Raw genomic sequence first — 129985 nt, forward strand, 5'->3', positions numbered from 1 at the left:
AGATAAATCTGAAGGCTCATTAGATGATTAACAAGAGATGAAAGAAGAAAAGACAAAGTTCCGATAAACAAACCTGTTTTCAGTTTTACAATTTTTTCTCTAATCTTTGCTTTTTGATGAGATATTGGGTCATTTAATCATTTATTCAAATTAAATTATGTTGAAAATCACTATTTGGTGAACTGGTAACAACTGAGACATTGAAAACATGACCACACACTGTTTTTGTATGACATTAAAAGCAAAAGATGTTGGAAATCTTCATTTTAAAAGTAACTTAAGATGTCTGATAAATGTCGCAAACAATATTTACCTCTAAAATGTGATAGAGTAGAAGTATTAAGTAGCAAAAAATGTAAAAAAAATAATAATAATAATTAAGCATCTCAAAATAACTGCACTAAAGTACAGAATGAATAATTTAATAAATGTATTTAATAATTTTTCAACATTCATACTCGAGTTTCAGTCAAGCATGTGAGACAAGACTGAACTGATGGAAATGCAGCTACACAGCAAGTTTTTAAATAAACTAACATTACAATGCTGTTAAGTGTGTAGCAAAAAAACACAGCTTTGACCACATTAAGATCTGTTTGCTTTTGATCTGTTCACTGGTTGCAGCACAAAGAACGAAATGTGCATCAGCAGGAGAGAAACACTAGATGAGACACACTTTAGTGGAATCTGACAAGGAGCATTAATAATTTAAAAAGCAGCTTTTCAGGCTGACTGAGAAAACAGGTCAAAGCTGGATTTCTCTTTTTCTTTCTTTACGCTAAATAAGAACATTACGTATTGCAAAAAAGTTAAGCTGTTACTGTGACTGCAAAAAAAAAAAAAAAAACACTTTACTTGAATCTAGATTTATTTGCTAACAGGAGGATTAAAAAGTAATGAAATCACTCAAACTCCTGTTCCAAAGTTTGTTGTAGTGGAGTGTTAACTGGCAGTCTGGTAAACGGTGAGCTTAAGAGTCGAACTGGGAAGGTAAGACAAGCCAGAACGCTGGGAGATACAACATTTCTACACTTTATCAAAGGCAGGGATGAGCCAGTATAATAAATTCAATAGTGCACTGCAAAAACTCAAAATCTTACCAAGTCTATTTGTCTTATTTTTAGTCAAAATGTCTCATCCCACTCAATTTAAGATAAATTCACTTAACAAGAGACATTTCAGCAAGATGGAGGGACTTGTTTTAAGACGATGCATCTTAAATATCTTAAGTCAAACTATCTTGAAATTATCTTGTTTTGAGTTGAATTTTACAAGAAAACTCAAAATGAGTTTAACCCTCGTGTCGTCCTGCGGGTCAAAGTGGCCTGTTTTAAAGTTTGAAAATGTGGGAAAAATATATTTATTTTCACAGTGAAACTTTTGATGTCCACATTTTCAACATTTTTGTGAAATCTCTGAACATTTTTTGGTGGAAAAAAAGAAATGTTAAAAATGTTTCTGAAGAACATTCACATAAAAATCTTTTTTTTGTGAATGCTCTTAAAGAAAATATATTTATAATAGTTTTACTGATATATATGTAATCATTTTAGATATTTTTAGGATTTTTTGTAAGATTTTTACTCATTTTTTGAAAATATTTACAAGAATTTTCTTGCCAAATTTGGGTTTGTTTTTTTTTAAATAAAACTTATAAGGGAAACTTTTAAGGAATTATTGAAATTCTCTTCCTGAAGGTTTTGTAAATTTTCAGAAATTTGGGGGATTTTTTTGTTGAATTTTGGGACTTTTTTCCAACAAGGAAACAATATTTTTTGGTGCCCATAAATGAAGACAGCAGGAGGGTTAATATATCTCAAATTAGGAGGTTAAATGGAAGCAAAACTCGATTTTTGAGTAAAAAACTGCTATTTTTTTTTTTTTTTTTTTAAAGCATGTCTGGCTTATTTTAAGACACCTAAGCTTGACAATCCTGGTAAAATATAGTTTAAAGTAAGTTTTCCCAGCTAATTTTAAGATCTCAAGATTCTAAATATCATATCTTATTTCAAGAAATCTGACCAAGACATTTGTCACTTGTTCTATTGGCAGATTTTTTTCACTTATTTCAAAGTAAAAGTAGCTTGAAATAATTATTTTGTCTTGTTTTCAGAGGGGCATTTTTGGAAAGTTGGAAATAACAGAGAAATGAAAGGATAAAGACATCAAAAGTCAAGCTGGGGAGGAAACTGTCTCCAGACTTTGTTAGATTAGCATATTTTCCAACCTTCAGATCCAAACCCCTGGATAAATAACAGCAGTTTAACAAAGAACAAAGTACTTTTCATTAGACCTAATCTCTTCACTACCGCAACATTAATCTGTCATGCATAGAGCTGCAACAGAAAATTAATTAGTTGTCAACTATTACATTTTGAATTAAAAATTTTAAGAAAAAGAAGTCGAAATCCTCAGATTTTCAAGTATTTTCTGGTTTCTTTTCTCCACTATGACAGTAAACTGAATATTTTTGAAATGTGGACAAGACAAGATAATTGAGGACATCATCTTGGATTCTGGGATCAACATTTTTCAAAATTTCTGACATTTTACAGACCAAACAGCTAATTCAAGGATGTAAATGTCAGATAAACTCACTATTAAAATACTCAGGTTGCAGCCCTGGTTGCGCATAATTTACTTTCGCAATAAAACCATCAAAACTCAGTGAGTTCACAGAGGGTTAAATACCACTGACACATATTGACGGTGTGTCATGGTATTCAGCGAGTAGAAACTAGTTTTTGGCAGCAGTTTAGTCAGATGAAATAAGATGACGCATTTAAACGTATATCAAACTGGGTCAGTGTTCTCGTTTATCTGGTTGTATTTTCTCTGGGCGACTTTGTCCTTTTGTTAGCAACTGCTTGTGTTTTAGGGTTTGGTCTATTAATGTATGCTGCATATACAGTCTTTTCAGTTTAATTATTGAGGTTAAGTTCTGCCACATAAAATTAAAATAGATGAAACATTTAAGCTTTATGTTGCTTTGTTACAGCATCACAGATTAGGAAAGAGATAAGAACATAACTACTGAGTAAAGAGGAATAATCATTGACTAATAAATAATTAAACAAATCAATACATCTTCACTAAGAGAGCAACACACAACACTAATTCATGAACTGAATTATACTTGAGGGTATTTTTGAGTCACTTTGATTTAACTTAACTGTGTTAATTTTATGGTACTTTATACACTTACTGCATTACATGTATTTGACAAATACAGCTGCTTTTTAGTTAAAATGTCATATAAACACATATTTAATATACTTCTAAAATACAAACAAATAATAGACTTGGCTTGCCAATGCTATGCAAACAGTAAAATGTGGCTTAAGGATTAAAAATCCAAGATTTTCATTCTGAACCTGCACATTTTGCACTGTTGTGTTTTACTAAATCAAGGTTCTGAGTATTTCTGTCACCACTGAAGGTGTGTGACAGTTTGACAAAACAAGCTGAAGCTACCTGCCCATTGCTACTATGCATCGAACATAAATATTAATAAACATCTGGCACCGTTAGTGGAAAACCTAGTATAATATGATGGGAAAATCACAAGCCTCTAGTTAATGACATTACCCACTTTTTCATGGTTCACACTGTTGTAAGAAAGTCCTCCTTTGTCCCTAGAGCTGTCCTGCTTCTTCATTCAGCTCAGTAGACTTTTTTAAATTCATTTTAACACACACATTCTTTTAACAGAGTATTTAAGAGCACTTTACTGTCCCATACATGAGGATCAAAAACAGCACTTTAAAATTACAATGTTCTTTTTAATGTTGCTTTGTCTTTTGTGTGTAATTGTGTGTCTTGCTTGGTTGTCCTTTTTAAGCTGCTTGTATGCCCCTTTAATTGCCCCTTGGGGACAAATAAAGTTTTTTGAATTGACTTGAATTGAATAAGAGTCTTATGTAGACTAAAAGCGGCAGTGGGCTGTTTTAAATTGTGCGAGTGGTGAAGCTCAATGGATGGCAATATTGATTATTCGGCCAGTCATCACTTTGATTCAAACTGAATTATCTCAATAACTATGGGATGAATTTCTGCATAGATGAGTCAGAAAGCTGGATAGAAGCCCCCCCCCCAAAAAAAGAAAAGAGACAATACAGTGTTCCAAAATGACTTACTTATCAGAGAGCCAAGGATGTCTGATCAAATCCTTTGTCATTACTGTAAACTAAACAGTCACTAATCAGCGAAACAGAGAACAGAGTTGTTTTTTTACTGGCACTACTAAAGTAATGTCACTGAACTTTGATTTAACTTTAACTGCATGTTTGTTCTCATTGTCAGCAACTCAACCGATAATTTGTAGTTGGCAGTTATTGCATTGCAGCTGCTTCCAACGTGAGTCAGCCATTCAGTTATTCATTTGTTTTCATGATCCACTCTCCTGCTTCCTCTGATCAGCCACTCCCACATGTCCTACTTTCACCCTTCATTATAAATACTTGGTGTGTTCACATCTATTTACTCCATTTTGCTCTTTAAAATACCGCAAAGGTGCTCTGTTGGGTTCAAAGTCTGGACACATACTGAGCCAGTTCACACCTTTTTCTTCTTTGGAAACTCTTGTGTGGTTTTGGCAGTTGGATTTGGATCAAAGCTGCAATATTCTTCTTCTGCCAAACAAAATGCTGCAGACTGGGAGTCATCGTGTCAGCCAGTATTTTTAGCATATCCACAGTCATTCATAGTGTCACCTGAGGCGTCATCCCTCAACACTTTTGCACTCATGCAGCCTCATATCACCTCTGTGCTTCACTGTCAGGACTATACATTCACTGTGGTAGTTCTGACCAGGTTCATACTAAACCCATTGGACCCTGTCTGAGCTGAACAAATTTTCTTCATATTATTTGACCAAACAATGTCAGCCAATACCAGGCTTGTTTTCAAACAAGTTTCATCTTGCAGTTTTGTGCCAAGGCGGAAACAAGTTTTTTCTTTCTCAGATGCCATCCATAGAGGTTGACGTTATGTCACATCCTTCATACTGTCTGAGCTGCTACCGAAACTCAGATTTCTGCTGATAACCCCTGTGCCAAGTCCAAGGCATTAGGCCTAATGTTTTACAGAGCTACATTTTGAAAGTAGTGCACTGTCCATGGCATAATTTTGTGACACAGCTGTGACTCTGATTAGTGGTACTATTTGAATATTATCCTAGATTTGATTATCTGGTGGTATAATTCTGGCAGTGACAAACTGTGTGTTTGTAAAAGTAATAAAATCTGTAGTGAGCACATTTAAAAAAAATCATTATCAGTTACACCTGAACAGGTCGATTCACTCCTGAAGTCGAATCTGTTCAAAGTCTGACATTAAGTCAGGAGACAGTTTGACCCTAAAGGTCTGACTTACTGTTTCTGAAACCTTCCACCACATCTCCTGTTTTCATTTTTTAAATTACAATTAAATAATGCTTTACAGCACCAAAACACAAAACAATCCTCTAAAATCAATATATCAACTAAGGTCCGGACTTCCTGCATTTTCCAGAACTTTCAACAACATCTCAGCAGATAACATTAAATAATAATAAGGTGCTTATCAGTTGCACCACTGAACTGGTTAAATGTTAATTTTAGACCAAACGTAAAATATTTGCTGTTCATTAGGCGAGTACAAATGTCACGGTCCCAGGTGACCTCTCTTTCTATCTATAACCTTTCTATCTCTTCCTATGTTTGCACTGATTGTTGTTTTGCACAGTCTCACATTAAAACCAGTACTATAGACTGTTATTTTTGGAACCAGCGCCTATATTTTGCAAATACAATAAATCCTGATAACTAAAAGCCGTAGCATTAAATATAAAAAAGTGAGATATCCCCATCTTATTGAATTCCACTTCATAATTTCTGTATTTTTTCTCTTTTTTTAAATTATACCATCTTGATGCTTGAGCAGTATTGTCAATCTGATATTAATGCTAATAAATTACATTAAATTGACCTGAAATATGTCTAAACTAGGACTATCATACAAATTAATGTCGGGTGTGACAGAGAGAGACTCCTGAGTTGATTTGTAGAAATAAAAGGACAAATTTGCAAAGAAAAAAGACCTGTTTTGGTTGCTAAAGTTGCAGAAATATGAACGGACAAGAAACTTCCCTAGAGACACAGTAGAGATAAAGGTAAACAAAGGAAATAACCGATATCAGTCCTGCATGATATGACAAACAGAAGGAATTATCTGAATGCTAACCAAAGGTGGAATGGCAAAGACAATCATCCAGGTAAAACAAATATTATACCTGTATTTAATAGGACAATCAGCACCACAGTTCTGCTATTAGAGGCTCTATTTTTCTGTCTGTAACATTCAGCTTGAAACTCAGACATGGGCTCCATCAGCTGGTTGTGGGAGCAACATCGGTTTTTAATGTACCAATGTTTTTTATTTCCATTTGCATTTTTGTTTTATTTTCTCAGTAAACAGGGATATCTGTCCTTGACACACAGGTATGTCTAATTACTATTTAATTATGAATCAACTGATTTATTTTATTTCAAACTATATTACATATATATTAGCAGTGTGTCATGAAACTTATTGGTATTATTAGAAGGCACTTTAACCTGGATTCTAAAAAGTCTATAATGTATCACATATTTCAGTGAACGCATTATTTGATCTTGATCTGATTGCAAATGTGTCCTTGTTTGAAATAAACAAAACGGTTAAAAAAAAAAAAGGCAGTAACAGACCTGAAGTATTACTAACAGCACTAGATTAAAATAAAGGTAAATCTGTAGAGATATTTTCACTTTATAATTGTTTGCTAGTGATGTATTTTTAACTTCTTTTTGTAAGTGAGTTTGCATAATTGTTGTTTTGAAATGTGCTCTATAAATAAACTGATTTGAAAAATCCCACTGCGTCAGGACTGCACTAAGTTACCACCTTGTGATTATTTTCATCATCGATTTGCAGATAATTTTCTTGGCTAATTATTTGGTTGATAAAATCGTAGAAACTGTGAGTAAATACTACAAAATAAAAAACGATGTTTTGCCCAACCCAAGGACATTTACACGGTTTGTAATGAAAGAAAACCAGTAAATCCTTTAAATGCAAAAGCAGCAAACAACAATTTTTGGTATTTCTGCTTTTAAAACATTTACCAGACCAGTTAACATATTCATTGACTAATAACTACAGCGCTAGTGGTCAACATGAACTGTCATCTGCAGGTACCTGTTTGTTTCTGTTGGAGGATGTGTCCTAGCAGTCGTCACAATGGGCATCTACAGCTTGCTCCTCTTCACCTCCACCCTCGTCTTCATTCTGCTCGTCCTCTCTGTGGATCCCAGCTGTGTCCACATCTGGGCGTTTGGTATCCAAATGTTGTGGCAAACCTTCTGGCACCTGCTAATACAGTACAGGGAATACTACCTGCATGAACCTGTCAGCATCAGGTACTCATCTTAAAACCTTCCGCTATTATGTAATCTGAAACCTCCATGCTTCACCAGAACACCCAATAACTTAATAATTAGTGTATTTAACAATAAGTCTGGTGGTTTCATAAAGGACCAAAACCAAGAATGGGCTGATCTTTTGTTTCTCTGTGGAACAGAGCTTCATTTTTGTACAAAAAAAAAAAATATTTTTTTTAAAAAACATCTTTAAACAGCACAGACACACTGTTCTCTGCCGGTTCAACCGAACAATTGGCTTTTCTGAGTTACTCACCCTCAAAACCACAAATACTCCAAACACAGCAAAACAAAAAAAAAAAAAAAAATAGAATTTGTTAGTTTCAATGCACTGCCTACCAAACACGACATAAAATTATGGAATGAATTAATTTGTATTCAAACTGGAGAAGTTTTATTATACATTCAACAAATAACTTTAGATTACAACAGCTATCCTGGAGCTTTCAGCCACACAGTGGTAGTCATAAGACTGAGTTTGCTTTCAAATGCAGCTTCTTGATATGAATAAAAGCTTCAAAACAGCTACTAAATAGACTTTGATGTGAGACTGTTTACTCAATTGCTCTTTCCACCAGTTTCGTCCAGTTGTTGGATGCTAATTTCCTGTACACTATGGATAAAACATGAAATGCGGACAGATACACATTCGATATTAATTACTCAATGTTCAAAAAAGGACTTACATGTTATCACATTAACAGCTCTTGTGCTTTCAGGTTGTTCTTGGCGGTGTCCTCTTTGATGCTGCTCACTCAGAGAATCACCTCAGTGTCCATGGACCTACAGGAGAAACGAATTATGCTAACATGTAACACATCATCCAGAAGGCAGACATGTGTGATGATCCTCCCTCTCATCAGCTACACCCTCAGTTTCACCACACTGCTCGGTGGTCCTCTGTGTTCCTACAGCCGATTTGTGCTCCTCATGGAGGGAATCGGCCTCAGCTCTCCACCCAGTCCACTGGCTGTAGTCTTCCTGAAGTTGATCCAAGTGTTACTGCTGCAGTGGGCTCGGTGGTGTCTTATCTATTTTCTGAAACGCAACATGTATGATCCCGTCAACTCTGGGGTCCTCTATGGCATCCTGTGGACTTGGTGTCTTGCACTGGTTTTTAGGATCCAGTATTACTCTCACTGGAGGATCAGTGAAGGCCTCAATAACGCAGTTGGGTTTGGCTTTTGGGAATATTCATTAGCAGACTCCTCAGAATTGAGCGGACTCTCTGATGGGGATTTCTGGACCACTGAGTCGTCGAGCAGAATGTCAGAGTATGCCCGTCAATGGAACTTTACAACAGCTTTATGGCTGCGTAGACTGGTTTATATCAGGTGCAAACATTTCCCGTTGTTCATGTGTTTTGGCTTTTCACTTTGGTGGCATGGTTTACATGTAGGTCACTTTGTGGGGTTTTTCACCTGGGCAGCAACAGTGAAAGCAGACTATCGCATACACAAGCACTTGTGGCCAGAATTTTCACTAACATGGAGGAAAATATACATTTTTCTAGGCTGGATTAACACTCAAATGATTGTTACTTGTATTGCTATAGCAGTAGAATTCAGAAATATGTCTGGTTTGAGACTTTTGTGGGGAACATATGTAGGTCTGTTTCCATTTGCGAATATAATACTGCTCTTTATCTTGTTAAAACTTGAGAGGCGTTGCTAGGGAAGTAATGTACAAACTGGTAATCAAAAAAATCTGTATTACTGCAATATTAGAAAACTGTATTCAAATTAGTAGTCTTAGAGCAAGATGTAACTGGTAGTCATACATTATTTTATACCACAGTCACAACATTAAAACTACCTGCATTACATTGTTTAGGTCTCTCTTGTGCCACAAAAAGAGCTGTGACACATCAGGACGTGGACACTGGACTTTCTGGCGTTGTCCTGGGGTAACTTGCACCAAGACGCTGGCAGTGGATCCTTTGGGTCCCGCAGGTTGCAGGGTGGGACCTCCATGGATCCAGCTTGTTCTGGTAGATCCCACTGATGCTCAGTCAGATTGAGATCTGGGGAATTTGGAGGCCAACTCAATACTTTTAGCTCTTGGTTGGACTCCTCAAGTTGTTCCTAGGCACTTTTTATGGTATCTGGGGTCTGTTCGGTCTAGAAAAAAATTGTAGGTAGGTGGTAGATGACAGTTATATCCACATGCATGCCAGCACCCAAAGTTTCTCAGCAGAACATTGCATTGTAACAAGATTAACAACGTAAATCATTTCGCCAGGCATAGGTTATAACATTGTGGCTAGTTGGCATATGTTAGAGCCTCCACTATATCTAAATGACGTGGACATTGGAGATAAAAGCAAAGATGTTTGTTTACTGCTACAATTTATCAATCAAAATTTATTTATAGAGCGCTTCACAACACTCAAGGTGACTGAAAGCAAATTAAAAGAAAGCAACAATAGCAGTCTTTAATTATGCATTAAGTGACATTGTTAACAGTGGCATTGGCATTACACCATGTCACTATGTGAGAGCAGCTTCTATCATATTGCTAAACTTAGAAAAAGCACTGAACTCTGCAGGTATGTGCAGGTTTTAGCTCCTATTATCAGCTTGCTTCAGTTCTGTGACTCTCACTAACCTCTAAAAAAAAAAAAAAACACTGGCACTGGCTTCTAGTTCAAACGCTCAGGTACTCCGGTTGTACAATGCCTACCCTGCATGAAAAGACAGAGAGGCAAAGTAAACAAATGACTTATGAAGACAGCTGAGCTTAAAACCCAGATATTTTTAATATTCAATGTACGAGCTGTAAAGCCTGGAGTGTACAATGCAGTCATACCGCCCCCTGGTGGTCAGAAATGACACACTGCAGGTCTGAAGTGTCTACCCATAATAACAGCACGTTGCAGGTTTGTCTATTATTCAAGTTCAATTCCTTTTAAAATGCAGACCTTAATTACATAATCATGTTAGAATCATTAATAAACAAATCTGAACATGCAGTTATATCTGATTTTTTTAAAATCAGCAACCGTAAGTGCCGTTTTATGAGAACAGTCATGTATTACATTGCAAAACTGTATTCTGTTAAAAATCATACACCACGTAATAAAATATGCTGTGCACTGATTAACTCACTTTTCTGAGTACTTCTTCATTTCAGCAAAGTCTCTCTTCATTATTTCCACAAACTGCCAGTAACAATGCCTAAAAATAACAACAGTCCAAGGTTTCTGTTGGAGACAAATTTCTTCCAGCAGTCTTCTGGCTTGTTGATGTCCAAAGTGTAAATCTACAAAAAAGTAAAGCAAATATCATATTTAATTTTTTTTTTTTTTTTAAAACATGGCTAAAGCCTAGCCAGGTTAGCATATTAACTAAGATTATCTGTTATACATATTTACATCACCAGTTCACTCACTATGGAATTAAATTCTGTCATTAAAGAATTAGTCATTTGTCCTCAGCATTCAGACTACACATTACAACACTGTGTTCCTCACCTGGTGTGTGAGGTGAATGCCCACAGTGGTCAGCACAGCATAGTAAGGGAGAGTCTGGTTAGCATTGATGCCTGCGACAACCAGTCCTGACATCATGGCCACTGAGAAGCCACTCAGCCAAGGTTTGGTTTGCTCCTGGAACTTCAGTGCAGTGGATTTGACTCCTACCTTGATGTCATCCTCCTTATCCTGGTTATCAAAGAAAATCCCACACTCAGTAAATACACTTTAAAATGTGAGACACTAATCTTTTGTGCAGCTCCAGAGTGAGTGACTGCAACAGTAGTAGATTGCTCTCATTAGATGTGAAAAGAATAATTTTCACTTTTAATCCAATTCCCAATATGATCTCACAGCTCACATAAGTTTCAGTTTTACTGTCTTTTTAGCCACAGTGTTCCTCCTATAATCCACAGAATTTCATTTGCAGGAACTCCACATTGCTCAGTGGAGAGAGAAGAACCTAAAACCCCAGTTCAGGCAAACGTATGATGATGCCACAGCAGTTCTCTCTGATATGTAATAAAGCATATACTGGCATATAGGCAAGATATTCCATCATTGTAATTTGTTTGAAAATTTCCAGTGTTTTGAAGCCTCTAGTGAACCGTCTTTCACTGAAAATTTACATTTGTGCATGTATTTAAAGGCCAACTCAGATGTGTTCATACCAGACCACCAGAATGTTGTTTACATCCATATATTCATGTATACATCTAGAATAATAAAAGTGACTGTAAATGTGGAAAAATAACCATATCTGTGGGTGAATTTGGCAAAACTGTTGAATGCATTTCCGCACTGAGTGAGGATTGTGGCTTGTCTTCAAATAACTGCATAAACTCTAGACTGAAAGCTGCAGCAGCATGTTGAATACAAAGAATGTTGATGTTTGAAGAATAGAAATGACTGGAATCAGTATTTCACGTGACATAGGAGCTAACTCCATACTTCACCTGATGTGCATATATTGTGTCATACATCAGTGTCCACATCACTCCTGAGAGATACAGTGGGAGACAAATGGACCAATCACAAGAGCCCTTAACAGCAGACCAGCCCAGCAGAGTGCCCCAGTTGAAAACGAGTCCTAAAGAGAGCGCACAGAAGGAACGTGAGATAAAGTTCAGCTTCTGTGATGGGGATAAATATCAACTTTATGATGAAAATTTAACACAGCCCATACCTAACATAAGCTGTGGCCAGTAAGTGATCCTCTTCATCAGCGGATAGGTGATAACAAGTAATAATGAAGAAGCACCCAGAGCTATGCTGTGAGGAACAATGTGGCCACTGTGAGTCAACAAGCAATAGTATAAAAACATAAATAACTGAGCACAGGTGATTGCCTTTACCTGCATTCTAACATACATGCCTCGACTTTGGACATTAACACACCTTAAATAACTCATCTAGAAATGTAACTAAGAGAACAGGGTGAGCCAGTGTTTAGTGAAGCATTACTGCTGCACTTATTTTTACAATGGCCTCAAGGGCAATTGAAGGCTAAAAAATGGCAAAATTGCACACGTGAAATGCCAAAATGGTGGTTACTGTTTGACCTACACACTCGATCATTTTGTTCATCTGTGCTGTTGTTCTATTATCATTTGGCTAACAAACTGAAATCAATGTATCTCTGTATCTCTACATAGCACTCATGAACACACTGGCAGACTTCTGGGTACCTGTAATAGTTGAGACACAAAAGAACCCCAAGTCCAAGAGAGAGCTGCCCTCCCAGGAAGACCAGCGCCTGCATTTGAGAAATCTCTCCTGATGCAACCGGTCGAGTGGCTGTCCTGGACACCTGCACAAAAGCACCAACACTGTGAATCAGGCAATGCTAATAATGATAAAATAAATTAGAAATCTGAACATCTTGCTGTAACACAACAGCAAGTTTAATTTTGTAAAATTGCATACCACTAATGGCTTTTTTATGTACTGCAGCTTAATAAAGACTGTATTCATACTTGAACATGTATGACCAGAAAAGATTTCAGTGGGTGAAATGTCTTAATACAATTAGAAAGACTCTTGATTTATTGCAGAAGTATATGTAAGCGGTCATGCCATCCAGAGAGGGTTCCTGAGTACTAACATAGCAGTGCCAATCTAGTTTTTAAATTAATGAGATCTAAAGTAACAGTTAATTAACATCTGAAAAACTGCTACTTTTTATTGGCTGCTTGTCATAGGGTTTGTTTTTATTTTTTCAGTTTAAAAGTCAACAAAATATGCTATAATTTGGTCTTGTATACCTTTTTGTCAAAGTCTTTATCCCACATGTCGTTGATGGTGCAGCCAGCTCCTCTCATCACCAGACTACCTACACCAAACAGAGTGAGCATGCCCAGATGTGGTAGCTGGCCCGGTTCTGCAGCCAGAGCGATGCTCCATGTACACGGGAGGTACAGCAGCCATGTTCCTACAGTACAGATGCAACAAAACTCATGAGAAATGAAGACGGGATTAACAGCTTACAAATAGAAATGCTCCAAGGAAATGAATGCCCAGCTAGGGGGAACATTTGGCTTGTGGCAGTTTGACTGTGGTCCAGCTGGGAGTGTCTTAGCAGTAAAATACACTGTTGCTGAATCAAAGCATTTCATACCGAGCAGCACCTATCTGCGAGTGTCCTGCGAGTTTGAAGCAGCTTAACAAAACTATATGAGCTCCCCTTCCTTTATAAACACACTTTCGACTAAAATCTGACAAAAGATCTTGCAGTTTAACTTGTGAAGGACTGACTATTATGTAACACACTCTTTGTGCTTCAGATTCACGTAATACCAGTGGTGCTACTCGATTTCAAGTACATCTTTACATTTTGGGTTACAATCAAAATTGTCCAGACCTATGGACATTTCTACAGCTTCAGATATAAAATTTTATGTAACAGTTACAGGTTTAAACAAAATTACTATTTACTACCAATAGGTTTATCCAGCCTCATCAGTCTGAGGTATGGTTGCACGTGAGCTGGTGCTGAATTCACAATACTAGCAGCTGATACACTGAACGATCTTCTCCCATTGTGTTGTGTTTGAAGCAGTCTGACTGATGGCCGGATTACTCTCTGGCTGTAAAGCACTCTTGTCAACACAATGGGCCGTGAGCGCAGACCGTCGTTAGTCCTCATTCCTTCCTTTTGGTGGAAGCTGTTTGAAAGTTTGGTGAGGCAGGGATAACAACAGCTCCCATGTTGAATCCTCTTCAGGGCTGTCAAAGTTAACTGGCTGGTCAGCTTGGCTTGGAACATGATGTCTCTCTGACATCAAATGAGCATTTTCCTCTCTTCTATAATAGATGTCAGCCTTGAACACACAAACACAACAGTTTAACGTCGGCTTTATGGCAGAGAAGAACCAATTTGCTGCAACAGGCAATCCTTTTGTGCAACAGTGAATCAGCTACACAAAGACTGAGACTGTAGCTTCAGCATCAACTAGTGGAACAGACGGATTATTGCAGCTGGTACGGTCAGATAGATCGGCAGTTCTCAAATGGGGGTACTTGAAGGTATGCCAGGGGGTATGTGAGATTTTTAAAAATATATTTAAAAACTAGAACAATTCAAAAATCCTTTATGAAATATATTTATTCAATAATACTTCAACAAAATATGAATGAAAGTTCATAAACTGAATTTCATATCAAGTAGGCCGTTCCATTTTATCACCATAAACCCAGATTATGGAAGAGTTTAGACAGAAGAGTATATTTGTTTAAATTATTCTGTTGAACCACGTTTCAAAAGCAATGTCTGATTTTCACTGGTTAATTTTCATAGCTATTTTTTTTTTTTTTTACTTTTTTCAGATTCAAATTATTTCTGTGACCATTGTGGGTTTTTCTTTCATTAAACGAGGGGTACCAACAATTTTGTCCACGTGTGTAAGAGGACACTTTACGTTGATAATTACTTCTGTGTAGAAATCTTTATTTACAATTGAATCAATTATTTATTTTTCAACAAGTTTTTAGTTATTTTTTCCAAATAGTTGAAGAAAGACCACTACAAATTAGCACATTTTTTGCATTGTTATAAAATGTAATATATCAGAAACTGATGACGTAGTGCTGTATTTTACGTCTTTGTCTCTTTTTGTCAGCCAAAAATGCTTTGCCTTGGTTGGAGGGGTACTTGAATGAAAAAATAGTTCACAGGGGGTACGTCACTGAAAAAAGGTTGAGAATCGCTGAGATATATTGTCAAATAAATCCACTAATGCAGATGAATACGCTGTAGACATTATTGCTGCAATGGCAAACTTCTAGCTACTGCTGAAGTTTAGATACTGGCTTGCTAACTGTAGCTTAATTTAGCATTTTCAGGTCACGTTTAACAAATTTAGCTTGTCGTGAAGAAAAAAACTGTAACATAAGAGTAAAATAAACTTACATTATAAGCTACAGGAGCGAAAATGTAGATTTTAATTACGACTTACCACTAGACAGATTCCCACCAGGTCAATGCTGCTGACGCTTCCGTGTTGTGGTACGTCGCGTATTACTGCTCCGAAGGAAACAACGTAAGCTCAGAAACAACAAGGCTCATGGACGGGACACTTCTTGCGCGAAATTACAGTAGTACTTCTATAATACTTTAACAACGATAACAGTAACGATCATTACAATTATTGGTAATATTGTTGTTATTGTTGTTGTAATATTGTTATTGTTTAATTAAATATCAAATAATGAAGGTGAAAATAATGTTTGATCTTGATTGGTTTATTTGTCATTTTTGGTTCACTTTTGCAGCACCTTTTTAATGCATATTTTTAGGAAAGATAACAGCGACACTTTGTTGTGAGGTGTAAATGAAATAGCTGCTAGAAACCCTCGTTTTAAGGCATTTCTTCAAACCCTTTCAAAAACATTGTAAGTTCAGTTCGCTTATTTTCATCTTGCTCACACACAAATGTGCAGTAAATTACCACATATGAACAGAATCTGAAACAATATTGGTCATTCCACAGATGAAAGGGATTCGAAAAAAAAGAAGGCAAAGAAATTCTCTGTTGTCGCTTTAAATTGTAAAAATTGGCGTAACTTACGTACTTCCGGTAAATTTTGTCTGTGATATCACAATTACAGCATGCCTTTTGTTTTTGTTTTTTTTCCACATGAATACTTATTCTTACTTTTAAAAGAGTGACTCATCAACAACGAAACCATAAAATTAGGAAGTGAGCAAATTAGGGATAACTACACCTCTTTGTGCAGATTAAAATATAAAATAGACTTTAAATTTGACTTTAATTTTAATTATTGTTGCATTATGTTAAGAAAGATACGTGTTTCAAACTGTAAGGAACCAAAAGTTTTATTTTTTCTCAGATATAAAGCAGCATGTAATTTTATTGTGAGAGCATAAGATGTGGATGAAAAGTTAGAAATACTGTCACATAGCGACCCCTCGCATAATAACAGTTTGGCCACTGGTGAACTTTAGTCTGTAGCAAACGGTGCATTTAAGGTCATATTGTTCCTCTTTCCAACAAATTAATGAATATCTCAGTACACCTCACCCATTGCTGTCCACGCTCCCTTCAGGGAAAAACAACTCTCATTGCATCTGTAGTTGACAGAACTTCCTGTCATCTCTAATTTTCTCTCCAGTCATCATTTTATATGAAATACAGTCAAGTTCACCACACAATCACTGCTTGCAATTCATGTGCATAGGGAATTTGTCAGATAAGGTTTGTGTTCTTAAAATTAATATTGTAGCGGTAGAGCTGCAGATTGCAAATGGCTCTCAATTGACTGCCAGTTAAATGTAGTCTGAATGAGCTGCACTACAGTCACTCGTGCAAAAAACAGAACAAAAACTGAAAAATGTGTGCATGAAGGTTCAGCTTGCAGTGAAGCACAACTGGAAAATACTGTTTCCTGTTCTGGTTTACTAGTTTTAAATCAGTCTTTAAATTTTCACCATCACTAAAGGTCTATTAACTCTACAATTTCCAAAGTGCTCTGACTTGTGGGGCATATGATCAAAGCAAACAGTAACATAACTGTAAGGATTTTTCCATTGTTGTGTTAACATTGTTGTTGATAATGACAGGAATCCACTGTGTTTATTGCTGGCAGTGCATGAAGACTATTGTGTTCACTCTTGCAGCCAACAGCAGAATATTTGGTGTGCTTTGCTTGCGGCTGAGCATTGTTAAGAGTTAGCAGAAGTAGCTCTAGAAATTGAATAAACCTGGTGGACTGTGAGGCAGCTGCTCTTTCTTAATAGGAGCAGCAAGATTATATAAAGTTTGAGCAAGATGACTAATGGTTAACCAGATGGCATGCAGCAGTAAAATCTATCTTGTTGACAGAAATTTAGAGGAATAGCAGCAGGGAGCATCTTCACATTCTTTCAGCTTTTAAAAAAAGAACTTACATGACCATTACATATTTGATTGACACATTAGTGTCAATCAAATATAATAGTTTTGTTGATAATGTCACGTTATTGTACACATCAAATAATATACCAAAAGTTGTCTCTGTAGGTTGAACAAAAGCTTTTTTTTCTCTTTTTTTTCTATCCATAAATGAATACAAACTGATAAAAACAGGGACAAAAACCTATCAGATCATCTCAACATGAATGAAAAGAAAACAAGACTTCACATTTAAAAATAAATCCATGATGATTGTTGTACAACTGTGAAGTAATGAGAAAACAGAAAAGGGACAAATCCAGCAACATGTACTTAAAAATATGCATTGTAGAGTGAAAGAAGCTGTCTTGTAACAGCTGCAACATAAATTTCTCCTCTGCCAAGTCAGCCAGACACAATCTTAAAAAAAGAAAAAACATCTAAAAAGTTACAACAAGATGCTGCAACTACCAATCAGGTTGTTGTCCATTTCTAGATGTAATGTTTTTTTGTGAATTTGCATAATTAACAAGGGCATACCTCTTCTTTGAACAGCTTCTACAAAATTGAGGCGCTCCCAAGTTCTTGTTTGTGAATATCTAGAAAATGCATATTTACATGGGTTCTCTTTTAAAATACATGCAAACACAATAAAAATGTACAATCACCTAAATGAGATTTTTAAGTTCACTCGAGTGTTGATCGATTTTATTTTGAAGGTTTGCGACTGTGAACGGAACTGATGTGCGGCTGCAACCCGGCGATGTTTGCAGTCGGACGGAAGGAGAAGCCTCACCGAGTATTACTCGCGGGAAAAATGGCGGAAATGTGTGGTCCCTTTATGCTATCAATACCAGCGATTCAAAACATTGCCTAATACGCCTCATCTTGAGTTTGCCTGTATGCGTGAGTAAACAATCTGTGTGCACTGATCATTTTCTTGAGTTACAGCCGTCCACTTCCTGTCAGTTTATTCACTTAGTCTCGTTTTACATCTCCTTCCTGTTGAGCGTGTCTGACTAAGTTAAATCCCGAGGTTGAGTTGCTTTTACTGCCGTTTTTGCACCGATTTTCTATTCATACTTGATATGAAACACATTTCTTTTTTTAAGTCCCTGCGAAAAATAAAGTGAAGCCGTTAACTTTAACAGTGGCACCAAAACAGGGACGCAATATATGATGCTGGTTTTCAACCTTAAGCGATGCAATAATGTATGCTTTCGATCCTCTAGGTGTGTCATAGCTGTGCCATTCTTTGTAAAGATCTGGGGGGACAGGAATGCAAGATGCAAAACGGTATGTACTGCATCCTATTGTCTGTGTGTTTCTGATACATCAGTCATCCACATCATTTTAATCCTAAAAGCTTCACTATAAAGAAACTACACTTCTCTTTTTAGCTCCTGAAGATGTTTCACTGCTCATCCAAGAGGCTTATTAAGTTCGAACTAACTGTTAATTTGTCCCACATCTATATGTTCACCCCCAAACACGTCTAATGGTCAAAACCCAAGACTCGCATGCTTGGAGGTGTGAGTGGTGGTGAAACTGCCTGTGGAGGGACATCAAGACTGCATTATAAGTACCTGATAAGTGTTGTCAAAGACACCATCCTCAGTATGTAGGGTATAAGCCACCAATTACTTTTGTCAGCTTTCCCAACTTCTGCTACGTGTTTGTTACTATTTTCATCACTATGGGAAATGACACAGCAACCTCCAGGCTAGCCAGCTAATTCATTTCAATAGTGCAGTAAGTAGCCATGCTTGTATTAGCAGTGAGTTATCCATGTTGTTCACAGTGCTCATCTCCCTGTACACAAATTTTGCACTAAAATAATGCCGTCACTATTTTGAGGAAACACCAAAGTTGTACACTCCACTTAGCTATGATTATGATGGGTTTAAAGAAGTGCAGTCATGCTATTACGTTTTACGGAATAAGCTGATATTCTGTCTCACTGGATATAGGCTGCCCTTATTAGCCTCACATTAGCTGCTCAGTTTGCACAGCGTTTTCCTCCCCTTGTGCTCTCCATGCCTTGCTGTTTTCAAAATCCACTTCAAACAACAACAGGAACCTCCAGGCTAGCCAGTGAACTCATTGAAAATTTTAAGGTTTGCCAAGGATTTGGGTCATTCAGTAAGTGAATTAGCTGTTTTAATCACAGTTCTTGCATCCTTTGTGATTATTTTGAGGGAAAACCAAAGCCATATCCTTCACTTAGCCCCACCAAAGACAACTGTGATTGGTTTGTAGAAGTACAAATAATGCAGAACATCTTTAACTGTATAGCAGAAAAATAAAATGCAACCAGACCATTATATTCTGCAGAATAATGTTTCCAAGAAAGACTATATTAAAGACTGCTGTTCCAGTGTAATATAGACATCTTCCTTAACTCCTCTCTCAAATTATCTGTCTTCTCTGTCCAGAATGTGCAGATTGTTGTCCTCAGATGAGTGCCCGTCTTCTTTAGATGCAGGTGGACTGCTGAATCTTGTCCTAAGGAGCTGGTTCTTTTATGTTGTACCACACATTGTGGAACAGTTGCTGAGTCTCTCTTATATATAGGTCTATGCACATGTATGTGTGTTCGACTGCACATACAACATTGCTAAGGTTGTGTTTGGGTGTTTGGTCCTGAGGGGTTTTGTCTCAGACTGTTGCTGGATCTGATGTGCATGTGGATGTTGTGTTTGGAGAAACTGCTTCTGAGTTTCTCACTTTAACTATTCGAACTCCAATGCATGCAAGTTTTGGATTATTAATGGGTCAAAGGGTGACTATATATTTATATCTGGGATGCCCCATTGGTCAGTAAGAACGAAGGTAGCCTCATGGATGACAGAAGAATTGTTTTCAAGAACCAAAAAGACAAGTCAAGTTCTTTTCAAGTCAATGCACAAAATCATGTTGAGCATTTGACTGTATTTTGTGTTTACCCCTCAGATTCAACGCAGTTTTCCACCTCTTGCCGCATCAAGCAAGTCAGCAAACAAGCCGTCCCTCAGGGGTCCTTGGTCAAGTCGTTCCAGTGTAGTCACTGTATCCTGATCTTCAAATCCAAGGTGTACCTTTTTGAACACCTCAACAAGGTGCATGGCTTTGATGTAGATACTGCTCTCACAGAAGCTGGTTTAAAATACATCAAGACTGACAAAGCCAACACTGACAACAGTACCAGCAGTTCAGGAAGTAATTTTAAATGCCAGCATTGTGATTTTAAAGCTTTTAGTCAGGATATTTTAAATGAACACGAGGAACAGTGCGAGAAAAAAACTGAAAATCGCAATTTGTTAGGAACTGCAGTCCTTTCTGAAAATCCAGACACCGCAATAACTGAGATTTTACCAAACCAGCACGATGAAACTACAGAAGCAAAAGAGATTTCCTCAGTTACGTCTACCTCAAAAACTAAGTCTTCACTTAACCCAGTGAAGGATCTGAAAACATACAAGAGGCCATTACAAACCATCACCAAGTACTTCACAGCATCGTCTGGATCAGATGAGAAACCCACTACAAAGTTGGCTGATGGCGCCAAAGGAACCCTAATTCTGCAGGACTCTCCCTCAAGCTCAAGCCCAAACAGTAGTGGTGTATTTAAAGTCACTGCAAAGTCCATGATTGATCTCTCCAACGCAGTGACTGACCATTTTTTGAGAAATGAACAGCTTTTGATGACTGACCTGAGCCCATCAAAACCTAAGGCACAGTTAAGCGAGACACCTCCTAACAACACTGGCAAAAGGCCCAATAAGGAAAGTTCAGAAAGTCGTCCAGCTAAAAAAGCAAAATCAGACAAAGAAGTGCAGAAACTCCCAAACAAAGAACATACAAGTGACCAACTTTCATTAAGCAGCACTAAGTTTTCATTTGATATTAGTGAAGATGAAGAAGAAAAGATGGGTGATTCAGTTCATGGAGACACAGATGTTTATTGTTGTAAGCACTGTGACTTCAGTGGTGTGGGTATCAAAAGTCTGTCTGCCCATTATCAGGACAACCACCCTTACGTCAGATATAATGCTGTCTACATTCAGGACATTAATGATCAGAGTGCAACCTTTCGTTGCCTGGAGTGTCCAGTTAAGTTTTTAAGCACAGCTGATCTAAAGGGGCACTACATGGAAAATCATCCAAATGCCCCAGATGTATTCATGATGAAAGCAAGTCAGCTCAATATGGTTTTCAAATGTTTTGTGTGTCCATTTACCACCAGCACAGTGAGGGACTTGAGAGAGCATTACAAGGTGAAACACCCTGCACATAGAGTGGAGAGTTCTTTGTTCTTCTGCCGATATTCTGTGACTGAAGGGCAGGAGGAGCCATCTTCGTGTAATATATGTGAAAAAACGGCCAGTTCAGAAAGATCAGGAGAAATGTCTCCTGAGAGATCCCATATACCGTGTGCAGAAGACAAAAATGCAACTTCACCCCAACATGCCACCTCCAATGGTGCAGACATGGCCTTGTTCAAATGCAAGATCTGTAAGTTTAGTCATAAGTCCGTTGTTGTCATGCATGTTCACTACCAAAAAAGCCACCCAGACGAAGAAATTACACTCCAAAAAATCAAACAGTCAACTTGTGCAATGTCAGAGATGACGCCTGAAAAGTCTCCAAATTCTGGGACAGTAACAGAAGGCTCTGCACCTCTAAAGAACATCTCAGGTGCTTCAGAAGACAAAGCTGAGGTGTCGCAGCAAAAGAAAATTTTGTCATTTTTGGAAAAACCTGAATACAAAGCAGAAACATCTGAGCATAATTCAGAGTCTTCCGACACTAAGAAAGTGGAATCTGTGAAGGACAGAAGAAAAAGAAAGAAGTTTTCTACCAAATATGATTGGGAAATAAGTGCCGGAATGGACAGCTTGTCATCCAGTTCACCAGATAAAATATTTTACTGCCAGTTTTGCAATTACACAAGTCCCAGTGTCAGAAGTGTTGTTGGTCATCATAATGCAAAACATTCTATGGATGCACCAGTATTTACTGATGATATTGTATTGTACAGTGCTGAGAAGCAGAAAATGAAACTTGAAATGAAACCTTCAAAAAGTCCTCCATCCTCTCATTCCAAAACCACCACAAGTGTTGAGGCATGCAGTGAAACAAAAGTTCAAAATAATGAGGAGGATGAAACGGATGCTTCTGTGGCACAATTAAATCCTTATGCATGTGCAGAAAACCTGTTCTACTGCCAGAAGTGCAACTTTGGAAATCCAACTCCAAAAGGAGTAATTAACCATCAAGCCAAGGCTCACCAACGTCTTCATACCTGCCGTGAATCAGTTGTTGAATATACGGCTTTAGTTCGTGATGAAATTGAAAAGTCAAAACACAATGACAAGGAGTTGTCCTTTTGTACTGGCCTACCTCTTCCTCTCATAAATGAAGGTGACGAATATATGTTCTTCTGCCACTACTGCAACTATAGAAACAATACTGTAAAAGAAGTGATGCGCCATTACTCCAAAACACATCGTGGTTTTGAGAAAAATTCCACACAAGTCCAACAGTATACTTCTATGGTTCTCCAACGAACACAGAAATTGCACCTAAAATTAGAGCAGGAAGTCAGTCAGGAATCACCAGGGAAATTGGAAAATAGTCCGAAAAAAATAAAGGAGTTTGCCAAATCCTCCCCAGTGGGAGCCTTACAGAGACAGAGGACCCTTCGGTGCTACAGATGCACATACAGTACACCATATGTGTATCTTTTGAAAAGGCATATAAGGAAGGCTCACCTGACAATACACTCAGTCACAGATGTTTTACAAGTATGCTTTAAACAAGGAGCATTGCAGTCGGGCTATCACTGTGAATTTTGCATTTTCTCTGGCGAAGACGCAGCAGCAGTCTATAAGCACTACCAGGAAAAACACCCAAGTTCTAAGACAAGCTTTGGGCACATAAGTAAGTTGTTATATGTCGGTCCCGATACAGATCCTCCAAAAACGAAGAAGCCAAAACTAAAGCACACTGATGGCATACGTGATGGTGATGGTCATGATGGCAACTTGACATCCCAAAGAAGGCAAAGGGAAACTGAGACATATTCATGCAGCTCATGCTCTTACAAAAGTAGCTCAATGTTGAGTGTTGCACGCCATTACCGTGCTGTTCATCCTTTGCCTGCAAAAGAAGACCACTTGGATATCTTGAACAGCACGAAGACAAGTGAAAGCAGCCAGAAGGAAGACCATGATGAAATCCCTGAGCTATTTGACTCCTACCAAGTGCCTCTTGAATTTGACAAGTCATCTGATGAAGCAACGTTCAAGTGCCCTTACTGCACTTTAACTTTTAATACCCGTCATGGTGTTAGCGTTCACTGTGGAATGAAACACCACGAAGCTGAACCTAAAGATTTAGAAGAAAAGCCAAAACCAGTGCAAATCGAAACATCTTTGCACATCTTTAAGTGCCCCTATTGTACCTACGTCAACACCGTTCACCAAGGAGTTCTCACTCACTGCCAGATGAAGCATCCTACCCTCCCGTCCAAGGCAGGCAGTCTTAATGTGGACTTGTCATATGTACGAAACTGGGATGAAGGCTCGAAAAAAAATGGTCCTGGTGACATTGTGCGATTTAGTGGACACTTGTGTGAAACCTGCCCACAGCTCTGTGCAACGCTGAACAAACTCAGCAAGCACCGTGAGATGGAACATAACGACACTGCGGCAAGCAATGTACAAAGTACACTCAAACCATCAGCTGTAAGTAAAATAACAATATCCAAGTCCTACAGCACCCAGAGATCCGTGTCAAAGGTTTCCCTTTTAAGTAAGAAGATAAATGCCATGGTTAGGTGCCAGCAGTGTTCTTATACATGCAGAACAAAAATTGAGCTCAGTCAACACTTGCGTGTTCACCACAAGAACACTATTCCAAAGGATCGTGTATACAAGTGTGTCCTGTGTTCCAAAATCTATTTCATGACAAAACGTCTTGCGGGACATTATGCTAAGAAACACGGAAGAGAGGCTTACTTAAAATACTACATACCAATGTACAAACAGGGTTTTGAGAAGCCAGCGCCAACATCTCCTGACCCCACATCAACTCAGCAACCAGAAAACACCTCTGAGCCACCAAAATTGAGCATAACAACAGATGGAAACAAAATATTATTCTTCAGTTGTCCAAGCTGCCCGTATGTGAATGCAAGCTACCATGGAACTCTGACTCACTGCCAAATGAAGCATCCAGATGTGGTAGCCAGAGCAGATGAGCTTAAAACAACTGAAATACTGTTATCCAACACGGTCAGGTGCACAATTGGAAGAAGTGCCAATCAACGAGGGTATATGTGTCAAAAATGCCCACAAATTCATGGATCAATGGCAAAACTGAGAATCCACTATATAAAGACCCATGACGAGCTGTTTGTTTTTGAGCATTCAGCTGAAACAACTGAAAACCAACCTGATTACGACTCTCAGGCTTCAGTATTGAAGGCTATGTCTTTAAAAGAAGAAACATCAGAAGTCAAGATCACGGAAACTGAAGACTGTCCCCAGCCTGATACTTCTGAGACATGTCAGTCAAACTCACCATCACCACAGAGCCAGTTACTATTGTACAAGTGCCACATGTGCTCCTATGCAGGATCGTGTCGAAAATACCTGCATTGTCACCTACGAAAGACTCACAAACTGGATGCACTTACCACATACAGGCTACTAGAGAAGTATAACATACGTAAACGCAAGATGCCCAGCGACTTGCCTGTGCCTGTTGAACCTGAGGAAAGTGCAAATGTCAAATGTAAGATGTGTCCAGACTTAATGTTTGACTCACCTCAGTTGCTTATTGACCACTACAATACTTTCCATCGCTTTGATTGCAAATTGGACTTTACTGTGCTATCATTGGGATCAAAAAAGAGTAAAACCACAGGGACTTACAAATGTTCCCACTGCGCAACAGTATTATATGGAATTAGGAAGCTCTGCCCTCATCTGGATCGTCACGCTATAGGGGGGAAAGACAAGACAAAGGCAGCAAGGAGAAAGACGTCGCTTGTCATCACTCCAAAGCCGGAGATCCAAACCGTCCAAGTAAGCCGACTCTCCCAGAATTCTCATTTACACTTTTTTTTAATGTTTTGCCGCATTCACGAGTTACAATCAGTTGTAAGTGATCACATTTACTGTTTGATTTTCAGTTCAGCAAGCCAGATGAACTTCCCAAATTGGAGACCTTGGAGGACCTCACCCAGTGGAACATGACACCAGTACAGACCTTCACTTTGCCAACAAGCCCTCTGCCGTCACCTTCAAAACCCACAGATGTAGAGCAAACGGAGCTGGAGTCAAGACAAGACAAACACGCTTGTGAGCAGTGTGGCCGGACATTTATGTCAATGAAAGGTTTGCGTTCACATGTGCGCAGCCACGCAGCCCTGGCAGCTATCAAGAAACTGAGCAAACCGTCCACCTCAGCGTTGAAGATCAAGTAAGAAGAGACTTTAACCGTTTCTTTCATTGTGGTTGCTAATTCTTAAGTGCAGATTACAGATGAGTCTGAATCTGTAGTTACCATGGTCAAAATTTTGTTTCATCAGTGCAGTAACAGGGTTCCTTCTTCATACAGGATTTTTTTAGTACAAGGGAGATTTTACCTTGCATCAAAATGTTAAGAACTCAGAATATTAAACAGTTTTTATAGACAGTATTATCAATTATGGTTTCATTTTCTAAAGTATAATGAATATTTTTCTTAATCAAATGGTTAGAAATGAGTGAAATGCAGATTCCAGTCAATTAAGGTAACACAGACTCATAGCCTATACTGTATATGGATTGATCATGCTTACTGTTGTACATATTTACCCCCCCAAAGGCATTTTCTCAGCAAGGAAAAACCTCTGTACAACTGTCCTTTACTGTAAAAGCTGTTAAAATTTGGTCATGTGCAAAAAAACTAACTGAAAACCATATTTATATAGGCTAAATATGGACTTGGACATACGTCAGAGCTCTCTATTTGTGTTAAGAACCTGCAATGTATATTTTTTTGTGATTATTGGTTAGGTAATTTATTTTCCCCCTCATTTTCTCACCAGCATTAACAAATTTGTCATCCACAAATCTGGAACTGTGAAGCCTTTCCTGTGTGGTTTGTGTTCCTATCGGACAACCGTCCTAGGCCTGTGGAGGAGCCATTTTATGAAAAAACATAAAGGTGAGAAATCCAAATAGAATTATGACAACTGCCGGTGGTGTCATGGTAATGCAATCTACTAAATGTCTCTTCTTTGACTTTTTGACATTAAATTTGCAAGAATTTGTCAGATTATGAATACAAGAAAGAGGGGCTGTCTGTTTTGTCTTGGCTACTCTGTGGAAGTTATGTGGTTGGTTTTGAGTTCATTATCTGCTCTATGAATTACAATTGTTGCAGCCAAATTTAGGAATTCACCATAGAGTATAGAACGTACACTGAACATCACACTGATTACACAGGAGTTGCTTTTAGAGATTTCATGAGAATTTCTTCTATGTCTGATTCCATGTTCAACCTTCTGAATATCCAGATGTTATTGAGGATCCAGCTGAGACTCACTGCGAAGACGAAGAGAACGCTCAGAGGACCGACAGGGAGTCTTCTTATTCATCAGAAGCTTTCATCAACTGGTCTGAATATGATGAAGAAACTGAAATGACTGAAGGCAAGTCATCCCCTCTGGGTTTTCTAAAATATAATCTACCATTTGCTCTGTACTGACAGATTGTGGTTTCTTGTACTTGAACAGAATCAATGTACTTGGAGCCTCCAGATGTGCAGCGACAGTTGAACCACTACAACTTGATGGCACAGAGTAATGCCAAATCTAAAGTCAATGTGCACGAATCAAAGTTAGCCGAGAACAGTGTGTTCTACTGTGAGATGTGCAATTTCAACACTGAACATCTGTCCAGTATGCGACGCCACTACATAAACCGGCATGGAAAGAGGATCTTTAAGTGTAAAGACTGCAACTTTTTCACTGGTTCAAGGTAAGCTGCAGCAACACTGAGGGTTCTTCTTTATTCAAAAAGAAAATATTTCCAAAATCTATTTTTTTCTTATTTTTCTCCTGATTCCATTTTATTCAGTGTGTTGCCATAAATCAGTTGCTTGTTGGATCAATAGCATAACATAGTTACAGAACTTTTACAGGAAAAACATGCCATCACGGCTTTTACCACTAAAGGAACTTTGCCTGAGAGAAGGACAAGTGTATCCAGAAGCTTCAGTCTGACTCCCATACAGCGTCTAACTTACAAAGACAAATTTATTAGCGCAACATTTCGATACTAGACCCTCATCAGGCAAATAGTTGGAATTACTAAACTTTTCTAACGAGGGCATGCACATAAATGGTATCCTGGGAACAGATACAGTCCAAACAATCCACTCAGAAAATCTGGTTACTTTCAGTAGCACCATGAAATGGTGCAAAGACTCGTCATTGTTCAATTCATGTGTTTCAATATCTAAAATGCACTGTGACATGACTGATAGGTGTAGAGTCATACAACTAGTTGTTCCAAATCAGCTGCAACAAAGTGCAGTCAATGGCCTAATTGTGAGCATAAATGGCTACAATTTCAGACTTTCAGATCATGATAAAGTAAACAGATATACAATATTTCTTTTAATTATGTAAACAAAGATGAACAAAGACTGTTTACTTGTAGATTTCTTATTCAAGAATTGATTCATATCAGAACAGGGCATGAATTTACAGATCATCAGTTGTGCATTGGAGACTCAGAAATAAGTCTGCAAAAAGTTCCATGAGTTTATATGTTTGTCTGAATATATGTTTTTTGTCATTAGCCTGTCATCTGTAACATCAAAAGTTGCCTTCTAACACTTGTCACATGCTACATTCATGTCTCAAATTTCTTCTGTCTTTACCAGGAAAACTCTGGAGATGCACATAGAAACAGGTCACTCTACCGGCCAGTCAGAGCCTACTCATCAGAAGGACCTGCGCTGCCCTTTCTGCCTCTATCAGACCAGCAACAAGAACAACATGATCGATCACATTGTCTTGCATCGTGGTAGGTTAGATGCTTCAGGGTTCCCATCCCCTTATACCTTTACATGAAGTTGCGTTCATTCTGTTTTGTTTCTTTTCCTGTTTCCAGAGGAACGTGTTGTGCCAATAGAGGTGCGGCGCTCAAAGTTGTCACGTTACCTTCAAGGCATTGTCTTCCGCTGTCATAAATGCACTTTCTCAAGTGGCAGTGCCGAAAACCTACATTTGCACATGACGAGGCATGATGACATCAAACCCTACAAGTGTCGTCTGTGCTACTTCGACTGCGTTCGGCTGAGCGACTTGGAGGCACACCTGAGCGATAAGCATCAGGTGAGGACTGGTCTCTGAGCCCTTCTGTGCATCACTGGAATTCCTTTGTGTCTGAAGAAATGGACAATTAGCCACTTTGAACATACTTTGAAAATGTAGAGGACTGGAGGCATTCTTGCGATAACTATGAATATCAGGACAATTTAAAAAGAAAAAAAATATATATCAGCATTTAGCAGCTTTATACCCCTTAAGCCCTAGGGTATTTGTGTACACTTGAACGTTTAAACCTTAAAAATCCCAGAATTTAGTAACAGCTGCAACACTGTGGTAAAACATTTATTATTACCTTATTCTGATTTTAGTTCAACTATATATATATATGAATTTTTTTCTACTGAGACACAAAGAAATTAGGAATTGAGGAATATTGTTTTTCTCATGGCTGTTATTTTCAAACAGTGCAGAGACTTAACATAAACAGAAAATCTTGAAGGTCAGTCATTGTCAGACCTCTGAACACACTTTGGTGTATGAGATTTGTCCTTTTTCAACTGAAACTAATTTTTCATTCCTCCACTTGATAACAAAAAACAAGTGTTGTTTTATTCTGATTGTTCCCAAAATTCCCAGTGACTTCCACAACAGTCACCAGGTCAGAGTTAGATTGGAAAAATTCCAGCAAAAATTTACATTTCTACTCCTGTCTAATCAAAAGTGTAAATTAGACGGCAAATAACGGTCTTAAAACAATGAGTCAGTGACACTTCTGTTGTTAAACTTGTTCCTAACTGGGTCTCTACCAAATTTGATGCAACAGAGCTGAAGTGCAACAATAGCAATATCATACTGGAACCGGTTGCATTTTTTTTCTAACACATATGGCCGTGTTTCTGTACATGGTGTTCCAGAGTGGAAGAGGTTAAGTCCTGAAATGAATTGGACCGATTATGAGTTCAGAGACTGTTTAAGGGCTCTCCGGCTGGCCCGTTGATCCCTTTCTGCACATTTTGCTTAGGGGTTTCGCCTACAAAGCACAATTTTGTGGCAGTAACAAGATGGGATTTCACATCGTATTGTCCCACTCAGACAGTATTCGGAGCTCTCACATCTTCAGGGGCAGAACTCTGCCATTACATTGCTTAAATTCAATGTGTTACAGAATATTATCACTAGTTCTTGTAGTTGTGAGGTTCATGCAAATGAGCCATGTTCAGCAATGCGTATTTCAGCACCAATCAATTAATCATTTAGACCCTGTTTCCAGCTCCTGAAATTGTTTCTGCACCCTGTAAAAGGGTCCTACAGGGAAAATGGGCTCTGTGTGATGTTGTAAGTTTGTGCTTTGGTTAATTTTTTCGGTTCTTTTATGCAGGTTGTGAGGAATCATGAGCTTGTGGGTCAGGTGAGCCTTGATCAACTAGATGCAAGTGCTGGTGGGATGCCAGGAAACGAAGAGGAACATTCATCTAACTTGGAGGAGCACAACAGTGACACTGACAATGTCGAAACCAAGGACTTTGTTACAGACTTCAGTGAAACTGAAAATCCAACAGGTAATAACACCAGGGACAAAATTATGCTCAAGGAAGCAGGGCTGGATGGAAATGAAGAAAACCCTGGTGATAGCCGTCAGCATGAGAATACAAAACTAAACACTACTGTCCTAGAGAAGACTGAACAGGAGCCACAAAAACAAGCAGTGACAGACACTGCAAGAGGAAATGCAGAGAAAAATGTTGGGGAAAGGAACAATGGTCCCGAGGAAGAGGGGCAAACCAATGAGAACCGAGCCCAACCCAGACTAAAAGACAGTGAAGCCAGCAGCATTTCAGAACAAAAAGAAGAAGCAGCAGAGGGGAGCTCAACACCTGTTTTCCAAACACCTGAAAAAACACAGGCCCACATGCTACATACTAAGACATTTCAGCATAGAACACAGAACATCGAAGCAAAGATAGAAAAGGACATAATACGCCACATCTTACAGTTGGATAATGATGGCAGCATCTGCAAAATTCACAAGACGACAAATCATAATGGATCGGATAAGACTGAGCAGAACATTGAGGCTAAAGGTGTAGACAATGATCTTGGTGATATACCATTACTAGATGAAGAAGGCAACGGCACTCTGGTCCAGAACCCAAAACATCAAGTAAACGCACAGACAGTTTCAGCCTCCGCGAAGATGAATCACACACAGGCTAAAAACACCACAGATCGAGAGAGTTTCACAATTGAAAGGCATCTGTTAACTCTTTCGCCCAACTGCACAGAACTTCTGTTAAGCCATAAGGATAGTTTAGGAGTCACATCTCCAATCTGCAAACAGCAGGAAATGAACAGTCTGAAAAACTGCGAGGAGGTAACAGAGCATTATGGAGAAATGCCAGTTCTTGAGAATGAGTATCTTAAGCACGGAAGGCCTGCTCTTGGATGTTACAAGGAGCACGAAGAGACTGATCCTCTTAACCAGAAGGAGGACAAAGAATCTGCGGTGATCGCAGAAGACAACGGGAAACAGTGCAAAGATTTGGACGATCCACATGTCCACAAAGGTAAGAATGTAAAGTGATCACACAGAACTACTTTAATTCAAAGTTTGAATGCACAGTAAAGGGAAGCACACACTGGGGTCCATTGATTGCTATGTGAGCATCCACTCCAGCAGTGTCTTGACATAGATCCGTCTGGGTGTGATAGACAATACCATTTGATTGCTTTGTGGTTCCTCAGGGAACGCACAGGATGTCTTCCAAAAACCATCACATCACACATGTAATGAGTAGGAAAATGTCAGAGATGTTTGAGGAAACCAGGATTGTATGTTAAAATCAAATCTGGAAACCCCTTTTTGATCATTTTCATAATTGAACTTTAAAGCAAAAATGCTGAAATTAAAGAGCCTCCAGTTGTTCAAATGTGAGGATTTTCTCTGATATCGTGCTAAATGAACTACATTCAAAATTCATGTTTTGTTTTTTTTTTTAAAGTCTTAATCGGCTATAAGACGCTGTGATGAGCATTTTCTGCTGCTTTCTGATATTTAAGGGTGGACTATTCTACAATAATTGCGGATTGCAATGGGCCTGTCACAATCATTGCACAACTGCCTGATTGTAATTATTTATTACATTCAGTAGTTTCCATTCACCTGTCTAAAAACTAAGGAAAATGTCATGTTTCACTCACATGGTTGTTGTCCCCCCATGTATGTAATCTTCTACTATGGTTTAATGGCACCAATTGCTTATGTCGAAGCACTTAACTAGTATTACTCAACAGACTGCATTTTGATATGTGTTTTTTTTTTGTGTGTGTGTATATCATGAATTAAGTTGCAAAATCACAAACCTTGCACCACGGTCAAATTACAAAGGAATGGGAAATGGTCTAAACGTAAATAGTACTTTTCTATCTTAAAAGTACACAAAGCGGTTCATAATGTTTGCCATTTACCTACACATTCACACATCAATGATGGCAAAACGATCATGCATGGTGCTCAGCTGCCATTGGGAGCATCTTTGAGTTCAGTCTTTCACACTTATTTAAAAGACAATCAACTTAAATTTCATAATCATACCAGGCCTGGTTGCTGTTGTAAATTTGGTCGATATTATGTGATGACACTCTAAGTCAATTGCTGTTGTATTTCAGGTGCAGTAACAGCCATTGATGGATCTGCTGAAGTCCTGCGTTCCTCACTTACCGAGGACAAACCATTTAAGTGCAAGTTATGTGGCCGAAACCTCATGAACAGCTCTGAACTGAAGCGTCACATCATGCGTCATGGAATATAAAATATTTCTTTATGTTACGGATGGATGAAGCAGCTTCCAGCTGTGTTTTGTTTCGATTAACTCTTCAATGTGTTACTTTGTGTTGCTGAATGATTACAAATATTTTTTCATGTTTTGTCGATTTTAAATCCCTTTACTAATGAAATGTTTTTATGGTACAGCTGTTATACATAGATTTGAATTAGCGAGATTCGGTAAATAAAACCTCTAAAACAAAATGATGACTGTTATGTGCGTATTGTAATAAAGCTCTCATTTAGATTTGTTTGAAAACACTGACGATGTCCATGAGTGTTTATCATACGGACTTTTTTTTTAGTTTGTGAAGGGAGTTAATCAAAAATTGTTACTATAAAACATGCAGAAATCTTTACACTGTGAACTGTTGTTACTTAAAAGACTTAACACCACTTGTGTTAAATACCAACTACTGGACAAACCTCAGTACCACAGATTGTGGAAATATGCTTGTGTTGCCTTCAAGTGCTGTTGGGCATTTGAATGTAAGTTCTTGTGTACTTTGCAGCCAAAGTACAACAATGGTATATTGTTTGATATTCTGTGTCAATAATAAACTTTTGTTTACTTTGTAACCTTCTGTTTATACTTCATTTTGTTTTAATAAACACAGCGAGATTGCAGCACCTGGTATTAATTGCCCTACTGTATTTCAAACATGCCAATGCTAAAAGAGGAAATCTTTTGTTCTTCCTGCATGTTGATTGTACTTCCAAGGCTGAATTCTCAATCTTGCAAATGTGGACTGCCTACACAAAACAATAAAATGTATTAAATATAATATTTGCACTGAATGCATCGGCTACTGACTTGGTACCAAGCTAGCTTACTTGCTATGCTGGTGTAGCTTGCTACTACTAGCTTAGTCATCGCTAAGCTAAGTGGCACAGTTTATAAAAGTGACGGATTTTATTGTCTTTTCTGACTCTGGCAGATATTTAATCATTTTTGACACACAGTAGACATATTTAGTGTCGCAAAAATACACTTGATACAACTAGCTGCTGAATTTAAAGCAGAAAGTAACATTTTCATATTAGCCCTTCTAGCTAACTGAAGAACCGCCATCTGAGGAGATGCAGAGTGGCTGATTTACAGAATGTTATGCTATGAACTAGTGTATGTTACTGATAGCTGTCAGTAAAATGTTTAAATATTAAGAGAAAGGTAAAAACGTGATGGTTTACAGGGAAAATTAGTTGCAAATAAAGGTGAGTCTTTACTGTGGGACTTTCCTTGAAATGTCACACTCGAGATAACATCTAAAAGTTTATGCTTCAGCGAAAAAGAAAATACGAGTGAGGTGACGGCAACAACTTGAAGAACACTAAAAATCCGAGCTGACGAGGGTTACCTGAAGGCGGCATGTCCGTGTGTGCGTTGATTACGACACATGCTTGTCATCCAAATGTAAGGGGACACCGCTTCCTGGTGTGGGAGCTGATAATAATGGACCGATGAGGCGGAGGAGGCAGAAGAGATCCAGTCCTAGGTGAGATCTGCTGCTCTGATTTCAACAGTCTGCGGAAACAGAGTAAGTACAAGCGGCTACAGTGTTCCTGCTCGCTCGGTCAATAAAAGTCCGTAGAGAGGTGATGCTGACTGATCACTGATCGATACTGTCCTCTGCTACTTGAGAAGCTGCTTGTAGGAAATGTGTTTTTGTCATTAGAGCGGGATGTTTTAGGACTCAAAATGTTAACATTTGCATGTGCATTTTTACTGACTGTTTGCTCTGAGCGTGGACAGGAATTATTTCCTCCTTCCTTGAACGACACATTTTCTCAGTCTGTCTTTCCTCATGACTTACAGTAAGAAGGTGGGATCAATGGAAAATGTGCCATAAATTGCACACTTACTGGCATTTGTGGACGTTTAGTTATTTCGCATTTTGACAAGTGCATTTACTCAAGCACTAAAACAAAATCAACAGAGAAGTTTCAAGCTGGAGTTCATTGATTACTAGAAATGTAATGTATTGGTATCTGCCCTGAAAACACAAAAAGGTCTACTTCTACTTAAAACTAACTAATACCTGTAACTGTTTCATAAATGCAGTGGCGTATACAGTAGATATTTCCCTCTGAAATGTAGTAGAGGAGAAATATAAATCAGGATTTTACGAAAATGGCCCAATTTGTAATGAAATTTAATTAAATGAAATTGCAAATTGGAGTATTTTCACTAAACCCTGGTCTGAATTTCGACTCTGCTACATTTCTGAGGGGAATATCTACTGTATACACCACTGCATTGATGAAACACTTACAGTCAAGAGTTAGTTTTAAATAGGAGTAAATCAATTTGTTTTTTCAGGGTCGATACCAATACCCATTCTTAGTAATCAAGGAGATTGATAGCCTATATGTGCAACTAATAAACACATCTGCAGTAAAAAAAAAAAAAAAATTATAATAAGACAAACCCCAGCTTAAACTTTGCACATGCCTTTATTGATTTGTCTTTTAGAAACGTGTAACTAAAAGAGAACTTTTCAACATAGGATAGTCCTGTGGAGGGGAAATTGCTCAAGACCACAGGATGGTGACTACAGTTAGAGTAAGGCGGCTGCTTTAGAGCAAAAAGCAGCATGTTTAAATAAAAAATTAACCCTTTTTTCATAGGAATCAGTTTTAAAAAAATAACGAGAATATGAAAAATGCTGAATATAGTCCTTCAATCTGCCAGGCCGATAAACAGGTGACCCCTACTTTTAAGTTTTAGATAAACACACAAAATGTAAAGATTCACATGTCTGAGAATACAGCTGTAGAAAAAATCCATCCAAGTCCAAAATAGGAACACAGATTTGGGCCTTTTTAATTGTCTGACAACACTTTAGATTTTTCTTTATACCCTTTTGGAAGAGACCTGTAGATTAAAATACCAATTTTCTTATACTTATGTACACTTTTGGAAGGGCGGGAAAGATTTTTGTTGTAATTTTTACATAATTCTTTCTGTAGTTTCAGTTATTTGAACACGTCTTTCACCACTGCATTCTTTCACCACTGCATGTCCCCCAGACTCTCACCATAAATCTGCAGGTTAACTTTAATTTTACACTGTTTGCAGGTTCTTTGCCATGATTTACTAGACAATCGGTGAGAAAAAAAACTATATGATGTGGTACGAATTGAAGAGAAAACGGAGACAGTTAATTAGAAGCATAAAGTGGATTAATAATAAATGAATGTCTTGGGAGATGGGGTTTAAACAGAGCTTCTCTTTCAAGGACAAACTCGAATATCGGCTCCAGAATTTGCCCATAAATTTTCTACAATTAGTCCTGCATGTACATTTACTTCCAGGAAACTGTAAAGGAAACACAGAACTGTAACTCTGATGCTTATTGCTGTTACTTGAGCTACATATTCAGGCTGTAAATGAAATTTGGTACATTATTTTCATGGCAGTGCTGTTCTTCTAACTCATATTGTGCGTGTGTGAACAGGACCAGAAGAAACGCTGCGTAAACTTGGAGGAATGTCAGCCGTAAACAAATCTGTCGAGGACGGAGCGGCCTTCTCATCGAAGGTCATCCGCATCGTGTTTGTCGTCCTGCTGCTGGACCTGCTTGGATTCACTCTGATTCTACCTCTGCTGCCTTCCATTTTGGACCATTATGCACAGACAGAGGTTGGTTTGAACTTTTTTCTAAACCAATAACATCAATTAGAGCAACACAAAGGCGTTAAATGCGCTTTTAAAATGTCTTATTGTGAGGTGTGGACACGAGGAAACAGACTGAAAAACCGCAATAATAAAAGAAAAAAGATGATTCATTTGAATTACAGGTTATGGCCTGATGATTAGATTATTATCCTTGGACTGGTTTTGCAATATGTGTGGTAAATGGAGAGCTGATTAGTAACCAGAACAACTGCTTCTACTGCAGCTACAAAAGTCATTTTGAATGGGATTTCTTGCTCTGATAATGCACAGATTGCGATGCTTCCTCAAACAAAGGGGGGTTTGTGCCATGGATGTATTCCATAAAAAGCTTAACCAACTCATGAGTGATTAGATTAGTTGATAGGGGAGTCTCTGTGCTGATTCATGCTGAAGTGGCCTCTTTACCGTTGTTTCTATGTCATGTTGTGTTCTTGTGTTTTCTCACTGGGCAGGATGGTGTTTATCAGTCTCTGCAGAGCGTGGTGGACTGGTTCAGGCAGGCTGTTGGGATCCCTCTGGAAAAGAAATACAACAGTGTCCTGTTTGGAGGTATATTAGGTTGATTTCATTCTCTGTGCAGCTTATGTGGAGCTCTTTTCCTTTACTTGACATTTGCAAACAATACAGGGACAGTTCCAGGTTTAATGCTTTTTAATTTGCCTTTCAGGTCTGATTGGGTCGCTGTTTTCTCTGCTGCAGTTCCTGTCGTCGCCTGTAACTGGGGCTCTGTCAGACCGACACGGCAGACGACCTCTTCTCATTCTTACCACAGTGAGTAAAATGACACATAGTGCCACATTTTAAAACCTAAACCTCAGTGTTGTTTCAGAGTGGAAGCCTTACAGAAAAGAGCCAGTGTTGTGATGCCATTATTCCTGGTTAACTGTGGAGTCAATCACTTGTCATAACTCAACCGTACAGTTCTGCCACCGGCTCTGATTCATTCAGGTCTAATTGTGTGCCTGCCTTGTGTGTCAGTTAGGGCTGATGTCCTCCTATGCAGTCTGGGCTGTTTCACGGAGCTTCAGCATGTTCCTTTTGTTTCGGGTAATTGGGGGCATTTGTAAGGGAAACGTCAGCCTCTGCACTGCCATCGTAGCCGACTTGCCATGCCCGAAAGCACGCAACCGAGGAATGGTAGGCACAGGCTTTTGTGGTCTTCTGAATCAGAAATACTTTATTGGTCCCTGAGGGGAAATCGCTTATGTTGCTTCCATTCAAAGTGTCAGAAATATAAACAGTACAAAATAGACAGCTAGCATAAGCAGAAAAGTAAGTCCTAAAAATATAAACATACACTCCCGTTCAAAAGTTTGGGGTCACCCAGACAATTTCATGTTTTCCATGAAAACTCACACTTTTATTCATGTGCTAACATAACTGCACAAGGGTTTTCTAATCATCAATTAGCCTTTCAACACCATTAGCTAACACAATGTAGCATTAGAACACAGGAGTGATGGTTGCTGGAAATGTTCCTCTGTACCCCTATGTAGATATTCCATTAAAAATCAGCTGTTTCCAGCTAGAATAATAATTTGCCACATTAACAATGTCTACACTGGATTTATCATTCGTTGAATGTTATCTTCATTGAAAAAAAACTGCTTTCTTTCAGAAATAAGGACATTTCTAAGTGACCTCAAACTTTTGAAAGGTAGTGTAAGTAGAAACAGTACAAGCTTTAATATAAAACCGGCATTTTCTAAGAAAATAGAATGTAAGTGTATCGTGTAATAAAATAGTGTGTTATTGCACAGAGGTAATAAATAGTGTTATTCTCTGCTGTCATTACAAGAAATGTACTGTTGAAGCTAATTGACTTATAGTAAAAACTTTGCTCATCTTGTGGAAAATAGTTTTGCCTGAAAGTGCTCAGAAAACAAAATTACATACCAGAAGGAAAATGCAGTTCTCAGTAGAAAGCAATACGATATAAGTACAATACATTACTGAAAACAAAAATATGTAAGCTGTAATAAGACTACAATGGAAAAGTAGGATGTAATACTGGCAATGATACTGAGGTAGTAAAGTAATATTACACATTTTAATGAAATATTGCTCACAAATTGGAATACAGAACCTGAAAAATTAAATATTGCACTTTTCCTTTACATGTTGTATATAAAAAGGAAATCAAGGACATGTAATTTAAAGATTGCACATTAAAATGAAACATTTCACATGATACTGACACTGAGATTGTCCATACTATTGACAAAGGCAATATTGCAAATGATATTGATCTTATTGTTCAGCACCCTAAATGTGATTAGATGCACATCGCATTTCTTGACTGTACATCGTTTAACCGTTTTTTGCATTTGTTATGTTTCAGCTAAATGTCTTAAAAGTGAATTAAAATCTGTTTGTTTTGACTGTGACCAGGCTATGATTGGCATTGCCTTCTCCGTGGGCTTCACTGTGGGACCCCTGATGGGTGCCTACTTTGCCATCGGCTCCAGAACAACAGGAAACGTCTTCTACCAAACTCCCGCTCTGCTCGCTTTGGCCTTCAGTGCCGCCGATCTGCTCTTTATTTGGCTCATGCTGCCAGAGACATTACCGAAGGACATCAAGGTTAGTTTATGGAAGCATTTTCTTTGGGACAAACTGAATCACATACAGTTTTACCCAAAGGGGCAGCAGTTTTTGTGCAATATGGTCTCCCAAAAGATCTACAATGGTGGAAGAAGGGTAAAGATATTTAAATTAAGTAAAAGTAGCAGCAACTCACTGTACAAATACCCTGCTTGAAGTGGGAAAACAAACTTAACAAATTTGTTAGCAGCAATTTATACCTAAAATATTATAAATAAATGTACTCATGCAAAGTTTCCCCTTTCAGAGTTTTCAGTGTATACGCACAATTTTAGTATCATTAAAATGACACTAAAATGTGACTTTTTATGTACATTTTTTGTAATTTAATCTAATAATTTATCAAATTTTATAAGCTGATGATATCTTGCATTTGTAAAATCAGAAAGCTGAGAGTACAAGATTAGAGTGGAAGTATAGAGTCGATTAAAATAAAATGCTTCAACAAAACAGCTCAGTGCTGAATATTGAATATTCTACTGTCCATCACTGAAAATATAAAACTTCTTGTGGAATCAGTGGAAAACTGATAGTGTTTTGATTTCAGTATTTGTTGGATGTTATTGATATGTAATCAGTCTTAAAGAAATAATTCACCCTTTTTTCCAAATGTGTTTTTTTTCCTTGCTTCCCAGGAGTTAGATGAAAACACTGGTGCCACCCCCATGTCTATATAGTGAATGTGGAGTTAGCTTAGCTTAGCATAAAGACTGGAAACATGTGGAAACAGCTAGTCTGGCTTTGTCTACAGGTAACTTAATCAGGTACCTTAAAGCTCAGTGTTTTAACATATTGTCACCCCTGTGAAGCCATAGCAGAGCCTTTCTAGCTGATTTTCTCTGTTTAAAGTCTTCATGCAACGCTAACAAACTGCCCGCTATATTCACCAGACAAATTTGTGTATTTTTTGCAGTGTATAATGCAATTTTTCTTCATAAATAATTCACTATAACTTTATACTGTAAAAATATTTTGTGAAGTAACATGAAAATGTTTTTACTACAGCTGAGGTGATTTTCATTGCATTTTCTCATTTCTTTATATGAAAAAAAATCCAATTCATGATGAATTTCATTCTGTTTACTTCTTTATCTATTTTACCATTGACTTACATCAAACACAGAAGTATTTTGTATCACAAAGCTGCACCTTTTCTGTCATTTGTACATTCGACTCTGAGATGCAGTTGGATAAGAGTTCAATCCACCATTATTGTTGTATGTGGAGAAAAGTTTGACATCAACTGTAGTAAAATGTATTTATTAGCTGCATTCATAGAAAGAAGGGCAATTTTACCACTGGTTATGTTACCTATAACATAACACAATTACTCAAAAGATACACACTTGAGTCCATGTTAGTGTCTCTGTGTAATACCTTACTGACCTGATATTACATTACTCTTAAATCTCACATCCACATAATCCATAAACTCAGATATCTGCATCTTATTTGTTGTATCTTTAGATATTTTTTAGTAAGGTTATTTAACATTTCTGTGGAAAAACCTTATCATACACACCATACTTTATTCAAGCATGTATTTTTATTTTACCTAAAGCATGTCTGGAGGTTTTTCCCTACCAGGGGAAACAGAAAGCACACATACTTGAACATAGTGTACATAAATCTGGACATCTACACAGATATTTTCCATTTCTGTGACTGATGAGTCAGTCAGCCTGGTGCTAAAAACACCCCACACGAGCTCACAGAAAATACTATATATGTATCAAGCAACAGCAAAACTTTCTTCTTTCTGACATTCACATTAATCAGAAAGATGCAAATAATTTATCTTGTTTCATCCCAGGTTTCATCTTCGGGGTGCGGGGACTCTAGTGACCTCCTCAGCCCTTTGTCTTTGTTCCATTTTGCTGCTGTTTCCAGGACAAAAGATCCACCTTCAAGAGACAGTGAGTATTTTACCTACCAGATTCCTGTGTGAGGCACAGCCCTGCACCCTTTTGACCTATTTATGAAGCATGAATGAACTTTGGCACACTGATAGAAAGCGGGGTTGTGCTTTCTTACAGGAATGCAGGCGCTGCGAGTGTTGGGCCTGGTTTATTTCTGCTACCTCTTCCTGTTCTCCGGTCTGGAGTTCACACTGAGCTTCCTGACTCACCAGCGCTTCCAGTTTACAAGGTGTGAACTCAGAGATAAAGCTGTTTACTTATCAGATGTAGTAAATAAAAAAACTTGAATCGCAACTAAGCATTTTTCTGTCAACAGCATGCAGCAAGGAAAGATGTTCTTCTTCATCGGTGTCATCATGGCTTTAATTCAGGGAGGTTATGCTCGCAGAATCAAACCTGGGAGCCACATTAAGGCTGTTCGAATGGTAAAAGCAGCATTTGTTTATAGGACTAATACTTGTGAAATCAACTACTGGGACAAGATGAACTCTTGCATCAATTTCTGATTTTACTGAAACATTTTTCTTGTTTTTAGGCAATCATAACACTGATCCCAGCGTTTATCCTCATTGGGTTGTCGTGGAACGTAACAATGCTTTACATCGGCTTGGCCTTGTACTCCTTCGGTGAGTCATGTTTACATTCAGTTTCACATTCAGTGTTTCTACTTCTTTCTCATTTCTTTTATCATATCTGATCCTAAATCTGAGAATACATGGATGGATACATACACATCTGGAAATTAAACTGACTTATAAAAGACAATTATTTAGCATTTTTTATGGAAAAATTAACATGTGATTTGTACACATGTACACATGAACTATGTAAATAGCATCCTGAATCCTATTTAATATATGTGATTTTGCATTAGTTCTAGTGCCGTTTTACAAGGGGCTAAAATCTCTAAATGGGTTAAAAAAAATTAAATAAATAAAATAAATCATCAAACTTCCCATATTTGTATTGCAAATTAAGTTTTTCTAATCTAATTCTCACATATTTCATAATTTAATATTAATATTTTACATTAATTTTAGATTTATTTTTTAGAAACTGATCTTACAAGTTACTATCCTCCTTTGTGTGTTTTTGTATTTTATTCTATTTTGTTTTAAACTAAATTTTAATAGTTTTATTCTGTCTTAATTTTTTGCACATCATTTTGTTGCTTCCCGTCTGATCACATGTGCAGCACTTTGGTCAAATCTGGTTGTTTTAAACATGCTGTATAAATACATTTAATTTGATTTGTTATATACTAATTAATTCCCAACCTTAATAAACAAAAAATGAAGCAAAAAATGCTCTTGATATGATAAAAATGTATCCGCAAAGAAATCCTGAAAATATTAATAGAATCATTAAGCAGTAAATGAATACAAGATAAAATCAAGAGATAAAGAAGAGAGATGCAATTGCTTTAAATAGACAAGTCAAAAAATAAATAAGTATGAATTACTTTATGATCGTTAAACTACCAAACTGTTCTGCCATTTGGATCTATCTCTAGAGACTTTTTTTTAGGTAAATGAAGTTGAATAAAATAGAAATTAACATGTTGCCAGGGACACAAATTTCACAACATATCTAAAACACTGAATGTGTCCACATCTAAAGGATTTACTTAATTATTAATTTTCTTGTTATTCCTGTTCTTACAGCGGCTGCAATAGTAGTTCCCTGCCTGTCTACACTAGTTTCAGACCATGGTGAGCTAACTTTAATAAAGCCATTTTTAATCTGCTATAATGTGCACACTTTTGCTAATTATCAGCTGTGAATCTTCCTCCAGGTTCAGCCCATCAGAAGGGCACTGTGATGGGGATCCTGCGTAGTTTGGGAGCTCTGGCCAGAGCACTGGGACCAGTAGTATCGTCCTCTGGTAAGAAAGACGTGATAAAAAAAGAATTCATATCTGAATGAACCTTTTAATGCTGCTAATATTTATGAATTTTTAAGTGTTAGATATCACACTGAGCTCTTTTTGAGACTGTGCCATTTAAATAATTTCCATCTTAACATTTATCTTGATTTAATTGTTGTTTTTGCGTCACAGTTTACTGGATTGCAGGAGCTCAGGCCTGTTTCCTCATCACATCTGCCTCTTTCGTGATACCGCTGACTCTCCTGAACATAGCCAGGAGGCTAAAGGAGGAATGAGGGTCACGAAGACTTGAAAAGACTTTTTAAAAAGACAGATATTTTGCCGCCTAAATGAATGTTATGATGTTTACATCTTCTGGGAGAGCAAGCACTGAGTTACCACTTTGTCACAGCAAGGAGGACACGATTACTTGTTGTGCTGTCGGGACCAAAGATCAACACACAGAACAAATTCATGTAAGAAACAGTTGCACATGCCAAAACAGAGGGATTGTTAGAGGAGATTTATTGTATAAGTGAGACATGAATGGACGTAATGCTGCTTATGTGCACTTGTAGACCCGTACGTGTTTGGGAGTAAATGGGTTTGGGGTGGATTGTAAATGAACATTTATGCTTCCGTAACTTAGGCATCATTTTATATTGCGGTATTTTATCAATCACTCTGATTTTGTAGTGTTTTATTTTTGCTGTCTTTAAAAATGTTGATATTCTATTTTCAAATATTAAAAAAAGGAACAAAGACACAAATGTCTGTCTGTGGGAATTAATATGTGTCTTTCCTAACAGTTAGGACTAAAGTTTTACAGATTCTCATTAAACTTGTAAAAACTGAATGTCAAGTAATGTATTCAATGTTGTCTTGGAATATTTCAATTTCATGCTACTTAATACTTTTAATCCAATGTATACATTTAAGTAAAAGTAGTGATTGCTGAATTTTTTTGTAGATTAGGATGTTGTATAAAAACACGATCTATTAGATATGGTTTATTTTTATAGATTGAACCAAAAACATAAACAGATTTGTAGAAGACAGTTTTATTTTAACCTGCTACAATATTACAGCTTGCTAGAAGGTCCCATTCTGCATGAGGAGTAGTTTTACTTTTGATTCTCTGAGTACATATTTTCTGACATTGTGTTTTACTTTAACTTCAAGTAAATGAAGTGACATGATAGGTTCTTTATTTGTCGTAATCAGAGCCTATCTCAGGCAACACTGGGCGAGAGGCGGAGTACATCCTGGACTGGTTGCGAGTTCATTGTATTCAGCTAAAACATAGAGACACATAACATTGCGCACTCATGTCTACTGCCAGTGTAGAATTAGTAAATTTACCTGCATGTTTCTGGATTTTCAGAGAAAACCGGAGCAGCCTTCAGCTCAGTCGCACAAATTTCTTTAGGAATACTCAAGAATCAAGTAGAAAATTCAAATGGTAGATTTTGACATCGGGCCTCTTGGGCTACAAGATGATATCATAACATTAATGATAATATTAATAATACTATTATACTAATTAATTTACATAGTGCTAGGAATCCTGTGATCGGGTATTGACTACTCACCTGGACAGAAAGCCCCGCCCAGAGCCATTTGATTGACGGCTCAGTCCATGAAGTGAAAGCAAAGGCAAAAGGGAAAAGGCACTGACTAGATGGAAACGGCAATGACAAAATGGAAAACACAATGACAAAATTTACACACACACACACACACACACACACACATATATATGTATTCTTTTTTAATTTATTCTTTTATTTATTCCTCTTTATATTTTACACATTTATTTCCTTATTTTTTAATAGATTTATATTTTATTGTGTGACTCCATATGTGTGTAGTTTGTAACTCTGTAACCTACTTTTTTGAGTGTTGGTAGATTTTTTTTTTTTTACTCTGATGTGCCAGAAGATGTCGCTGTAGGTCTCCTCTCTGCACACGCTGTAAAGATCAGCTGTTTCAATCAAGTAGCTGCTGCTGCTATGCTAACAGGTTGCTTAGCCCGGTTAGCTCACTCACACACACACACACACACACACACGCATAGTGTTAGCGAACATAAATGTAGCACCGTTGTAACGAGGACTTTGACAACACACGGAAGCTCTGGTGAACATGTGAAGATGCGACTACACTTAGGAAAACCCTGAAAATGGACAAGGTAGTGAGAGCAAATCAACGGTTAAGGTTGTTTTGGGTTTTTAGCTAGCAAGCATGCTAACGCTAACTGACGCTAATGCACGTAGTGGAGCGTCAGCTAACTTTTAGCAAACTTTAGCGCTTACTAACGTGTGAATGATACGAATTAATTCAGCAACCGGTTTGACCACATTGATAAGCTGTTAAGTCGTTTAGTAAGACATTGCTAATGACTAGCAACCCAAAAGTTACAATTGCGAAACGTTAGCTAGGCATTTATTTATGCTAATAAATGAGCTAACAAATAGTTACATGTACTCGAATCAGAAGAAGCTTTTAGATTGGGTGAAATGTTAGTTTTGAACATGGAAATAGTGGCGAGCATTGAGCTGAATGTGGCCGTACATGGATTTACTGGAAATGAAGCCAATATTGTGATTGTCAAAGGTCAATACAAGCACACTGTTGCTGTCAATCTTTACTTTCTAGGAGAGCAAACTGTCATCTGCTGTCCAGGATTTTGACTCTAAACACCAGAGGAGACCGAGAAAAGAACCTCATTCAACCTCAACACCTTTTCAAATATTACCAAATCCGTATTTGTCTGACCACATTTCAAGAGGGTAGGAAGATAAAGACAAACATATTATGTTTTGTGGTCATTCACTTGAGTCTTGACCCACATCATTCCGCAACTCCCTCTGTTACATGTCTGGACTTTTTGTAGGTCAGGTCTGAGTCCAAAGCTAGCTGCAAAAGGAGGAGATGTGCCCAGAAGTCATGGCTACAGCAGCAGCAGGCCGGTTAGAGAGAACAGCGATGATATCCTACAGAGGGACAGATACGTGAGGGATCCACAAGCAAAGGTTGGTTTCACTTTGACCAACAGCAAACTAGATGTAAACATCTTCATGAAATTAATCTCATTTTTTTTTATTGCGTTTTCACAGGCATCTAAAAGCAACAATGACTTCCAAGGTAGAACCATGGGCAAGAACTCAATGGATGCACAGAAAAAAGGTAGTTATCATAGGGAATATATACTATATATGTAGGAATGACAGCTAAAACATCTGACAATTAGATCCAATCAGTAATATCATGCTAAAATTTGCGCAAAATCAGTTTCTGTACCAGGTGAAACATTTAAGTTTCATGTGAATATATATATTACATGTGTAATATTTCACTTTCATGTACACTATTGTCAATTTCATGAGAAATATTTTATTTTTCAGGTGCAATATTTCAATTTCATGTGCAATATTTCCTTAACATATGTGATATTACTAATTACTATTCACTAACATTGCCAGCATTACATTTTACTTTTTTATTCTAGTCTTATTTTGGCCTCCTTATTTTATTGCACTGTCAGTGTATGGTACTTATATTTTCTACTAGGCTCTTAATTTATTCTCCAGTTATGCCACTTTGTTTTTTCTGAGCAATATCTGGCACAAGAAATTCCTCGAGATCTTATAAATAGTGTTAATGTCCTCATAAATGATCCCCTGGTGCCACAGCTGGTGGATCCTATCATGTTCCTGAAATGTACCCATAGTGAACACCTTTTTCTTATTTACTTGATCACTGAAAATTATTATTTGTAGCATATGTAAAGTAAGTGCTTCTGCTCTAAGTGTTCACTTTAATTGTCCACAGGTCTTAGAGGGACCAGGTCTGCTCCAAACTCTGCAGGAAAGTCAAAACCAGCCACTACAAACTTTGTCCCATTTGAAGTGAAGATGGCTGACTTTCCAGAGTTAGCTGGTGTTTCAAGGAGCAAAGCTCCTCCTCCTCCTCCTGCTGCTGCTCAGAAAGAGTGCTGGGGTCCAAATTCTCCATCCATGAGCCCCCACGCTCCAAAACTGGCGTCTTCCTGGAAGGTCAGCTTAGGGAAATATCAGACTTGACGATATGTAAAATCTGATACTGAATGCTTTTCTGTTTTGCCAACACAACTCATGAATTTGGTGCTGCTGTGATTTTTCTGTGAACAGTCTGGCAGGACAGCATCCCCACCACGAGCTGACCCCCAACAAAGTGCCACTGATGCTAAGCCAGACACCCCTGCTATCCCAGTAGGTAGGGTTAAATTTCCTGTGTCAGCCTTTCAGTGGCGACAAAACAATGTCAGTAATATTTCATGTTCATATCCCTGCATATTCATATTTAACGTGTAAACAGGTCAGTCGGTGTTGACGTCTTGGGCTAATATTGCCTCTCAGCCTCCGAAGAAACCTGTTCCTAATGATAAGACAGTCAGCAGGAACCACATGCAGGTATGATGATTGTTTTATTTACATTTTCATCAAAAATAGGCCTGTTTTTTTCTGTTGCTGTTTTTGACAGAGATTAGAAAGTAGTAAAAGACTTATATAGTTTTTTGATCAGTTAATTGGTAAGATTTGAGAGTTTCTGAGAAGAGAGAAGAAATCTGATGTTTAATTAAATAAGCAAATGCAAAACCTAAACCAAAATAAGAAATATGGTAAACTGAGATATTAATTATATATCATCAGTCTAAAGATTCAACCTAAAAGGAGTGTCCAGCCATGGACTTTTGTGCTGGATTTTATGTTTTACATTATTGTACACATGTTGTCTTTGTCTTAAACAACTTGGTTCTTATATCTGTGCAGATTTCATGTGTTAAATCAAACATTTAATTCATACTTGAGCATCAGTCTAATATATAAATAAACCTCCATTTCAAATAAGTAAAAATATGTATCTGCTTAGTCTATTACGGTGATAAAGTGCAGTTTTTAGGGAACGTCTTGGCTTTCTTGAGGTGTTTCAGCCTTGTTCTTGGTACATCTCTTTTTATTTATCAGACAGAGGACAAGGGTGCACAGCAGGAAGTAGGGGCCCCGGGGAAGAAAAAACGCAAGAAAAAGAAGAAGGCCAAAGGCGCTAGTGAAGACGCAGAAGCTGAGTCAGAAGAACCAGCGATTCCTCAAGCGCCTCCAAAGTTTGAGGTAAACAAAATCTGTGTTGTGTATCTCCATTCAACCAGGGGTTTTGAAAACTGTAACGGAAGATGATGTTTGTTGTCTTCTTTTCATTCCAAGGATGAAGAGGAGTTCCCAGGTTTGACTTTTGCTTGGACTTGGACTGACAGGTTAAAAACCAGCAGCAATGCAAAGCTATGCAATGAGGTAATTTATCATTAGAAAATTATGTATAGTGTCACAAACAATAAACTGTGAGCTTTTTTTGTGAGGGTCATGTTGTTTTTTTAGGAGAACCAAAGAGAAGGATCAGACCAGAACAAGGAGAAATCAGCAGCAGCTAAAACTCAGTCTGCAGAAGCTGCTAAAAAAGGACAGGTGTGTGTTTAACATTATCCTGGAAAGAAAACAGAAAGCACTGACTACGGTTTGTCTTGAGCCTTTTTTATTCATCACCGGATTTCTAGAAAGTGGAGAAGGTCTCTGGGAAGAAGAGCAAAGTCCCTGTCCAGCTGGACATCGGAAACATGTTGGCTGCCCTGGAAAAGAAGCAACAATCTCAGAAAACCAAGCAGGACCCTAAACCGGTCATTCTCTCAGGTTGGTTATGGTCAGCAGGTTGGCCTCGGTCTTCACTCAAACTGATACAGATTATTTTGAACTGTATTGGAACAGCCTCGTGATGTAGATCTGGTGGTTCAGGGTATCAAAACCTAAGTCTTGTACTTGTTCTTTGTAGTTGGCGGTGGTCTACCTGTTGTTCAGAAGCAACCATTGGCCCAGAAGAAGCTGCCCTGGCAGCAGGACAAAATTGCACACAATCCCCTGGACTCCACCAGCCCATTGGTAAAGAAAGGCAAGCAGAGAGAGGTGCCCAAAGCCAAGAAACCCACTCCTCTCAAGAAGGCAAGTCCACTTACTTAGTCTGGAACAAAAATAACTGCAGTGCATCTTTGTCCTTACAACTTACTGTCGGATTCTCAGGTTATTCTGAAAGAAAGAGAGGAGAGAAAACAAAGACGTTTGCTGGAGGAGAGAGGACTGCTGCCTGAAAATGATGCCACGCTTTCTAATGATGCCACAGAAGAAGAACAGTGTGACGCAAATGCCACAGGTCAGAACAAAATCAGTTAGGGTCCAGTTTTACTGTGTGATCATCAGCTGTAGGCAGATAAAGGGAAACATTTGATTACAACTAATATTTACATTTTGTGCTCAGATGGTGTCAGTGGTCCTCCAGAGGGATTTGAGGATCAGCTGGAGTTAAGTAACACAAACCAGATGGCGGGAGAGGTTGATGAAGAGACGGACAAGGATGAGACCGTACAACACCAAACCACCTCACCTGAAAACTGCACGGCTCATGCACTCAAAATCCACAGCAGAAAGTTCAGAGAGTAAGACCACAAAAGCTTTATGCTTCACTGCATATCCAGTCACAAGTTGTTAGCCTCACAGAACTGGATTACTGTTCCTCTCACATTTCTGTTCTTTTGTGTGTCAGCTATTGCAGCCAGATGCTGAGCAAAGACGTGGATGAGTGTGTGACGTCTCTGCTGAAGGAGCTGGTTCGTTTCCAGGACCGCCTGTACCAGAAAGACCCCATGAAGGCTCGCATGAAGAGGCGGATCGTGATGGGCCTCCGCGAGGTCCTGAAGCACCTCAAACTCAGGAAGGTGAAATGTGTCATCATCTCACCGAACTGTGAATGCATCCAGTCCAAAGGTGCGTTACAGTAGGCTTTTAGTGTGTTTGACATTAGGAAGTCCTGCAAATGGGAGCATTTTCTCTAAATTTGTGCTGATGCAAGTGTCCTAATTCTGTGAAAATGCAGTCAAATGCTGATGCAAATTTAGGTTTTTCTTTGTTGCAGCGTTAAGTTAAAGTATAGGAGCTTGTTTCTATGTTAATTATTATTTAATTATTATATTTTATGGAAATGCTCAGAAGTACTACAAGGATAAATTCATCATAACAAAGGTAGACTATAGTTTCTCTGTGAGTTCATTTCAGATAGCCAGAGTAGTTCATAAGGCAGGTTAGACACAATACGGGTAGTGCTGTGCATTGCTTAACTTGTACAGAATTACTGATTTAGAGCTGTATCTGAGGATTATTGTCCATGTTGATTAATCTGTATGTTACTTTCACAATTGTTTAGTCATTTAATAATTTGCAAAATATAAAAAAAATTGCCATGGCAGTTCTCTAGTCTTAAAAATGCTTTTTAAAAGTCAAAGATGTTAAACTTCAAAGTAGAGTAAAAAAGCAGCAAATCCTCATATTTGGGATAAGAAAACAGTCATTTTAAGATTTAAAAAAAAAAACAACATTTTGATGGAAAAATGAAACAGTTGCACGTCAGTGTTTTGTTCTTTTTTGTTGTTGTCGTTACTGTTATTGTATGGACCTTAGTTTCTCTTAAAATGGTCTTTACAAAAATATCTGACACAGAACACCTAAACAATAGTTAATATAGCTACATTACCTTGTCTTTCTCCTCCTCCAACAAAAACTTTCTGTTTTAAACTTTATTGTAATAATTTTAAAAAGTTTAATATCACCCTTTCCCCAAAACAGCACAAGACTGCTTTTTATATTATTAGTCACTGTGGAGAGGACTTTAAGACGTATAATAGGATGTGAAAATGACAGCTTATTGTAGAAACATTGTCAAAATGGATTAAAAAAAAAAAAAAACTAGTTTTCTGATTTCTCCAGCAAAATGAAAATGTAAGACTCTGCATCGTAATCACTTGCAAATGTAGCCCTGAAAGTGAAACACAGAATGCTTGAAACTGCACAGTCATGAAAACGTCTCCTTTCACAGGTGGCCTGGATGAGGCTCTTCACACCATCATCAACACGTGTCGTGAACAGGGCGTACCATTCGTGTTTGCGCTCTCCAGGAAAGCTTTGGGTCGCTGCGTCAATAAGGCAGTGCCTGTCAGCCTGGTGGGCATCTTCAACTATGACGGTGCACAGGTCCGGTTTATGTACAGCTAAACTCTAATAGCATTCAGGACAGTTAACGATCAACTAAGATAATTTCTGCTTTAGTAAACAAACTGAAACCTTTGATACCCACAGAACTACTATCATAAGATGATCGAGCTGTCGTCTGAGGCCAGGACAGCCTATGAGGTGATGGTGTCGAGCCTGGAGCAGAGAGACCAGGCAGAGGCAGAGCAGGAGGCGAACACTGAGGAGCTGCAGATCAATAGCCTGGCTGACGAACCTCAACCTGGTCCTGACGCCACACAGCCGCCAGAGGAACCAGAATATAGTAAGTTACTGTTGTAGTAAAATAGTATAACACTGCATGGAGATACCTGCTCTCTCTATGTATTGATCCTGAAGTAAACCCAACTTTTGACGTTACCATTTAATTTGAATTTTAGCCAAGAAGAATGCAGGAGTACTAAAGGGTACAATTGTTAGATGTCACCATTCAAAGTCAGCTAAAAATAATTATGAGACAAATGTATGCGTTTATGTGGGAGTGGATCAGTAATATACAAGAGTAGAAGACCAAGTACATTTCCCTGAGGCACGCCAAAAAAAAAGCTAATATCAAAAATCAAAACGTAGTGGGTATTTTTATTTTTTTAAACAGTTATCAATACATACTACAGTGACTTACTGAATTCTGATCTGAATAAAGTCAATTTAGATCAAATATTTTGTTTATTTCAGTTAAAGGAAATAAGAAATGTCCTTCACAAGAAACCTAAAGCTTTAGTTCACAGTTGAACGAAAAACAGTGCAAGCCTTCTCTTGAAGGTCTTTACAAGTGACGATGAACCTGGGTTTAAACCAAACCTCACAAAGTGCAAGTCAAGACCAGGCAAAGTGCTTAAAAAGTACAACAAACTTTGCTTCTGTAAAACAAAAGCTACACAAAACTTGTTACAGAGTGTCATTTGTCAACTATGTGGTCCTCATTTGTCTCTCAGTCAAAATCTGGAAGAAGATGCTGGAGAAGGAATGCAACCACTCATTTCTGAACTTTGAGGAGCAGCTGAGCTCCATGCACTTGGACAGCGAATGTATTGAAACCACTGATGAAGATGATAAGAGTTGACAGTGGCGAAGCATTCTGTGCCTAAAAAAAGAACCCGTTTGTGCTGATAGCCAGCTCAGAAGAGACTAGGATGGACTTAACCCCACGTGCAGGAGAAGAAGCCACGTGAGGTTGCTCTGCTGCTCGTGATTCTCAGACTGGGAGCCACAACCACCCAGGACTTTGTGAGATAATTAACCATGTTGCTAATATTTGCAATGAAATATGATTCTCTTAAGGACTCAACTAGTCACTTGAAAAGATCCCACAATATGAATTTTTACCAATGTTGTCTGTGATCCTGCCTCCAAGACGTATAGGCATCGTTGCAGTAAATGTGAAGAGAATATTAGCCAGTCATACAGCACTAAGGAATAATCAGTGAGGATTTGACACTGTGTTTTGGAGCCATTATGTTGCATTTTATTTTTCTGTCATATAGCTTCAGTTCAAAATATTTTTCTAGTAATTTTGCTAAATAAGGTGTGAGAGGAGGGTGGGTGATGTGTAGAAAACAAACTCAAATAGGATCAAGTATAGAACTTGTAAAGTAATAGTTGTGTATCACCCTCTGTAAACGCATAGAGAAAAATCTGCATTTCAAACTCAAGTTTGAGAATGTGTATGAAAGATTTGTTGTTATAGAAAAAAATGAGTAGCCACTGTTTTGCCTGTAAAAGTGGGGCCAAATGTCCTATTTGTAACCTGTTTTCTCCAAATCAAGTCCTTTTGGCACAGTATATGCTGTGTATTTATTATTATAACATAGTGTTTTGTTGCTTCATAAATAAGTAATTGGTATATTAATACATTTTATTCTAACAAGTAATAATACCATTCTTGTGACTGTATTGTGCGCACACAGCACAGTCAAAAATGATTTTTTTTGTCACTTTTCCAGCTCAATACATTACAAACTCCTCAGCATTTCACACACAGTTTGGCGCTTTCAATCTGTACTAAGATGTTCTGAAAAGCCAATTTCTTTTTCTCATGTTATCTTGGAATTACCTTAAAATAATTTGTGCACAAGTGATATTCACAAATCCAAATTTTCATCCTACAACTACAAATCTTTTGTACAATTCACAAACAGGATGATATACAACCACATGCCAAGCTTACAATCCTTTTGACTGTATTTTTTCTAAAACTTGTAGAACACCATACAGAGCTTTAGTTTATAGCTTAAGAAATAAACACTGATATTTCTGTGCTTTTTGAACAGGAAAGTAATGTTAAATATCACAAACTGTTAACTTGGCTCAGTTTTCTGTTTTTCCACATAAGGAGAAAAAAGTATAGAGCAGGATAATTGCAAAATGGGAGACATTAAAGACATCTGAACTGCTAGGTGACAATCACATGTTAAAAAAACAGCAATATATTATCAAATGTAAAATCCGTAAGCAAGAGAAGACTTGTGATTGTGACATTTAATATAATTTTGACGAACAAATTACTAATATGAAATTTAATTTCATGGAAAGTAAATGTGATGTCTAATGTGGTTTAAAAAATAGTTCAAAATGTTCAGTGTAGAATTCTATTATTTGAGGATGGTTTGGAAATTAGGCTCAAGAAAGGTGCCTCTTTAAAATCCTGTAAATATTGAATTGATATAATTGATATTGAACTGATGAAACAATATCAGATTGATTTTTGTCTTACCTATGTAGAGTTTTATAGGAAGAAGGTGGAAAAGAGGAATGGAATAATACAAAAAACGTAGTTTTCATGGAAGACATGTTGCAGCAGGAGCATGTAACACTTGTTACTGGAGCATTTAATTGTAAAGATACATCTTTAATGTTAACATGTAACAGCAGTGCAACATGTATGTTTTGGAAAATGGTCTGTACACAGTCTTAAGTTTTATCTGAATGTTTAAACGGTGACAGCTTGACATTTTAGGAAATATTTTTGTTTACTTTGTGGTGGAGTTGCATGAGAAGATTGTACCCAACAGGTGGTTAGGTTAGCTTAGCACAAAGACTGGAAACAAAGGAAATAGTTAGCCCAGGTGTGACTCTGAAGATCATTAATTGGTGCCTTTTCTTTGGTTGTTAAACCGGCTGGTTGCCTGGCACCAAGAAATGGTCTACCACAAAAATGCACTGTAAAATGGCTAACAGTCATTTTGGAAAGTTGCCTATTCACAATTGAGCTATAAATGTTATTGTGTAAGCATAAGAGGTGCTGATTGACTGATTTGTTTATCTTTTGATAGAGACGGCTTAATTTCCAGTCTATGTGCTAAACTAAGAGGAGCAACCAAGCTGCCTGAACAGCAAGTAAGCATTTTCCCCAAAATGTCGGCATATTCCTTCAAATGCTCTGCTACAAAATGATTCAGAGACGTATGTGGTACTGAGAGACCGAACTGTGAAACATTAGACCTGCGTGATGATAAAGTATTTGGCACAGAGGAAATGTCCAGATGTAAAGATCTATTTTTTGACTCAACTGTTTTATAAATCCTTGAATATAGATACTATATGTAAGTCGGATTGATTCTCTAAAACAATGGAGTGACTTTTTTATATATACATTAATAATGGTTACACAGGAGCCTAAAATGAGGACAGTTTGCAGTCGATTAATTTTCATCAATGTAAATTGTGATTTAAATAAAGAAGACAAATCTGTTTACGTGGGAGTGGCTCAGTGATATACAAGAGTAGAGGACCAAGTATATTTCCCTGAGGCAATGTCAAAAGTAATATCAAATAAAATTAAAAAGAAGTGGGTATTTTTTTTATCAATTAGCATTTGTCAATCAATACTACAGTGAATTACGAAATTCTGATCTGAATAAAGTCAATTTGTCAAATGTTTTGTTTATTTCGGTTAGAGAAGAGAAGAAACGTCCTTCACAAGAAAACCTAAAGCTTTAGTTCATACAAAACAATGCAAGCCTTCTCTTGAAGGTCTTCACAAGTGGCATTGTTTTTAATCTGAGGGAGCAAAAATAAACCTGGGTTTAAACCAAACATTCCAAAGTAGGAAAACAAAAGCTGCACAAAATTTATTACACTGTCATTTGTGTTAACACATTTGAATTATCTTATTACTATGCTCCTTGATTGGATGTAAAATATATCTATATTTTAAATCCGTTGTTGAAAGGGATAAAAAATAACTTTACATGTGAAATGCTTCTTTCCTAAAAGACTTCCTGTCTCAAAGTAAAAGTATGGGGCTTCTTTTATTGGCAAACTCATTGCATTGTGTTACAGAACTAGATTTTAAAAGCCTAGAATTTCAGATAAATCCATTTTAAAAAATAGGAAAATCTTATGATTGGAGAATAATATTTCCAAAATGAATACAACCCCTGAACCATTCTGGAAATAAATTTGTCAAACAAGTTACAGCAAAAGTCTAAAGAAATGAACTATTCGTGTTGAAGACCATCAACGTGATTGTGTGTCGTCTGTTACATCAGAATAATTAGAAATTCTAATAACATATTTAAAATGCTATTAAAATTAAATTCAATAAAAAATACATGTAGTTCTTTTGTGCATCCCGAATGAACCAGACAGACCGGAATTTGCCTCAGGCAAAATAGACGACTGCAAAGTAATTAATGTAATCTGATCGCTGCCAACAACTCTTTGAGGATAAAATTCTGGCGACACTTCTGATTTTATGTTAATGTCATCAAATCCCATCCCTAAACTGACAATGGCACGAGCAGGGAAAGTTACCAAACCATTACTATTTATGTCATAGACCCTGGAGTAATTTGACTTCATCCTAGGTGGACTTTTCAGAGCAATACAAATTTTTGTGAAAACATTCCACTCTAGATCTCAGATGGTACATCCTCTGATGCCCACCAAATGTAAGGGCAATTCTTCTGATAAGATAATCACGATCATTTAACTATATAAAGAACAAAAGTTAAATTAAAGGTGGTGCAGGTATAGTGTCCACATATCCATCGCTGCTTAGATCTGTGCAGATTCCCATTGGACTGGGTCCAGTCATGTGAGGATTTCTTGGTGTCCGATTGGTGCAATATGTGTAATGGTTTCCCTTCTCCTTACAGAAAGAGTCAGCTGACTCATTTTGTTTCTGCAGGAGAACCACATTGTCACCGTTCACCTCCTTCACCCTGCTGTAGTCCTCTGACATGCTCTCCTCTCGTCTCTGAACGTCCGAAATAAGCAGGACGTTTTCCTTCTGCAGGATGAAAATATTGTCACCATTCACTTCCTTCACTCTGCTGTAGTCCACCTGTGTCCCATCCACCTCCACAATGTTCTTCTGTCTCTGAATATCCACATAACCGCTGTTTGGAAGCTGTTGCATGAAGTTCTCAGGAGCACCTTTGTGCAGGTCTGCTGCCGCAAAGTTAATACCTGAGAACTGCAGTTTCTGCTCCAGGATAGATGAACTCTGCATTTCATCCTTGTTCTCCTGCACTTGGCTTGGGGTCGACTCCTTACATTCGGAGTCTAAGTGGAATCCAGCAGGAATGATGGAGCTTTTCTTCTTCTTTTGAGACTTTAAGGGAGCCGACAGAAGCCATTCACCACCATCAGACACAATTAAATACTCCTCCATCTCGTCCTTCAGGGCCACCATAGGAGGAAAGTTCTGGCTGACAATCAGGGCGCTGAGGACGTCTTCAGATTTCCCACTCTGGAAGGGACAAATCAGAACAATGTCATCAAGGCTAAAGCAGCTTTTGGGAAATACTGAAAGTACGATGAAGAAGCAGCGTTACCTTGAGAAGCTGAACATCAACGCCTCTTATCTTTGGACCAGGAACAGGCGGCAGGAGAAACCGTTTCACACTGAGGAGCAACAGGAAGAACCGTGAGTCAGATTATCCTCGTCATCTAAACTTTATATCGAGTCAGTCCATCTCAAATCATCAATTTTATCTCTGAAATCTTAGCTCTAACCCACTTTTTCACAAACTGAAATTTAAGGCTATGTTTAAATGCCAATATCTCAGGAACCATTTAGGATAAAAAAATGAAAATTTTACTTTTGCTTTCCAATATAGTGCTAATTCAGAATCTGCAATACTGGACAAGTAGCTTAAATAGTGATCTGATTATGGGTGAGTATATATAATAAATATGAAAAAAAAAATTTAAACTGTCCTGAAAAGTCCGATCTTTGAGCAGAAATTAACAAATTTGTTAATAATGCAGAAGTTTTTGACCCATTTGTAGTTACATGTCACAGCAGTGTAAAACAAAACATACAGAATACATTTTATATGAAATACATAAACAAAAATTAGGGAAAAGAAGTTATTTTTGTAATATTGCAGATTCTGAATCAATGAGAACTAATAATAATAATAATAATAATAATAATAATAATAATAATAATAATAATAATAATACTAATAATACTAATAAAATTAATGTAATCTAAATTAAATCTTTTTTAAAGTTATTTTTCTTTAATTGAAGAAATCTGTTGAGAATTGGTCGACAGGCAATTTAAAATAAAAAAGTCTAAGAAAGCATTTTATTTTAAATAGCCATAGCATAGTTTGTGATGATTTGAGATGGAATATTAAAGCGTTAAACACATATTTGATACATACTATTTCCACTTTGTGACCAAGATACACAGCGCTGCTACAACTGGAATTGTTGAGAAGATGGAAACCAAAATCCCGAATGGCCTCTCGTTCTGAAGATCTAAATGTAAAAGTTAGTTGTTTTTTTTTTTTGTTTTTTTTTTTTTTTTAAATTAAATTTTAACAACTTGTCGTAAAGCCACAAATGAAGCCAAAAGCCTCTGAGACTTACAGTTTGGGATTTTCACAAAGGTTGTGTTGCTCCATTCGCTCCAGGAGCTGTGGTCCAGCGTACAGCGCACCTGAACCTCGTACACAACCCCAGGATGGATGCTGTACAGGCTGAAACCTGTCTGTGTACCCGAAGTGTAATTCTAGAGAGAAAAACATCCACTTTTTACCTGTGGTAAGATCACATTTGGCTCAAAAATAAGCTGTAAATGCATTTCTTTTACCCGATGAGACAGAAGGAATGTTTCTATGGCACATACTGTTGCATGCACAGTGTGTAATATGGAGTGAAAATGAGTTTAGATGACCCCCTTTTTTGCCCTCACTTGTAGATTCTTTACTTACTTTCTATTTGGACTACTGTAATTCATACCAGAGCCAGATTTATCTCTTCTAGGATTCATCTCAAATCACCTGCTACCAGTTAGTTTGTTCTATTTTAAACTTTTTTGCAGAAAAAAATATCTCTGACCCTTAACTTCTCAGCTTTTAACTCATTTTTGGGTCAGACAACCTGTCAGCTATGTCTGAATAATCCTGTTTAGGAACATATACAATCTTAAATGCCACCTCATGTCCTTTCATGTTAATCAGTTATTATTTTAAGTTTAATGTTGTACCTAATTCCATTTAAAATCTCCAGTTTGTGAAAAGCCAGGCCCTTTTTTGGCTCAATATTGTGGCGTTCTTGATGCGTTTTTACAAAATGTAGATACAAAGATAGTGTATATATGTATTTTTTTAATATATATTTGCAATTGGAGGGTGAATGTGACACATCGCACAATTGGGGACCAACATTTTAACTAAGAAAACCAGAAAATATCTGAAAAGTTAATGAAAAAGTTACTTCATATCAGAACTGTTTGGCTTAATGGTTTACTTATTAGCAGAGAATTATAAAGCATTTATAATCTGATTTACTTCCCCTCTACTGCAACTAAATAAAAGGAATTTAATTTTATATTTCCAAAATAGGGTGATGATAATTTGGTTTACATGCAGATCACACATTCTACCTTTCACACACACTTGCACACAACATGCAGCAGTAATCAAGAGAGGATTATTTTGCTTTCGAAGCAAAAAGAAATGTTAAAAACCAAGTGCTGAATTATAATTGACTAGGCTGTGAAACATACAGTTTATGCGCAAATATGCAACAATTTAGTGAGTTTTGAAGGAAATCAGTTGTTTAAAATTTAACACTCACCTTCCAGTCGTTGCTGTTTTCTTGTTTGACCCTCAGCTGGTATTTAATGGTGACCCAGCCGGACCTGGTCACGGTGTTGGAGGGACGCTTCCATCTGATGTGGAGATATGGGCTCTCCTGTTTCTCCTCCACCACCAGAGTCACGTTTTCAGGAGCGTAGGGTCGAACTGTGGAGCACAGACACAACAGGACTCATAAGCTCTGCTGTGGGGATTTGAGCTAAACGTCAGCAGACCAACATGCTCACGGCGACATTTAACAGGTGTGATGTTCACCATCTCTGTCAAATAGCACTAAAAGCACTACTGATGGGGATAGCATTAGTTTTGTAAGTGTCTCACCATAAACCAACAGATCTGAGAAGTTAAAACTTTGACCTGATGATGGCAGGAAGGTGTAAAGTCAGAGAAGTACATCAGTGGAGATACAGACAGCAAATAAGTTCTTTCTGAGGAGGACATAAATGTTGGTACCAAATTTCACCACAGTCTACCCAATACTTGTTGTGATATTTCACTGGTTAAATGAAAACTGACCTGTAGGCAGAGTGTCAGCATAAAACATGAGCTCCCATGAACACACAATTTTGGTGGGGCCTCTAAAATACCAACAATATGCCTTTTTTTGCAGTGAATTTCTATTTTTCTTTCTTCATTATTAGGGCGAATGTGTAAAAATATCACTTATTCACTTGCATGTTGTACTTGCCATCCCCACCTAAACATGGCTGCACAATATCATAAATCATTTACTTTAAAGAGCCCACAATATGCAAATTTCCACATTTCTATTTTAATTTCTGGGGTCTACTACAATATGTTTACATACCTTATTGTTCAAAAAACACATTATTATTCTCATATTGTAAACTGTAGCAGCACCTTTTCTCATTATCTGTCTGAAATGCTTTGTTTCAGCTCCTGTCTCTTGAAGACCCCGCTACTTGGAAAGTCAAGTCTGCTCTGATTGGTCAGCTGGCCTGAGGAAAGTGAGGAAATGTTGCTTCTGCTTTGGATGTAGCTCTAGGTGAAGTGGCTCTAGCGAGGTAATAATGTTGGACTGCCAGGGAGCTAGATATGCAAATGCGTTACACAGTGATGTAGATAAATTACAGAAGAAAAGCCTGAATGTCAAATGAGGTGTTTTAGGCAGATAAGGGAAACAAAAGGGATATACCCAAAAAAGCATAATGTGAACTCTTTATCTGAGATCAGGGGAAAAACTCCCCCAACACCAACCGCCATAAAACAAAACAAAAGGTCAAACCTAGCTCTCTGTGGTGCTTTTCCTGATTATTCATATTCTTATTAGCAGAAACAAAAGCTAAATCAAAAGCTTGATTGAGGCTGTATCTGTCGTTTCTGTTTCATCTTGGAGGATCCTGACATCCATTAGGGTTCATCTCTGGGGATCATAAATGCCTGTTTCATCCCATCCTATAGTTGTTGAGGTATTTTGGCTTTAGAGAATCAACCGGCCAACGGACCAGCACTTCCACCTCTTTAATCATGATTTATTAACATGATGAGAGTTTCGGTCCATATGCAGAAACCCTTCACTATTTTAAACATCTGATCTGGTAGTTTAGTGATAGATTCGATTCCCTGGTGCCAAAACTACTGCAGTGGAGTCACTGTTTGCTAACGTGACAAGACTCAGATATGCAACTGTCTGCATAACCAATGAACACAAGATATGAAATTTGATCTAACACTGTACACAAGTTTTATACAAGACACAAACCAGTTCCACCTCATTCTGTCTGTGCCTCAGTACTTTTCCATTCGTTACCGAGCTCAAGGAGGCAGCTGGGCCAGTAAAACTGCCACAATCATTACCTCAATATGTACAGAAAAATGTCAGCTACATTGACTCTCTACTTTAATTTAGATGGATGTGATCATCATGGTAGGTAGGTCAGTGGCTCAAATATGCTCCACTTTTGACTTCATGGATGAAAAATGTAATGTAATTCAAATTTACATAAATTTATGTAAATAGAGCAAGTGTAGTAAAATAAACCACCTAAATGTACACTTTTCATCATGGTACAAACACGATCAAAGATTTTTCTAGAGTTTTTCATTCTTTCTGCCTGAATGAGCTATTTGGAGTCCCAGTTAATCATTGCCAAAACATCCCCATTATATCCACAGTGGTCAGTGCCATAAAACAACAATCCATGAAGTCAAAGGGAGGTCAGCAGTTTTTATAGATGTACAGTCAGCAGCACAGCGAGGAGCAAAGAAAAAAAAATCAGCTTAGTGGATATAGAATGACTGAAATTCCCCTTCACATGAGACACTACAGGTGAAAACATTAAAATTTTTACTAATAAATAACATCATGAAACATCATTCAGTGATTGAAATTAAGACAGATACTTTTTGTATCACAAATTTTCTGAAATACAAGATTTAAATATGCAAATGAGGTATTATTTGCCTAAATATGCCAATTTTAATGCATTTTCATAACAGAAATTTAAATGTGATATAAAGCCGAATTCAGAATTTGTGTTTCATTTTGTTGACAAATGGAGACTTTGGATGTCTGTTTTTATCACTATGAAAAATATTGTCAAAAGCCAGGATAAATATATAGTTTGCCACATTTATAGGCATTGGGCTATGAATGCTATATGAACAAACCTCAACTTTTATAAGAAAAAACAGGAATAAAACTGAAAAGGTTAGTGCAGGTGGAGATATCTGGTTTAAAAGAGGAGAAAAAAATCATCCTTTATAGATATATATTGGAACTGAAATCTACAGATGCAAATAAAAATAAAATGTAGTAAAATAAACATCTAAATGGGGTTTTTGTCATTTGGTTGCACTAGTCTGAAATAGGTTACATTATGGAAGCATAATAGCCCAAAATGATAAAATTAAAATGCTTGAAAAAACTTTTCAGACATTGGTGCCTCATCTTCAGTTACTATCTTTGTTTTTCTGTATTTCTGTTGTGTTATTTGTCTTCATTTTAAAACATATGGAACTCTGTTGGGTTGTTTTCCTTTGGAATTTACCGATTTCCATCACGTCGAACTTGAGGGGATCTGAGGAGACATTTCCGAGGGCGCTGGAAGCTTGCACCATCATGTGGTAGTCGACCCAGATGGATGTGTGGTTTTTGTCGAAGAAACAGGAGTTGCTTCCTGCAAAGCGGTAGTCCGGACACTCATGCGTTCCCTCCAAGCTGCGGGTAGACAAAATAAAAGCTTTACTGACAGCGATAAGGGCGAATGCTGCTCAGGTCGTTCTGTTTACTTACATATTAACAAAATAAAACGGTGCTGTGTGCAGTAAACACGTTAGCAATATACAAGTACTTCAACTGACTGATAATCTCATATGAGTCAGATGATGTAGCTTCACTGAAACATGATCGCAAATATCATCTTTTAAGAAATAAATAGTTGAATTTTCTCAAGCTTTATGAACTAGAGATAACTTGAAATGAAATTCTTTGTATTTCTAAAAACAAGAGGGACACACAGCTGAAAGTTCACCAGGGATCAGCCAATATGGAATTTTTTAGGGCCGATACCGATGCAGATTTTTGGAATTCAAGAAAGGCTGATATTTGTAACCGATATACATTAAATTTAATGTTTTAACAGCATGTGATAGCAGAGAACCTATCATTCATAACTAGGTTTCTTCATTAATAAGGGTGACTATAACTGAATATGTAAAATAAGAATTTATGTGAAATCAGCTAAGATTACGTCTGCTGTTCTTCTCTATATTCTTAATATTTCACTGCTCCATCACTTTTATTTCCCACTAAGGTCCATATCCTAAGGCATTATTAATTACTGTTTCAGGGTAGTTAGCCACTAGCTGTTAGCATAACCTTTGTGGCAACGACTTGCGTTTCTTGTTCAGTTTTTGCTGTCTAAGAGATATTTCTGAGACCAGTGAGTGATGACAGACAGAGAGAGGAGGCTGCACCAGACCTGAAGTAGCGCATTTAATTTATCAATAATGGGCCAATAATTTAAAGATACCGATACTCTGAAAAATACGGCAACGATAATCAGCCTATCCCTAATGTTAGCATGAGTTTACTGACATGCAGCTGCAGCTCTAACAGGCTCAAACGTAGTAGACATAATGCTACTAATGCTCACATTTTCAGTTTAGTTTACAGTTGGAGCTAACTAGAAAATATTTGCAGGTAATGGGTCTTAAGACAAAATAAAATGAAAATGCATCACAAACTGACTCTATTTTGTGGACATTCGTCCTTGAGCCGTCTTAAGCTGCTATTATTTTTTACATTTTGCCCTCTGGCTGCAGAAACTGAGGGTCACACAGGTGTCACGGGAGTTTGAAGTCTGCACGTTTCCTTGCACAGCAACAGAAGAAATTATGTTCAGCTGACTGAGCACGAGAGTGTGAACAAGAGACCTGGTAGTTTTCCACTTGCTTTGTCTAGGGAACAGCACAACTGAACACAACAGCTTCACTCTCACTAGCTGTCAGCGTGGATGATAAAATTATCTGGAGCTTTATGGACCATCTGCTGGTCTAATGGTTAAAATAAATACAGCCATTAAAACCCCAGTTTGAATCCAGCTGAGGGCCTTTTGTTGTACATCTCTCCCCTCTTTTTCCTTTCATCAGTCTTGAAGTTAATATTAAATAAAAAGAGAACATGGCGACTGGACTGACTCTTCTCTCTCGTAGTAGAGGCGGTGCACCGTCGGCAGGCCTCCATCCAAACCCGGCTTCCACCAGCAGGTAAACGTCTCCTTTTCTGGGGACCTGCAGCCGAGCAGGACTGGTTTCCCAGGAGGAGAGAAACCTGGCAACACAGGAGGCAAACAAACAGTAGTATCCAACTCCCAGTGTCGCACCAGAGCTATAAAAAGTTTAATTTAGTCGTATCAAATCATGCAGAGTGTTTTGGTCGTATGGAGCTATGGGACTCTTGAGGATTTTAACAATAGCTTCTGTTTCTAGCAATCAGTGTGAAAATATTCAGTTTGTTAAATCTGATTCTGATGCTTCACTGAGAAAAACTTTATAAAGTGATGCCCTGATGTTAGCTGGAGTTCCGTTGCACTAAGATATCTGATCTCAAGCTGGAATCTCTATTTTGTCTCTTCTTTATAACCTGGCAAGAAGCAGGATTCAAGCAGAAACATTTAAATTCATGTAGTTGCACATTGTCACGCCGGGGGGGATGCTCATGAACTGTAAATCATAATCATTGCAATCAAAACAAATAAAGGCCTCAAATATTTCAATTTGTGCAATGAATCTGGAATGTATGTCATTTTCACTCTGAGCAATGTCTGATGAAAAATAATAAGCTTTTTCCACTATATTCTATTATAGAGAAGCACCCATATCAGAGACTGCTTCTGGAACAAGGTGTTCATTTTTCAACACTATTAGCACAGAAAAATCTCTCTAATCTGGTCAAACAAAACCAAAGCTGTCTGCATGTTTAGACCAGCACCGCTCCTACTTAAGGTAAGTGAATTTTTGCTTGATTAGAAGCATGTTATAACCAAATATTGATCAATTAAAGCATCGTAACTTACTGCTGGACTCCACAGACAGCACCAGCAGCACCACCAGCCCGAGGCCTGCCTTCATCCCGACACCAGCAGCACGTAGTTAATGAGGTGATGTAAACTCGTGTCTTGCTGGCTGCATGTCTTGTTTCTACCAAAAGCAAGCAGATATGGAGGGAAAACAGCGAGCGATATTTGTACATGTTTCAGCTGACATACAGGTAACCTACTGTCATCACACGCAGGTGAAACAACTTTATGATCTGACTGGCATCGTCATCGGCTTTAATCAGAGAAGGAATCAGACAAATGATATATGAGGGTTTTCAGTTAATAAACACAGGAGTTATACAGGTTTCTGCTTTTAAAGTCAAAATGGATTCACTAGAACAAACCAGATGGCTGTAAAAGAAAGAAAGTTTGTAAAAGTTCATTGCTCAGAATAAAAACTTCATTCACCCAAATGCACTTTATGTTCTTCTCAGAGTTCATCTTCTGACTCTAATAAAGTTTACACAGACTTCTGAAACACCGATATTTAGATCAGTGAAAAATGCTTGCAACACACCTTTATACACACTTTATATTAGAAACATTCCATGCTTTACGCTAAATTAAAGTATTATTGCATTATATTGCACAACTAGGTGTTTATGACATGGAAATACTCAAATGTGCAAAAAGCACCCACAAATCTTGTAATATGTAACTTGTTTTAAATGGTTTAAATGCCAACAACTACAAGGACATTAAAAAAAAAACATCAGTATGTGACAGAATTAAAGTTTAAACAGGAGTTGTGAACTTCACTCACCTATTCAGGAGCCTCTCAGCTGTTCCAGTGAGCTACACTGAAGAGAGGAGAAAGCAGCTTTCTGCAGTCATGACTCTTCCTCACACCTGACTGCTGCTCAGCTACAGGTGTGATCAGCAAATGAGGAAGAGAGGTGTCACTGAGTCATCAGACGGGGAGGGGCTTGATGGCGTCACCGCTTGCTCACCTGAGTGCAGACAGAGATCTGAGGAGGAACAAGATGCCTCACTCCAGACTGATTTGCGCTGTAAGTGTTTAAAATATATTATTATAGCATTATTACACAGCGCCCCCATGTGGACAGGAAAATAGCCTTGAATCTAGTTGTTTGTGTGTTTTTATCTGTTGTGCCTCTCCTTATTTTACATGAATTAAGTGTAATTATAGATTATAGGTTGTTGCTTTTAGGTTATGTATTTGGGAGAATTCGTGAAACCTGAAAATCTTTATAATTCTTCTTCGTGCCAGAAAAAAGCAAACAGAGACTCATCTTTAGTTATAAACCATCTTTGTCAGAAGCAGCTGTGCGGGGAAAACCACAGCGCTGCAGGAGGTGTGTCTGTATCACTTTTACCACTTCTTCCAGGAAGTAGGCTCTTTTTTTCTGTCTTGTTGGGTAAAAGTGTAAAGTCTGGTGGCGTTGATGGTGAAGTTTTGCCGCCATGTCGGACTCTTTGGAGAGAAACACCAAAATCAGCCAGCTGAAGGAGCCGCTGGTGAAGAAGCTCTGCGAGGTTCTGGACAAATCCAGCAGCAAAGGATGGCGAAAACTCGGAGAGATAGTCGGCAGTGACAGGCGGTTCAAAGTCAGGTGGGTTGGAAATGCCTCAAAATGACGCTGTAGTGATATGAAAATAACCCTCTCCCTCGCAGCTCTGCACATTATTTGATCGTATTGTCTTTGTAAAGTGCCTATTTAGACTGTGATTACATTTGAACTCTGCAGCAAGTTGATTAAATTCACTTTAATGCAACAGTCCTGCAATAAATCCTACTTTTATTAAAGTTATAATGTTAATTTTATGTTTTAAAACAGTTTTAGACAGGTGTGGTTTAACTGTATTTACATTTTGGAGGATGTAGTCGAGATATTGTTTATAATAATAGTAGTAATAATTCTCATCATGCTTTGCATCATATATGTGCAACTAAATATACATTTAGTGAGTTAAATAAATGTCTAATTAAACGAAATGATTTCGTGTATGTTATAGATAATGTGTTTGCTTATTTTCTTCATGCACTTTATCTAGTTACTTAGTAAACTGGAAAAAATGCTCCTCTCAAAACAAGAAGAAAACTTATTTCAAGGAACTTGAAAAAATCTGCTCATGGAACATGTGAAAAATGACTCGGTAAGATTTCTCGAAATAAGATATGATATTTAGAATGTTGAGATCTCAAAATTAGAAGAAGAAAATTCCAATAATTCCTGAAAGTTTCCCTTAAAAGTTTTGTTTTTAAAAAAAAATCCCCCAAATTTGGCAAGAAAATTCTTGTAAATATTTTCAAAAAATTAGTAAAAATTTTCAAAAAAAAATCCTAAAAGTATCTAAAGCGGTTACATATAAATCAGTAAAACTTCTAATATTTTCTTTAAGAACATTCACAAAAAAAATCAACCAAAATCCAGCAAATTTTGCTGGATTTTGGTTGATTTTTTGTGAATGTTCTTAAAGAAACATTATTAACATTTCTTTTTTCCACCAAAAAATGTTCAAAGATTTCCAAAAATGTTGAAAATGTGGACATCAGAAGTTTCACTGTGAAAATATTTTTTTCCCCACATTTTCAAACTTTAAAACGGATCAGTTTGACCCGCAGGGCGACACAAGGGTTAAACTTATTTTGAGTTTTCTTGTAAAATTCAACTCAAAACAAGATAATTTCAAGATTGTGTTCAAGATATTCAAGATATTTAAGATGCATTGTCTTAAAACAGTCCCTCCATCTTGCTGAAATGTCTCTTGTTAAGTGAATTTATCTTAAATTGAGTGGGATGAGACATTTTGACTAAAAGTAAGACAAATAGACTTGGTAAGATTTTGAGTTTTTGCAGTGTAAACTGAGTTTTCTTGCATGTGCTGCCGATCTCTGCAGCTCAGACGACATGGAGATGTGCTCCCTGAAGGTGCTGGAGCTGGAGGGCAGCCCGAGCCTCATGCTGCTGAGGCTGATTGGAGAGCGAGGCTGCACCACGGGTCACCTGATGGATTACCTCCAGACTCTGGGCAACCAGGACGCTCTGCAGTGCCTGAAACCGCCAGGTGCAGTAAAAACACACCTCCAGCCTGTTATTATGCTGTCAAGTGTCCAACTGTGTTTTATTTGTAGCTTTAAGGAGAATGCGTGACTCACTTCCTGGTGTTTGATGACGCTCAGATTTCATTGTTGGGCCTGTTTGCAGTCAAGTGCAAGCAGACTTTGGGTTTTTCAAAGAGGAAACATGAGATCATGTGTTTACTTGAGGAAACTCCCAAAACCGATGCTGTCTTTAACCCATTTAAAATCAGTGTGAATTCACAGTGAACATCTCCTCACTGTGCAGCCCTGCAGATCGTCATCCAGCCCCAGTCTGTAGCTCTTATTTGTGGCCACAATCTGCGTCTCAGCTGCCATGCCGTCTGCAAATCTCCAGTCCAGTACCAGTGGTTCAAATATAATCAAGAGGTGAGCTGCGACTCGTCACATCCTCACCATGTGTTTTTATCTCTGCTGTCATTTCTTATAATCTCTTTTTCTTTCTTTGTCATTTTGCTTAGTGTTATAGTTTTACTTTCTATCACAGTATCTACATCAGTACCCCTGAAACGTACTCAGTAAACTAGTGCTGCCTGGTGCAGGACTTGATGGAATTCACAGATAAAGTTGCAGTGAATTGCAAACCGCAGCTAAAGTGCCAAATTAACAGGTTTGGGCTTGAAATCTTCTTCAGCAGCGCTCCCAACAAACACAAAACACGGTCGCTGCATCTCCATGTTACATCCCGGTTCTGTTTTACTTAATTTAAAAATAGCTTATATAAATATCAAAACACATTTATGTATTTAACCTGTATTTAACCAGGTAGGTCAATTGAGAACCATTTACAATGACAACTCGGCCAACAAGAGGCAGCATAAAAGATAGATACAAAACAGTGGACATAAAGAGAAAGAAAAATAACACAGATAATACAATTATAAACAGTGACAAATAATAAGAGATAAATGGCTAAAAGCAAGTGCAGTGGTCTTGTACTGTAGGTTGAACTGGATTTTAAAATGAGGAGAGGGGATGTCTGTGTAGTTTCTCATTCATCCAGGTCATGGTTATCCAAAGTTGTTTAAATCAATCCAACTGGACTTTAAGAAGGTTCCTTGAAGACGTTTCACCTCTCATCCAAGAGGCCTCTTCAGTTCTGGTGGTGGTTGATGTTGCCTCAGCTTATAACCTCTGTGAGGTGTGGTCAGTGTTATTCACATTCTGATGACCATTGCCAAGGCTCACCTGGCTCCTCAACGATGGTCGTTGGGAGCCAGGGAGTGACACAGAATCTGGTGCAAATGGTTTGTTTTTGTCAAGAATTTTTAACTGGGACGCGTAGAATGAAGTGATTTTGGTCAAATGCCATGACTTTAAGCTTAGATTCGATTTGGTTTTCAGACAAAATGACATGAGATGAGTAATTCAAGCACTGTTGGAAAGTTAAAAACTGATGGTGTGTTTTGGGTTCAGAGGATTAAACTGACATCAGAATCTTGTTTCTATACCGGCAGTCATCAAGAAAATTAAAAGCAAACATTAGAGATGTAGTATTTACATTCATGTATTCATGCACAGACTGATGTGTTCTTTGCATTGTCCACACTCATAAACAAAACAACGCAAACCTGAATAATGTCCTTTGCAGTTTAAAAAAGCCTCTTTAGCGGACAGACATCCTGCAATGCATCATATGTGTTTACTGAGAAACATGAAGCACAGAGAGAGCCAAGAAGAGTAAACATAAAGTCAGATGCAGAGGTTAGATTTCAGCCTGCAGATGAGGAAATGCTGTCCTTCTGGAGTGACTTCACCTGCTGATGAATGTGACTCACGTTTTCACACCTTTAGGTGCCAAACAGCCTCTCCCCAGACCTGGTGATAAGTCCGGTCCATCTGAAGGACGCCGGCTTTTATATCTGCAGGGTGAACAGTGTAGACGCCTTTGAATTCAGCCAGTGGGTTCAGGTGGACGTCCTGAATGTCGGCGTGTCTTATGGTGAGACGCTGGAGTTTGGCTTCTGTTTGCTGAATCAAGAATCTTTTTACTAATGTAGTAGATGTAGCTGATGATGTCTTCTCTTCCTGCAACACCAGGAGGGCAGAGTTATCAGTCCTTAGACGGCCGGATGAAGGTGGTGATCCAGCCTCAGTCCCAGCGGCTACATGTTGGTGAAAACCTGCAGCTGGAGTGTGGAGCCGTCGGACGTCCGATTCCTCGCTATCAGTGGCATAGAAATGGGGTGCCGATTGCAAACGCCTCAAAGAGGAAACTCACGGTGAGGAGGCGCTGTTGGAGGCGTTGTTTTCTTACTTGTTAACAGTCCAGAGTAGTGGAGAGAGTGGAGAAGAGAAGCAAGAATGAAAGGAAAGCAATGTTGTATAGCTTAGAGACAGAGGCACTGAGGAAAAGACAGGAGGCAGAGCTGGAGGTAGCAGAGGTTAAAATGTTGAGGTTCTCTTTGGGAGTTACCAGGATGGATAGGATGAGGAATGAGGACATCAAAGGGACAGCACCTGTTAGATGTTTTGGAGATAAAGAGGCCAGACTGAGATAGTTTGGACTTGAACAGAGGAGGGATAGTGAATATAACAGTAGAAGGATGATGAGCTTTGAAATGGAGGTGTAGAGGAAGACCAAAGAAGAGGTTTATGGATGTAGTGAAAGAGGCCATTAAAGCTAGCTGGTGTGAGAGGACAAGGTTAGATGGAAGCAGATGATTCGCTGTGGTGACGCCTGAAGGGAAAAGAGGAAGACTGCTTGTATTTCTAGTCTTTATGTGTTACAAGGCCTGACCTGGAAGATATTTGGTTCTTAAACTGAATTTTTACAGCTACTATTGCTGAGGCGACTTATTAAAGAGCATCTTTTCCTCTCAGATTCCTCACGTGATGCAGGATCAACACGGCAGGTATCGCTGTGAGATCAGCAGCAGCAGCAGCAGCAACTCTGAGAGGATGTGGACCAATGAAGTCGACGTTATAATAGGTATGTCGCCCCACCAGACTTGCTTTTCATACTATAAAAGCAGCTCTGTTGTCACTATGTCTGAGCGATTATTTGCCTCTGTTCTTAAATGAAAGCACCGGGGATATCTGTCCAGATTTCAGGGGCAATGGAGTGCTCTGAAGGTAACAGTTGAAAGATCAGGCCCATTTATTACGGTGTATTAAATAACACTGGTGACAATCAGCAAATATTAGCTGCATGCAAATGATAATCAGAACGTTCTCTAGTATTGTTCCTGTAAGTGCATGTGGGTCATGATCTGGATTATTGCCACATAAACACTAACCAGCACAAGACTCACTGGGTTTGATCTGCAGCTTTCACATGCATGAAATTTGATTTGACTAATACTATTACTTCCAATTACATTAAATGATGGTAGTTTTCTATTCTTTTATTGTCAACAAATCCCACAAAAGACGGAAACTAACACTGAACTGAAAGCTCTGAATGTAAAAAAAAAGAACATATTATAACTGCCACTGTTACAAGTTCTCATCAGCATAACGATGTGCATTAAAGGATAATTCCATTTTATTTCAACTTTGTGGATTACCCATTGATGTGGCTTTTGCATTTTTTTTGTAGCACTATTTGACCTAAATCTGCATTTTTCACCACCGTAATAGAGATTCAGGGAGACAAGAATTTGCACAATTATCCTTTTTATACGACTTACATCTAACAAATAGTTTTTAAGTTTGGCATAAAAACAGAAATAAGCCCCCTGGACAGACATTTGGTAACTGAATTAGGGGTCTTCATCTGAGAATGCTTGTTAGCTGAGCTATTTACATTTCACATCCATCCACACATCATGTTTTAGTTGTTTACATGTATGCAGCTGAATTTCTTCCATCTCATCTAAGAGCAGTAATGGATAACCTCGTTCACTGTTTTTAGCAAGGTTGCAGGTCATTAGGGTGTAATCTGCCTAAATATGACATAGATTTAAATCTGACTCTGAACATTGGATAAAGCAAAGTTCAAAATTCTTGTTTCATTTTCACAGAATTAGAGTCAAAGGTTTTGAAATTGGGGATTTTATCATTCCACAAGTCAAAAAATACCATCAAAAGATTATGAGGATGGTCCTTACAGATGTTTGGCTATATTAATTTGAACATGCAAATGAGGAACTGAATCAAATGAAAGATGAAAAGTCTGTGTTTTTCTGAGCTGCTGGAGTTTCAGAGTGCAGAATTAACATGACTAATAGAGACGCATTAATGGGAAAAATGGCAGATTGATTTAAACCAAAATCCTCCTTTACATGCCGCTACAATAAATAGACCCTAAAGATGGAGTAATTATTTCTAACTTTGAGTAATGTTTGCTCAAGACTACGTGTCCAGCTGCTTTAGGAAATCCCTGAGTCTTTTTTTTAAACATTAAACCAAAAGACTTCAATGACAAGGGGTTGGAACTTCTTACTGCAGTGTTTGTCTTTTCGTGGGATTTTTTTTGGCAATAAGAAAAACACAGAATACCACTAACTTTTAAAGTGTATGATTAGTTCACTTGATTGCATGAAAATTAACTATAGGTTCACCTTCCCTTTGACTAATCAGTGTTTTCCATGACCATATTGTTTTATCATAGACATATAAAGCTATACGATGGTAATATATTTTCATTTTTGATTCTTAGATGACATTTACGCCATTGGAGGAGGTAAGAGTCAAATATTGTCAACAAGCATTTAAACATAGTGATTCAAACGCATGTTTTTCTTGAAAAAGCAAATACTGTTTGATATTTGTTGTTGTGTGTTTGCAATTTTAGGTTCCAGTGACTTTTTCTTAAACAGTATTCCTGAACAACTTTATGGTGAGTCTTTAAACGCATTTGTTCTAATGGATGTGACTTATTAATATCTGATCACAGTATTTCTGCCCTTTCTAAAGATTAATAAGGCTTCCTTAAAGTGTAATTTCTGTAGTTCTTATGTCTGATATTATGGGGATCTTTGTCTTGAATGTCAGTTCCCCTCTCAATATCAACACTAAAATAAAGATGTGAAACTTTCATGTACCAGGACATGAGTTGGACAAGACATCACTTTGAGCATAATCTAAAAGCTAGAGAATAACACACGACATCAAACAGATATTAAGGTCACTGTGTTTTGTTTTTCACCACAGTTTGGTCCACTTCCTTCCTCCCAGCTCTTCATAGTGATTGTGATCAAAGCTACCTGAATTTCTAAATGCATGTAAATTTCACTTCTCTACTGATTATTTGTTTTAAGGGGATTTTTTTTCTTTCTGCCACATATACATTCATATGAAATGGTCAGATAGATGGAAATTGTGGACTTGATTTGAACGAGAACATCACCTGCAGATAAATTCCACATTTGCAAAGAAATAGTATATACAATTAACATTTTGTAGCACTTTCCATAATTGAAATAAATATAAAACAGATCAGTCAGATGGATGTACTGCTCAGCAAATGCAATATCTCAGTCAGTTCTTTAATGAAAAAAGTAAGGAAGAAAAAATGTATTTATTACATTTGTAAGTACTCAAATATTGTTATCAATAAGGACCTCAAAAGTTATGTTTGTCAGACTGTAGTTTCTGTTATTTTGTTCACCTCCTGCACTTGTAGTTCAGCTAGTAAAGCTGCTTTAAAAGGCTTCATTAAGCAAGAAGTGGTTTGCAAGCAGAACATCAACTGGGCTAAAGTACACTGGAAAAAAATCTTTAAAGTAGCCAAAAATATTGCAGTGGGAATGTGTCACTTTCATTTCCAGTCTAGTCTTTGGACCGCTGCCTTCTTGAGTTGCACTCCCCTCCAAAAGTATTGGAAAAGTGAGGCCAATTCCTTAATTATTATAAAGCTGCATTTTACCTGCTATAGAGGAGACTGAAGGGAGTAACCCCTCAAAACATCAACTGAAAGAGGCTGCAAGGAAAGCCTGGAAAAGCATCAGAAAAGAAGAATGCAAAAGTTTGGTGATGTCAGTGGGTCACAGCAGGCTTGATGCAGTTATTGCAACTAAATATTCAGTCTTATTCACTTGAATCTATTTTAGGTCAGTTGCAGCACTTTTGCTCACCTAAAAATGTGGTGCTCCATTACAAATAATGCTATCTTCTAACCTGTGTATCAGATCTAGATGTAAATACTTGAAAATAAAAGCTGAAATGTTGATCTCTTGTCTCATATTCATCATTTGATGTCAAACCCAAATGTCTTCAGTCTACAGCAAAAATAAAGGAACTGGCCTCACTGTTCCATTACTTTTGGAGGAGAGTGTATTTTCCATTTTAGCTTCACTTTTCAGCTGATGCATATTATCAAGCACGGGTTGTTTATCGGTCTGGTTTTCTCCCTCTTCTGTGTTTGATCTCAGCGACCGACAAAGTGGCGCTGCTGATCGGCAACCTGTCGTACCAGAACCACCCTCAGCTCAAAGCTCCCATGGTGGACGTCTACGATCTCACCAATCTGCTGCGGCAGCTAAACTTCAAAGTGGTTTCGCTGCTGGACCTCACAGAGTCGGAGATGAGAAACGCTGTTGATGAGTTTCTGCTGCTGCTGCACAAAGGCGTCTACGGTTTGTTGGGATCTTACAAACCTCCGGCTGGTTGTGGATTATTTTAGACCAGAAAGTGATGGAAATAAGGCAGAAAGACAGTAATTTTGTACCTTTAAACTGTATTGTACTGTATAAATAACAATAAGAAAAGCAAATTCTTTAATTCAGATAAAGATTGATAACTCCAGTATATATAAAGAGCATATGAAAATGAATTTGTAGGAGTGTTACTGGATCACAAACTCAGTTGGAAACCTCATAACATATAGAGGAGCAAAATTGTCAAAAACTCTCATTACTACATAAAATGCTACATTATGCCCAATAAACATATTGCTAAAAAACTATAAGGATAATACATAATGTTGAAGATAATGAGAGTGCTAATATATTGTTCTCCAAAACAAATACTTTGAAATTTATGGATTTAGTTGAATTTAGAGCTGCACAGATAATCGTCAAAGCAAACCACAAGTTATTCCCCGATAAAAGCTGTTCAGGAGCAACACTGGAGACTCTGACTTAAGAAGAAATTTTAATTTTAAAAAGCTGTTTGCTCATAAGGAGTAGATGTTTATCAATTTGTGGGGTAAACTTATGGAACAGTCTTGATGATCATCTCAAAATGAGTACAACTATAAAACTATTTCAGAAGAAACAGAAGAATAGCTTGAAAAATCAAATAATGTGGAACATTAAGTGTGTTCTTGGAGTTTTTAAAGAGGTATAGAGATTGACACAGACAGGAAACAGTAAGATATGAGATGTACAGACATGTAGCAGGTCAGAACTAATAGCTTAAACTTCATCCTACTCGTTTGTAGACATTATTTTAGGTTTTGGATTTGGTTTGTTGTCTTTATGATACAGTGGCACGTCTGAAATACATCAAATAAATACATCCATCCATCCATTATCTATACACCGCTTAATCCTCACTAGGGTCATGGGGGTGCTGGAGCCTATCCCAGCTGACTCAGGTGAAGGCAGGGGACACCCTAGACAGGTCACCAGTCTGTCACAGGGCTACATACAGAGACAAACAATCACTCACACATTCACACCTACGGGCAATTTAGAATAATCAATTAACCTCAGCATATTTTTGGACTGTGGGAGGAAGCCGGAGTACCCGGAGAAAACCCACGCATGCACAGGGAGAACATGCAAACTCCATGCAGAAAGATCCCGGGAAAGCCGGAACGCGAACCAGGGACCTTCTTGCTGCAAGGCGAAAGTGCTAACCACCATGCCACTGTGCAGCCCCAAATAAATACATTAAATTAAAATAAAGTAATAAATACATCAGTTTTAACTCTAACTTCCTGAATTGATGTTGCATTTAAAACCGAATGTTAAACTTTTCCTGTAATCTAATAATGACAACAAAAGCTACATAGAAATTTTACATTAAATGATGAGATATGAATGCATGCAGAGCTTTAAAACACCTCTGTCCTTAGGTCTGCTGTACTACGCCGGTCACGGATACGAGAACTACGGAAACAGCTTCATGGTGCCGGTAGACGCTCCAAACCCCTACAGGTCGGCCAACTGTTTATGTGTGCAGAGCATCCTGAAGCTGATGCAGGAGAAGGAAACGGGCCTCAATGTTTTTCTGCTGGACATGTGCAGGAAAAGGTGAGTCCTTGGAGTTCATTATGTTAAACTGAGATTTAATTAATGTTCACAGAACAGCTGTAGAGGAAAGTTACTACTGCAGGAAGTTTAGGATTCAGAATTAAACAATCACTCGAATATGACCAAATATTCACATTGTTTCACAACCACACTTGAATGGACTTTAGATTTTTAGGCTACAAGAGGGAAAATGGAGGATGTTACACCTAAAACCTATTTTTATTAAATTACGGTAGTTTCTAACTGTGGTATACATCGATTTTGTAGAGAGGTTTAACTAACAGCTATTTTCATTATTGTTTAATGTGTCTTTTTTTCTTAATTAATTGATGAAACATTTGATCAGAAAAATGTCAGAAAATAATTTTTAAACCCACTTTTCACCAAATAAATGTAAAAAAAAATATTCAGTTATCATCATGAAAAACTAAAAAAAAAAACAGCAAATAATGATATTTGATAAGGTGTACAGGATATTTTTGGTCAAATTTACTTAAAAATTTAAAATTTAATTTGATGTGGCAATAAATTGCCAGTTAGATGTCTAAACAATTCATTAACTGAGCTCTAGTTTAGGTATCTGATAGAAATTAGTTTTTTTTTATCAGTAGCATTTTCTTCTTCCCTTGCGATGTTTCCTTTTGTTTAAACTTTAAACTACAGTTTTCAAGATTTTTTTTCTTGTATTCAATTGATGATAATTTGCAGAAAAACAAAAAGTAAGTGAAATGAAATGAACTAAAGATCCTCAGCCACAATCAAATCAAAGGGCTGGTACTGATATTTGTGTTTTGAAGCTTACTGGGAATTACAGACTTGGTTTGTATCTTAGAAGTTTCACAGATTTCTTTCTGAATTTTCCAGGAATATTCATGATGACAGCACCCCAAACATTGTCCTGAGGGTTACGGCCAACATTGTCTTTGGATATGCTACGTGAGTCTGAAACATTAAATATCATTAAAAAGTAACCTGATGCACTTTTTCCTGTCAGAAAAATAAAATACTGAGCTTTCTGTTTGACCGTTCAGGTGCCAGGATGCCGAAGCCTTTGAGCTGAGCTCCAGCGGCTTCACCAACGGTGTGTTTGTCAAGTTTCTGAAGAAGCGTCTGCTGGACGATGAGAAGATCACAGTGGTGCTGGACAGAGTCGCTGAGGGTGAGAGATGAACAGAAACACCACATATAATGATTTAAAACACGACCCAGGAGGCATTAAATCATAAAATGAAGTTGAGGCTGTGAGGATTATTGGGTCACTGTGAGGAATAGTGAAGAATCAATAGACCATTTTGTACGTGTTGGTTTTAAATTTCAGTTGCTACACCGTTGCTGGGTTTCAGTTTATCGTTTAATCGATTTAATTAAAAGTAGCTCGCTTTGCATTATTAATGTAAATATTGTTTCTACTTGCTTGTGGGCTGACGGAGCTTCCTTTATGTGGAAGGAAACTTACTTAGGCATCAAAACCAAGATACATCTTTAACATTAGCTGAGGATAAATTAATTAAATGCATTGTCCCAAATTGCTTTTAGATACTTTTGTGTGTCGCTCAAATGCTGACATGTTATTTATCATGCGTTTGCTCGCAGACATGGGTCAGTTTGATGCGACGAAGGGGAAGCAGGCTCTGGAGATCCGCAGCAGCCTGTCAGAGAGGAGAGCGCTGACTGATCCTATTCTGCCCGGCGACAGCGCTGACCTCCTTCACGCTCACAGCCGCCAGTGGGCGAAAGCTCACGGTGAGTTCAAAAGTATTCAAATAATATATCTGTTTTTCATTTGTCATCATTTGCACTGGGAAGCTCAAAGGTGTTAACAGCAGCTCATCACTGCTCGCTCAGTCAAATGTTGGTTCTATTTAATGTCGGCGAAGGACACATGGGAGTTTGGAAGACAATGACGGTGTTGTTGGAAACTGGTTGGTGCCTGAACAGCAGGTTGGTGGAGTGAAAATCACCTGATGACAACAGTATCACGTCTCCCTCTTCTGTCAGCCTATAAATACTTAATTATAGAATACAGAAGTCAGTAGGTTTTGCAATGAGGGAAATAACATCACTACAGCTGGCTTTATTGTGATTCAACCTGCTAGTTGGAAGAACTCTGGTTTCCAACCTGTTTGACTTGTGGCTCCACATCCCAAGTTCTAACAAAGTTAAGATGATTCTTTTTCAGTCCTCTGCTTCAATTTAAAGGGTTATAGTGACCCGAAGTGGTAAAACCATCCATTTTTATTTCACAAAATCATTTTTGCAAAGCATTGTGTTTATTAGAGATATGTTTTTTTGTATTTTTCCTGTCTGTGTAATAATTTTGTGAACGCCCACATTTTTTCAAAGAAATCTTGACACTCAAAGCTGTACAAGACTTTAACATTTAGACATTTTTTCCTTTTTCTTTGTTTTAATTTGTTTTTTATTTGAAAGAGCGCTTCACGGTTTAAAGAGCATTTTAGATGGAACTACACTAAACATTGTCCCAGTTTTTTTTAATATATAGACCAATGTACATAAATACATTTTTAAAAGTAATATAAAATTTGCAGTGACAAAAAAAAACATCTATTCTACTTTACGCTGTTCTATTCTATGTACAGAAAAATGCATGTACATGTGTCTGTATACTATATGCTCTACATATCCAGGTGTTTTACTGTTACACATTTACACATCTTTAGTCATACATGTATGTGTCATCCTACTTCAATCTGTTTTTCCTGCTTTAACCTTCTTACATGTGCTCATTTTGCATTTGAGTGAAAATATTACTATATTTGTCATAATGAACCTTTAAACATTGGTGGTGTTATATGAAATCTGCCCACACTAAGGTCATAAATTTGTTCCACTTGCTTCAAATTTGCAGATTTGGTAGAATTTGTGTTTTTTGAATCGTCAGAGGAAAAGTCAGTTGTTGCATTTGAATATTTCCAAAATGCTATCAAACCAATGTTCCAGTGTGGGTGGTACAGAGCTTGTTTTTGCTGTTTTCAAATGACTATGTATCTGAAATAACCATGAAGTCTCACCTTTTCTCAGTTGATTTAAGACAGATTTTTTTCACTTCAGTGAAATTATTTAGGATATTTTTTGGTACACTGTCCAAATTAAACACAAAGTAGTTTTGTTTAATGATAAAATCATTACAAGTTAATCCTTGGGACATGATTCCATTAAAGCTATTAATGAAAAAGTTTATTTTTCAACATTTAAAGTAATAGAACAGTAAATGATGCCTCGTATGAACTTGGAAATGCAGCCTGAAAATCAGGTGTTTTTTTGGGGGTTTTTTTTTGTTTTGTTTTTTTTAAATTAAGCAAATATAAAGCATCTGAAACGTTTGTTTCTGTGTGTTATTGCAGAGCTTCCTGAGAGTATGTGTCTCAACTTTGACTGCGGCGCTCAGATCAAGTTGGGCTTCGCTGCTGAGTTCTCCAACGTGCTCGTCATTTACACTCACATCGTGAAGAAGCCGGAGGACATGTCCTCCTGCCAGGCTCACGTCACTGACTTCTCACAGGTCAATATGTCAGGATCACTGGTCTAAAAAGAGCAGAGAATTTCTCATCTTTCTAAGTTGGTGTAAACTTGCTTTTCTTGCTGCAGGACCTGGATGTGGATCCTAAAGAGATGAACAGAGAGACTCCGGAGGAAACAGGAATCTACCTTCTGTCCAGCTGCCTGCCGCAACACTGTCTCTACACCAGACTCAGCTCACTGCAGAAGCTCAGGGTACAAACTCAGAAACAGGACATTTGGGGGAAAACATTCTATGTAAAACGCACAAATTCTTTCTAAAAAGAGAACAAAAGCTACACATTTTGTCATGTATCGGTGAGTTCTGGACCCAAATGCAGGTATTTAAGAAGCAAACAGCAAACTTTAGTCAAAAAGCTAATAGAAAAAACAACAAATCAGACATATTGGAAAATTAAACAAAAATCCCAAAAACGCAACAAAAACAGGGCGTAGACTGAAGCAAGAAATAATAACAATAAAGACACATAAAAAGGCTCAACAAACTAACAAACCACAAGCGGATGAACAGGACAAACGGACACAGACAGAGGGACAGACAAGACTAAACAATCAGAACTGATTTGTTACCAAAGTCAGGAGGATTTATTGGGGCAAACTTGATAATAGTTGTCAAGACATTTCTCCAAAAATGTCTCCTTTGTGCCAGCACTAGAGGAACGTAGGTTGGATTCATTCTCTGCTCAACACAAATATGAATTTCACAGCAAGTTAATCAACAGATTTGTGAGAAAGGCTAAAAAAATTCTATAAGCAAAGTATCTTGGCTGTAACTTTTCCCCTCATCCTCTGTTGTCTATCTTACAAAATATCTGCTCCAATTAGCTTAAGAAAAGCAGTTATGGCTTTTAAAAACAAACAAAATAAAGTGGCCCTCTGTTTATTACTGTTTGTCTGTTAACCTTGCAGGAGGAGCTGGTCTTCACCGTTTGCCTTCAGGGCACTTTTGCCTCCATGGACGACGACCATCCCGTCCACTGGACCAAAAGCGTCAACATCGGCAAGCCGCTGATCGCTCGGCTGGACCTCCACCGGGCCATGAGGCGGAACAGCTGCCTGCAGACCTGCATGATGCCCCACAGTCCGTCCCACAGCCCCTGCCACAGCCCCGGGCCCGAACACCGCCTCTACCCCCATCACGGCTCTCTGCAGGCCCAGGACAACAACCGGCTCTCCCCCCAGCAGCGCTACCTGGACATCTGTGAGCATCTCCAGGGCACACTGGGAGGCTGCAGGGATTCCTACTGCGACCACCTGAGCCAGCGTCGCTACGAGCCGCCTTACGACTCACCTGAGGGGCTGTCGAGCTCCCCGGGGCGACTCAGCATCCCGATAGAGGCGACTGACGACATCGACGAGCTGCAGACAGTGTTCATCAACAGTCTGCAGCCTCAGCTGTAGTGAAACACACAGAGGTCTTCAAAGTCTGCTGCTGTACTTTCTGTTACATGCTGTGAAAAGATTTTATATTCTTGGATTTATACGCATTATTTGTATGCTGACATACGTACATTTTGTAAATACACTTTTAGAGATATCAACAAGTGCATTTCAGTAAATTGGCAAAGGGGTGACTGATGTAGTTGTAGTTTTTTAGTGCTTTCAAACAGAAGTGAAAATGTTGCGCTTGCAAAGATTTATTCAAATTATAAACCAGGTGAGCTCAAATTAAAGGTCAAAGAGCATCATCATCATCATTTTATTAAATATTAAACCTGAGGAGAGAAAAAGGTGGATGAAAACTTTGATCACAAAAAATGGACAAAAATGTCCCCAAAGTTTTTACTCAAGCAGAACTTTCAAAATCTCAATGTTTGCATTGCTGCATTTAGAATTAATAACCACTTTACATACAGTTCCCAATGTGAGGTTTGAGGCTCTGCTAAGGTCAGAAGATCAATTTGAGTGATCTTGAGATGACTGATAAGAGAAAAGTTCTGCATCACAAAATGTTTTTTTCTTTTTCTTTTTGTGCATTGTCCTCTGTTCACAACATCTTAGTTTTTTTGTCATCTCTTTGTGTTTCAAAAAATGACTCAAATGTAGTGTTGCAATTAGTGCGTTATTTCTACCTGAATTGATTGAGTATAAAGTAGCATAAACTGGAAATACTCAAGTACAATTACCTCACAACATTTACTCAAGTCTGTATTTTTGTGAAATGCTTTCCACCACTGATCATAGATATGTCCGAGAGGAAATATGATTGAAAATTTCACACGCAGAGTATTTTTTACAACGCTGTTCCGGTGTTTTCTGTCAGTGTCCCCTCAGGATGGCAGTAGAAGGCCTCTGGGTTGAAAAGTTTCCACCAGCAGCCTCCCAGCTGTTTGCATTATATAACATGATCCCAGTGTATGTATATATCTTACTTTCAACAAGTATTTCAGTACAGATTACAGAATACTTGACCTTAAATGTAATTTGTGTTGTATTCTTTTACTCAAAGTGATATATTTAAAATAATTTGCATAATTGGATGTTACTCTCAGAATATAGATACTTAAAGTAGAATAAACTGAAGAGTCACTGGTGATCTGATAACATCCCATTTTTGTTTGATCTTTTATTTTTTCACAATATTAAGCTAAAAAATACAGCAATGTGGATTTACAGTCCTAAACAACATTTTATTTTCACTTTCTGGCCTTGCAGCTAATCGTCTTAAGACAAAAAATGGCACCAAAAAAGCAGTTTTTACTTTTTGTTTTGCCATTTACATGAAATAGATGAAAAAGTTCGGACAGCGTGACGATAGCTCGCTTACCGAGGTTTTCTCTGTTAGACAGCTGTTTAAAGTTTTCAGACATTTAGGGAGATGTATATGCTATTAATATGGCACATTGTATGTATGCTGTAATTTTGCTTGGTTTCATTTGGTGGTTTGTTTGCTAGCTAGCATGCTAACAGGCTAACTTTGACTAGCACGTCAGCTAAGTCGCTTGCTAGGTGGTAATTTACCTATCAAATAAAATATTAAACTATACTACAACTAATTTTAAATTTCAGGGTCAATATTGCAGAATTAAAAGTGTTCATGTAGTATATAATACAGTACAGTAACTTAGAATAAAATACAATACAAATACTTTACTGATCTCCAGTGACAAATTGTTGTTACAATAGCAAGCAGGAGTAAAGTCAACACCACCACAAACACAAATAAAAACAAATTTAATTAAGAAAAGGGATAAATAAATAGATAAATAAGCAGAAATATCCAGGGTCTGTCCTGACAAGGTTACAGATACAAAATGCACAAAGTGTAAAATATAAGATGAGTAAAAATGTACTAAAGTGAAATTTGCCCATAAAGTTTGTTTGTTTAGAATAGACTTTAACGCAGTCATTCATATTTTGTATTGTAGACACATATACACTAACATGTCTTCTACTATGCTCCAACACTGTCCTTATACAGCCTGGACTTGACTACTTCCTGCCTCCTCAGTGAACCATGAAACTTTCCAAAACACTCTCACTACAGTCTCTTTCCTCCTGGGATTTAAGCCACTGTTTGCTTTAATATCCGCGCACACGTTCATATTGCTGCTTCTAAATGTGGCCTGATGCTGAAAGATCACAGAGCTGACAAAGTCCACCGCGCCTCTCATTTACATTATTCCTTAAGGTCCAAGTCTGAATGTGAAGAGCACAGCAAACCAGACTTCCATATATCACAGTTTGTGTAGCTTATATTTAACATGAATCCATGGTTCAAACTAAGAATACAGAACCGGAAGTAATGCATTTTCCCATCAAAATATAACATATACAGTGTGTTTTTACCCACAAAACATTACTGTTATCAGAATTTCAATGAAGAAAATCACCCTACTGCTAAGAAAACAGTATTACAACTATAAAAATAACCAAAATCTTGTACAGTGCATCAAACTTTTCATTTACTGGTTGTTATACATCTAGACCTGAATCTTCATTTTCTATAGAATAAAATGAGGAATCCGGGTCACTGTTCTTGGATAGACCACTTGCAAATGCTACAAGTGGTCAATAAATGAATGAGTTCATTGAATATTACTGAATACTGTTGCATTGGGCCTCTTAGCCTGTTATGGAGACTAATTAGGTGACATGATTCTGTGCAGCTTACTTCAATCAGAATCAGAATCAGAAAGCCTTTATTGCCAAGTGAGTGCACACAAGGAATTTGACTTGGTGTATAAAGAGCAGTAGAAGAATAAATAAACAAATGTAAATCTGTGAATTCTAAATAAAAACAGTGTTACAAGTGTAAGAAGTACTATGTAAAAGTTAGTGTAAAACCAGGGTAACAAATTAGAAGATTTTTAAATTACAATATTGCATGTAAGAGTATTGCACATGAGGGTTGAATACTGTATATGTATTGAATATTGCACTGACAGAAGTCCTTAATGATTTTCAGTTATTTTTTTTCAAATGCAGTTTATGGAAAAACAGTCACATTCAGCCACAGATGAGACAAAAAATAAATAAATAAATAAAAACAGAAAGATGACAGACTAAGGCACACAAAAGGTTCACATACAAATCAGATAGTTCCTTTCGTATAGTAGAAATGACAAAAAATGAACACAGGGATAAAAAAACAGCCATTTATTAGCCATGCCAGGTCCTCAGACTGACCTGTATGATCAACCTAATTGTTTGCTTGTATAATCAGTATATAGTTCTGTGAATGTATTTCGTTCTTGCACGCTGAACTTCAAATTTTAATTTTGTTTATCAGGTTTTCTTTGAGGCAAATCTTAGGATGCCACTGATTACAGGTAGCCACCTAGCACACCTGTTGGCAATGAGCTGATTAACACTGATTGCTGGTGACAACTTGAAAAGGACACAACCATGAGTCTGTCAAAGGCAGCCTAAACATGCTTGCAGTTTTATCTGTCAGGTTCCACTTGTTTTGTGTACTTTAAACAGAATATGTCACAAATTATCTCCAGGAGTGACCCAATAGGCGATAAAAATGTCCTGCTGATCTGACACTTTGCTGCAAGTCATTCCTCGTTTGTTTTCCCCCACATAATAAATTAAGTAAAAACATTAAAAAAAGCCCCCCACAGTCAACCCATATGTGGTCTTCAGCTGTACTTTAAGAATCTTGTGACCCTAAGTGCAGACATCATGTGCAGCTTTGACAGTCGCATAGTTCAGTACGTTCATTTGCACTGCATGTGACTGTGGCACATGAAGAATTAATCTCCTTGCATAAGGCGCTCTGAGTCTTTTTCCAGGATTTCCCACACTGTGACAGAAACAGCCGAACCTCAGTTAAACAGTTCAAGCCAATTTCACTTTAAACAGGCTTTCATCCTTTGTTAGAGGAACTTTTTCTTAAGAAACACTGAAGGAGAAAGAGGAAATTGGTAAACAACTGCACAGACAAAACAGAATTTAGTGGCAAAAATTACAAATGTGGAACAAATGGAGGATTATGCAAAAACAGCATGAGCACTCTTATGGTCTGAAAATGATTAGAATATGAGCCTTAACTCAACAAGTGTGTGACGTGTTGTGAGAACTACTGTATATGTGCATATTGTAGCATTTCACGCGTTTTAACCTACATGATGGTGTTTACCTCGTGTTGTAGTAAATATTTCTCATGGGGGCTGTTTGTAGAGGCAACAATGGAACTGTAATATTCTACCCAAGCAAAAGTACACTGTAAAATACAAACTATGAAAAAAAAAAATATTCCACCCGCTGGGCCACCCAAAAAAGGCCATAAAATAATGGAAAATAACCATCTTATAAAAATACAGCAATTGTCCAAAAAATAAGGGTTTTTTTGCCTCAATTTGTACATAAGAGCAAGTGTATTTTGTAGCATTTTGTTGTTTATTGAAGGATATTTACATCTCTAAAAACAATGAAATAACCGATCATAAATAATTACAGCATATAAGGATTAATAGACAATTGCTAAATATAATGATATGATAAAAGCTGTATTTTGACAACCTATCAATGCTTATAGATTTCATAAATAGCAACACCTTCTTTCAACATTTTTGTTGTGAAAACTTTTATAATTATACTAGATATCTTATAGAACAAACAAACCTATGTGAAGTCAAAGAACTAAATCTTATTTTTCTGTTAATAGTCACTAGCTGTGTCTAATTTTGGAAATGTATTTAGTCTTAGATTTGAATGTAACAGGTACAGTCTTGAATCAAAAGAAAGTACTCGTGAAATTGCAATAACTTGTAGAAAAACTATTCAATTTTGTGTAAATGTACATTTTATTGTGATTTACAGCTGCAGGTTTGTATTGCTACTTTGCAAACAAGTAAAACCACAGTGAATTTTTGTAATTTTATCGATACTTTGTATATTTAAAAAAAAACTGAAAAAGACAATTGTAAAAGTAAAATTACAAATTCAATAAAATTGCAGATTTTTTTATAGTGTGTGTTTAACTGAGCTTTACTCTTGCTTGATCTGCTAAAATGATAATTAAAAAGTGGCTCTTTTGAAATGTGCACTGTATTTTTGCCATAGTAAATCCATTTAAAATTGAACTTGTGGTGTTAGAATATAATCTAAATGCAGACTAGTCTCCACTCCTTGTTGTTTTCATCAAGGCAGGAACATCATGTGACCTTCTGCTGCCAGCTCCTCTCATATAACATGACGGGTCACCTTGCAGAAAGCTGCACAGTGGCAGCTTCACTCCAGCCAGGACGGACGTTACACTTTTATTAAAAACACACACAAACACAGAACAACGTTGTGCCTCTAAAAACAGGAGCTCATATTTCAGCATGTCCTGCACAGACCTGCAGGACCCGCTGCAGTATTAAAAGGTATGAACCCAGTGTGACTGAATAATGGATGGAGGCTCCGGCAGCAGGCTGCAGAGTGACGTCATGGCTGCGTCACTCGTGCTGCTGAGTGGGGGAGGAGGGGTGTGAGGGAGCAGGGGTGAGGCGGTGAGACGATGCAGCAGAGAGAAACCTGCTCTCAGTCAGGACAGAAGGATAAGAACCATGTCAGCCTCCTGGAAGCAGCTCTCCTCTCAGATCCTCCTGCTTCTCATCTCCTGCAGACACATCAATACAAGTAAATGAAATTTGGGTTCAACTCTGACTGTGATATGTGCTCGTGTTAAAGCTCTGTTCCTCTTTTATTCCCACTAAATGTTCCTGTAACCTTGTGGGGGACATAATAATATGTCTTGGGTTTTGTGATCAGTGCTTATTGTCATTATTTTTCTCCTTTGAAATGTCTCCCAAAGTATTTTTCACCCCTAGTGAGTGGAAAATCCTCCCAGACTCTTTCATGAGACACTAAAACTCTTTATTCTCTATTTCTTTATTGATTTTTATCTATAAAATTGAACAATTACAACATTAATGTCCAGAAGAGAAAGAAAAAAAGGTTATCTTATAAGTGTTTTTTATATAGCTGTTAGGGATATTACAAACATTACATTATAATGTGCTTCTATAAGTAAAACCATGTGCTGGTAATTTATCACCACAGATTTTTACTATATTTGATCATGTCCATGAGATATTTCTGTATTTATTAACAGGCTTTTTTGTATGTTTTGGTTTGTGTGTTTTGACTTACTTTAACTGCATCTCTTTGTATAAAAAGTGCTGTATAAAGATTTTAAATGCACAAAGAATCACCAGAGCAGCAACCAGCGACACCCTAAGCTACCGCCTCCTCATACAGCATCATATTTACCAGAAATAGCCCAGAAATATTTGAACAACAGGAACAGCTGACTAGCTATCATCTAAATGCCACAATCACATAGCAACAACCTCCCAACACCCGGGAGAAGCTTCAACTGAAGGTTAATCGCAGGGGCGGAGCCAAAGGGGGACCAGGGGTGGCCAATAGTGATCCTAACCACAGGATCATATTCCAACCCTAAGATAATTTAAACTGTAATATCATTTTTTTTGAAGCATAATTTGAAACAGTTCCTACAGATTCAGTTGAACCTTTACTATATGTGACTCATGCTCTACTTCCAAAAGACCAGGAAAATTGGAGTTTTGCCATGTAGAATATTATATGATGGACCACAATTTTTATAATTACAAGAAATAATAGTCATGAATTTGTAGAGTGAGGGCATCTGGTGGAGAGCTGCAGGTATCCAATGCTGTGCTACATCTTGGCACCTTAAAGTTTGCTTCAGGACATACAACTAGCTTTGGCTGCTTATTACTGGCAAGAGTATTGAAATCTACTACAACAGAAACTAGTGCATGAGGATCTGCTGGTATCAGTTACATCTTACTTACTTCAACATAAATCAACAGTTTGTTTTTCTGTACCACAAGAGAGAGAGTTGACTAATTTAGAGGTCAATATTTAAACCATTCATCTTTACAATTAAATTACAGAAATAAACTATTGATTTTACTGCTGTTAAAAGAACATATTATTAGCTAAAACCTCAAATAATACATTTCTAATCATGAAACTTCATCAATACTGGGCATATTGTATGTACAGGCTTTTGTTAAAACACATTTTAACTAATCAGTTACACTGTAAAAGAATAACATTGAGATGGTCCTCTGCTGTGAAAATTTAAAAAAATAGTTTCTCATCTAATTGCATATCAAGCATAATTGTGTTTTCCAATGATCTGGCTTTCAATCATTTGTGAATGAAACTTTAAACTCCCTCCAATGACAATCTAGTACTTTACCTGGTGATGTGTTCATATGATGATGTTTATATATGCTGGAAGACACATCGTGAGCAAAATAAGTATTCAACACCATGGCTGAGCATTTCCACCTTGAAACAACAGCTTACCAAGGAGAGTCTCAAATCCAGTCAGAGTCAGACTCTTGGGTTTTCAGATGTAACAAAGTTCAGGAACCAATCATATCAACTTGCAGCAGGGGACTTTGTGTATCATTATTTTTCCTTTAATATACGCTACCGTTCAAAAATTTGGGGTCACCCAGACAATTTCATGTTTTCCATGAAAACTCCCACTTTTATCCATGTGCTAACATAACTACACAAGGGTTTTCTAATCATCAATGAGCCTTTCAACACCATTAGCTAACACAATGTAGCATTAGAACACAGGAGTGATGGTTGCTGGAAATGTTCCTCTGTACCTCTATGGAGATATTCCATTAAAAATCAGCTGTTTCCAGCTAGAATAGTCATTTACCACATTAAAGATGTCTAGACTGGATTTCTGATTAATCTAATGTTATCTTCAATGAAAAAAACTGATTTTCTTCCAAAAATAAGGCCATTTGTAAGCGACCCCAAACTTTTGAACAGTAGTGTATGTATGTATGGCTGAGTTACTCCAATATTACAGCTTGTTATTGTCTAGCACAGAGTAGTTTTAACTGTGTTTTTGCAGAGTTGTAGGTCCGTGGGTGTGCTGGAGCTGCAGTCGGGGGGGAGGTTTGGGCCAAGAAAGAGGCAGGGACTTCATAGAGCTGCACATTTTAAATGGAGATAAAATCTTTAGCTGAAGTTCAGGAGCAGGACCACACCTCAATCACTCCCCTTCCTGTCTTACATTTATACATACTACTCCATACTCCCCACCCACCCTACCTTTACTTCTGCCTTTTCTTCCAGTCCTTTCCTTTTCTTAGGGGGTCTGGGAGCCACTGCTGATCCCCAACTAAGCTTTTCCTCGAACCTCATCAGCTCAATTCACCAAATATAACATTCATTTGCATCCAAAAAACAATCAAGCTTGATGGTGTGGTCATAGCTAATGAAAGGAAGCAACTGTGTAGAGTTTCATTTTAGTCAATTTACAGCAGAAAGGGATCATTTTCCTGGAAAAACTTGATACACTGCGATGAGTCGTTTTTGGGGTTTAATCAGAATCCTGGTAACCAACTTTTAATTAGCCTAGTAACCACATAGCAGTATCTTAGCAACAACCAATGACATCCTGAGCAATCACCTACACAACTTTTTCCAGAAGATGTAATGACGTGCATGTCAACTTTCTTTGTTTCTACATTTATTCCTCCTCACGTCAGAGACATCGAGTCCAACACAACCACCCCTGGCTCCCATCACTCCTCTGAAGACAGATGTAAGAAGCATCGTCCTTAAAGGTAGCAGCTTTCAACCATCAGTCGTCACAGTATTTTACATTTGTCAGCATATTCTGTTCTTTTTTTAGAAACCCAGCTGCTTCTGTAAATATTGCTAAGAGGTTCACTTTTGACTGCTTTTGGGGAAAAAACGTGGTGTTATGGCAGAAATAGATGTTCTTCAAATAATGATGACCATGATTTTGCTTCATAGTCTTGTGTTTGAAACCTCTCGACGACGCTCCACACAGGTGAAAGTCATACTGAGAAAATGGAACTGGTGAATCCTGTCAATCTGACGCTGGAGTGCACCTGGACTGGCAATCAGAACAAACTACCAAACATAACCGGCTACTGGAGAAAAGACGGCGAGGAAATCCAGAACAGTCGGCTCTCAGTGCAGTTCCACAATGGACAGTATAATATCCAACAAGTGTGAGTACTTTATGTGTACATTTGATCAGTTATTCTCAGAAAATGCATTTCTATCAGCCCTAGTATTGTCTCATAATTCAAATCGTACACGTGATTTGCAACAATATTTAACTGTGTACATATTATTATGTAATTTTAGAAATTGCATGCATGTTTTTAATGTTTAGTCTCTGTTTTGCAGCTTGAGAGCTTTTATCCTCACTGTTAGATGTCTCAAAATTGCCTTTTATTAGTCAGCACACATCAGCAATTGCAATTCTATTTATTTACATGAAGATGAATCACATTTTTATCTGTTTTACTTCAGTGACAGGTGCATTTTTGATGAATAAAATAGTCCAATCTAATGACGTTTATCTGACTAAAACCGTTGATCTATTTTTGCTTTGCAGGTTCAGCATTGTGAGTGAAGAAAACCTGGGGAATTACTCTTGTGTGTTTGGAAATGAAGCAAAAATTTCATTCATTTTGGAAGGTAAGGATTCCATCCTTTCGTATGAGTTAAATTTGAAACTATCTGCGTGACATTGTCAGCATCGTATCTCGCTCTTTTCCTTCAGCGCCACAGATTGGTGAGGAACGTGACAAACCGATCATCAGCTACGTGGGAGATTCTGCGGTGATCACATGTAAAATGGACGACGCCAAGCCAATGCCCAACACCTGGAACTGGTACAGATACAACGGGACGGAAAAGGTGAAGAGCTGCTCAGAACTTGTCTTTATGTGGCTTCAAATCAGATTTGTGTCATGGGTCACTTTTGAATTTGCTTTATCACCAAGGTTATTCCAGTATACCTATAAATAGTATATCAGTTGGTAAACGAATCTGCTCACTTTGGTAAAGTCACACTCATGGTATGTTCTCTTATCTGGCTCATTTGACCTCTTTACTGTTTGGAGTTGAGCAATTTATCAACACTTGTACATGTTTGATCTCACTTTATCGCAGTATAGTTCATGTAAACACCTGTGCAGGTACGCAACACAGAGGTGGAAGAAGTGTTCAGTTCATTTAAGCTGAATTAACAGGGACACAATATAAAACACTGGTGGAACTGATATTCCAAATATAACTCACGAGAGTGATATATTATAGGATTATTGCTGAGGATGCATTCATGTATAAATAGAATTTCACTGTTATAAGTAGTGGAAGTAGTGCAAAATTAATTATGCAGTATTGGATGTTTTTGCCACCAGTAATACAACATATTTTGAAAGCTTATTATGTATTCTGCATTTGTCAGAACTGGTAACTACAGATAAATGTAGTAGGATAAATGCAATATTTACATGTGAAATGTAGTGAAATATAGGTATATAGTAACAGAAATTGAAAATTAAGCACAAGTACTTCAAAACTGAACTTAACCAGTGGTGCAGGGCTTTTTTATTCATTGCTGGCGTCATGACAGTGTTTGTGTCTTCACGCATTTATGAGTTTCAGTGGTATATTATTGTGTCATATTTCAGTTAATCTAATCAAAACTGTCACATACTGTGTTTTATTTTTATTTTTGACTGTGTAAAATGGCTGACACAAACAGACGCAGCTTGTCATTTAAACTCCTGTCCCATGTTGTCCTGTAGGAACAGATCTTTGTCGCTGCAGAGCCTCACCACTATGAAATCATTAACAAAGAGCGAAAGACCAGGTTGGTGGTGCACAACCTGACGGAGGCCGACTCCGGCTTGTATTACTGCGGTGCCGTGTATGCCATTGGCACCACGATGAGCCACGTGGAGCTGAAGGTCAGCTGAGGATGAGTTATGAAGCCTAAGTGCACTTACACAAACACTGTGTGAGGTTAAAATGCTTCTTCTTGCAACATTCAAAAGAAAATGTACGTTTGAATCACCAGGATCTTGAGACAACTGCTTGAACAGCAGATTGTCAAAGACTTAATAGCATTTCTGAACTTTTTTAGCTTTACACCTCACATATAAACTGTGTTTTGTCATGTTTTAGATATTTGAGTTCTTAGCAGATTGACCAAAAGAGATAATTATTGTCCCCTACATTGTTTTTCATTATTGAATCATGGTCAATTTAATTGCGATTTCGTGACAAGAATTTACAAAAAAAGACCCTTTTTTGTCAAAGTGAAAGCAGATTTCTACAAAATCATGTAAATTCATTAAAAAAAATCTTAAATGTTAAATAAATCATTGCATAAATTTTGACTCCCTTTAAACTAAGTCATCTAATTCAACACAGGAGGTCCTAGAAGTCACACAGTTAGTAAAATGGAGATTACCTGAGAGCAGTGAATGTAAGTGAAGTGATTGTAGTATAAAGACACCTGTAAATGGAAGGTCCAGTCACTGGTGAATCAGTACTCTCAGTTATAATCACACCATGAAGACAAAAAAAAAAAAACAACACTCCAACAAATTCTCTGAAAAGGCTACTGAAAAGCATAATTAAGGGGATGGGTACATGACAATTTCCAAGTCAATGAATATCCATTGCAGTTAAATGCATCATCAAGAAATGGAAGAAATGACACATTTAAATCTGCCAAAAACTGAGTGCAAGAAAGAGACGAGTAAGGGAGGCCACCAAGACACCCATGACTCCTCTAAAGGTCATAACCTGACAGAACTTGAGCAGTTTTACGAAGAACAAATGGGTAAAATTGCAGTCCAGATGTCCAAGGCTGATTTAAACACATCCACACACACTCTATACTTGTCACCAAAGGTGCATCTTCTAAATGCTGACTCAACAGGGATGAACACTTATACAAAATTTATTTTACATTTTATATTTTTAAACAATTGATATTACTTTGAAGAAGATATTGCTGTTTTCACTTTGACATGAGTCGTTTTTGCTACTTCTTGTCCAGAGAGCCTAATTACATTGACCATGGTCCAATGTTAGAAAGCAATAAAAAAAGAAAACTTCCAAGAGGGATGAATACTTTTTTCTTGGCTCAGTGGAAATGATGTAACTGCTCAGTACTGTATATAGTAGTTAAAGCTCTGCTCACCTCCAAAGGCTGCTTCCACACTGATTACACTTTGCTGAAGTCACTGACGAGACATTCTGCACCTTTATATGCTTCTTTTTAAGGTTAAGAATACAGAACTTACATGCAATTAAGAATTTTTTACTATGTTGATGCTTCTATGCAAGCGAAAAATCTGAATATTTCCTCTACCTCCGCTGAAGGTCATCACCTTCATGGAGCCCCTGAAGCCGTTCATAACCATCGTGGTGGAAGTTGTTGTCCTGGTCGCTGCCATTCTGCTCTACGAGAGGAGTCAGTCCAAGAAAAAGGCTACGGCAGGTAGTTAGAGTGCATTAATCTAAAGATTCAGTAAATCTGTATAATGTTCACACAGAGAGAAATGCTCACACATTGTGTTTTTTGGCATTCAAACTCAAGTAATGTACCATTACATGAAAATATTCTAAATATCTTATGCATCATTTTATATACGTTTCACTAACATGAAATTTTGTCTGACTGTTGAGCCTCTGATTGCTATAAACATGTAATTATCTGCTTTATCCTCAGGAGATGGGACCACTGCCGACCAAAAGAACATGTTGTGAGTACAACGGAAAAGATATTTCTCAGGTTTGATTTGTATATTTGCAGTTTTGTACGATGAATTAATGACTTTTTCCGTCTTCTTCAGGCCACAGGGAGATGATAATGCAACAGAGGGAAGTTCTTCAATGAGACAACGCAAAGTTTAAAGACCGCAAAGGCTGAAATCCAGCAGGTTAAAGCTTCTTTAAAATGCTTATTTTCAAATGTGAATGATAGTTTTAAAGCAATATTTATTCACTTATTTTGGGAATATATCGTCTATTGTAATCCAAATATTTTCACCAGGCAAAATGCAGAAACCACCACTTAAGCAATATTTCTTTATGTTTCATGTAGTCTTTCTGTTAGTCTTCCTTTCACCGGAAAACTGGGTTTTTATTTTTCACTGTCAGTTTCACATCCTGCACTTCCTCACTTCCTGTGGAGAAACCGAGATCACATGTTCGACTTCAAACATCACTTTGTCTGTGTCACTTCTGTCGAAACCGACGTGTGCTTGTCTTCTTTTTGGCAACATCTCAAACCTCAAGTCGTCTTTCCCGCTGTTGTTTTCTGCATTGTGGCTCCTGAGCAGTGCCTTACACTCTCAAAAAGCAATTAACAAGCCATTCACTGTGCTTGAACTGACTTTTTGTCACTTTTTCGAGTTTGTCCTTACAACAATGTGTGTCTGTGTACGACCTGAATGGCATGTGTTCAACATATATCCTCATATATGCAGATGTTTGTGCATAGCTTTTGTGTTAATGAAGTCGGAGGGTCATATGTTCCTCTAAATGTGGCTTCAATCTACACTGTGTATGCAAACAAGCAGATTAAAATTACACATATTAATTCATTATGTTTGCTTCAGTAACTGTCCATTGACTTTACAGCAGTGCAGCGCTAAATGAGTGGCTTTTAAGATAACTTATAAATACTCATATTGTAGCAGGAAGCTCGGAAAAATACGCTTAAATCTTTAAAGAATGATTTTATTTTTCATAAATACAACCAGCAAAATAATAACAATGATCTGCAGAGCCCTGAAAGGTCACAGTGGTGATTTTTTTCTCTCGATAACTTACCTCACAACATCCGTCTCACAGAGAAAGACTGATCTATATAGCAGTACAGTATGTTGTAGCATAGCTGTGACCACAGTGAGAGTCAGTACATCCTCAGCTGTGGGTGCTCAGGCACAAACCTGCACTTTTGCATTTAAAAGAAAAAAAATAGACTTTTACTGGCTGATTGCTGCATTAAAGCTACTTTACTGTTGATGTCCTGTGGTGCCGTAGAAGAATCACAGCCTCATAGTAGTAGATATTCCCAGAAACATATATTTAACAACAAGAAAAGCTGACGTCTAGACAAAAAAAACCATAAAATTAGCCACAGCTGTGCTCAAAACCTGCAGCTGGATACCGCCAGAGATCGGCCTTTTTGAATAAGCACTGAGCACCAAACGCATCACATCTCATGTGTTTGTATTAAAGTATTAGTAGAGCATTTCCCCTAATACATAGTGTATTATAACTGGTCTGGATCAATACACAAACTGCTCACTTATTCACTTGTTGTGAGGTCTGGGAAATTCCCAGTGTGACCTTTCAGGAGCTCTGTAATAATCAGGCATGTGTGTGTGCAGTATTATTATTTGACACAGCTTTACCCACATTATTCTGCTTTTTATGAACATTACATTTTGTACAATCTGACCAAACTCCCTCACGTCCGGCTCTTACTCTTGAATTCTTGCATCTTTCAAACCTTTGGATAACAAAGACATTTATCCTCTGAACAACTCTACGGCTGGTTCATGAGGAACCGAACCAGCAGCTCGATGACGCCGTCGTTCAGACCCACCACCTCTCCGTCCTGCACGCTGTCATAGAGTCGGAGGCTCTCTGTGCCCCACAGGAGGTTTTTTCTGGGGTTGTTGGCATCGGTCTCCACAGAGAGAGCCACTGTGTTGAGCTGGTAGCAGAAGAAGGAGAAGAAGTGACCGTCGGTGATCACGGCCTGAGACACGAAGGGCCTGGTGACGTCCTCGTGGTTCCAGAAACCTGCAGAGGTGAGAAGAAGGCATGAAAACCAGGTAAGACTAACAAATATTAACATTAATCTAGCCAAATGTAGACAGCATAATATAATACTAATATCCACTACCAATCAACAGTTTGGGGTCACTTAGAAAGGTCCTTATTTAGTATAGTCCTTATTAAGGTCCTTATTTAGTCCTTATTTAGTTAATGTGGTAAATGACTATTGTAGCTGGAAACAGCTGATTTTTAATGGAATATCTACATAGAGGTACAGAGGAACATTTCCAGCAACCATCACTCCTGTGTTCTAATGCTACATTGTGTTAGCTAATGGTGTTGAAAGGCTAATTGATGATTACAAAACCCTTGTGCAGTTATGTTAGCACATGGATAAAAGTGTGAGTTTTCATGGAAAACATGAAATTGTCTGGGTGACCCCAAACTTTTGAATGGTTGTGTACATACCAACATAATATAGAAGACAATATATCATGATGTTTCTATCACTGCACTGCTAAAACGCAGTTTGATAACTAAATCTTCCTCAAAAATGCTTAGAAACTGACTTCAGATAATGAGTTGTTGCTGATTTTTCCTTTTTTGAAGCACATTTGGTGTCTATTAATTTTTTCCTCATGATTCTACTTTTTCCTGATGAGAAATTTGAAGTAAAACAGAAAACCTGAAAAAGCAAATATGCCCCTGTACTCTTTTGGAGTTACTCTAATGTAAAATTTTGACAGATTCAAAAACAGAAAATGTCATTTTTAAAGTGTCAGACAGTGAAAACAAAACAAAAAACGGGTTTGACAGCCCGTCAGAGCTGAGATTCCACCTTCAGCATAAGGAAAAGAGAAAGTAAATCAAAAATCACTTAAATTAGGAATGAAATACTGTATCATGGGTCTAATCATTAATCAAGGAGTTTTCAGCTATCATTTTGACAATTGATTACTGTTTGAGTGATTTTTAAGTATAAGAGTCAGAATTATTTTCCTTTCCAGCTTCTTAGTTGTGAACATTTTCTGGTTTCTTTACTCCTCTATGACAGCAAACTCAATATCTTTGGGTTTTGACAAAACAAGACATCTGAGGACGTCATCTTGGGCTGAAGAAGAATCCTTAGGTGACGTATTTTACTATTTTCTTTCATTTTAGAGATCAACTAACTAATTAATTCATTGAGGAAATGAACAGTGAAAATAATCTGTAGTTGCAGTCCTACTGTTTCATAAATTCCTGTGTTGAACACTCACCCTGGTACATGGCCTGAGCTCCCGTCCAAGCGAACAGGCTGGCGAGTGCGTTGGCTCTGAGGAAAACCTCCACCTGGTCAGACTGCTGCATCCGAGCCATCCGGTCTCGGTGGTATCTGTCGGGCACCAGGTGGAACTGAGTGTGACCGTAGCATGCCGGGTCTGGCAGCTTCGCGCCTGTTAATGAAACAGAGGGAAAAGGTTTAATATGAACGGAAACCGCTGAAACAGGAGGGATTCATGAAAAAAACACTCTTATTCAATTAAATCCAAAGCTACAGCATGACAATTTCTATGTGTGTTTGCAAATCAGACTTCCTCCAGCTACAACGATTCATCAGGTAGTTTATCAAAACAGCTTTGACAGTTGGTTAAGCAAATTTCTAGCCAAAAAAAAGAAAGAAAAAAGGACGGTTTCACCTTTTCCCGTGTCACAATTTGCTGTTTCTTCCAGCCTTATATTAAACTAAACATTTTTGTATCTTTATATCACTAGCTTGATTTGGGGAAAACATGGTGCAATTTTTCACATTTAACTGATTAACTAATGCATCAGTCAGTAAATTTACCAATACTGACAGTGCTCTTTAGATTTTATCCTGCAGCTGCATGTTAAAGAACATGTTACCTATCTCTTCATATACAAGAATCTCTGCCATACCATTGTTTTTTAATATACAGATATGAGTCATATTGTTGTTTTCCACATCCAGAGGAATATCCCAATGTCCACAATCTCTACAATAACAACTGTATTTATGCATATTGTTTGTTTATTTTTATTTTCTACTGATGCTCGATACATTTTTGCACTATCCTCTTTGCTACTGTAACACTGCAAATTTCCTGTGGTATTGATAAAGGTTTGTCTTATCTTCTCTGTGGAAACTCAGAACATACAGGGCACAAAAAAAAAAAAATGTGTAAAGCTACATTGGCCTGCATCATTACACTACGTTAAAACTGTGGGAAACAATGAACAAAACAATAAACTACTGGCTGTTTCCACTAGCAGTCTATATAAAACAATGTAAAGTTGATGTTTTGGAGAAAATGCAGGTTAGTTGCATGTTGGCGCCCCCTAATGGCACCAAGAAGTAACTGCATAACCAGCACATAATGATTAGACTGAAAATTCATTTTAACCACTGCTAAAGTAATTATGGCGATTAAGTGAGACATAGTGGGTCTCTTGTGTTACCTGTGAAGATGTTGTTGTCGTACTGTCTTCTGAACAGCGGCATCAGGTTGGGAGCATACGTGATTTCTGGAACTTCAGCTGCATAGGAGGCCTCCAGTGGAGTAAACTAAGAGAAATTAACAAGACAGAAAGTGATGAAAACACAAATATGTGTATGTTTAACATTATATACTTGCACAGCACTTTTCAAAATAAAGTTACAAAGTGGCTGGTATACTGCAGCTGCAACAATTTTATAGAAAAACCAAAAAAACACATGCTGGTAATAAAACAGTGTTAACATTAATAGAAAGCATAAAAAACATTTTAAAGAGGCACATTTTGAGAGGATGTTATTAATTCTCCACATCTTAGATCTTTGTGCACTAAAATACCAGGCACACCAATTCAGTAACACAGCTGGGAGCTAAACTATGAAGTCATTTAAAAGTACCTCCTAAAAAGAAAGTAAAACATGACAAATATGTTGTGGATGTTTTTAGTCTCTGGTGTGTGAAGTTCAAGTTTTGCGATATCTTTTTGCATTTGTCAATTTAAAGGATTTGTTTACATTTTTGTAGACGGAAGAGTTAAATATCCAAAACACTGTGAAGATAAACTCGATCACACTGGAAATTTTCTGTTTTTAGGTGCTGCTGTTGTTAATTCATCATCTCTATGGTCCAGAAATGATTTCTACCTGAGGCAGTTGCTGAGTTATTCTAATCTGGCAGTGCGGATGGTCGTCGATCTGGAACCTAGTTGGCTCTAAGTGGCGTCTCCTGTGTCCTTTTGGGATTATTCTCTGTCCCCTCCTCCAGTAAAAGTTCACCTGAGGACTGATATCTGAAAGAAACAAACATTTAAAACAAAATTAGCACTTCTGTAGGATCTTAGTTCATTTATTATCTTCATACATGTCTGGTGTTTAACAAACACTGAGAGGCGCTACTGAATGTAACCTTTAAATTTTAGACTTTTTCTTTGTATTGTTGCATGATTTTCGCATAAAACATATCTAAAATGTCACTAATTTGGCTTTTTTGCTGAAAAGAACATATCAGTCACTTTTGTTGAATGATGTAAGGCCACAGCTAAGTTATTATCAATTAATCTTTGAGAATATAACAAAATAACTCGTTATATCTGAATATCCTGAATTTTTGTCAGTGTAACTGACAAAAACCTAAACATAATCAATTAACAATAATGTTGAATGGAGAAAAGAAGCTTGCACCATCGACGGCTGGGCAATTTGCTTGATAAATTCCAAAAACAAATAATTAATTAGCAAGTATGATTTAATTACTTCATTATGGATGTTTATTTCCTCAAAGGGATCCACATCACTAAGAACAGGTTGTCATTTTTTTGGCATTTGTGCTTAAAAAAATAAATCAATTATCAAAATAATTGCCAATTATTCATCATTTATTTAAGCTCCAGTCTATTCTGGTGATATCTGCTCTTTTTGACTGCTTCTTGCATCACTCATCGTTCATACCCAGACTGGAGAGGAGCAGCAGCGGATTGTATTTTCCTAGATTGGGGGTGAGTTCAGTCACCAGGCTCCTCAGTAGAGGTCCGAACGTCTGCTCCTGGTGTCTGTACACGAAAGGTTTGCGTTTCTTCATGTGCCACTGCTCCTGCAAGATCACACGGGTCACCAGAGAGCGAAGGTCCGCGAACGCATCATCACCGATCCCGGGCACTGCGGTGCGAGCAGCGGGGGACGGTGAGCTCCCCTCGGCCACGGGCTCCACCGGGGCCGGGGTGAATTTCTCGGGCAGGCCCGGGATGTATGCGGTCTTGGTAAAGTGCTGGTACCACCTGTCTGCGTTCCGAGCGAAGGTCTGAGGGTAAACCACGAATTTCTTCCGCTGGATGCGAGTGATGAGAGACAGCTTCTCCTGCACCGGGGAGGCGCAGATCTTCTTAACCTGCTCCTCCACCTGCCGCAGCCGGGCAGATTTGCTCTTAGCCGTGAGAGAGGCGACTATAGGGGGGTACTCCGGCTCCTTCGCCGCACTCTCGGTATGAACGAGCTTTTTGTGTCTAAACGGAGGCAGGTTTTTTGGGAACAGCAAGGACAGCCGTGTGCGGGCCGCCATGATTGCTGTGTGAAGTCTTCTTCTACTTCCGTTTCGTTGACGCACGAGCCAGCAGCTTCTCACAACAGCGCCCCCCTCCGGAAAAAAAAATACAATAAACGCATTTACACACGGACAAAATTGTTGGTACTTCTCGGTAAATGAAAGAAAAACCCACAATGGTCACAGAAATAATTTGAATCTGACAAAAGTAATAATAAATAAAAATTCTATGAAAATTAACCAATTAAAATCAGATATTACTGTTGAACCGTGGTTCAACAGAATTATTTAAAAAAAATAAACTCATGAAACAGACCTGAACAAAAGTGATGGCACCCCTAGAAAAGACTGAAAATAATGTGACCACAGGGCAGGCATGGGCAAACTACGGCCCCCGGGCCACATACGGCCCTTTGGGCTTTTCAATCCGGCCCGCGAAATAATTTGGTCAATATTAGAATTGACGAAATTACAGTAAAGACCACATTCATTTGGCCTTGTCCTGCAAAACCCGACGTTTCTGTTGACCCCACTAGATGGCGCACTCCAGACACAAGTGACCTTTGTTGGTTTATTCTCTCTTCTTCCACTTCGCCACAGCATTGAGCTGCTGTAACAAGGAGTGGATCAAAGAAAAGAAAAGCTTACAGTGAGTGTCGAGTGTTTCAGAAGGAGTGAACTACTAAATATTTTTTTGCTGAAGTCCGTTCAAAGGCTGTATGTCTTATTTGCAATGACACCGTTGCGGGTTTTAAAGAATACAATATCAGCCGACACTTTTCCACGAAGCATGCTAACTATGCTAGCAACCAGTTAGCATAAGAACGGACAGCTACGGCTATGGCAGCCAGTTTACACACTCAGCAAAATACTTTTTTCCACAAACTACGATTCAAGAGTCAAGCACGAAGGCAAGTTATTTGCTAGCATTCAAAATAGCAAAGGCTAGCTAGCCTTTCTCCGAAGGGGAGCTTTTGAAAGAATGCATGGTAGAGACAGCAGGTCTCCTGTGTCCAGAGAGCAAAAACAAATTTGGAAAAAATTAGTTTATCACACAGGACAGTTACTCGCCGTGTTGAACTAATCTGTGAAGACTTAGCCAGCTCACTGAACGAAAAAGTGGAGTCCTTCAAGTTATATTCATTAGCACTGGACGAAAGTAATGGCATAAAAGACACTGCTCAGCTTTTAATTTTCATTAGAGGGACAATTTTGAGACAACGGAGGAATTTTTGACCATGGACTCCATGAAGGGGAAAACAGGAGCAGAGGACTTGTAGGACAGGATGTCTGGGGTCATCGAGAGGCTGAAGCTGCCTTGGTGTAAACTCGCCAATGTCACCACGGATGGATCCCAAACTTGACAGGAAAAAACGTCGGGCTGCTGAAAAGAATCCAGGATAAAGTGAAGGAGGAAAACCCTGAGCTGGATGTGATTTTCCTCCACTGCATAATCCATCAGGAAGCTCTCTGTAAGTCTGTTTTGCATCTTGATCATGTTGTGAAGCCAGTCGTAAAACTCGTTAACTTTATACGAACGAGAGGGCTTCATTAAGTTTCTTGAAGAAACTGATGCTAATCACCAGGACTTGCTTTACCACTCTCATGTCCGCTGGTTAAGTTTGGGAGGAAAAAAAGGGTGACCAACAACACTGTTCCCACTGAAACTGAATGTGAGTATTGTTTACTTTGTCAGTGATGTCTTTAACATGTAATTCATATTAGTTTGCACAATTTCCATCCATCTGATGCTGGCCTGGCCCATCTGTCAAATTTCAAAATTCAATGTGGCCCGAGCCAAAAAGTTTGCCCACCCCGGTATAGGGACATGTTCAATCAAGGTATGCCCTCTGATTAGCATCACAGATGTCTACAAACCTGTAATCAGTCAGTACAAGTAGTCTCTTTCTTTCTTTCATTAACCGAGGGGTACCAACAATTTTGTTCACATGTGTAACTACAGTGATGGAAAAAAGTTTTTTGGACATCCTTAAAATTTTACACAATCTCAAATATTATCATGAAATATTTGTGGAAAAATATTTTTTGTGTTTCAAAGGTGTGGCTGCATTAGACAGACACAAACAAATGCAAATGAATTTTTTGGTTAATTGTTTACAAGAAAAACTAACAAAACTAAATTCTACCAAAATGATCCAACACTCAAAACTTCTTTTTTTAATGGAACCAATCAATTTTTAATTTTAAACGGCTTTCGATAGGATTTGTTTAGTATTATGACTGTGATTGTACTAAAAGAAATTGAAGAGTGCGCCTGAGAGTGATTCTTAATGCAATATACATGCAAATGTATGGGGTGACTGAAAACTTTTTTCCACCACTGTATATACTTATCTGAACTTCCACCCTCTATCATAAACTGTGCTAAACTATTTTAGTTTAATAGTTTAACTGTGTTTAAATATTCTAATTTAACACAGTATAAAGTTATTTTATTGAGCCTCACCCTCACCACTTTCTCCTCAGTGTTTTGTATTCATTAGGTTGTCTTAACTTTAATCAATAATCTAATTTAGTCACGTAATTGTTAGAGTATATAATATTGTAGGTTCCTAACCTTAACGTTTAAGTTAGTCAGGTCACTGTGTATTATTTATAATATTGTCCAGTCTTAACCTTAATTACTAATGTAAATTTGCATAAGGGTTTTAACCTTAATATTTAAAATATTCAGTTAAGTTAGCATAGTTATCAATACTGTAAGGCTTTAAAGTTAATAATTATCACATCAGTTAAATTTGAGCCTTTTTTTTTTTTTTTTTACATTTTGTGGTGCTGACATTATTCAGATTCAGATTCAGAAAACTTCATTTGTCCCCAGGGGGCAATTTAAAAGGCAATGTAGAGCAGTCAGTGCAACATGACATAATATGTTGTCATATTGAAATTAGTCATGTAAATCTGCATGTGAATATTATTATATGGCCTAAATCTTGGTAAAATAATAATTTAAAAAAAACAATGTTGTATAGTCTTAACCATAACATTTAAATTACTTTGGTAAATTGTATTACAATTAATAATATTGTTGGGGTTAAACTGTAATATTTAAATTTACATAATAAATAATTTCTTAACTTTAAGATCTTAACCTTCAAATTTTATTTAGAAAGGCACATTTGCATATTAATGAAATTGCAGGATCTGAATTGTAATATTTCCTGCTTTATTTTGTCTGGTAAAGTTTCATAATTAATAATATTGTAGGGTCTTAACCTTAACATTTAAATTAGTCATGTAGAGTTGCATGTTGTAGTTAATAATATTGTTTGTTCTGAACCATAATATTTCATTTTGCAAAATTTGTATTTTATATAAGGGTATTGAGGGTCTTAACCTTAATGTTTGTTTTAACATCATCTTTATTGTTGTGTGCTTGCCTTATAGACATCCTGCATTTGCGTTGTCCATAAAAGTATTGTGTTCCTCCTTGTTTAGTGCCTTAAAAATAAAGTTATTATTACCATTTATTTTTACTTTTTGCCCTTTTTTCTTTTTGTACTTAAGGTTAGCTAATATTAGCATCCTGATTAGCATAACAGAACGTTGAGGTTCTTGAAGCGAACCCTGATTACGTAATACCAGACTCCTTTACGGCCACACAGAAGTATCGTAAATTTGACTAGCACCCGAATTGATAGGGGAAATAATAGGATTTAAAGTGCATAAATATTGACAAATAGGTGCATACAATGTAAACAGCGAGCATTTGATTGATGTTTAATAAATAAAGAGAGGATTTGCACTTTGTTGGGCAGTAAAATCATATTTTAGACGAATGTCGCACCTGATGTGCATTTTTACATCAACTCCGGACACTGTTATCGACATATTTGTGTATAAAATTGATTAAAAATGTAAAAAAAAACCAAAAAAACAAAACCGACATACATCTGTAAAAACTTGTCTTTTCTTCAGTTTTCTCCTCTAAATGAGTACAAATCGTGGTCGAGACCCGGTTCAATAAAGTTATCTAATTTTCACAAAGCGTACCGGAAGGCAACATGGAAGCGGTACGTTAGGTGAAGCGTTTTATGTCCCCAAACAAGTTGTTTAGCCTCAAAAATACAGTTGAATTCTGATATTTTCACCCCAGAGGGCTTTAATAGCTAGTTAGCTAGCTATGTATTATCGCCAGGTTGTACGGACATTGCTCGTCGGGACCAGAGCGCCTCTCTTCGGCCGTGTTCACCGTGTTTCCCAGGTAGCTGCTGTCATCCTGCTAAACGTTTTCTTGTCGTTAGCTGCCGCAGAGCGTTTTGTTTCTGACCGCTGCCGTCCCAGCAGCTCTGGTGGTGGCTGTGATAGACCCTCACTGACCCACCACCACCCAGAGGTTCGCTTTTATTGTGCCACATTCACCAGGGTTTCTGTAGGGCATTAAAAAGAATAACCCGTGTAATTTGTTGAGTTCATGGTTGTGGCATTAAAATGTTTACAGTATGGTATTAAAAAGCATTAAATTTGACAGGCTGATTTCTGCAGAAACCCTGTTGACGTTGTTTTGCTGGAGTTACCAGCTGTTTGTGGCCCTCTGTGTCACTGTGTGTCTCTGTGACCCCTCCAGAGACCGCTGTGCACCAAAAATGACGAGGTCAGGCTGGCAGAGGAGGCCAGCAGGAAGTACGGATCTCCAGCTCCAACCATCTTCTCCAAAGTGATCGATAAAAGCATCACTGCAGATATCATCTATGAGGATGAGAAGGTAAACAACAAGCAGAATCGTCACGTGTCAGGTTTATCTCAGCTGGACACGTGGAGTTGTTTTAAAGTAAAGTTGTGCACTTCAGCCTTTCATATATGTTGTTTTTGTGTGTTTATCAGTGTTTGTTGAGGCTGAAAGATATGCAGACATATCACATTATAGTTATTTTGACAGAAACTGCAATAAGGCTTTTGTAAGTATGTTCATTTCTGTGTTTCTTTTCTTGTCTTGTCCAACCATGCATTTTTTTTCAGTTCTGGAGAGTATAATTTGTAGGCAGGGATATCCATTTAGTACCACAATGCTTCATTTAATTTTGTTAGACAATTGCAACTCCTGTGATTTAGATATTCCACTATATATCAGGAATGTAGATGAAAATCCTCGAACAAACCTTTTATTAGTTTCAAAACAGAAAAACCAAATAGCATCTTGTTTTTGCAACTTCAAATTATGAACTGTTTGAACTTGCACATCACAAATTGTCACTGTTATTTTTATAGCACATTTAAAGCAACAGCTGTTAAGATAAATTGGGTGCCATTAGAAAGATAAGACTGGCGATACAAATTCACTTAAAACCTTTAAATATTGAGGTTAAGACCCTACAGTAGTATTTGTTGTGTAACTTTACCTAAATAATTAAAATACTAAATGTTCGATCTTAGAAAAATTGCACTAAATACGACTTTAAATGACAGCTATAAATAATAAGGCTAACATAATATGATAGTAATAATAGAGAGTAACCTAAATAATTTAAGTAATTATTAATCATGGCAATTAACCTGACTAATTTCTAAATTAAAGTTACAACCCACAAAAAATATACATGAAACCCATCAAATTAAAAAAACATCTCTTCATTCCCTATGAGCAAGCTTTTTTCTTTAATGTTTTTTGTCTCCCCATTTGTTTTTGTTTTTTTAGTAATCCTTCTTTTTCTTATTTATGTTTGCAAAAATGGTAAAATTAAACTTTAGGTGATCTCACTCACTTTTCTGATATGAAATGATTATAAATTCTAGAAATTATGAGATTGCTTAACATTTTGGAATATAAATCCCACACGTCTATATTTGCATGGCACATTCAAAACAACAGGAATTGAACCAAAGTGCTTTCCAACTGAGATATAAGATTAACATTCCAAATGTACCTGACTGTAAAAATGTACGTGCAAGCGCCTGGATAGCTCAACGGGTGAAGCAGGTGACTAATGGTCTCGATTCCTGCTCACGGCCCTTTACTGCATGTCTTCCCGCCACTCTTCTCCCTCCTTTCCTGTCTGTCTACACTGTACCTATCTAATAAAGGCAAAAAAAATGTATGTGCTACATAAATATGTTGTGTTTGTCAGTGTCTGGCGTTTAGGGACATCAGCCCACAGGCCCCTGTTCACTTCCTGGTTATTCCGAGAGTCCCTATTCCCAGAATTAGTGCAGCCAAAGATGACGATGCCGAGGTAAGTTGTTCACTGTGTGATCAGAAGAACGTTTTGGTACATATGGGACACGTCGTCATACAAACACATAGACTCATTACCATGCTATGTTCTACTGGGGAGGTTTTCCACAACACTGAGTAACCTGGCTGCAGAGGTTTACTTTCAGTCACTCATTCACTATTGTTAACGGTAATGTTGTGTACGTTGCTTAACAGCAATTTTATGTTCGAGAAACAGTTTTTCTCTAGAATGTTGGAAGCACACCGTAGATAAAGCTCTAAACTTAATTTTACGTCGTGTTACATCAAAATCAGCCCAGCCACAACTATAATAAGAGTAGTAGTAAGTAGTAGTCCCACAGTGGCTGAAGGATTTTAGGAAAATATATCATTGCAGTCATGTTCACGTCATGCATATTTGCCCATCTCATCGTCAACTTCAAAGCATCAATGATTCAATGTGAACATCAAAAATGACCAATAGTGAGGAACTGAAAATGAATTATGCACATGTTCATTGCCTCATTACTAATTACAATTTTCTGATAATGTTAAATATTAAAGTGAAGCAACAGCATGTTTCATTAAATGTGATTTTAACTTTTTGTGAAATGAAGTGAATGTGTCCTCATGAGCCAACAGAAGAAGAACATGCAGAAGAAGCTTTTATCTGTCACAAATACACTACAGCACTGGAAATTCTCTTTTTGCCAACCCCAGTTCAGGTCATAGCACAGCTTCAGCCAGGATAAAGCGTCCCTGGAGCAGGTTAAAGGCCTTATTCCTCAAGGGCCCAACATAGACAGCATTAGGGGTTGAACCTCCAGAGCCTTACCTGTTGGATTTTCATTATGTGTGCTGAAAACTAAATCCAAGGTTTGTTCACAGCTGTAATTGGGAGACAAAGTGTCTCTGACTGATCCACACAATCTGTGTTAGCTAACTAGCTAAATATCAACATACAAGAAGAAGCGATGAAGATTTCAACCAGTATTTGCAGGATGTAGTCTAAACACCAGCCCAACCTGGGTCCAATCACACTCAAAATATGGATATTTGAAAGAGTTTTACATCATCAGCTCAGCAATCATTAAATATTGTGCACCCAGTCCAGGAAAAAATCTATTTTTGGCTTTCTTTTTCTCAACTTTCAGCTCTTAGGACATTTGTTGGTTGTTGCCAAAAACGTAGCAAAGCAAGAATCTTTAAAGGAGGGATACAGAATGGGTGAGTTACTTCATTTGTAACAGTAATGATCCCACAGATGTTAATGTGGACATGCAGGCTGTTTATTTACCTGCATGCTGTATTTTCAGTCATCAACGATGGAAAACACGGAGCTCAGTCGGTCTACCACCTTCACATCCACGTCCTGGGAGGAAGGCAGATGAAGTGGCCGCCTGGATAATAGTTTCATACTCATTTTTCTGTGTCTCCAACCTGCTTTCATAGGTTTATTTCCATGACATGGCATCTGTTTGTCCAATACCTGATATTTTTATCTGATTTCCTGTTCAGAACAACTCACAAAATATCAATTGTAAATATGTTGATCTAAAGAAATGACATGTAAAAATTCCGACAGTATGTTTGATACGACTGCAAATAAAGACACTATTTCTAATGCGAAAACCTTTAAACTCAGCTCACTTCTTTAGTCCTGCAATATCTGGAAAATGATACAGATAATGCAACTCCCAGCCACATGTTTTGACATTTTCAGCTGAAATAATTGGAGAGGAAGGATGAATTCACACACACGGTAAGCAGTAAGATTTGTGGAGTTTTTCTGGTCAAAACTCCATATTTTCATTGTAAATTTCAATTTTCTTGAGGCAAACAGTAAATATTAACTGGCATAATCAAACAGAATGTATTCAAACATTTTTAAATATGTAATAAACACATTAACATATATTGTAGATCTACTGCAAATCAAATGTAAGAGTGAGCATTAAAAGTAGTCAATGCGTTTTATTTAAAGTAATGAACCTCATGAATTATTTTTTTAAGATGCACCTTTTAATTTCTACTTGATTGAATATCCCAGTGTTTGGAACGTAGTTGGTTGCCACTGATTAAAGGGTTAGAGGCTGAAATGTTTATAAAGAATTGATAAGCAATGCAGTGCTGGTTGTAGACCTAAAAGCCATTTATTTGAGAATCTCTTGGGCTGCAAGACTGCAGTCCTCAAATTGGCAGTTTGAACTAGATAAGGGCTGCAGGACATCTGGACCAAAGCCCGTTTAACAGTCTATTAACATTTACAGCTGTAGGTTTATTGTGGTCCAACCTTTTATTAACTGATACAGAGAGTTTAATGTTGACACGAAAAACTTAAAATAGTACAAAATCAACAAGAGCTGATACAGTAAATGTGAAAGACTGAAGGTAAGAACACTTTTTCAAAGGTCATTTCTCCTTCAGATGTTTGAATAATGCAGCTATAAATGTTAGTATTTAACTAGAAGTTCACACTTTCTATTAAATAAGTAAAGTAAAGGTTTTGCATTATAAATGGATTTCTGAATTTCTATGAGCAAAAAGTTAGCTTTATAAACTAGGTTCTTCTGCAGTTGGAAATAGGATGGAAAGGTGTTAGAAAAGTGAAAAAAGTTGTATATTTTTCTCTCATTTTGTTCCTGCTAAAAACAAAAAAAAATTTAAATGATTTTTGTCTCTACCTAACATGCATGTCTTCTTCTATCTAAAGACTATGATTTGAAGGTTGAAGCATTTCTGTAGTACATTTATCTAAATGATTACAGTTCCTGTGGTTTCAATTTTACACTTGGCCATATAGCAATTTAAATAATGTTTTAATGATTGTTCAGCCCTAGTTTTAAATGCTAATAACCTGTTTTTAAATGGGTTTCAGTCCTAGTTTTGTTCCGTCTTTCCACTCTGAAGTGAATAAAAGAGCTAAAAAAAAAAATGACCAGCAAAGTGTCAGGATTGGAGGACAATTTCCCACAATCTGGCAACCCTGTAGTTGCACTACATGACCTATCAGTAAAGCCTTAGTGAATGATGTGTTAACACTGATAAAGCTGTGAAATAGCAGCTGATAAGCTCGTAATAGTATCTTATCAGAAAGTGAGCCATGTTTAAAGGCACACTGTGTAATACTCATTCAGCTGCAGCTCAGCATAATTTTTTGTCTGTATATTCTTGTTCTAGCTTTGATTATTTCCACTCACTAATGGTTCATAACCTCCACAGATGGATGTGAACTGGTGCTGGCAGTGGGAGCAGCCGTGGTGCGACCGGGTGGTGTGATCCAGTGACTTTGGTGCCCGTCAGCAAGGTAACTGTGTGTCACTGGAGAGACAAGGTTCAACTTTGCTCTATATTTGCTTACAAAACAGTGTTCACCTCCTTGAACGCAGCTACGAGGCGGCTGTCTGATAACGTGCAGCTCAGGAGAAAGGGGGATTTTTTTGTTTCTCAATTTAAAAACAATCATCCTAGCTGATTTTTAAGACCATACCCCTCATATTCATGCATTTTATCACCAGCATCTGCTCTAGTAGGAAGAATCAGAGTTGCACAAGTTTTGTTTCCTGTTGAATAACAATTTTATGGGTCAAAGTCTCATCTATGATCATAAACCTGGAAGAACTTATCTCTTTTTATCAATATTTCCCTGACAGGCCTCGTCATGTATGTCTGATAAAATCTGTCAATTTGAGATGATAAGAATCTCATTAAGCTTTGCCTCCTTGCATTTATGGGATCTTTAAGTCCTCATCCTGCTGAGTGTCACTGACTGTCCCCAGTGGAGCTTAGCAACTGTAATATATCAACAAAGCAGGTTTCTACGAGCTAATAGTGTGTCAGGTTTCAAGTCCTCTTCTTCACCTTGATGAATCACAACCTTTAATCAGTTCTGCTGGTGGATCTTTAACCGTTGGCCTCTGCAGCAGGTGGGCCAAGGATTGTGCAAGGCTCTGGAGCTCTGGAGGAGGTGTGAGTGTGTGAGGGGGAACCTGCTCTGACCTCATGTAAGTCTCCTATAGGAGGCAACAGTCAAGTACCTGCACCAGGCAAAGGTTGATCCAGGTCTGTCCTCCACCTCACAAGCTCCAGTCTAGTTGATGCCGCTCAGCTCTGCCATCAGAGAAGGTAGGCTAAGTTATTTCCATCAATTCTTCTGCTTTTTGAGTGTGTTTGGTGTAAAAAGAACTGCAGGATGTGCATGGGGTCTTTATTTATTGACGTGTCAGAGCTGCTTTCTTCTCAAGCAGACTGTTTTTTAAAGGCAAAACTGTAGAAAGCACACTTCATTGACGTGTTGACAGAGCCTCTGGGGATGTGTGGTAAATATTTTTCAGTTAAACGCATGGCTAACACATGGACGTACCCTGTTTGATGTGAGCAGGCTCCTCGACTTTTTATTATTATTTGGTCAACAGAGACAGATCTGCTTGTAAATCTTCTTTCTCCACGATGATTGGCTCAAGTTTTAATGCTAAACAAACACCTGCAAACTTGAATTATCTTCTCCCAGGCTTCATCATTACTTATTCTGACTGCACACTGTGGATGTTCAGTTTTTACGATGTATTTTCAAGGGATACGCCACCTTTCTGGGTAATGTACAAGTCATTAGTAAGGCTCAAATGTACTTTTTGTACATCGCAGGACTCTTGAATTGATATTTGCAACATCTGGAGCAAAGATTTTGCCGTTGCTGCTTCGTATTGCCACACTGTAGATTTGTAAGTCGTATGAACTTTGATACTGCAAACTGTTGACCTGAGTAATCTTGAAAACCAGAGGTCACACTGAGAGCCTGCTGTCTTGACAGATCTTATTCTAATGTGGTTTTGTTATAAATGCAGAAATGCATTTGCTGAATGTGGCTCTGATTTGTTTCCAGGTTTAGTTTTATCTCTGCAGATATGACTGATCGGTTACCTTTGACAGGGTGGTTAACTGAAGGTTTCATCTCTGCTGTTGCTAAATCTACACACTGGAGGGCATTATTTCACTGTGTACAGTTTAGACACAATCGAGGAAGCTCACCGGCCAGACTCTTTTGTTTTCTGAACAATATTTGGGTTTTATTCAATAGCTAAAATGCTGGTTTGTCAGTTTGCTAACTAACTTGTAAAGACAGCATTCATCATTTCAGGTCAGAGGTGCTCACAGTTTCAGCTAAAGAGCATGAATTGTGCTTGCAGATGTAGCAATGCTTCCTGGCACTACATTCCCAGTTTCAACACTTGGACCACTGCTGTGTGTTATTTGTAGCGTTCGTCGGCCGTGACCTGTTGCAATGACTCTGATGAACATCACCCTCATATAAACGAGCAGATCAGTGCAGTTTCATAATCATCTTATGTGTCTGAATGCTGGTTCTGCTTCTTTGTTTCTAGCAAATTCAGAATGAGTTTCACAGAAAATTCAGTGACGAACAAAGGTGTTGCAGCCATGGATGGGAATGTTGAAAGGTATGTCAAATGTCTGTGTAAAAAGCCATTCACATAAATATTTGATCCACTTTGGAGGATTTGATTACTGAATACGTATCTAAAAAAAGACTGGATATCAGTTCTCATTCGTTCCCTCTCCTCGGCTGCTGCAGCATCTCTTTCCAGAAGGAACAGACTGAAGATGTAAAGACTCCCTCTGCTGTTGTCCTCAACGGAAAAGTCAGCACAACTGACCTCAGCGAGACGCCGGCTGCAGAGGACCAGGAGACTCATCCTGCCAGTAACGCTGAACCACCGGCCGAACCTCTCCCATCTCCTGAACCAGAAGCAGGAGCTACTGAAGAACTTCAACCAGGTGAGAGAACAACTAATCTGATGTGGGAAAACTGCCACAAATTGTGAGTGAAATGTTTTTTTGCCTCATAATTGTAGCGTGCAGCAACTCCCAAATAAATCTAAAGCTTTGTGAAATTAATAGGAAAAAGGAAAGAAATAGCTGCTTTTTATTTAGAATTTTTAAATGCTTTAGTCTGAAAGCCAAAAAAGACTCCATATAAGAAACTACAGGTTTTGTCACTTATAAGACACATTAAACTGGACTTGATTTGTTTGAAAAAGACTGTTTTAATAAAATTTGGTTGAGTGATTGATGGATAAATCAGCAGGGTTGACTATAGAAAGCTCCATGCAGTTAATAAAATACAAAATCTAAAAATGAGGTGGATACAAAAATAAATTTAAGTGTAATGTTTGTGCAAAGCAGTGTTTTTAGAAAAATTCCTTCCTCTGTTATCAAGGTGTCAAATTTTCCTTTTAACTCCTGTCTTGGTTATGAGGCAGAAACTCGTTTGAAGGTTATTGTTGTGGCTTTTGAACAGACAATAGTGCTTTAAAGCCTCAGATGACAGGTGAAGCTGCAGGTGTGATCAGATGACACCAATATACAGGTGATTTAAGCTGGTAAAAGCAACACACTGAGCTGCAGCTTTTCATATTGTTATCGTCAGGATATTTATTTTGCACTTGTCACAGGGCCTTAGAGGCTCCGTCTCATGTGGGCTTACTGAAAAATTGAAGGAAATATTTATGCACTTCTGCAGCAAAAGTGAAACTGGGCAAAGAGAATTATTTTTACTGGGTTTCACAGGAGAGTAAGATGAGAGATTGTGTATCGGAACAGTCCTTTTTAGAAGCAATAAAGAGGTTGTGGTCACGTGACTTTCTGTCAAGTTATTTGCATAATTATGTGCATCAGTTGGTAGAAATTTATGACCTTTGTGAAAGTAGGTTTGTGAAACTGTTAAAACCCAGACGGAAGTTTTATGAAGTCCTGAGTATTTGCACTTTAAGTAAACCAAAGTGCTTTCAGCCATATTCATCACTGTGGAGACCAACCTGCACCTGAGGCCATTTAGCTGCAACAATAGATAAGAAGCTCAGGGCCTAGATCATTGAGAGCATGTTTGGGAAGCTTTTGTAGAAAGCTGAGTGCAAGATTTAGCTAAACTATAAGTTGAGCAAAGAAATTAATCAATATCATCCTAGCTTTTTTCCAGAAATAAGAAGGCAGGAAAAGTAAATGTAGTTCAGTGAAACCTTTGTACACTTTTCTAAAACAAATAGCATTATTGTGCCTTTGCTCTTTCAGGCCGTATTACTTCCTCTAAGCAAACCTGATTGGTAGGTTGGCATAGACATTCCACATCTTCCTGTTTTGTCTCAGGTAACAGCACAGCCTTCTCCGTCACTGCAAATCATGTTGCTTTGACACAGCAGGTGTACCACGCCCACACAGATACTACAGGGATGTTCGCAGAGCTCTCAATCACTTGACTCGTCTTTCTGAGCGGGAAGCTTGCTGTGCCTTGCAGTGTCTTTGGAATCTGACTTTTCCCTCATGGCGGGTAAATCCAAGTGTCCTTGTTGTCCCAATACAGAGGAACCCAAGGCGACTGTCCTGACGAAGACCAGCTTGGCAACGACTTTGGCCCCTGCAGACCAGCTATGGAGCACCAGGAGAGACAAGGCGGTCAGGCTGAGGATGGAGGGTTCTGGTCCGGGCTCCGAGACGCCCATCACCATCCATCAGTTGTTCCTGGAGACGGTTGAGAAGTGCGAAGATCATCCGGCTCTGATCTCCAAAGAAAACGGCCAAGTGGTGACTCTGACCTGGAGGCAATACTACGAGCAGTGTCGTGCAGCTGCTAAAAGCTTCCTCAAGGTTTGTTGCTGTTTTTTACAAATTAACTTCTGCATATATTTTTGAAATATTGTGCAGTCAGGATGTCATTTTGACTCTAATTCAGCTCATTGAATGAAATATTAACTATGAGATTAATGTGCTGACTTAATTTCAACCTTAACTTGACTTTTTGAAGTCCTCCAGAGCCTAAGCAAATTAATTTATTCCTTGTTACAATTCTTACACAGCCTAGACTTACTAAGCTATCTAACTGAGCTAAGTTGCCAGAAAGTCATCGTATTTATCAGTGCAACTCAAACAGACACATGATGCAACCACAGATTTTTACTGCGCTCATCTTCTATTTGCTTCAGGGGCTTTTTGCTTTTAGCCCTTCGCTAAATACATAACCTTTTAGAGGTCAGGGCAGTCAAGTAAAACCCTTCCTTTGACCATTTAACGCTGTAATTTGCCTGGTTTGTAATGATAGGATTAACATTCTGCTGCATTGTCCTTTAAAAATTCTCCTCTGCAGCCTCATATCAAGTCATTTTCAGAGTTTCATTCACATCCAGTGTGCTGCAGTAGAGCCAAACTTAACAAAGAAGTGTTTCTGTTATAATCTAAACAAATATAGACATTGTTTTTGATTCAGTAGATGAATTTATGTGACTTGGAATTGAACTATGTTGCTCAAAGTGCAGGCTACACAAAGCCTTTAACTCCTGGCTCCAGTTTTGTAATCGGGACTTCAGAATTGACTTCGTGTCTCCCTGGTGTGAGACTGGGCTGCTGGAAACTAACACTTGGGCGTGTGAAATTCACAGCTTGTGTTACATCTCCTGTTTCATGGCCATATTCGTGTCCCATCAAGTGTTGTGGCTTTTGAAGCAGAGATGTAGGTCAAAAGTAACAGAGGCACCATGTCTCCATTGGTGTCATTAAATGTACATGTCCTTTTAAAAAAAAAAAAAAAACAACAACTTGTCTTTTTCCAGCTTGGGCTGAAGCGTTACCATGGAGTGGGGATTCTGGGATTTAACTCCCCTGAGTGGTTCATCGCAGACATCGGCTGCATCTTGGCCGGGTAAGATCATATGGAAGGAACTACGGTCGATGAGATTTGATATAGATCTCATAGTGTTGTATCAGGATGGCCTCACGTGACAGTGCAGATTTATCTCTCTCCAGCTTATCTCAGAGTCCATCTCTGCATTTCTGCCCACACCGGTTTGGGGTGCAGCTTAAGGCCTCAGGAAGCCTAATGAAATTTGCCATTTTCTCACTGCTTTTTAGAAAACTATAGAAACTGCAAGAAATGCCATCAGATGCACCATCAAATGCACCTACTCATAGTCTTTAACTTACTGTACGACAAGGATTGTGCATAGCATAATGACAGTTTTTCAGTTTCAGTTTTGTGCAGCTAATTTCTGTATCCAAGTCTGGATTAGTGCCTCCATGCCTGGATGTTGATGTTTTCTGTTTTTTTTACTGCATAGATTATTTGTTTCACTAGTTTTCTGTTAGTTTAATGTTGTTAAATGTGTTATGGTGGTTTAAAGGTGCCATTTTCTCCTTGGATGTAATCTATAGTATGATTGTATTCACAACTTTGTGGCTTTGTAAGTCAGTGTTAATACTGCCCAGAATACTCTCAAAGAAAGGATTTTACATCTCTGTGAGGTTGTCTTTGTTAAACTATGGTTTAAACAAACAATGTGTGAGGTAAACACACTACATTCTGCCCGGGAAAAGAAAACGGTATCTAATTATCAGCCAGTCTGTGTCACACATCTCAGCCAAAAGAATAAAATCTACAGTCAATCATGTAAGGAAATGCATGCTTTCAACATAATTTTTGTGCCACAGGGGTCTGGGAGCCGGTATTTACACGACCAACTCTCCAGAAGCTTGTCAGTATGTGGCTGCCAACTGCGAGGCCAACGTCCTGGTTGTGGAGAACCAGAAACAGCTCCAAAAAATCCTGCAGGTCAGGAGCTTTAATCCTGTGCCATCAGTCAGTGTGTCTGTAAAAGCTATTTGCAAAGATGGAAAAAAAATCTGTCTTCACATTCCTTTGTTTATCTTGTCATTCCCATCAGGTGAAGGATCAGCTGCCTCATCTGAAAGCCATCGTCCAGTATAAAGGCGAGCTGCAGCAGAAAGCACCGAACCTCTATACAGTATGTTGACGCAGTAAACATATTGACAAATCACATGATTATTAGACAACTGATGCTTGTAGTTGCATTGTTGACCTTTTAATGCAAAGTTCTGATCAATCAATCAATAAGACTTTATTTATATTGCACTTTTCATACAAATGAAATGTAATACTAAGTGCTTCACACATAAAAAAGGATTAAAAGGCAATACAAACAATACAAGATATATTACAATTAGGCTTTTTTCTGAGAGTTTCTGTTCCAATGACAAAAATCTTAGTTTTGTCGTGACTGAGCAGTGGAAAGTTGTCTACAATCCATGACTTGAACAGTTAAAAAAGGCATCAATTGGCCATCAGGAAACACGAAATGTACAGCTGTGTGCCCTCAGCGTAACTATAGATACTGATGCTGTCCATCCTGATGACATTTCCAAGTGGCAGCATGTAAAAATTAAAAAGTGTAGCACCTTAAACAAAACTTTATATCGCTTTTAGGTGAGCAATTCTCAATTTTTGACAAAAGTCCTCTATTGCTGGGATAGGATTTTAGCCTAACGCTGATTTTTCGTACTTCTTAATTTGGACACACTGTTTTGATATAATCTCTGTATTTCCGTAGTGGGCAGAGTTCATGAGGCTGGGGGAGGACGTGCCCAATGAGCAGCTGGATGCTGTGATCAGCAGTCTTCGGGCCAATGAATGCTGCACCCTCATCTACACCTCAGGAACAACTGGCACCCCGAAAGGAGTCATGCTGAGCCATGACAATGTGAGTGACCTAGATAAGAGACTTCCTGTTTTGTTTTGTTTTTTTTAATTGCACCGACACAACTGAACTGTTTCTAAATGCTTCTGCTTCCTACGGCTGTGACTAGTTTTCATCTATAAATCTGCTGAATAGATGTTTCACATATATCTATCTCTGAGGATTTAAGGATCGCCTCCAATGAAGCTGCAGTTGTCTTTTCCTCTATGCTGAAAGCCAAATGGACCCATATAGCTCATATGAGGCAAGCTGGAAGATATAAGGAGAGACCTCAAACTCAAACAGAGAGTTTCATAATATTTTACAAACTTTTCTCACTCCATTTTCACTGTTGCTTTGTGGATCACTCTGTATTTGAAGTTGCACTGTGAAAATTCAAGGTAAATATTTGAATAAAAAGCTCTCTGATGACTCTGCTGCTGTGTTTTCATGCACAGATGACATGGACGGCCACTACGGCAGCTAAGTTGGTGAGTAAGAGCGGTGACGAAGAGGTGCTGGTCAGTTACCTGCCGCTCAGCCACGTGGCAGCCCAGATGATCGACATATGGGTCTGTATGAGTTTAGGTGGGACCACCTACTTCGCAGATCCAGACGCCCTCAAGGTAAGGATGGCTGTTATTGTATAAACATTCCATTACTTATGATGGGTGAATATTTATGACTGTAATTGGCAATCATTTTTGCAGGGCACCTTAGCAAACACGTTGAAAGAGGCTCGTCCGACTTTTTTCATGGGGGTTCCTCGCGTGTGGGAGAAGATGCAGGAAAAGATGAAGGCTATGGGTGCCAAGGCATCCCCGATGAGGAAGAGAGTGGCAGACTGGGCCAAGTCCATTGGTCTGCAGTACAACTACAGTGCCATGAACGGGTGAGACGACAACAGGGATCATTTGTTTGAGCAACACGTATCAGGTGTTTCCACAGTTTCCCCTTTGTATCTGATAATGACACATTTTCTCTGTAGGATTTTTTTTTTTTTACTTCACCACATGCAAATACCCACATTTTATTTTGGCAAAATGCTGTGTAAAAGCATGAGACAGGATCTTCTCAGACATTAGCAGCCAGTCTTTCCAGTCTCATTAATATTGCCATTACTTAATTTTGAAGGGACTATTTAAAGGATTCAATTCCCAGCCAACATGCATAATTGATGAGGATAAATTAGCACTATGGTAAGTGTTTACAGTCGTACTCGTGGCTCTATCCCCTTTCAGACATGGACGTTTTTCTATCAGTCCATCTGAATGTGTCGGCTTCATGTCTGAATGAACTCCCTGATAATTTTCCTCTTGAAATTGCAACCTTACTAGGCTGAGCCTAGAGACATTTCCGTATCATTTTCAACACAGCACAAGTCTAACCTGCACAAGCAACATAATTTGAGTTGTATGAAGTGATATGGGGAAGATTTTTTCCACATTTCAGTACCAGTATTGGTCCAAAAAATATCAAAGAGGTCAAAGAACACATTTCTCATCCACTTTGCAGTACAGTTTCACATCTATCACAAACTAAAATGCCCATAAAAGTTCAATTTTACTCAAGACAGAATATTCAGATCAGGTTAATTAGACTCACTCTTAATGAATGTAATCTGGGTTTTGACAAAACTTCCAACACAAGCTGAAATGCAGTTTGTTGCTTCCAGCTGTTTGTACATGCAGCAGGATCCGAATCAGAATCAGCATCAGAAACAGTTTTCATGTGCAAGGAATTTTGACTTTATTAACTTACAGCATCTCTACATTGTTGTACCAATTGAGGCATATGGAACAACAACAGTGGCTTCATTATTTACTCATAATTATGAATGATCCCTGACATAAAGAATGGACCTAATGTCAAATCAGATTGTCACAGTTGATCACCTACAATTAAATCATTTGTTACATAGCAGCTGTCCTCAGGTTGAGTCTAAGCTCCATCACAGCTGTTTAATATTACTGTTCAGAAAACCGTATTTATATTATCCTTCTGAACAGACCTGGGATTGGATCAAGTCTAGTTTCCTCTTAGATCACTTGAAACGTAATATGCTCAAAGATTATTATGGAATTCCTGTCCAGTCATGCTGCACAATGACCACCTACCCCGGCTTTAAGCAGGTAAAAATGTAACTATGTTCACTATCTTAGTTGAGCCTGTCTGAATGCTAACATTTGCTACTTAGACTAAACATAAAGGACAGCTGAGGCCAATGGGGGGGTCATTAATGTGGAACATATTTTGTAAACCTTATCTCCAAGATATGACATATGCATCGCTATCTTTGACTTTTATCTCATAAACCCAAAACGAGATCTCATACTTGCAATATGTTGTCGTAATAATGGCAAAAAGGGTATCTAATAATTATTAAACAAAAAGTCTGGGTAGTTGTCAGACACTAAGTCAGAAAGCAGAGGCACAATGGCGTATTTAATCTGCTTTTATTGGCTTTTTTGATTTGAGGCAGTGGGAGTTAGATGGTATCATTATTAGTATGTCAACATTGCACATGCATCTAAAGGACTTGGAAACACTCTCACCTGCTTTGACCTCCTCAAAGCTGCTCTGTTCCTTCAGAAGCAAAATAAACCTAAACATGATGACTCATGCATCTGAAATGCATCCAGGCTGGTTTTTACTGTCTTCTGTGACCCATCAGATTTCATGACCTGATCACGACTTTCACCTGTATTCTCGTGTCATGTGTCTGTGTTTTTTTTATGATACTAAATGGCAGACTTTGTTTTGATAGGTATGTCTAGGATTGGCCCAAGGATGTACATTTGCACTTGTGGTCTTGTAAATTATTAGTTCTTTTCTCATAGTTATGAGACAGTAAGTCATGATTAAGAGATTCAGCTTGAAGTTTTCTCTTCTCTAAATGCAATGGCCTTCCACATCACTAAAGTAAAGCTTAACAACATTCAAAAATATATGTACTTTGGCAGATATTTGCATTGCGATATGAGATACAATTTGATACGAATGGTAAATTTTACATCTCTTTTCCACTGAAAGAAATATAAAATGATGATGTGATGTTTTCTGTGGTATGTATCAAAGAAGTGTGCTTCCTTAGGTCTAAAGAGCAGGATCTGTGAGCTGAGGAATCTCTGCAGCACCACAATATTTCATTCATGATAATGTGTTGTGACAGATCAGCAAAAAAAATTGCAGCTATTGCAATTTAGATGTTTCACTTGCCATATTGCATCTTGATAATACTTCAATTTTTTGTTGAGTACTACACCAAAGCATTTGAGAATTTGACATTTTAAGCTTCTGATGGGTTTAGATGTAAAGTCAGGATATATGCATAGTGGTTACAAATCATCCTGGGGAAGACACAAATGTTGATGCTGAACTTCTTCCAAATCCATCCAGTAGTTGCTGAGATGTTCCTTTCTGGAGTGTAGTAGTAGATCCGTGGAAACCTCAAATTTACCCCCCAGCCCTGGTGTAAACATGACGAGTTTTGTGTTACAGGGAGAATCTGGTGCCGTGGGGCTTCATGCTGGCAAACAATCTGGTCTTCAAGAAGGTGCGCGCTGCTCTGGGCTTAGACCGCTGCAAGCTCTGCTTCACCGGAGCTGCTCCCATCACCAAAGACACTCTAGAGTACTTCATGAGCCTGAACATCCCCGTGATGGAGCTTTATGGCATGAGTGAAAGCTCCGGCCCGCACACCGTCTCCATAGACGAATACAGGATCACAAGGTTTGTAAAGCATTATGGGGCCAGTCAAGTATAGTTAACATATTTACTTGTGAGAATCTGACAAGCTGTTGTTACTTAGAGGAAATCTGTTGAAGAACTGCTTGTCTAGACTGACTTTTAATTTGGGAACAATTAGTCTATTTTTGTATTTAATATATTTTTTCCCGTTGGTTTGATTTATAGTATAGCAGCATAATTGTTGTGTAAATGTATTGTTGCTATTTCATAGTTTTTGGCTAAACATTGCTTTAAATCATTTTGTATAGCATGCTGTATGTATCTAATAAAACTGTTATTATTGTTTTTTATGTTGGAGGTGCGGCGCAAGCAGACATTTATTTGCTTTTTAAGAATTCAATTTCTTAAAATATCACAAATCACTCATCTGTACTGCAGATTTTGGTCAATATCTATTCACATCTACATGTTGTTGATTTATGATTTGTCTTTTCCAGCTGTGGGAAGGTGATGCCAGGCTGCAAGACAAAGCTGGAGAATCCAGATGCGGATGGGAACGGAGAGATCTGCTTCTGGGGTCGCCACGTCTTCATGGGCTACCTGAACATGCCCGACAAGACAACAGAGGCTCTGGATGAAGACGGCTGGCTGCACTCCGGGGACCTGGGAAGACACGATGAGAACGACTTCCTGTACATCACAGGAAGGATCAAAGGTGAGGTGTGGGTCTTAGTTTAGGGAAAAATGCTCCACAACATGAATTTACACGGGTTTACTGATGTTTCTCAGCTTTTCAGGGTTTGAGTTTAAAAAAATAAGCGAATGTTAGTAGTATATTTATAGTTTGTAGTGTTTCCAGTTATATGACTTCATGCTTTTAAGTGTCAAACCACATTTCATATGGAAATATTGTACGTTCTACTTAGTTTTTAGATGATTATGCATACATTTTACAGTTGTATTTGTCATTGCTGTCATGGACAAATTTCTGTAACGCTGTTTCTTATCAGTTTAGATTAGTTATGAAATACAACACACACACTGAACAAATAAAACCTGTGATTCCTGATGCCTAACATTTACCAAATATCAACTTCCTAGTGTAATTATAATGGAAGTTTGAGGTCCAAGAGCTAAAATTATCATGTATTTTACAAAAAAAACCCTCCACAAAAACAAAGATGAATGAGAAGAAGATGAGCATTTGTGTGTCTGATATTTTCCTCTTCTTTAAGAAAAATCCTCCCATGACCTCTCAGATTTATCTGTCGCCTTTTGGAGAAGCCCAACTCATCTATTGTAAACCACAATACTACACTACTGATGTTAATATAAAGCATATTTCAACTTCAACACTAAAAAGCTACTTAGACGCTCATATGACAGGATTAACCTCATGCTGTTGTCATTCAATGCATATTTTAGTAAAGGAAGTAGATCTTCTTTTGATAGTAGACGTTCTGACAGCTTAACCTTTGTCACACTTCAGAGAAACTGACGAAAACATGTCACGGCTGTTGTTGTTGTTGTTCTGGGATCTCGCTACAAAGGGCTCCACTTGCTTAACTGTGCCCAAGAATGTCTTTAGCAGCTTTAAAGTCGACACACGCAGAGCTTGAATGTGGCTTTATTCAGCTGGATGAGCTCATATTTTCGTACCGTATCTTTTACACTCAACTGCCATTTAAAAACACTGAATGGTGGGCACCCAGGTAGCTCAACTGGTTGATCAGGCGACCCATGAACAGGGGCTACAGTCCCCAACGCAGCGGCCTGGGTGCAATTCCAACTCACGGCCCTTCGCTGCAGTCTTCCCCCATTCTTCTCACTTACTTTCCTCCCAAATAAAGCCAAAAAAAATGTCCAGAAACACTGAATGGTTGATTAATTATTCCACACACATGCGGAAGCAGGAAACATTTATTCCCCAAACCAATGTCTGTTTTCATTCCTCATCAACCTGACATTTTTTTTAAAATTTAGATTTATATGTGTGTCTGTAAACTGTCAGAAAACTGTGAGCAATTTATCATCACCTTCACAGTGCTTCTTTTGACCCACTAACCGTCTAAAACCAAAGACTTAATGCTGCGTTCACATCATAATTCGATTAGATTGAAGAGATTTACATGTTGAAAAGTCAGGAATTTATAATGACATAAAATCTAATATGATGAAACAAATGTAACATATTTTGAAGTTAGATAAAACACATGAAGGAAAAAACACTGGGATGCTGCAACTATTTATTCTCTAGTAATTATGCAACTGATCATTTCAGCACCGCAAGCATTACTGTGTAGCTGTTCTAATAAAATGCTAAAACACTGTGAGATTCACACATTTATGTCTTGCAAGTGTCCATCTTATTAAATAACACAGGATGGCGACGTTATGTAATATTATATAATTTGAATTAATGTTACATTCAGCAGCTTCTGGTATCTACGAGGTGTGGTTTTTATTAATATGTAACATGGACATGGACTTGTAGTTACCATAAGTCCAATATGAAATGAATGTAGGGAAATTTAAAGTTAGATAACACAGATAAAGGAAAAACAACAGGCAGTTTTCATTTCAGCACTAAAAGCATTACTCTTATTTTGAAATTATACAATAAAATGCTAACTCACATAACTTGAAATCTGCTTAATGACAAAACATGTTCCACAGTAATGTCTTCAGCTTTAGCTCACTGGTTCTATTACTTTTTAGGATTAATGTTTTTTTGTTGTTGTTGTTGTTGAAGCTTTACAAGATTAGAGAAGTAGCTTTGATGAGTGGATTTTTATCAACCACTAGTTATTCTTAGAGATAAAAACAGCACAGTGCAAAAATTTTAGCGTTGAACCAAAGGTGACACATATTTGTCTTTTTCCCACAGAGCTGATCATCACCGCTGGTGGTGAGAACATCCCTCCGGTGCCCATTGAGGATGCATTGAAGGCCGAGGTGCCCTTCCTCAGTAACACCATGCTGCTCGGAGACAAGCTCAAGTTCCTCTCCATGCTGCTCACGCTCAAAGTAACCAAGCCTCAGTTTCACGCAAGACAGCCTCATCTGCCAGTTAAACAAAACAAACGCAATAACATCACCTTCTTCTGTTTCCTGCAGTGCGTCGTGGACGACAACGGCGACCCCACGGACGAGCTGACCGCCGAGGCTTTGGAGTTTTGCAGGCAGAACGGCATCGCGGCGACCAAGGTGTCGGAGATCGTAGCCAACAAGGAGCCGGCTGTTTACAAAGCCATCCAGGAGGGGATTGAGCGAGTCAACGCCAGGTCAACGTCCAACGCTCAGAAGGTCCAGAAGTGGGTCATCCTGGAGAGAGACTTCTCCATCACTGGAGGAGAACTAGGTCAGCTGTTGGTATTTTCATTTGGTTGTTTGTGTCCTCAAGTATCTGGAGCAAAGGTGAACATACAGCGCTGTAATTAAGGAATGAGGAAGCATTCACTGGTGCTGGCACAGCTGAAACTGCTGTTTGAATTGGCCTGCAATCGAGGTCATGTCGTGTCTGGTGACGGCACCACATGCCAGACAACATTCCAGTGAAGGCAGTAGTGTTTGAATCTCTACAGCAGATCAAATGTTGTTCTTTAGAATCTTTATCTTGAGGTTTAGATTGACTCAACCTGTCTTTTTTTTTCTGTCTGCACAGGACCCACGATGAAACTGAGGAGGCCCATTGTTGTGAAGATGTACCAGGACAGAATAGACGAAATATACGCAGCGGCCGCAGCAAAACAGTAAACTGAGATCACAGAGAGTCAGGAGAAATGTGGCCAGACAATATGAACCTACAAGCGCAAAAGAGGTTTATAATGTAAGAGGCAAAGTGTTGATTCTGACTGTATTTAATAGAATAGAAATTTTTGTTGCTACGTTTGAATGTCTCAAAGTTTCCCAAGAGCTGCAGAGAGGTCCGAGCTGTTGGATGTACATACAGATTCACAACACATGTTGTAAAAAAAACCTCCACAATCAGAGCCAAAGCTTGCCATATGGAGCATACAGGTGAATACACTATTACTCAAACGTGGCACATGAACATGAAGTGGGAAGCACTGGATGGTAACTTTTTACAGTTTATGAAGGAAATGTTGTAACTCATAATCCACTGTGTCGCGAAAGATGCTTGATTATAAGATATGTATTTTATTTCTGAAGCGGCAGTATGTATTTAAAGATTTTACAGCATTGATTGCCAGTTTCCAGTCTCATGTTGTGAGTTAATCCCCAGCTGGTGTAGTCTGGAGGTGATGAAGTATTTTTATAATGAGAGAAGAATATCAACAGTCCAATCATCAAGCATGTGCAAATTGTATATTATGCATTTGAAAATGTTCTTCTCCGTGTACAGTTTGGCACATATTGAAATATTTATTTTGTGATATATATTCCTTGAATGTCAATAAAAAGTGAGTGATTTTGACAAATTGACCAAACTGGGTTGAAAGAAAAGTGTGCATTTTTATTTTTGAATCATCATTTTTTACATAGTGAGCACATATAATTTACACATCAGGTATCAACTATGCTCTGTTTTAATTTTAAAGTGTGATGCAGCTTAATGTAAAGCAAAAAAAAACAACAACTGTACAACAGATGTTAATATGTGAGGAGCTGGAATCAGTTAATGTTTGCTATTTTTGTTTGATTAAGGACTGTTTCCATCTCAGATATGATTGATGCCATGAGGAGGCTCCACTAATTGTGTTTGCTTCTTGTGTTTTGTTTCTTTTGTTAAAAGCTAACTTCACAACAGTGTTAAACCGTGGCATATCATAGCCAGTCTATCAACTTATTTGCATTATTTTTGGTCTTTGTTTTGTATTTATTATATGTTGATAACTGATAACTAGCTTTGGTGTTTGTGCTAGCAGATGTTAGCGTGCTAACATGCTAAATGAAGATGGTAAACTGTAAACATAAGCAAATTAGCATTGTAATGTAATGTAATGTAGCAATGTTAGATTTATATTTACAAAGGAAAATGATGTGATCGTTGTTTACTGACTTTCCAGCAACATTTTTCACAAACTAGTTAGCAGTTTACATTGAAGACACCACATGACTCCACACCACTGTCTGCTCAGCTGCCATACATTCTCTGTTACATGTGCTGCAGACAGTACAGAGTGTTGCAACAATTGAGTCCAGAGCTGCTCTGATGTACAAACTATATGATGACACCATTTCTAAATTACCCCAAGCCTCTTTTTCTCCATTACAGTTTGTACACTGAGTACAAAGCATGAGGTGTGGTTGGTGAATAATAGTCTGCCAGTCACTGAGTTAATTGTTTTGGCATTCAAAGATGACCATCTGGCATTTAGACGTTTCTGTGTCTGTAAGACAGTGAAACTTGCTGCCATTCATTGTAGCGATGCATCAAAACGCTGCACAACTTTGAACCAAACATTTTCTACCATTGATATAAATGCTAGATGTGTATCCTGATACACATCTAGCATTTATATCAACAGGATATGTGGTAAATTTACATAAAATGCAGTTTTTCAAACGTAACGCTTTTTTGCGCTAAGTAATATAATTTTCATAATATTTAAAATGTACTAAGCTATGGTCCAAGTGTATTCATTTTTTGTACTCTATTGTAGAATGTCTTTTTAAATATAATTTGATGGTAGGAAGACTTCCTTTTTTAAAATACAGAATTAGTACAATCATTTCATTAAAAAAAACACATACATTTAAATAAATAAAAATCCATCATTCAATAATAATAGTAATAATAGTCATCATCATCATCAACTTGAACTTTATTATTTGTCCCTTGAAGGGCAGCTTACGCAAATGTTCACAATAAACAGTAAAAACACAACAAAAACAATAAAATATCACACAAAATATAAGATAGACAGGGACACTAGCAGCAATCTTGGTCATTCGTTTAGTCAAGTGTATTTCAATGCAAACAGTTTAAATTGACTCTCATAAAGCTCCATAAATTGATGCTATTTAATTGGCCTGAGCCTCAGAAAGAAAAATCTCTCAGGCTTAACCCGTCAATCATTGATAACCTCATTCCCCAAAAGAGACTGGGTCACTTTAGAGAATGGACAGCCAATAGGAGTGTGTATAATTACAGGAACAAAATTTCAGCATGTAAACTACATTTATTGGAGGCTGGATTCCGGTTTATGCCCTGATCGATGGCTTCACTGGTTTTTGTGTCTGATGTATCTACTTTAAGCCAGCGTCAGGACTTCTGCTGCATCACTGTTGATCCTGCAGGTTTGCTTGTCGTGTATATCTGTGCTGCAGTGGTCTCGTCGGTACAGGTTGTGCTCATAAAGTTCCCCTTTTGCTCGCAGACCTCAGATCAGATTGCATTCTTTGGACAAACTGGTTGTGTTGCATCTCATTGCGGAGCAGTTTTGCAGATAAAGTTACAATGGCATTTCAGCCCAAGCTTGTCTGAGGTCAGCTGCAGGTGTTGAGAAAGAATCTAGACGTTTCATCCTCCATCACTTTAACTGTTTAATCTCAGATGGAGGAACGTTTGTACATTCACTACAGACTCTCTGACGTCTGATAAAATGTACTGATTGGGACTGATACATTGCAATCAGCGCATTCATCACTATGTCCTAAAAAATAAAGACCTCACTTCACTGTGTCAATCATATGTGTCTCTAAATGTCCTTTATTGTCTCATTTCAGGGCTTGTCCATCTATAAAACAAATCATTTTATAACAGAAATATCATCCAGCCCAGATAATGGATGCTCTTCTAAAGGTCTCATATTTTGTCTCATTTCAGCAAATTGCTCAAAGTCTCACATGTCTGCACAATGTGTATTTCATGGTTTTTTGGCTTAAAATACTGCAAAGATGCTTCATTTCACCATTACTGGGCTGTTTTTCTCTGAAAACATTGAGTTGTTGCTGTTCCTGCCCTCTTCAAGGACATTTTGGTTGAACTGGGTTGAACTGCAGGCTGTGTTTACATAAAGCAGCAAAGACCCGAGAATGGAAACAAATAAAAAATGTAAATAATTCAATACCTGTGGTATGGAGAGCCCCCATTTCTGGCTAGTATTGGTAACACATGTGGGCACCTGGAAAAATGTTGTGCGTGTTGATTCCAGCAAAAAGAGTAATGAAAGAAATTTAATTTTCATTTTTATCCTTTTCTGTGATTTATGGTATTATAATTGTGTCATTCTGAACAGAAAGAGTGAAAATGTGATGCCAGTAGCTGCTGGTTGGTTGGATCTGGAGATGAAAACTGTTCTTTTTGCATAACAATACATAAAAAGATGAAGAGATAACTTGAAAATGATAGCAATTACTACAAGTAATTTAATAGAAACAGAAATTCAAAGCTTGGACTTTTGAATTTAAATTATAAGTTTGCTGAAATTTATGAGTTTTCTCTTTTTCTTCTCTATTCAAGCACAGATTTTGACACTGGTAAAACAGTCTTTTTAAAATTCGCTTTATTTCACATTCACGGTTACATATTTAAAGTGTAAGTGTGCAAAGGAAGCTAATCTTGACCCCACCTTACACCTGCTCCATGACAAACAAACAAATGACCTGTAAATCCATTAATAATAATGTGAACATGAAGCTTGAACTGTGAGTTTTATGTTCGGAAACGTGATTTAATCGTGCATCACTTTCAGTTTAACTTTTAAATGCTTCTGAATAACTTGCTAATCCTGCTTTTACACAAACAAGTGTCATTAGTTTGCAGGGAGGAGTAACGATGGCTGAAATCCTCCCTGCATAAAGCTCACAGTCACATTTTCATTAGAAATAAAGCAGCTGAGAATGTTATCACACCGGGTTCAAACCAGGATTCCCTGCATTCTGAGCTGCAGGCAAAAAAAGTCACACCAAACACACCCTGGAATCAAAGCCAGCCAGATGTTTGACCTCAGACACTTCCTTTTACATCACAGTACAATTGCCTTTTGTGCAAAAGTCTCAGTTTGATGTTAAATACTGGAGAAGGCTCAACTAGTCGACCCTGAATTTCCAACTTTTCCAAAACTTGTAGTGACACTTCCAGCAGAAATGGTCCTTTTTGAGTTATTAGAGTACATTTATGATATAAATCCCTCTGAATACACAGTGCAGCAGTTGCTATGAACCCTTTTTATCAATCTGTGACATGTACAAGTAGAAGAAAGACATAAACAGATTTGCTGTTAATTCAAGTTGCCATTTACGCACAGCTACTTCATGTTACAACACCGCCCTCATGTGGCTAAAAGCATGTACAACAACCACGTGTGCGTAAGAGCAGTGTCCCCTCATCATGACAGAAACACTAACATAATTAAATATGTATCAATGGATGTTTTCAAACATATAAAGGCAGGAATATGTTAAACAATAGTTAATAAAAAGACATTCATCAGACTTCTTATATGAGGCAGTGATACCATTGTATCCACTAGCAGGCTTTTTGGTTAAAGGTCAGTTCACGATTTACAACAGAAGATGTTTGTCTCCTCCAGTTTTAGCGGTAGTATCTCACCATGAGGACAATTCTGGGTTCAAGAACCTGAAAGCAACAGAGCTGAACTGACATTTGTTTAGAAATATCTTACAGAACGTCAGTTTTTAGAAGCGATGTTCTCGCTAGCTTTCAGATTACTCGATAAAAAGTAGTTCCAGTGTTCATAGCAGGAATAAATAATGGCTGTTTTTGTCCACTTGAGCTGTAAACAAAACAATACAATGAAAAACTGTTTCCTTACGATGTTTTTGCTGCTTATTTACACAATGAACAGATACAGAGCAAGGCTAACATTTTATTTGGAATCACATTTCTGGAAAAATGATGAATGCAAGTTCAATATTCAAAAATTTTGCTCTTCATGGACCCTAGAGAGAAATTTGTCAGTGTTATTTCTTGTGTGTACCACTTAGCATACAGTAAATGTATTTATATATGCTAAAGATAGCACCTTGAATAAAAGCTGGGGGCTGAAAATCCAAAACAAAACAGCTTAAAGATGCTAAAAAGCTTTGTAGAGCAAAAGGGAGCTGCAGGTGATAATTCTTCATTGCTTTGGCACTATGACGATTCCCTTTTGCATCATTCAGTACATTTTTCAACCCACTGCTTACATAAAACACTGACGTCTGCAGCTTTAATTATTCAATGCTATGAGCAACAAATGTAAACTTTGCATTCAGGTCTCAAAGGTTGACATCCCAAAAGTATCTCCACGGCGAGATATGAGCAAAACTTGGTCAGTGAATTTAGCCTTTTGCACTTTTAGTGAACCGACACCGGCTTCTTCTTCTTCCTCATTTGGTCGTCATGGCGACGCCCTGCTTGACCCAGGCATTGCTGTTGAGCAGAGAAAGCATGAAACGAGCAACGTCTCCTCTTCCCACTGAGCCGCCAACAGACTGACCGGCACTGGGGGGCACAGAGTATCCGTCGTGGGTCAGAAACTCTTCAGCTGGAGAGAACAGCAAGATAAGAATGAATACTTTACTGATCCGTCACATGGGAAATGTACATGTTACAGCAGCAGGACAAGAATTAAAGTACAATAAGACTAAAATAAGGACATAATAAAGGTAGAATAAAGATGTTTTAACACTTAAAGAGCAGCATACAGAAACAGTGCTATGAGATGTTTTGTTACTTCCATCTGCCACTCTTTTATTCAAATACTTTTGTTGTATTTGTATTTACGTTGTATTTGTTTTTGGTGAATGAATGAAACAAACGATTAACTAACTAACTAAAACAAATTACAAAAACTACTTAATTTATTGGTTCTTTGGATGTAAGAAAGACACAAAAAATGAATCTGGGTACACATTTAAACCTCAAGGAACTGACTGACTGCTCTCATAACAGCTAGATTGACTGATGTGGACACATGCTGATATGTTTTCACTGTGACAAAACGG

General features: G+C 37.9%; 11 protein-coding genes and 1 long non-coding RNA gene across 16 annotated transcripts; 9 read left to right on the forward strand and 3 right to left on the reverse strand.

The window, feature by feature from the left end:
• The first annotated feature begins 6357 nt into the window (after window positions 1–6357).
• Window positions 6358–9262, forward strand: mboat4 (membrane bound O-acyltransferase domain containing 4). The gene is made up of 3 exons (XM_035956287.2): window positions 6358–6392; window positions 7212–7436; window positions 8177–9262. The coding sequence occupies exons 1-3, from the start codon at window positions 6358–6360 to the stop codon at window positions 9129–9131; spliced, it is 1215 nt and encodes a 404-aa protein (XP_035812180.1). The 3' UTR covers window positions 9132–9262.
• Window positions 9263–10196: 934 nt separating this feature from the next.
• coq2 (coenzyme Q2 4-hydroxybenzoate polyprenyltransferase) lies at window positions 10197–15535 on the reverse strand. Its single transcript, XM_023288141.3, has 8 exons — window positions 15384–15535; window positions 13867–14249; window positions 13194–13360; window positions 12618–12739; window positions 12116–12201; window positions 11886–12019; window positions 10930–11118; window positions 10197–10718 (listed from the first exon to the last, which is right to left on the reverse strand). The coding sequence occupies exons 2-8, from the start codon at window positions 14192–14194 to the stop codon at window positions 10605–10607; spliced, it is 1140 nt and encodes a 379-aa protein (XP_023143909.1). The 5' UTR covers window positions 14195–14249; window positions 15384–15535; the 3' UTR covers window positions 10197–10604.
• A 2534-nt stretch (window positions 15536–18069) lies between these two features.
• LOC111580402 (zinc finger protein 462-like) lies at window positions 18070–33090 on the forward strand. Its single transcript, XM_023288133.3, has 11 exons — window positions 18070–18224; window positions 18551–18614; window positions 20271–25390; window positions 25498–25787; window positions 26398–26516; window positions 26869–27003; window positions 27088–27331; window positions 28242–28384; window positions 28472–28695; window positions 30011–31196; window positions 32299–33090. Exons 2-11 carry the CDS (start codon window positions 18605–18607, stop codon window positions 32439–32441), a joined length of 7614 nt encoding a protein of 2537 aa, XP_023143901.2. The 5' UTR covers window positions 18070–18224; window positions 18551–18604; the 3' UTR covers window positions 32442–33090.
• A 752-nt stretch (window positions 33091–33842) lies between these two features.
• mfsd10 (major facilitator superfamily domain containing 10) lies at window positions 33843–43380 on the forward strand. Of its 2 annotated transcripts, none has more exons than XM_023288134.3 (13): window positions 33843–33993; window positions 35914–36098; window positions 36587–36683; window positions 36802–36905; window positions 37113–37271; window positions 38526–38717; window positions 40552–40654; window positions 40775–40886; window positions 40974–41082; window positions 41193–41283; window positions 42322–42369; window positions 42453–42542; window positions 42717–43380. In XM_023288134.3, exons 2-13 carry the CDS (start codon window positions 35946–35948, stop codon window positions 42818–42820), a joined length of 1362 nt encoding a protein of 453 aa, XP_023143902.2. In that variant the 5' UTR covers window positions 33843–33993; window positions 35914–35945; the 3' UTR covers window positions 42821–43380. The 2 variants fall into 2 exon arrangements, with proteins under 2 accessions (XP_023143902.2, XP_023143903.2); XM_023288135.3 differs by having other exon boundaries at window positions 33872–33951.
• A 1153-nt stretch (window positions 43381–44533) lies between these two features.
• Window positions 44534–54365, forward strand: LOC111580393 (selenocysteine insertion sequence-binding protein 2). The gene is made up of 18 exons (XM_023288119.3): window positions 44534–44715; window positions 45183–45316; window positions 45421–45559; window positions 45644–45713; window positions 46359–46582; window positions 46697–46781; window positions 46884–46978; window positions 47534–47677; window positions 47771–47857; window positions 47942–48028; window positions 48118–48250; window positions 48390–48556; window positions 48635–48764; window positions 48870–49047; window positions 49155–49375; window positions 50481–50635; window positions 50741–50936; window positions 51607–54365. The coding sequence occupies exons 1-18, from the start codon at window positions 44707–44709 to the stop codon at window positions 51732–51734; spliced, it is 2382 nt and encodes a 793-aa protein (XP_023143887.2). The 5' UTR covers window positions 44534–44706; the 3' UTR covers window positions 51735–54365.
• Window positions 54366–54533: 168 nt separating this feature from the next.
• Window positions 54534–65170, reverse strand: prlrb (prolactin receptor b). 2 transcript variants are annotated; one of them, XM_035956274.2, is made up of 9 exons: window positions 65059–65170; window positions 64272–64395; window positions 63394–63526; window positions 61743–61912; window positions 58712–58878; window positions 57500–57641; window positions 57292–57388; window positions 56452–56521; window positions 54534–56366 (listed from the first exon to the last, which is right to left on the reverse strand). In XM_035956274.2, exons 2-9 carry the CDS (start codon window positions 64324–64326, stop codon window positions 55623–55625), a joined length of 1578 nt encoding a protein of 525 aa, XP_035812167.2. In that variant the 5' UTR covers window positions 64327–64395; window positions 65059–65170; the 3' UTR covers window positions 54534–55622. The 2 variants fall into 2 exon arrangements, with proteins under 2 accessions (XP_035812167.2, XP_054867410.1); XM_055011435.1 differs by lacking the exon at window positions 65059–65170 and having other exon boundaries at window positions 64272–65041.
• Window positions 57111–61630, forward strand: LOC118471468 (uncharacterized). Its single transcript, XR_004848785.2, has 4 exons — window positions 57111–57400; window positions 57544–57673; window positions 58748–58973; window positions 59629–61630. It is a non-coding gene; the product is annotated as an uncharacterized LOC118471468 (long non-coding RNA).
• A 118-nt stretch (window positions 65171–65288) lies between the features above and the next one.
• On the forward strand, window positions 65289–81577 carry malt1 (MALT paracaspase 1). 3 transcript variants are annotated; one of them, XM_055011434.1, is made up of 18 exons: window positions 65289–65305; window positions 65682–65869; window positions 67159–67325; window positions 67607–67728; window positions 69154–69301; window positions 69400–69581; window positions 70183–70291; window positions 70387–70434; window positions 71963–71986; window positions 72098–72142; window positions 73677–73880; window positions 75326–75503; window positions 76368–76439; window positions 76535–76662; window positions 77097–77246; window positions 78869–79026; window positions 79113–79238; window positions 79953–81577. In XM_055011434.1, the coding sequence occupies exons 2-18, from the start codon at window positions 65721–65723 to the stop codon at window positions 80442–80444; spliced, it is 2502 nt and encodes an 833-aa protein (XP_054867409.1). In that variant the 5' UTR covers window positions 65289–65305; window positions 65682–65720; the 3' UTR covers window positions 80445–81577. The 3 variants fall into 3 exon arrangements, with proteins under 3 accessions (XP_054867409.1, XP_023143885.2, XP_023143886.2); XM_023288117.3 differs by lacking the exon at window positions 65289–65305 and having other exon boundaries at window positions 65597–65869; XM_023288118.3 differs by lacking the exons at window positions 65289–65305; window positions 70387–70434 and having other exon boundaries at window positions 65597–65869.
• Window positions 81578–85975: 4398 nt separating this feature from the next.
• Window positions 85976–93955, forward strand: emb (embigin). Its single transcript, XM_023288153.3, has 9 exons — window positions 85976–86117; window positions 89054–89131; window positions 89362–89545; window positions 89938–90020; window positions 90106–90242; window positions 91139–91300; window positions 92727–92844; window positions 93076–93109; window positions 93200–93955. Exons 1-9 carry the CDS (start codon window positions 86045–86047, stop codon window positions 93258–93260), a joined length of 930 nt encoding a protein of 309 aa, XP_023143921.2. The 5' UTR covers window positions 85976–86044; the 3' UTR covers window positions 93261–93955.
• Window positions 93956–94067: 112 nt separating this feature from the next.
• mrps30 (mitochondrial ribosomal protein S30) lies at window positions 94068–99713 on the reverse strand. Its single transcript, XM_023288152.3, has 5 exons — window positions 99082–99713; window positions 98278–98423; window positions 97599–97704; window positions 96398–96574; window positions 94068–95162 (listed from the first exon to the last, which is right to left on the reverse strand). Exons 1-5 carry the CDS (start codon window positions 99686–99688, stop codon window positions 94903–94905), a joined length of 1296 nt encoding a protein of 431 aa, XP_023143920.1. The 5' UTR covers window positions 99689–99713; the 3' UTR covers window positions 94068–94902.
• Window positions 99714–103669: 3956 nt separating this feature from the next.
• hint2 (histidine triad nucleotide binding protein 2) lies at window positions 103670–107474 on the forward strand. Its single transcript, XM_055011348.1, has 5 exons — window positions 103670–104027; window positions 104259–104396; window positions 105757–105861; window positions 106997–107069; window positions 107159–107474. Exons 1-5 carry the CDS (start codon window positions 103815–103817, stop codon window positions 107248–107250), a joined length of 621 nt encoding a protein of 206 aa, XP_054867323.1. The 5' UTR covers window positions 103670–103814; the 3' UTR covers window positions 107251–107474.
• Window positions 107475–109009: 1535 nt separating this feature from the next.
• On the forward strand, window positions 109010–124518 carry LOC111580415 (long-chain-fatty-acid--CoA ligase ACSBG2-like). Its single transcript, XM_023288148.3, has 16 exons — window positions 109010–109149; window positions 109766–109967; window positions 111224–111298; window positions 111433–111635; window positions 113218–113501; window positions 114461–114549; window positions 115335–115455; window positions 115568–115648; window positions 116252–116401; window positions 116836–117003; window positions 117088–117269; window positions 119879–120109; window positions 120565–120782; window positions 122955–123094; window positions 123185–123428; window positions 123732–124518. The coding sequence occupies exons 3-16, from the start codon at window positions 111234–111236 to the stop codon at window positions 123821–123823; spliced, it is 2268 nt and encodes a 755-aa protein (XP_023143916.1). The 5' UTR covers window positions 109010–109149; window positions 109766–109967; window positions 111224–111233; the 3' UTR covers window positions 123824–124518.
• The last annotated feature ends 5467 nt before the right edge of the window (window positions 124519–129985 follow it).

Source organism: Amphiprion ocellaris, chromosome 6 (genome assembly GCF_022539595.1).
Source record: "Amphiprion ocellaris isolate individual 3 ecotype Okinawa chromosome 6, ASM2253959v1, whole genome shotgun sequence".
NCBI lineage: Eukaryota > Metazoa > Chordata > Actinopteri > Pomacentridae > Amphiprion > Amphiprion ocellaris.

Coding starts and splice junctions, on each gene's coding strand:
- LOC111580393 (XM_023288119.3), top strand. Junction 46,583..46,696: donor AACTGGCGTCTTCCTGGAAG/GTCAGCTTAGGG, acceptor TTCTGTGAACAG/TCTGGCAGGACAGCATCCCC. Junction 50,937..51,606: donor GCCAGAGGAACCAGAATATA/GTAAGTTACTGT, acceptor TTTGTCTCTCAG/TCAAAATCTGGAAGAAGATG.
- coq2 (XM_023288141.3), bottom strand. CDS start 14,194: ATGTTCCAAGCCAAGCTGACCAGCCAGTTAACTTTGACAGCCCTGAAG. Junction 13,361..13,866: donor GAGGCTGGATAAACCTATTG/GTAGTAAATAGT, acceptor TCTGTACTGTAG/GAACATGGCTGCTGTACCTC. Junction 12,740..13,193: donor ATAAAGACTTTGACAAAAAG/GTATACAAGACC, acceptor GCTTTTGTGCAG/GTGTCCAGGACAGCCACTCG.
- mboat4 (XM_035956287.2), top strand. CDS start 6,358: ATGGGCTCCATCAGCTGGTTGTGGGAGCAACATCG. Junction 6,393..7,211: donor TGGTTGTGGGAGCAACATCG/GTTTTTAATGTA, acceptor TGTCATCTGCAG/GTACCTGTTTGTTTCTGTTG. Junction 7,437..8,176: donor CATGAACCTGTCAGCATCAG/GTACTCATCTTA, acceptor TTGTGCTTTCAG/GTTGTTCTTGGCGGTGTCCT.
- malt1 (XM_055011434.1), top strand. CDS start 65,721: ATGTCGGACTCTTTGGAGAGAAACACCAAAATCAGCCAGCTGAAGGAG. Junction 70,435..71,962: donor GGCAATGGAGTGCTCTGAAG/GTAACAGTTGAA, acceptor TTTGATTCTTAG/ATGACATTTACGCCATTGGA. Junction 73,881..75,325: donor GCTGCACAAAGGCGTCTACG/GTTTGTTGGGAT, acceptor CTCTGTCCTTAG/GTCTGCTGTACTACGCCGGT.
- hint2 (XM_055011348.1), top strand. CDS start 103,815: ATGTATTATCGCCAGGTTGTACGGACATTGCTCGTCGGGACCAGAGCG. Junction 104,028..104,258: donor TGACCCACCACCACCCAGAG/GTTCGCTTTTAT, acceptor TGACCCCTCCAG/AGACCGCTGTGCACCAAAAA. Junction 104,397..105,756: donor TCATCTATGAGGATGAGAAG/GTAAACAACAAG, acceptor TGTGTTTGTCAG/TGTCTGGCGTTTAGGGACAT.
- prlrb (XM_035956274.2), bottom strand. CDS start 64,326: ATGAAGGCAGGCCTCGGGCTGGTGGTGCTGCTGGTGCTGTCTGTGGAG. Junction 61,913..63,393: donor CTCTACTACGAGAGAGAAGA/GTCAGTCCAGTC, acceptor GTCTACCCGCAG/CTTGGAGGGAACGCATGAGT. Junction 56,522..57,291: donor TTGGTCACAAAGTGGAAATA/GTATGTATCAAA, acceptor GTTGCTCCTCAG/TGTGAAACGGTTTCTCCTGC.
- LOC111580415 (XM_023288148.3), top strand. CDS start 111,234: ATGAGTTTCACAGAAAATTCAGTGACGAACAAAGGTGTTGCAGCCATG. Junction 117,270..119,878: donor AACTACAGTGCCATGAACGG/GTGAGACGACAA, acceptor TTTGTGTTACAG/GGAGAATCTGGTGCCGTGGG. Junction 120,783..122,954: donor CATCACAGGAAGGATCAAAG/GTGAGGTGTGGG, acceptor TTTTTCCCACAG/AGCTGATCATCACCGCTGGT.
- LOC111580402 (XM_023288133.3), top strand. Junction 25,391..25,497: donor CGGAGATCCAAACCGTCCAA/GTAAGCCGACTC, acceptor TTTGATTTTCAG/TTCAGCAAGCCAGATGAACT. Junction 25,788..26,397: donor ACCTCAGCGTTGAAGATCAA/GTAAGAAGAGAC, acceptor TTTTCTCACCAG/CATTAACAAATTTGTCATCC.
- emb (XM_023288153.3), top strand. CDS start 86,045: ATGTCAGCCTCCTGGAAGCAGCTCTCCTCTCAGATCCTCCTGCTTCTC. Junction 90,021..90,105: donor AATTTCATTCATTTTGGAAG/GTAAGGATTCCA, acceptor CTTTTCCTTCAG/CGCCACAGATTGGTGAGGAA. Junction 92,845..93,075: donor CAAGAAAAAGGCTACGGCAG/GTAGTTAGAGTG, acceptor CTTTATCCTCAG/GAGATGGGACCACTGCCGAC.
- mrps30 (XM_023288152.3), bottom strand. CDS start 99,688: ATGGCGGCCCGCACACGGCTGTCCTTGCTGTTCCCAAAAAACCTGCCT. Junction 98,424..99,081: donor GCTGCTCCTCTCCAGTCTGG/GTATGAACGATG, acceptor TGTTTCTTTCAG/ATATCAGTCCTCAGGTGAAC. Junction 97,705..98,277: donor TAACTCAGCAACTGCCTCAG/GTAGAAATCATT, acceptor AATTTCTCTTAG/TTTACTCCACTGGAGGCCTC.
- mfsd10 (XM_023288134.3), top strand. CDS start 35,946: ATGTCAGCCGTAAACAAATCTGTCGAGGACGGAGCGGCCTTCTCATCG. Junction 36,684..36,801: donor CAACAGTGTCCTGTTTGGAG/GTATATTAGGTT, acceptor TTTGCCTTTCAG/GTCTGATTGGGTCGCTGTTT. Junction 40,887..40,973: donor CAGCGCTTCCAGTTTACAAG/GTGTGAACTCAG, acceptor TTCTGTCAACAG/CATGCAGCAAGGAAAGATGT.